This window comes from Pristiophorus japonicus, chromosome 7 (assembly GCF_044704955.1).
Source record: "Pristiophorus japonicus isolate sPriJap1 chromosome 7, sPriJap1.hap1, whole genome shotgun sequence".
NCBI lineage: Eukaryota > Metazoa > Chordata > Chondrichthyes > Pristiophoridae > Pristiophorus > Pristiophorus japonicus.
In genome coordinates, this window is record NC_091983.1 from 4409118 (window position 1) to 4553296 (window position 144179).

General features: G+C 48.0%; 1 non-coding gene and 1 pseudogene across 1 annotated transcript; one reads left to right on the plus strand and one right to left on the minus strand.

Moving 5' to 3' along the window:
- Positions 1-11534: 11534 nt before the first annotated feature.
- Positions 11535-74614, plus strand: LOC139267038 (zinc finger protein 850-like; annotated as a pseudogene).
- A 66272-nt stretch (positions 74615-140886) lies between these two features.
- Positions 140887-140977, minus strand: trnar-ucu (transfer RNA arginine (anticodon UCU)). Its single transcript is given in 2 exon segments — positions 140887-140922; positions 140941-140977. It is a non-coding gene; the product is annotated as a tRNA-Arg (tRNA).
- Positions 140978-144179: the final 3202 nt, after the last annotated feature.

The window sequence follows — 144179 nt, forward strand, 5'->3', positions numbered from 1 at the left end:
CTCAGCAGCTGGAACAACTGAGGTGCACGTGTCTCGCCAGGCCAGGCGATCGGCTGGATCCGGGTCCACACACGGAACACGTGTTCGGTTTGTCCGCGCTGCGATCGCTGCTCGCCCCTTCCACGTGCAAAGGCCGATGATATTCAGTGCCTGATCAATTCAGCGACTCTGTCAGGTCTTGACGTGATGTTTGGTCTGAGCTTTCCGTCTGTAAATGCTCCACTTCTGACATCCTGCAAAAAGGAGTTTAGAAAGGGATGAGCGGGAGACTGTTGTCTCATGTTCCCCTTTCCCAGCCCAGGGGCAGCGAAGCGGATTTTCAGGCTCAGCTGTCACACAGGTTGGTTGAAAGGATCAACAGTAATGGCAGCTGTAATGGAATCAGAGGAAATATAAACTAAAGGTACAATCCTAAAGGGGGTGCGTGAACAGTGAGACCTGGGGTATATATGCACGAATTGTTGAGGGTGGTAGGGGAGGTTGAGGAAGCGGTTAAAAAAGCTTACAGGATGCTGGGCTTCATGAATAGAGGTATAGAGTACAAAAGCATGGAAAATTATAATAAACCTGTATAAAACATTGGTTTGGCCTCAACTGGAGTATTGTGTCCAATTCTGGGCACCACACTTTAGGAAGGATGTGAACGCCTTAGAGAGGGCGCAGAAAAGATTTACGAGAATGATTCCAGGGATGAGGGACTTCAGTTACGTGGATAGACTGGAGGAGCTGAGGTTGTTCTCCTCAGAGCACAGAAGATTGAGAGGAGATTTGATAGTGGTGTTCCAAATCCTGAGGGGTCTGGACAGAGCAGAGACTGTTCCCAGTGGCAGAAGGGTCGAGAACCAGAGGTCACGGATTTAAGGTAATTGCTGCATCTCCTTGTATCCTTTCAATCCCACTATTACATTCTTCTGGGAAAATCAGGCAAAGTGCTCATTCTCTGCCATTCCTTCATCCCTATCACAAGATTTCCTCCTTCATCTCCAACCATCCTACTCTTTTTTTAAAATCTTTCTTACCTTTTCTGTGCCAATGAAATGCTTTACTATTTTCCTTTGTTTCCCGTCAGTCTTTTATCATATCCCCTCTTAGCCTTTCTCACCTTCCTTAGCATCTCCTCTCGAGTTGCTAACTCTGCTTGACTTTATTTTGTAATTGCCAAGGTGTCAGCTTGACTCAGTAGTATCACTCTTGCATCCAAGTGAGAAGATTGTGGGTTCAAGTGCTAATCCAGTCCGTCGAGGAGGCGGAGTGGGAGATCACTGAGGCCTACATCGAGCGGGGAGTTCGAGGTCCGTCGAGGAGGTGGAACGGAAGATCACTGAGGCCTACATCGAGCGGGGAGTTCGAGGTCCATCGAGGAGGTGGAATGGGAGATCGGTGAGGCCTACATCGAGCGGGGAGTTCGAGGTCCGTCGAGGAGCAGGAACGGGAGATCACTGAGGCCTACATCGAGCGGGGAGTTCGAGGTCTGTCGAGGAGGTGGAGTGGGAGATCACTGAGGCCTACATCGAGTGGGGAGTTCGAGGTCCGTCGAGGAGGTGGAGTGGGAGATCACTGAGGCCTACATCGAGCAGGGAGTTCGAGGTCCGTGGAGGAGGTGGAACGGGAGATCACTGAGGCCTACATCGAGCGGGGAGTTCGAGGTCCGTCGAGGAGGTGGAACGGGAGATCACTGAGGCCTACATCGAGCGGGGAGTTCGAGGTCCGTCGAGGAGGCGGAGCGGGAGATCACTGAGGCCTACATCGAGCGGGGAGTTCGAGGTCCGTCGAGGAGATGGAACGGGAGATCACTGAGGCCTACATCGAGCGGGGAGTTCGAGGTCCGTCGAGGAGGTGGAACGGGAGATCACTGAGGCCTACATCGAGCGGGGAGTTCGAGGTCCGTCGAGGAGGTGGAGTGGAGATCACTGAGGCCTACATCGAGCGGGGAGTTCGGGTCCGTCGAGGAGGTGGAACGGGAGATCACTGAGGCCTACATCGAGCGGGGAGTTCGAGGTCCGTCGAGGAGGTGGAACGGGAGATCACTGAGGCCTACATCGAGCGGGGAGTTCGAGGTCCGTCGAGGAGGTGGAACGGGAGATCACTGAGGCCTACATCGAGCGGGGAGTTCGAGGTCCGTCGAGGAGGTGGAACGGGAGATCACTGAGGCCTACATCGAGCGGGGAGTTCGAGGTCCGTCAAGGAGGCGGAGTGGGATGTCGGTGAGGCCTACATCGAGCAGGGAGTTCGAGGTCCGTCGAGGAGGTGGAGTGGGAGATCACTGAGGCCTACATTAAGCGGGGAGTTCGAGGTCCGTCGAGGAGGTGGAACGGGAGATCACTGAGGCCTACATCGAGCGGGGAGTTCGAGGTCCGTCGAGGAGGTGGAGTGGGAGATTACTGAGGCCTACATCGAGGACACAGCCAACACACCAGAACAGACATTCGTACCGAGAACAAACCTGAGGACTGGGAGAAATTTAGAATTCAGCAGAGGAGGACAAAGAGTTTAATTAAGAGAGGGAAAATAGAGTACGAGAAGAAGCTTGCAGGGAACATAAAAACTGACTGCAAAAGCTTCTATAGATATGTGAAGAGAAAAAGATTAGTGAAGACAAATGTAGGTCCCTTGCAGTCAGATTCAGGTGAATTTATAATGGGGAACAAAGAAATGGCAGATCAATTGAACAAATACTTTAGTTCTGTCTTCACGAAGGAAGACACAAATAAGCTTCCGGAAATACTAGGGGACCGAGGATCTAGTGAGAAGGAGGAACTGAAGGATATACTTATTAGGCTGGAAATTGTATTAGGGAAATTGATGGGATTGAAGGCCGATAAATCCCCAGGGCCTGATAGTCTGCATCCCAGAGTACTTAAGGAAGTGGCCCTAGAAATAGTGGATGCATTGGTGATCATTTTCCAGAAGTCTATTGACTCTGGATCAGTTCCTATGGACTGGAGGGTAGCTAATGTAACACCACTTTTTAAAAAGGCAGCGAGAGAGAAAGCGGGTAATTAAAGACCGGTTAGCCTGACATCAGTCGTGGGGAAAATGTTGGAATCAATTAATAAGGATGAAATAGCAACGCATTTGGAAAGCAGTGACAGGATCGGTCCAAGTCAGCATGGATTTATGAAAGGGAAATCATGCTTGACAAATCTTCTGGAATTTTTTGAGGACGTAACTAGTAGAGTGGACAAGGGAGAACCAGTGTATGTGGTGTAGTTGAACTTTCAAAAGGCTTGTGACAAGATCCCACATAAAAGATTAGTGTGCAAAATCAAAGCACATGGTATTGGGAGTAATATACCGACGTGGATAGAGAACTGGTTGGCAGACAGGAAGCAGAGAGTCGGGATAAACGGGTCCTTTTCAGAATGGCAGGCAGTGACTAGTGGAGTGCCGCAGGGCTCAGTGCTGGGACCCCAGCTCTTTACAATATACATCAATGATTTGGATGAAGGAATTCAATGCAATATCTCCAAGTTTGTAGATGACACTAAACTGGGTGGCGGTGTGAACTGTGAGGGGAACGCTAAGAGGCTGCAGGGTGACTTGGACAGGTTAGGCGAGTGGGCAAATGCATGGCAGATGCAGTATAATGTGGATAAATGTGAGGTTATCCACTTTGGGGGCAAAAACGCGAAGACAGAATATTATCTGAATAGCGGCAGATTAGAAAAAGGGAGGTGCAACGAGACCTGGGTGTCATGGTACATCAGTCATTGAAAGTTGGCATGCAGGTACAGCAGGCGGTGAAGAAGGCAAATGGTATGTTGGCCTTCATAGTTAGGGGATTTGAGTATAGGAGCAGGGAAGTCTTACTGCAGTTGTACAGGGCCTTCGTGAGGCCTCACCTGGAATATTGTGTTCAGTTTTGGTCTCCTAATCTGAGGAAGGACGTTCTTGCTATTGAGGGAGCGCAGCGAAGGTTCATAAGACTGATTCCTGGGATGGCTGGACTGACATATGAGGAGAGACTGGATCGACTGGGCCTGTATTCATTGGAGTTTAGAAGGATGAGAGGGGATCTCATAGAATCGTATAAGATTCTGACGGGACTGGACAGGTTAGATGCGGGAAGAATGTTCCCGATGTTGGGGAAGTCCAGAACCTGGGGACACAGTCTAAGGATAAGGGGTAGGCCATTTAGGACCGAGATGAGGAGAAACTTCTTCACTCAGAGAGTTGTTAACCTGTGGAATTCCCTGCCGCACAGAGTTGTTGAGGCCAATTCATTGGCTATATTCAAGAGGGAGTAAGATATGGCCCTTACGGCTAAAGGGATCAAGGGGTATGGAGAGAAAGCAGGAAAGGGGTACTGAGGTGAATGATCAGCCATGATCTTATTGAATGGCGGTGCAGGCTCGAAGGGCCAAATGGCCTACTCCTGCACCTATTTTCTATGTTTCTATGATTGACAGAAGAAACAAAGCGATGTAAGAAAAAGCTTTTTATGCAGCGAATGATTGTGATCTGGAATGCACGGCCTGAAAGGGTGGTGGAGTCAGACTCGGTCGCTGTTTTCGACAGGGAGATGGAGCAGTGTGTGAATGAGACACACAGGGCGGGGGAGCAGCTATTGCAGGGAGCCCGCACGGCTCGGTGGGCTGAGTGGCCTCCCTCTGTGATGTCACCATTGCGTGACGTCACCGTTGTAGGAATACCCACCAGTTCCCGCGCTGAGTTGTGGCTGACACCGCGCATGCGCCACATGGCCCCGCCTCAAAGGCGCCCGGCCCGCGCCGCACATGCTCAGCACACACACGGCCCAAGAGCCCGCATCACTGGCGGAGAGTGAGTTTTATGAGGGTTTTTGATATAAATAGCGGAGGGAGAGAAGCGCGGGCGGGGAAATAAAGAAAAATAACATACAAACCGGAGCGTCCGAACGGCCTCAGCGCGGGGTCTCCGGCAGGGTTCGGGCTGAGCCACGTGATCAACTCCACGGCAGTGAATGACTAGAGCTCCGACCAATAGGGAGAAGGTAGGTGGGGCTTTGAGGAGCAAGCCGGCGGTGGGTCCTCCAACCAACCAGGGGGCTCGAGGGGCGGGACTCCTGCGCTGGGAGTGTTTGATGGGACAGTGTAGAGGGAGCTTTACACTGTATCTAACCTCCTGTACCTGCCCTGGGAGTGTTTGATGGGACAGTGTAGAGGGAGCTTTACTCTGTATCTAACCCCCTGTACCTGCCCTGGGAGTGTTTGATGGGACAGTGTAGAGGGAGCTTTACACTGTATCTAACCCCCTGTACCTGCCCTGGGAGTGTTTGATGGGACAGTGTAGAGGGAGCTTTACACTGTATCTAACGCCCTGTACCTGCCCTGGGAGTGTTTGATGGGACAGTGTAGAGGGAGCTTTACTCTGTATCTAACCTCCTGTACCTGCCCTGGGAGTGTTTGATGGGACAGTGTAGAGGGAGCTTTACTCTGTATCTAACCCCCTGTACCTGCCCTGGGAGTGTTTGATGGGACAGTGTAGAGGGAGCTTTACTCTGTATCTAACCCCCTGTACCTGCTCTGGGAATGTTTGATGGGACAGTGTAGAGGGAGCTTTACTCTGTATCTAACCCCCTGTACCTGCCCTGGGAGTGTTTGATGGGACAGTGTAGAGGGAGCTTTACTCTGTATCTAACCACGTGCTGTACCTGCCCTGGGAGTGTTTGATGGGACAGTGTAGAGGGAGCTTTACTCTGTATCTAACCTGTGCTGTACCTGCCCTGGGAGTGTTTGATGGGACAGTGTAGAGAAAGCTTTACTCTGTATCTAACCCCGTGCTGTACCTGCCCTGGGAGTGTTTGATGGGACAGCGTAGAGGGAGCTTTACTCTGTATCTAACCCGTGCTGTACCTGCCCTGGGAGTGTTTGATGGGACAGTGTAGAGGGAGCTTTACTCTGTATCTAACCTCCTGTACCTGCCCTGGGAGTGCTTGATGGGACAGTGTAGAGGGAGCTTTACTCTGTATCTAACCCCCTGTACCTGCCCTGGGAGTGTTTGATGGGACAGTGTAGAGGGAGCTTTACTCTGTATCTAACCACGTGCTGCACCTGCCCTGGGAGTGTTTGATGGGACAGTGTAGAGGGAGCTTTACTCTGTATCTAACCACGTGCTGCACCTGCCCTGGGAGTGTGTGATGGGACAGTGTCGAGGGAGCTTTACTCTGTATCTAACCCCCTGTACCTGCCCTGGGTGTGTTTGATGGGACAGTGTAGAGGGAGCTTTATTCTGTATCTAACCTCCTGTACCTGCCCTGGGAGTGTTTGATGGGACAGTGTAGAGGGAGCTTTACTCTGTATCTAACCCCCTGTACCTGCCCTGGGAGTGTTTGATGGGACAGTGTAGAGGGAGCTTTACTCTGTATCTAACCCCCTGTACCTGCCCTGGGTGTGTTTGATGGGACAGTGTAGAGGGAGCTTTACTCTGTATCTAACCCCCTGTACCTGCTCTGGGAATGTTTGATGGGACAGTGTAGAGGGAGCTTTACTCTGTATCTAACCACGTGCTGTACCTGCCCTGGGAGTGTTTGATGGGACAGTGTAGAGGGAGCTTTACTCTGTATCTAACCCGTGCTGTACCTGCCCTGGGAGTGTTTGATGGGACAGTGTAGAGGAAGCTTTACTCTGTATCTAACCACGTGCTGTACCTGCCCTGGGAGTGTTTGATGGGACAGTGTAGAGGGAGCTTTACTCTGTATCTAACCCATGCTGTACTTGCCCTGGGAGTGTTTGATGGGACAATGCAGAGGGAGCTTTACTCTGTATCTAACCCGTGCTGTACCTGCCCTGGGAGTGTTTGATGGGACAGTGTAGAGGGAACTTTACTCTGTATCTAACCCCCTGTACCTGCCCTGGGAGTGTTTGATGGGACAGTGTAGAGGGAGCTTTACTCTGTATCTAACCCGTGCTGCACCTGCCCTGGGAGTGTTTGATGGGACAGTGTAGAGGGAGCTTTACTCTGTATCTAACCCGTGCTGCACCTGCCCTGGGAGTGTTTGATGGGACAGTGTAGAGGGAGCTTTATTCTGTATCTAACCTGTGCTGCACCTGCCCTGGGAGTGTTTGATGGGACAGTGTAGAGGGAGCTTTACTCTGTATCTAACCCCCTGTACCTGCCCTGGGAGTGTTTGATGGGACAGTGTAGAGGGAGCTTTACTCTGTATCTAACCCCTTGTACCTGCCCTGGGAGTGTTTGATGGGACAGTGTAGAGGGAGCTTTACTCTGTATCTAACCCCCTGTACCTGCCCTGGGAGTGTTTGATGGGACAGTGTAGAGGGAGCTTTACTCTGTATCTAACCTGTGCTGCACCTGCCCTGGGAGCGTTTGATGGGACAGTGTAGAGGGAGCTTTACTCTGTATCTAACCTGTGCTGCACCTGCCCTGGGACACCACTGGTTACATCCCTCTCGTCTGAAGAACATCCATTAACCCCTACTCTTTGTTCTCTGCCCTTTGCCCAGCTTCCTCTCCACGCTGCCCCACTCCCTTTAATACTGTGAGCCTTAATTTGATCAACAAGCCTCCTGTCTGGTACTTTATCAAACACCGTTTGACAATCCATCTACACAACATGCACTGCATTTCCTTTCTCGCTCCACTCTGTAATTTTCGCAAATAATCCCTGCTGTCCTGAATGAATCCATTTCACTAACATATGTTGCAATGTTTGCTCCACACCACAGGGTGTCATCTGTTTAAAGCCACAACAGAAAGGTCCAGTTTTCTCCTGGAGTTTGAGATAAATCAATTTTTAAAATGATGCAGAATTTCAGCCAATGAGGGAGATCCAATTTTCTGGCCGCAACTATCTCGTTTTCACTGTGAACGTCCAATCCCTCTACACCTCCAACCGCTCCATGGTCTCTCTCTGACTCTTCCTTTCCCTTCCTCAACTTCTCTGTCTCCATTTCTAGGGATAGGCTTTCGACAAAACATCCACTCAGCCGACTGACTCACACAGCTACCTGGACTACATTTCCTCCCACCCCAACTCCTATCAGAACTCTGTTCCATTCTCCCAGACTCGCCATCACGCCTGCTCTGATGATGCCACCTTCCATACTAGTGCTTCCAATATATCTTTCTTTTTCCTGAACCGAGGATTCCCCTCGACTGTGCCTGTTGCATTTCCTGCACTTCTGCTAGTTCCCTTTCCCATCCCTTCCAGAATCACGATAGTGTTCTCCATGTCCTCACCTTTCACTCCGCCAGCCTCCACATTTAATGAATCATCCTCCACCATTTCTGCCACCTCCAACATGATCCCACCACCAAACACATCTTCGCCTCCCCTCCACTTTTAGCATTCTGAAGGGACCAATCCATCAGCAACATCCTGGTCCACTCCTCAATCACCACAACACCCCTTCCCACAGCACTTTCCTATGCAAGTGCAGGAGATGCCCTTTTACCTTTTCCCTTCCCACTGTTCAGGGTTCCAAACGTTTCTTCCAGGTGAAACAGCGATTTACTTGTACTTCTTGCAATTTAGTATACTATATTCACTGCTCACGATGCGGTCTTCTCTACATTGGGGAGACCCAACACAGATTGGGTGACCGCTTTGCGGAACACCTCCGTTCAGTCCGTAAGCATGACCCTGAGCTTTCGGTCATCTGTCATTTTAATTCTCCACTCCACTCCCACTCTGACCTCTCTGTCCTCAGCCTCTTGCGCTGTTCCAATGAAGCTCAACGTAAGCTGGAGGAACAGCACCCCATCTTTCGTTTAGGCACTTTGCAGCCTTCTGGACTCAACATTGAGTTCAACAATTTCAGACTGTAACCTCTGCCCATATTTTTTCCATATGGCAACTGTTGATGATTCTTCCATTCCCTTTTACACCTCTTCTAGACTCATCATTTGCTTCTTTACTTGCCCCATTACCAGCTCTCTTTGCTTTTTGCTATCATACCTTTTGTTATTTAATCACTCCTGCCTTCCACCCTATCACAGACCTTTTGTTCTTTCCTCCTCTTCCCAAATTCCCTACACTTGCTTAAAATCTGTTACATCTCCAATGTTGTTGAGTTCTAACGAAAGGTCATCGGACTGTCACATTGACTCTGTTTCTCTGTCCACAGATACTGCCTGGCCTGCTGAGTATTCCCAGTGTTGGGGTAAAAAGGAAGCTTCTCTCCCTCAAGGTGGACTAACTGATATAGTTAATCAACACCTCGCCCAGCTTCCCACTGTATAATGACCACGGAAGTAAACAAACCAAACCTCAGGTTTACTGGTTTTATTACAAGCAATGCATGGGAAGGTTCAGTTGTGGAACCTCCGAAATACAAGAGATTTCAAGTACAATTTATACAGGTTTTGGAGAGGAATACCCTCCTACAAAATTCTCGATAGGTCTAATTCTATCAGCGAAGTTACATTGACTTGTCGACTCTTATCAAACTGTCTCTGAGTGGTATATGCAATTGCCCATCTTCTATGGTGTTGTTCCATGAGTTGCCCTTTGCCACAGTATAATAGACGCTTCCTTATCTCTTCCTCAGAAAATTCTGATCAATAACTGCTGATTTTGTTTAAGTATTACAGAGGTTACGGATTCAGTTTAATGTGTTATACATTTGTGCTGTATCTACATAAGCAAGTGTTACATACAGACCCTCCTAATACTGATAAGTTCACTACCTTCAGCATAATTCTGACCACCTATTTGCAACTCTTGCAATTGATCCCTTGCACCAGCATGCTGTGTGTTTATTGCAGAATGAACCCAATGTAGAAACATAGAAACATAGAAAATAGGTGCAGGAGTAGGCCATTCGGCCCTTCTAGCCTGCACCGCCATTCAATGTGAATCAGAAGAGCTCAGTGCACAGGCTCTGGGCAGCGTGTGCTGAGCAAACACGGCCTGTGGGGGACAGAGCAGCGACAGCAGGCAGGAGGATGCTGGAGGGAGTGGGTCAATAAACCCCGAGGGGACACGGGCTTCACACACGCCGAGTGCGACCCCAGGTCCCGATATAAAACAGAAAACATTATCCACCTCCCCACACCCAGTGCATTCAACTGTGACTACAGGGTTTGAGTTCTGCTGTTAATCACATGCAGGACTGAATCATGTTCATTCTGCCAGTTGGCGTTTGTTTCTGCTGCTGTTCGTAAGCCCTGTAACTGGGCTGGAGCTTAACATTGCAGATTCATGTAACATTATTTAGTTTTGATTCAAACATACACTGTGCTGTGTCCTTGATTTCTCCAAGACAACAGACCCACTGATATCCAACCACTGCCTGATCCACTTTTGGGCCTTTTCTCCTTTCTAACTCTAGATTATTTTAGTTCTTGTATCTATGGTTACTCGCATGGACAATCCCAACTCCCCCAGACAGTCCAGAATGCCTCTCCCAGCCTTGGTATCGAGGGAGGATGCAGGCTTTAGAAACACCAAGTGCAACCAAGGCCTGAATATAAAACAGTGAATATTCAGGGGAGGAAAGGAGAGGATCAGTGAGTGTAGAACTGAACCAGGCCAGAGTCAGCACCTTCAGGGGAAGAAAGGGAGGGGAATCAGTGAGTGAACATAACCCAGCCAGAGTCAGCAGCTATAAGGGAGGAGAGGTATGGTAGCAAGGATACTTTATTCTGTATTTCACCCCTGCTGTATCTGTGCAGGGAGTGTTTAATGGGTCATTGTGGAGGGTGCCTTAATCTGTATCTAACCCGTGCTATTCATTTTAAAATTAGAATAACATCAATCAATTTAATCTCAATACGTAACGCTTTCCAAAATTGTGATACATGCCCATGCGCTGAGTGTATCGGAGCATTGCTCCAGTGGAACACAACAGCTCAAACTGGTGGCTGAAATCCTAGAATTTAACTTTCATTGATCACTTCCTCCTATTCCTGGCTCCAAGTGTATCTCTGTGCTGCTCACTGAAGACATCATCATCATCATTATAGGCAATCCCTCAAGCGAGGGTGACTTTCTTCCACACCAAAAAGGGATAAATTCACAGGCGTTTCAATCTTTCAGATCCCGAACTAATATTCCAAATCCCGAACTACATGTTGAAGGGTGGAAGATGCCTGTGTGTGGATTTTTTTAACGTGGGGTGACTGTTGCACACCAGCCACCACGTGGGCTTGGCAGAGCTAGGTCTTGGTCCAGTGGCAAGATGACTGGAGACCAGCTCTGCTGCACAGACCCAGCGCGCACATACATCGCAGTATGGGCTGGCCCGTGCTGCCCATGGGCCCACGCCTCCTCTGGGCCCCGCTCACTTCCCACTACGGACTCTTGCGCTCCTTCGCCTCTCCTCCTGTGCCTGCCCGCACTGCAGTCAGCGACCTGGCTTCGCAGTCGTCGCCCTGCTGCAGCAGCAGCACGCTGCTCTCTCGAATGGCCCTGGCCTGCTGATGGTTTGCAGGCTGGGACCGCACCGATTTCCAGGCCGGGCCGCCGCTCACTGAAGGCAATGGCGGTGTGTGCTACCCAGAACACCCCGCGAGGTAGAATTGGCCCCATCAATGTTGCGGGGGCCTGGTGCGCAGGCGCGGGATCAACGCGTGCGCAGTGCCACCAATCAGGTAATGGCGGCGGGAGGCAAGAAGATGATTGCGGAGCGGGGAGGAGACGGCGGCGGCGGCGGCGGGGAACATCACGGGGGGCCATGAAACTGGCGGAGAGGTTATCTAATCACCCGGTGTCGGCCTCAGGCACCGAACAAGAACCTGCGGGTCCGGCGTTTGCTCCGAGCGGGGCCCCGGGCACCTGCGGGGCTTTCTCCCGGTGACAGGCCCCGGGCACAGCCGCCATCTTGGGAGACCCAGGGGACAGCAGAGCGCATGCGCGGCCTTTCCCTTGGGTAGGAAGCAGGATGTTGTGAGTGTCTCCTGGACTGCTGCTGTTCCAGGCTGTGTGACAGCAAACTCACACCCAGCACCTCATCAAGGTCTGACAGTCACTGCATTCCTCAGGACCTGAATATCATCGGCCTTTGCACATGGAAGGCGCGAGCAGCGCGGACAAACCGAACACGTGTTCCGTGTGTGGACCCGGATCCAGCCGATCGCCTGGCCTGGCGAGACACGTGCACCTTCACACCGGGGTGAAACTGGCTCATGGTGGGGACGGCTGGAAGGGGTTCAGTTCCTCGTCTGTGTTGGAAGTTCACCGGTGCAGTCACACCAGCGACGGGCCGTTCACCTGGTCCGTGTGTGGGAAGGGGTTTGTTTATCCATCCGAACTGCTGACACACCAGCGAGTTCAGGCTGAGGAGAAACCATTTCACTGCTCTGACTGTGGGAAGTGCTTTAAAAGCCCCAGGGAGCTGAAGCGACACAAGCTTGTTCACACTGATGAGAGACCGTTTAACTGTCCTGACTGTGGGAAGAGCTTTAAAAGCTCCAGATACCTGAAGATTCACCAGCTTGTTCACACTGATGAGAGACCGTTTAACTGTCCTGACTGTGGGAAGAGCTTTAAAAGCTCCAGTGAGCTAAAGGGACACCAGCTTGTTCACACTGATGAAAGACCGTTTAAATGTCCTGACTGTGGGAAGAGCTTTAAAAGCTCTAGTGAGCTAAAGGGACACCATCTTGTTCACACTGATGAGAGACCGTTTAAATGTCCCGACTGTGGGAAGAGCTTTAAAAGCTCCAGTAAGCTAAAGGGACACCATCGAGTTCACACTGATGAAAGACCATTTAACTGTCCTGACTGTGGGAAGAGTTTTAAAAGCTCCAGTGAGCTGAAGGGACATCAGCTTGTTCACACTGATGAGAGGCTGTTTAAATGCTCTGACTGTGGGAAGAGCTTTAAAAGTTCCAGATACTTGAAGAAACACCGGCTTGCTCACACTGATCAGAGGCTGTTTAAATGTTCTGTCTGTGGGAAGAGCTTTAAAAGCTCCAGATACCTGAAGAAACACCAGCTTGCTCACACTGATGAGAGTCTGTTTAAATGTTCTGACTGTGGGAAGATCTTTCAAAGCTCCGAGAAGCTGAAGGGACACCAGCAATTTCACACTGAGGAGAGGCCGTTCACTTGCTCAGTGTGTGGGAAGGGGTTCAATCAGTCATCCAACCTACTGACACACCAGCGAGTACACACTGGGGAAAGGCCGTTTAAATGTTCTGACTGTGGAAAGAGATTTATAATGTCTGGGGACCTGAAGAAACACCAGCGTGTTCACAATGGGGAGTGACCATTCACCTGCTCCGTGTGTGGGAAGGGATTCACTCAGTCATCTAACCTGTTCAGGCATTGGCATATTCACACTGGGGAGAGGCCGTTCACCTGCTCTGCATGTGGGAAGGGATTCACTCCGTCATCCACCCTGCTGAAACACCAGCGAGTTCGCAAGTGATTGCAAGGGTCCATTCCAGCTGCTGAGACACCAGCGAGTTCACACTGTCCTGTAACGCACGGCCCTGCAGACTGTTGGGGGCGACATGGGATGTGGGTGTCGCTGGCAAGGCCGGCATTTATTGCCCAAGCCTAATTGCCCTCGAGAAGATGGTGCTGATTCACCTTCTAGAAATGCTGCAGTCCGTGTGGTGTTTTTGTAGCTGTTTGGAATAATTCAGTGACTTGCTAGGCCATTTCAGAGGGCAGTTAAGAATCAACCACATTGCAGTGGGTCTGGAGTCACATATAGGCCAGACCAGGTAAGGGTGGCAGATTTCCTTCCCTAAAGGACATTAGTGAACCAGATTGGTTTTTATGACAATCCGGTAGCTTTATGGTCACCATTACTAACACTAGCTTTATTTAATTAACTGAATTTAAATTCTCCAGCTGCCGTGGTGGAAGGTTTTATAAATTCTTCTACTGCTGTTTAATCTTTAAGACTGTTCTGCTGATGATTTCCTTGATTTGACTGGTCATGATGTTACATTGTACCACTGTGCTGTACATGCAATCGCTGGAGAAATACCATCAATGATGTCTCCGCAAGATCCTGCAAATTCCCTGGGAGGACAGATGCACCAACGTCGGTGTTCTCGATCAGGCCAGCATCGAAGCACTGACCACACTCGACCAGCTCCGTTGGGCAGGCCACATCGCCACATGCCCGACACGAGATTCCCAAAGCAAGCACTCTAATCGGAACTCCTACACGGCAAGCGAGCCCCAGGTGGGCAGAGGAAACATTTCAAGGACACCCTCAAAGTCTCCTTGATAAAGTGCAACATCCCCACCAGCACCTGGGAGTCCCTGGCCAAAGACCGCCCTAAGTGGAGGAAGTGCATCCGGGAGGGCGCTGAGCACCTTGAGTCTCGTTGCCGAGAGCATGCAGAAATCAAGCGCAGGCAGCGGAAGGAGCGTGCGGCAAACCAGTCCCACCCATCCTTTCCCTCAACGACTATCTGTCCCACCTGTGACAGAGACTGTAATTCCTGTATTGGACTGTACAGTCACCTGAGAACTCACTTTTAGAGTGGAAGCAAGTCTTCCTCGATTTCGAGGGACTGCCTATGATAACGATGACAGCACAGTAACAGGCCATTCGGCCTAACTGGTCCTTGCAGTGTTTATGCTCCACACCCGCTCGACTTCAATTAACCCTATCACCATCTCCTTCTATTCCTTTTTCCCTCATGTGACTTCCCCTTAACTACATCTCCGCTATTCACCTCAACTACTCCTTGTGGTAGCACATTCCACATTTTCACCACTCTCTGGGTAAAGACATTTCTCCTGAATTCCCTGCTGCCTTAATTAGTGACTATCTTATATTTATGGTCCATCATTACGATGAGATTCTGTTAAGCTGAGCAGTATGTTGTCCCTAACTTGTTCTGAGAAATGAAACATTACTGCGTCCCTGTACCCGGATTATGGGATGAAGTGCCAGACAAGTAAAGGCCCAATGTCTGGGTGTGAATCTAATGATAACCTCATATAGGTGTGATAACCAGACAGGCTTGTGGTTATAGTCTGGTCACGGATGGACAAAATTGCCCCAATTAGCAGGAGTTCAGGAGGCAGTCAACAGATGGGTCCAAACAATCCCATTTCCTGAGTGGTAAGCATGCTTCTGTATAAGAACAGGTCACTTAAGCTGTTGTCAGTTGGAACAGACTCGAGAAGATTGCACGCAAATTGAAGTAGGGTTGGTGTGGAGCATAAACACTGGCATAGACTTGTTGGGCTGAATGGCCTGTTACTGTGCTGTCATCATCATCATTATCGACAGTTCTGTTCTCCAGATTGAGGGAATTATCACCCGATCTGTGTTATGCAACGTTCTTAATAAACTCTGGAAAGATAAATTGTGATCCTGTGAGCTTGATTATCTGGTATCCAAAACCCTGGGACTCCAATCATTAGAGTCAATCTCAGTGTGTGGAAAGGGATTCCCTGGTGTATCTCATCCACTGACACACCAGAGTGTCCACACTGTGACTGCGGTGGGTCGATCCCATAGTTTCCGATGCCTTTAATCACATCAATGCGTGGTCCCCGTTAAAGGGACATCGACCGTCCTGTCCTATTCTGAGTATTTGTGGCAGTTAATCGGCCAGCCATCTTTCTGTCTTCTCTTTTGTTAATTAAATAGACATTGTGTCTCCTTACCTCAGCCTAACACCTAGATATTTAAAGGGACATTGTCTCTGTTTCCATGGAATCATAGAATAGAACAGAAGGAGGCCGTTTGGCCCATCCAGTCAGCGCCACATCTTGCGAAGAGCACTCCAGTTAGTCCCACTCTTTCCCCATATCCCTGCAATTTTTGTTCCTTCAAGTATTTATCCAGTTCCCTTTTGAAAGCTCCTGTTGACTCTGCTTCCATAGAAACATAGAAAATAGGTGCAGGAGTAGGCCATTTGGCCCTTTGACCTGCACCGCCATTCAATAAGATCATGTCTGATCATTCCCTCAGTACCCCTTTCCTGCTTTCTCTCCATACCCCTTGATCCCCTTAGCCGTAAGGACCATAACTACCACTTGAATATATCCAATGAACTGGCATCAACAACTCTCTGCGGCAGGGAATTCCACAGGTCAACAACTCTCTAAGTGAAGAAGTTTCTCCTCATCTCAGTCCAAAATGGCTTACCCATTATCCTAAGACTATGTCCCCTGGTTCTGGACCTCCCCAACATCGGGAACATTATCTAACCTGTCCAGTCCCAACAGAATCTTATATGTTTCTATGAAATCCCCTCTCATCCTTCTAAACTCCAGTGAATAAAGGCCCAGTTGATCCAGTCTCTCCTCATATGACAGTCTAGCCATCCCTGGAATCAGTCTGGTGAACCTTCGCTGCACTCCCTCAATAGCAAGAACATCATTCCTCAGATTAGGAGATTAAAACTGAACACAATATTCCAGGTGAGGCCTCACCAAGGCCCTGTACAACTGCAATAAGACCTCCCTGCTCCTGTATTCAAATCCTCTCGCTATGAAAGCCAACATACCATTTGCCTTCTTCACCGCCTGTTATACCTGCATGCCAACCTTCAATGATACCCAGGTCTCGTTGCACCTCCCCTTTTTCTAATTGCCACCATTCAGATAATATTCTGCCTTAGTGTTTTTGCCCCCAAAATGGATAACCTCACATTTATCCACATTATACTGCATCTGCCATGCATTTGCCCACTCACCTAACCTGTCCAAGTCACCCTGCAGCCTCTTAGCATCACCCTCTCAGCTCACACCGCCACCCAGTTTAGTGCCATCTGCAAATTTGGAGATATGATACTCAATTCCTTCATCCAAATCGTTAATGTATATTGTAAAGAGCTGGGGTCCCAACACTGAGCCCTGCGGCACTCCCTGCCATTCTGAAAAGGACCCGTTTATCCCGACTCTCTGCTTCCTGTCTGCCAACCAGTTCTCTATCCACGTCAGTACATTACCCCCAATACCATGTGCTTTGACTTTGCACACAAATCTCTTGTGCGGGACCTTGTTAAAAGCCTTTTGAAAGTCCAAATGCACCACATCCACTGGTTCTCCCTTGTCCACTCTGCTAGTTACATCCTCAAAAAATTCCAGAAGATTCGTCGAGCATGATTTCCCTTTTATAAATCCATGCTGACTTGGACCGATCCTGTCACTGCTTTCCAAATGCATTGCTATTTCATCCTTAATGATTGATTCCAACATTTTCCCCACTACTGATGTCAGGCTAACCGGTCTATAATTACCTGTTTTCGCTCTTCCTCCTTTTTTAAAAAGTGGTGTTACATTAGTTACCCTCCAGTCCATAGGAACTGATCCAGAGTCAATAGACTGTTGGAAAATGATCACCAATGCATCCACTATTTCTAGGGCCACTTCCTTAAGTACTCCGCGATGCAGACTATCAGGGCCCCGGGGATTTATCAGCCTTCAATCCCATCAATTTCCCTAACATAATTTTCTGTCTAATAAGGATATCCCTCAGTTCTTCCTTCTCACTAGACCCACTGTCCCCTAGTACATTCGGAAGGTTATTCGTGTCTTCCTTCGTGAAGACAGAACCGAAGTATTTGTTCAATTGGTCTGCCATTTCTTTGTTCCCCATTATAAATTCACCTGAATCTGACTGCAAGGGACCTACATTTGTCTTCACTCATCTTTTTCTCTTCACATATTTATAGAAGCTTTTGCAGCCAGTTTTGATGTTCCCTGCAAGCTTCCTCTTGTACTCTATTTTCCCCCCTCTTAATTAAACCCTTAGTCCTCCTCTGTTGAATTCTAAATTTCTCCCAGTCCTCAAGTTTGTTACTTTTTCTAGCCAATTTATATGCCTCTTCCTTGGTTTTAACACTATCCTTAATTTCCCTTGTTAGCCACGGTTTAGCCACCTTCCCCGTTTTATTTTTACTCCAGACAGGGATGTACAATTGCTGAAGTTCATCCATGTGATCTTTAAATGTTTGCCATTGCTTATCCACCGTCAACCCTTTAAGCATCCTTGGCCAGTCTATTCTAGTCAATTCACGCCTTATACCGTCGAAGTTAACTTTCCCTAAGTTCAGGACCCTAGTTTCTGAATTAACTGTGTCACTCTCCATCTTAATAAAGAATTCTACCATATTATGGTCACTCTTCCCCAAGGGGCCTCGCACAACAAGATTGCTAATTAGTCCCTTCTCATTACACATCACCCTGTCTAGGATGGCCAGCCCTCTAGTTGGTTCCTCGACATATTGGTCGAGAAAACCATCCCTAATACACTCCAGGAAATCCTCCTCCACCGCATTGCTACCAGTTTGGTTAGCCCAATCAATATATAGATTAAAGTCGCCCATGATAACTGCTGTACCTTTATTGCACGCATCCCTTATTTCTTGTTTGATGCTGTCCCCAACCTCACTACTACTGTTTGGTGGTCTGTACACAACTGCCACTAGCATTTTCTGCCCTTTGGTATTCCGTAGCTCCACCCATACCGATTCCACATCATCCAAGCTAATGTCCTTCCTTACTATTGCGCTAATTTCCTCTTTAACCAGCAATGCCACCCCACCTCCTTTTCCTTTCTGTCTATCCTTTCGAAATGTTGAATACCCCTGGATGTTGAGTTCCCAGCCTTGGTCACCCTGGAGCCATGTCTCTGTGATGTTAATCACATCATACCCGTTAACTGCTGTCTGCGCAGTTAATTCGTCCACCTTATTCCGAATACTCCTCGCATTGAGGCACAGAGCCTTCAGGCTTGTCTTTTTAACACACTTTGCCCCTTTAGAATTTTGCTGTAAAGTGGCCCTTTTTGTTTTTTGCCTTGGGTTTCTCTGCCCTCCACTTTTACTATTCTCCTTTCTATCTTTTGCTTCTGCCTCCATTTTATTTCCCTCTGTCTCCTTGTATAAGTTCCAATCCCCTGCCATGTTAGTTTAACTCCTCCCCAACAACACTAGCAAACACTCCCCCGAGGACATTGGTTCCGGTTCTGCCCAGGTGCAGATCATCCGGTTTGTACTGGTCCCAACTCCCCCAGAACTATTTCTAATGCCCCAGGAATTTGAATCCCTCCCTGCTGCACCACTCCTCAAGCCACGTATTCATCTGAGCTATCCTGCGATTCCTACTCTGACTAGCACGTGGCACTGGTAGCAATCCTGAGATTACTACTTTTGGAGGTCCTACTTTTTAATTTAACTCCTAGCTCCCTAAATTTGTCTCGTAGGACCTCATCCCGTTTTTTACCGATATCGTTGGTACCTATATGCACCACAACAACTGGCTGTTCACCCTCCCTTTTCAGAATGTCCTGCACCCACTCCGAGACATCCTTGATCCTTGCACCAAGGAGGGAACATACCATCCTGGAGTCTCGGTTGCTGCCGCAGAAACGCCTATCTATTCCCTTTACAATCGAATCCCCTATCACTATCGCTCTCCCACTCTTTTTCCTGCCCTCCTGTGCAGCAGAGCCAGCCACGGTGCCATGAACTTGGCTGCTGCTGCCCTCCCCTGATGAGTCATCCCCCTCAACAGTACCCAAAGCTGTTTTGCAGGGGGATGACCACAGGGGACCCCTGCACTACCTTCCTTGCACTGCTCTTCCTGTTGGTCACCCATTTACTATCTGGCTGTGTAACCTTTACCTGCAGTGAGACCAACTCGCTAAACGTGCTATTCACGTCATTCTCAGCATCGTGGATGCTCCAGAGTGAATCCACCCGCAGCTCCAGTGCCGCAATGCAGACCGTCAGGAGCTGGAGGCGGATACACTTCCCGCACACGTAATCGTCAGGGACACCGGAAGCATCCCTGACTTCCCACATAGTACAGGAGGAGCATAACACATATCCGAGCTCTCCTGCCATGTCTTAACCCTTAGATACACTTACATTGGCAACAACAATGTTAACAGGTTACTTACTGATATAGAAAAGAAAAAGAAAAACTACTCACCAATCACCAGCCAATCACTTACCCCCTTGGCTGTGACGTCACCTTTCGATTTCTTCCTACTTTTTTGCTTCCCTGCTGCAGCTGCATCAGCTGGGCCCTTGTAGGCTCAACGCTCCTCCTCCTCGCTCTCCCGCTGCCCGACTGCGACTGATGTGCCTCTTGTCGGCCTCCTGACTCGAAGCTGCTCCTCCTCCTCGCTCTCCTGCTCCCCGACTGTGACTGATGTGCCTCTTGTCGGCCTCCTGACTCGAAGCTGCTCCTCCTCCTCGCTCTCCCGCTCCCCGACTCCCCGACTGTTCCACCGCCCTTTCAGACACTGTTCCAGATCACAACAACTTGCTGTGAAAAAAGTTTACGTAAAGCCCATCATCCCTGGAACCATTCTCGTAAATCATTTTTGCACCTTCTCGAAGGCCTTCACATCCTTCCTAAAGTGTGGTGCCCAGAATTGGACACAATACTCCAGTTGGGGCCGAACCAGTGTTTTATACAGGTTCGTCATAATTTCTTTGCTTTTGTACTCTATGCCTCTATTCATGAAGCCCAGGATCCTTTTTAACCGCTTTCTGAAGCTGCCCTACCACCTTCAACAATTTGTGCACATATACTCCATGGTCTCTCTGTTCATGCACCCCCTTTTGGATTGTACACTTTAGTTTATATTTCCTCTCATTCTTTCCACCAAAATGTATCACTATCCACTTTTCTGCATTAAATTTCATCTGCCACATGTCCGCCCATTTCACCAGTCCGTCTGTCTACTGCTCTGCTCCTCACTCTTCACTATACTTCCAAGTTTTGTGTCATCTGCAAAGTTTGAAATTGCCCTGTATATCCAAGTCCAAGTCATTAAGTCACATGCACTCCAAACCCATCTCAGTCTGCCTTGCTGATCCCTCCTATTTCGGAACTATTCTTTACTCTGGTGCTATTTCTAACTCTTATATTTACGGCCTCTACTTCTGGTCTCCCCCAAAAGTGGAAACATTTTCTCGAATCTAACCTATCAAACCCTCTCATAATCTTAATGACCTCGATCAGGTCGCCCCTCGGCCTTCTCTTATCTAGAATAAAGAGCCTCCAGCTTGTTCAGCTTTTCTTGATAGGTTTTTCTTTTCAGTTCTGGTATCATCCTTGTGAATCTTTTTTGCACATACCACTGATGCCAGGCTAACCAGCCTATGATTCCTTGTTTTCTCTCTCCCTCCTTTCTTGAGCAGCGGAGTTACATTTACCACCTTCGGATCATAGGAGATGACAGCACAGAAGGGAGGCCATTCGACCCATCGTGTCCGTGCCAGCCGACAGAGCTATTCAACCTAATCCCACTTTCTAGCTCTTGGTCTGTAGCCTTGTAGGTTATGGCACTTCAAGTGGTTGTCCAGGTATGTTTTAAATGCTATAAGGATTTCTGCCTCTACCACCCTTTCAGACAGTGAGTTCCAGACCCCCACCACCCTCTGGGTGAACAAAATATCCTCAAATTCCCTGTAAATCTCTGTTGACCCCTCTGCTAACGGAAATAGATCCTTCCGACTCTATCTCGGCCCCTCATAATTTTGTACACCTCAATTCGGTCTCCCTCAGCGCCCTCTGTTCTAAATTATCCCGGGGTCCGTTCTAGAACCTCAAGAATTCTGGAAGATCAAAATCAAGAGTCGAGGAGTTGTTGGTAAATGCCTAGAGTCTGTAATCTGGGAAAAAGTTAATTACAAACTCGCAGAACAAGGAGAATCGCTGTCCGTTTAACTACCACAAGTCACTGTGTGGAGGAGAGGGGGAGAAACAGTCTGTCCCAGGAACTGTCCCACAACAGAATTAGAGACCTTGTGCCTTTTATTGATGAATTTAAAATGTCTGCATTAAATCTGAGCCAGTGGGTTGAGACCAAGACCTTTGTGTCCAATAAGGTGAATAAAGGCCCACAGACTCCCCAGGCCCTGAACAAGGGACTGCACAAAGTCACGCCCTGATGGAGGCAGCATGAGCATGCAGCAGCTGGAGGGAGATTAAAACATCAGCCTTTCCCTGACAATGGACGCAACGCGAGCCTGGAGCAGCTGGAGGAAGTCTCCCTGACAACGGAGACAGCTCGAGCCTGGAGCGAAGATTTAAACATCAGCCTTTCCCTGACAATGGACGCCACGCGAGCCTGGAGCAGCTGGAGGGAGATTTAAACATCCACGTCTCCCTGACAATGGACGCAGCTTGAGCCTGGAGTTATTTCAGGTCCTATCAGGGGAACAAAATGAGAAATAAAAAGTAATAAAATTATAACATCACAAGGATGGAGGACAGTGATTGGTTCTTCCATATTAATTGAATCACTGGACAGGGAATGAATCTTAAAGAAAGCTAATAACTGATTTAATTTAATTCAATTGCTGATTTTCTAATTTTAACTTAATGTATAATTATGGTATATATTTAATTTTGTTTAATTATAATTAATCTTTATTATACTGATTTTACTATTGTGTACTTCTTATTGGTATTATTTACAATGTAATTTGAATTTCTTTTTTTTTAGTTTTTTCGTCTGTGTCTATCTGCGCATTTTGGCTGGCGCTTCGAACCCGAGCCTTTAACCTCTTTTTAACTTCCTTCTCACGCTTTTTCTCTCTTTCCCTCATTGGTCAATATCTAATGTGTTGTAAAATTGTGAAGCACCTTGGGTTGTTTTATTACGTTAAGCTATATAAGGTGTTGGTGAGGCCACACCTGGAATACTGCGTGCAGTTTTGGTTTCCATATTTACGAAAGGATACACTTGCTTTGGAGGCAGTTCAGAGAAGGTTCACTAGGTTGATTCCGGGGATGAGGGGGTTGAAAAATGAGGAAAGGTTGAGTAGGTTGGGCCTATACGCATTGGAATTCAGAAGAATGAGAGGTAATCTTATCGAAATGTATAAGATTATGACGAGGCTTGACAAGGTGGATGCAGAGAGGATGCTTCCACTGATGGAGGAGACTAGAACTAGGGGGCATGATCTTAGAATAAGGGGCCACCCATTTAAAACAGAGATGAGGAGAAATTTCTTCTCTCACAGGGTTGTAAATCTGTGGAATTTGCTGCCTCAGAGAGCTGTAGAAGCTGGGACAGTGAATAAATTTAAGACAGAAATAGATAGTTTCTTAAGCGATAAGGGAATAAGGGGTTATGGAGAGCAGGCGGGAAAGTGGAGCTGAGTCCATGATCGGATCAGCCATGATCGTATTGAATGGTGGAGTAAGTAAAAGTTATTATTATATTCTTTAGAGTTTAGAAGAATTAGAGGTGATCTCATTGAAATGTACACAATTCTTACAGGGCTTGACAGGGTAGATGCAGGGAGGATGTTTCCTCTGGCTGGGGAGTCGAGAACCAGGGGTCACAGTCTCAGAATAAGGGGTCGGCCATTTAGGATTGAGATGAGGAGAAATTTCTTCACTCAGAGGGTGGAATTCTCTACCCCAGAGGTTTGTGGAGGCTCAGTCTTTGAGTATATTCAAGACAGAGATTGATAAATTTTTGGATATTAAAGGAATCGAGAGATATGGGGACAGTGCAGGAAAGTGGAGTTGAGGTAGAAGATCAGGTATGATCTCATTGAATGGTGAAGCAGGTTCGAGGGTCCGAACGGATTACTCCTGTTCCTAATTCATATATTCTTATGTAAACACTCAAAGGCAGGCATTGCACAGATTAGATACAGAATAAAGCTCCTTTACACTGTCCAATCAAAGACACCTAGGGCAGGTGCACCATGGGTTAAATACAGAGTAAAGTACCCTCTTCTCTATCCCATCAAACCACTCCCAGGACAGGTACTGCATAAGTTAGATGCAGAATAAAGCTCCATCTACACTGTCCCATCAAACACTCCCTGGAAAAGAACAGTACGGGTTAGATACATAGCAAAGCTCCCTCTACACTGTCCTGTCAAACACATCCAGGGCCAGTACAGCACGGGTTAGACACAGAATAAAGCTCCCTCTACACTGTCCCACAAAACACTCCCAAGGTTTATACAGCATGAGTTAGATACAGAGTAAAACTCCCCCTATGCTGTCCTGTCAAACACTCCCAGGGCACATACAGAACAGGTTAGATTATGAGTAAAAGTCCCAATGCACTGTCACGTCAAACACTCCCAGGTCAGCTGCAGCACTAGTTAGATACAGAGTAAAGCTCCCTCTACATTCTTCCATGGCAGGTACTGCACGGGTTAGATACAGAGTAAAACTCCGTCAACACAGTCCTATCAAACATTCCCAGGGCAGGTTTAGCACTGGTTAAATACAAAGTAAAGCTCCCTCTGTACTGTCACATCAAACACTCCCAGGGCAGGTATAGCACAGGTTAGATACAGAGTAAAGCTCCCTCTACACTGTCCCATCAAACACTCCCAGGGCAGGTACATGGGCGTGTTACCAATACCTTCCCTGGATCCCAAGGCTGGGAGAGGCACTGTTGAAGTTATGGAGAGCTCGGACTTGTCCATGAGAGTAACCAACGGAAAAAGAACTGAAATAATCCAGAGTAATGAGGTGTTAGTTGTGGCACAGTAGCAGCACTCTTGTCTCTGAGTCAGTCAGTTGTGTGTTCAAGTCCACCCCCAGAGCCTGGAGCATAAAATCGAGGCTGACATTCCAATGCAGTACAGAGGGAGCCCTGCAGTGTCAGAGGTGCCGTCTTTTACGTGTAACTTCCTCTACACTGTTCCATCAAACAATTCCCGGGCGGGTACAGCACGGTTAGATACAGAGTAAAGCTCCTTCTACACTGTCCCATCAAACACTCCCAGGGCAGGTACAGCACGGGTTAGATACAGAGTAAAGCTCCCTCTACACTGTCCCATCAAACACTCCCAGGGCAGGTACAGCACGGGTTAGATACAGAGTAAAGCTCCCTCTACACTGTCCCATCAAACACTCCCAGGGCAGGTACAGCACGGGGTTAGATACAGAGTAAAGCTCCCTCTACACTGTCCCATCAAACACACCCAGGGCAGGTACAGCACGTGATAGATACAGAGTAAAGCTCCCTCTACACTGTCCCATCAAACACTCCCAGGGCAGGTACAGCACGGGGTTAGATACAGAATAAAGCTCCCTCTGCATTGTCCTATCAAAAGATACTTAATTGGCAGTAAAGCACTTTTGGACATCCTGAGGTTATGAAACTCTTCCTTTAACAGAGGAGAAAAGGCTCAAAAATGGAACAATTGGAAACCGGACATCAATTATTCTCCTCTTGGAGAAATTAAAGAATCGACTCACTGTATGTACGCAAAAAACCTGATTTATTTGACAGCTGCTTGACAGAGGGTGCAGTAACGATTGACAAGAATGGTTCCAAGGATGAGGGACTTCAGTTACATGGATAGACTGGAGAAGCTGGGGTTGTTCCCCTTAGAGCAGAGGAGGTTTGATGGAGGTGTTCAAAATCCTGAGGGGTCTGGACAGAGTAGATAGAGAGAGACTGTTCCCATTGGCAGAAGGGTCGAGAACCAGAGGACACAGATTTAAGGTGATTGGCAAAAGAACCAAAGGCGACATGAGGAAAAACTTTTTTACGCAGCGAGTGGTTAGGATCTGGAATGCACTGCCTGAAGGGGGGTGGAGGCAGATTCAATTGTGGCTTTCAAAAAGGAATTGGATAAGTACCCAAAGGAAAACATTTGCAGGGCTACGGGGTAATGGCAGGTGAGTGGGACGAGCTGAAGTGCTCTTGCAGAGAGCCGGTACGGGCTCGACAGGCCTCCTTCTGTGCTGTAACCATTCTATGATTCGATGATATCCAGAAAATTGAACTTCAGCCCCAGTTATTGGGGTTAATTACATCAGCAGCAACAAACCCCAACTGTCAGAGTGAACATGGTTCAGTCCAGGATGTGACTACCAGCAACAATAACAGTGGAATCCAACCCCTGCAGTCACTTGTGAACTCGCTGGTGTCTCAGCAGGTGGGATGACCGAGTGAATCCCTTCCCACACTCGGAGCAGGTGAACGGCCTCTCCCCGGTGTGAACTCACTGGTGTCTCAGCAGGTGGTATGATAGAGTGAATCCCTTCCCATAATACTCTGAGCAGGTGAAGGGCCTCTCCCCAGTGTGAACTCGCTGGTGTGTCAGCAGATGGGATGACCGAGTGAATCCCTTCCCACACTCGGAGCAGGTGAACGGCCTCTCCCTAGTGTGAACTCACTGGTGTGACCGTAGGCTGGATGACTGAGCGAATCCCTTCCCACAGTCCCCACATTCCCACGGTTTCTCCATGGTGCGGGTGTCCTTGTGTCTCTCCAGGTTGGACGATTAGTTGAAGCCTGGTCCACACACACAACACGTGTACGGTTTCTCCCCGCTGTCAGTGCTGCGATGTTTTTTCAGGCTGTGTAACTGGTTAAAGCTCTTTCCACAGTCAGTGCACTGGAACACTCTCACTCGGGTGTGTGTGTCTCTCGGTGCTTTTCCAGTCACACTGATGTTTGAAATCTTTTCCCACAGACAGCACAGACAAATATTGCTCCTTCCACATTCAAAGGCCGATGATATTCCGGTCCTGATGAATGGAGTGACTGTGTCAGATCTTGTCATCATGTTTGGTTCGAGTTTCCCGTTTGCAAATCCTCCCCTTATAATAACCTGTAAAAGGTGTTTACAAAAGTCAGCACTAGAAATGTCGGATAGAAATTGAGGACAGACAATTCTAGTTCTATGAAACATTCTTTCCTGTCTTGTTCTTCCAAAGCTGTAAATCCCCATCCAACACACTCTCCCACCTTCCTGTGCTGAAATCCAAACCACCTCCAACATTTCTTTCCTCCATCCCCAGTTTTCTCGCTCCCTCTACTCTGGTTGGGTTCAGTTCTTCACCCGCTGTGTGTAGAATGAGAATAAAATCAATGAGTCAATGATTTTCTCCCCTGGTCACTGGGACCCTGAAGCGCCGCCCACTTTTTCCCTGCACCAAGATGATCGCGCATGTGCCATGATCCCGCCCTGTCTAAAATGGCGGCCAGTGACCCCGCTCCCCCGGACCTGTCCCCGCAGTGCAGACACGGGGCCTATGGGCTTTTATTCGGGGCCTGAGGCCTTCTCCGAGTGATTATGAAGCTTCCGGGCCCACCCAGGGGTCCAATTCCTCCCCTGCACTCACAATCTATGGTGGGGGCTGTGTAAGAGCAGAATCAGTGAGTTTCTCAGATGGAGAGGAGGAGCAGGAGAGAGAATAAGGGGAAATCCCGCCCTGAGAGTCCGCCTATCTGGGCCCCCAGAGTCCGTCCATCCGGGTCCCGAGATGGCGAGTCCTCAAACCAATCGGGGAGCCCGAGGGGCGGGACTTGCGCCGGCTGATTGTCTGAACCGCAGGGCTCGACTTTGTGCAGTCCCTTGTTCAGGGCCTGGGGCCAAGGGAGGCTGTGGGCCTTTGTTGCCCTTATTGGACATAAGGCTCTGGGGCTCACAATCCACTGGCTCAGATTTTAATGCGGACATTTTAAATTCATCAATAAAAGGAACAGGGCCTCTAATTCTTTTGTGGGACAGTTCCTGGGGCAGACTGTATCGCCCCTCTCCTCCACACAGGGGTTTGTGGAGTTAAAGGGACAGCGATTCTACTTGTTCTGCGAGTTTGGAATGAACTTTTTCCCAGATTACAGACAAGGAGTTTTGAACTTCCAGAATTCCCTAGACTCTGCAAGGCGGTCACCCAAACTATGCTTGGTCTCCCGAATGCAGACCACATTGTGAGCAGCGAATACAGTACACTAAATTGAAAGAAGTACAAGTAAATCGCTGTTTCACATGGAAGGAGTATTTGGAGCTCTGGATAGTAGGAAGGGAGGAGGTAAAAGGGCACATGTTGCGTCTCCTGTGCTTGCACAGAAAGGTGCAGTTGGAAGGGATGGGGATGCTGAGGCTGACAGCGGAATGGACCACGGTGTCGCGGAGGGAGCGATCTCTTCGGAATGCTGAGCGGGGAGTGGAGTGGAAGATATGATTGGTGTTGGGATCATGCTGGAGGTGGCAGAGATTGATCTGTTGAATGGATACTGGTCAAAAGCCTATCCCCAGAGATGGAGACGGAGAAGTCAAGGAAGGGAAGGGAAGAGTCGGAGTGGGACCATAGGAAGGCTGGAAATTGGATGCAAAATGAATGAAATTTTCAAGTTCAGGGCGAGAGCAGGAAACGGCACAGATACAATCATCAATGTAACGGAAAAAGAAGTGAGGGAGGTAAGAGTGAGGTAAGCCCACTGACTCCCACAGTTCCCTGGACTACACTTCCTCCCACCCCGCATCCTGTAAGGATTCCATTCCATTCTCCCAGTTTCTCCGTCTCCGTCGCATCTGCTCTGACGACGCCACCTTTCACACTAGTGCCTCTGACGTCTTCCTTTTTCCTCAACAGAGGATTCCCCTCCACTGTGGTTAACATGGCCCTCGACTGTGTCCATTCTATTTCACGCACCTCTACTCTCACCCCATCCCCTCCCTCTCAGAACCACGACAGGGTTCCCCTTGTCCTCACCTTTCACCCCACGTTCAACGGATCATCCTGCACCATTTCCACCACCTTCAGCGTGATCCCACCACCAATCACATCATCCCCTCCCCATCACATCATCCCCTCCCCTCCCCTCTCAGCATTCTGAAGGGACCGCTCCCTCCGTGACACCTTGGTCAATTCCGCAGTCACCCCCACCACCCCAGACCTTTCCCACGGCACCTTTCTGTGCAAGTGCAGGAGATGCAACATCTGCCCTTTTACCTTCTCCCTTCCCACTGTCCAGGGCCCCAATCCCGGTGAAACAATGATTTTCTTGTACTTCTTTCAATTTAGTATATTATATTCACTACTCATGATGTGGCCTCCTGTACACTGGGGAGACCAAGCGTAGATTGGGTGACCGCTTTACTGAACACCTCCGTTCAGTCCACAAGTGTGACCCTGAGCTTCCGGTCGCCCCACTTTAATTCTCCACTCCACTCCCACTCTGATATCTCCATCCTCGGCCTCCTATGCTGTTCCAATGAAGCTCAATGCAAGCTCGAGGAACAGGACCTCATCTTCTGTTTAGGCATTTTACAGTCTTCTGGACTCGACATCGAGTTCAACAATTTAAAAGTGTAACCACTGCCAATCTTGGGCTCCCTTTCTCCCCACCCGCTCCTTATCTCTAATGGCAGCTGGTCATTATCCCATCATTCAAACCCTATCTTGACTAATGTTTTTCTAACGTCTGGCATTACCATTTGAATTTGGCCCATCATCCCTTTTGTCTCTCTAACCTTTTTTGCCTTCCAATCTATCACAGACCTTCCCTTTTGTTCTTTCTTCCCCTCCCCCTTTCAGTGCTTACAAAAGAACATAAGAAATAGGAGCAGGAGTAGGCCATTTGGCTCCTCGAGCCTGCTCCGCCGTTCAATAAGGTCATGGCTGATCTGATCATGCACTCAGCTCCACTTCCCTGCCCACTCCCCAGAACCCTTTATTCCCTTTTCGCTCAAAAATCTGTCTATCTCCACCTTAAATTCAATGACTCAGCCTCCACAGCTCTCTGGGGCAGAGCATTCCATAGATTTACAACCCTCTGAGAGAATAAATTTCCCCTCATCTCAGTTTTAAATGGGCGGCCGCTTATTCTGAGACTATGCCCCCTAGTTTTAGTTTCCCCTATGAGTGGAAATATCCTCTCTGCATCCACCTTGTCGAGCCCCCTCATCTTATAAGTTTCAATAAGATCATCTCTCATTCTTCTGAACTCCAATGTGTATAAGCCCAACCTACTCAACCTATCTTCATAAGTCAGATCGCACATCTCCGGAATCAACCTAGTGAACCTTCTTTGAACATCATCATCATCATAGGCAGTCCCTCGGAATTGAGGAAGACTTGCTTCCACTCTTAGAATGAGTCCTTAGGTGGCTGAACGAGAGCCACAGTCCCTGCCACAGGTGGGACCGACAGCCGTTGAGGGGAAGGGAGGGTGTGACAGGTTTGCCGCAAGTTCTTTCCGCTGCCTGCGTTTGTCTTCTGCATGCAGTCGGTGATGACACTCGAGATGCTTAGCGCTCTCCCGGATGCACTTCCTCCACTTACGGCGGTCTTTGGCCAGGGACTCCCAGGTGTCAGTGAGGATGTTGCACTTTATCAGGGAAGCTTTGAGGGTGTCCTTGTAATGGTTCCTCTGTTCAGCTTTGGCTCGTTAGCCATGAAGGAATTCCAGGCAGAGCGCTTGCTTTGGGAGTCTTGTGTCTGGCATGCGGACAATGTGGCATGCTCAGCGGAGCTGATCAAGTGTGGTCAGTGCTTCAATACTGGGAATGTTGACCTGGTCGAGGACGCTAATGTTGGTCATCTGTCCTCCCAGGATCTTGTGGAGGCATCGTTGGTGGTATTTCTCCAGTGACTTGAGGTGTCTACTGTACATGGTCCATGTCTCTGAGCCATATAGGAGGGCGGGTATTACTACAGCCCTGTAGACCGTGAGCTTGGTTTTAGATTTGAGGGCCTGGTCTTCGAACACTCTTTTCCTCAGGTGGCCAAAGGCTGCACTGGCACACTGGAGGCGGTGTTGAATCTCCTCATCAATGTCTGCTTTTGTTGATAAAAGGATCCCGAGGTATGGAAAATGGTCCACGTTGTCCAGGGCCACACCATGGATCTTGATGACTGGAGGGTGGGGCAGTGCTGTGCGGTGAGAACAGGTTGCTGAAGATTGAACAGCCTCCAATGCAAGTATATCCTTCTTTAAATATGGAGAACAAAACTGTACATAGAAACATAGAAAATAGGTGCAGGAGTAGGCCATTCGGCCCTTCTAGCCTGCACCGCCATTCAATGAGTTCATGGCTGAACATGCAACTTCAGTACTCCATTCCTGCTTTCTCGCCATACCCCTTGATCCGCCTAGTAGTAAGGACTACATCTAACTCCTTTTTGACTATATTTAGTGAATTGACCTCAACAACATTCTGTGGTAGAGAATTCCACAGGTTCACCACTCTCTGGGTAAAGATGTTTCTCCTCATCTCGGTCCTAAATGGCTTACCCCTTATCCTTAGACTGTGACCCCTGGTTCTGGACTTCCCCAACATTGGGAACATTCTTCCTGCATCTAACCTGTCTAAACCCGTCAGAATTTTAAAAATTTTTATGAGATCTCCTCTCATTCTTCTGAACTCCAGTGAATACAAGCCCAGTTGATCCAGTCTTTCTTGATATGTCAATCCCGCCATCCCGGGAATCAGTCTGGTGAACCTTCGCTGCACTCCCTCAATAGCAAGAATGTCCTTCCTCAAGTTAGGAGACCAAAACTGTACACAATACACCAGGTGTGGCCTCACCAAGGCCCTGTACAACTGTAGCAACACCTCCCTACCCCTGTACTCAAATCCCCTCGCTATGAAGGCCAACATGCCATTTGCTTTCTTAACCGCCTGCTGTACCTGCATGCCAACCTTCAATGACTGATGTACCATGACACCCAGGTCTCGTTGCACCTCCCCTTTTCCTAATCTGTCACCATTCAGATAATAGTCTGTCTCTCTGTTTTTACAACCAAAGTGGATAACCTCACATTTATCCACATTATACTTCATCTGCCATGCATTTGCCCACTCACCTAACCTATCCAAGTCACTCTGCAGCCTCATAGCATCCTCCTCGCAGCTCACACTGCCCCCCAACTTAGTGTCATCCGCAAATTTGGAGATACTACATTTAATCCCCTCGTCTAAATCATTAATGTACAGTGTAAACAGCTGGGGCCCCAGCACAGAACCTTGCGGTACCCCACTAGTCACTGCCTGCCATTCTGAAAAGTACCCATTTACTCCAACTCTTTGCTTCCTGTCTGCCAACCAGTTCTCAATCCACGTCAGCACACTACCCCCAATCCCATGTGCTTTAACTTTGCACATTAATCTCTTGTGTGGGACATTGTCGAAAGCCTTCTGAAAGTCCAAATATACCACATCAACTGGTTCTCCCTTGTCCACTCTACTGGAAACATCCTCCAAAAATTCCAGAAGATTTGTCAAGCATGATTTCCCTTTCACAAATCCATGCTGACTTGGACCTATCATGTCACCATTTTCCAAATGCGCTGCTATGACATCCTTAATAATTGATTCCATCATTTTACCCACTACCGATGTCAGGCTGACCGGTCTATAATTCCCTGTTTTCTCTCTCCCTCCTTTTTTAAAAAGTGGGGTTACATTGGCTACACTCCACTCCATAGGAACTGATCCAGAGTCTATGGAATATTGGAAAATGACTGTCAATGCATCAGGTATTTCCAAGGCCACCTCCTTAAGTACTCTGGGATGCAGACCATCAGGCCCTGGGGATTTATCGGCCTGCAATCCCATCAATTTCCCCAACACAATTTCCCGACTAATAAGGATTTCCCTCAGTTCCTCCTTCTTACTAGACCCTCTGACCCCTTTTATATCCGGAAGGTTGTTTGTGTCCTCCTTAGTGAATACCGAATCAAAGTACTTGTTCAATTGGTCTGCCATTTCTTTGTTCTCCGTTATGACTTCCCCTGATTCTGACTGCAGGGGACCTACATTTGTCTTGACTAACCTTTTTCTCTTTACATATCTATAGAAGCTTTTGCAGTCCGTTTTAATGTTCCCTGCAAGCTTCCTCTCGTACTCTATTTTCCCTGCCCTAATCAAACCCTTTGTCCTCCTCTGCTGAGTTCTAAATTTCTCCCAGTCCCCGGGTTCGCTGCTATTTCTGGCCAAATTGTATGCCACTTGCTTGACTTTAATACTATCACAACGCTTTCCATTGTCCCGCTGCAGGGCAGGGAGCATGCGCGGTGGCCATCAGGTGCAGGGTGGGGACCAGTGACATGAATACATAAGAACATCAGAAATAGGAGTTGAGTCGGTCATTTGGACCCTCGTGCGCGCTCCGCCATTCAATAAGATCATTGCTGCAGTATCTGGGGTGGTTCTCCTTGGAGCAGTGAAGGTGAAGGGCAAGTTTGAAAGAGGTGGTCACAATCAGGAAGGCTTTAGATTGAGTCAAGGAACAGAATGGTTCTGCTCACCCAATCAGAGAATGGTTACAGCATGGAAGGCCATTCGGCCTGTCGAGCCCCTAGCCCTGCAAATGTTTTTGTTTCAGATACTTATCCAACTCCCTTTTGAAAGCTGATTGAGTCTGCCTCCAACACTGCATTGGCCATGCATTCTCGATCCTAACCACTTGCTGCGTAAAAAAGATTTTTCTTATGTTGCCTTTGGTTCTTCTGCCAATGACCTTCAATCTGTCTCTTCTGGTTCTTGACCCTTCTGTCAATGGGAACACATATCTTTCAATCTACCCTGTCTGGACCCCTCATGATTTTGAACACTTCTATCAAATCTCCTCTCATCCTTCTCTGTTCCAAGGCGAACAACCCCAGCTTCTCCAGTCAATCCTCATAACTGAAGTCCCTCATCTCGTGAATCAATCTTGTCAATCTTTTCTGCACCCTCTCTAAGGCCTTCACATCCTAATGTGCGGTGCCCAGAATTGGACACAATGCTCCAGTTGAGGCAGAACAGGTGTTTTATAAAAGTTCATCATAACTTCCTTGCTTTTGTACTCTGTGATGCCCAGCAACCTGTAAGCTTTTTAACTGCTTTCTCAACCTGTCCTGCCACCTTCAGTGATTTATTCACATATACCCGCAGGGCTCTCTGTTCATGCACCCCCTTTAGGATTGTACCCTTTACTTTATATTGCCTCTCCTCATTCATTTAATCATGCTTCTCTAATTTTATTTCTTTACTCAGATTCACGGCCTCATTTTATTTCTTCCTCCGAGCCTCTTAACTTAATCTGGCAGCGTAATGTTGGCGAGTGGTGATTGATTGCCTTGGGAACCAACAGGAAGAGAGCTCAGAGGCGGATGGGCCCAGGGATCAGCGTGTTCGACAACCAATCGCGGTGCTTGAGGGGTGGACCCTGTGTCAGCCAGTCAGGTAAGTCTGTGTGAACGCCTGTTAAACAATTTATTTTTTAAACATTAAATCGAGATTTCTTTTGTCAACAAACCATTTGTCAGTATTTTATTTCCCTGGAGTTCCAATTGTGAGTTTCAGTACCAAGTGGACCAGGTGATTAAAGGTTGTTAATTTCCCCCTTTCCATGTCACTGTTAGTTAAAGGTACAGAGATTGATTTCCCTTCTAATGCATTTACAGGAATTAAAGTAACATCCTTCCTGTTGATGGTGAGTCACATTCTGTGCCGGGCGAGATGGCTGGTGGCTTCAGCCTTTAAAATTCTCCAGGGCCTTGCCTTTCCTATCTCTGTATCCTCCTCCAGCTCACCAACTCTCTTAATAGTTTGTTTTGTTTGGAACAGAGGAGGCTGAGGGGAGACCTTAATGAGATGTATAAAATTATGAGGGGCCTAGATAGAGTGGAGAGGAAGGACCTATTTCCCTTCGCAGAGGGGTCAGCAACCAGCAGAACTTTTTAGCCAGTATGTAGCAAGCCCAACAAGAGAGGGGGAAGTTCTGGACTTAGTATTAGGAACTGAAGCTGGGCAGGTGGAAGGGCTATCAGTGGGACAGCATGTTGGTGCTAGTGATCATAATTCAGTTAGATTTAGGGTAGTTATGGAAAAGGACAAAGATAGACCAGAAATAAAAGTCGTCAATTTGGGAAAAGCCAATTTTACTAAGCTGAAATGTAATTTAGCCAAAGTGGACTGGAAACAGCTACTTGAAATGGTGAGAGATAGGGAAATGTTAGTGTTCACAGGGACCTGGGTGTCCTTGTACACGAATCACTGAAAGTCAACATGCAGGTACAGCAAGCAATTAAGAAAGCAAATGATATGTTGGCCTTTATTACAAGAGGAGTTGAGTATAAGAGTAAAGACGTCTTACTGCAATTATACAGGGCCCGTTTGAGACTGCAGCTGGAGTATTGTGTACAATTTTGGCTCCTTACCTAAGGAAGGATGTACTTACCATTGAGGATGGCAACGAAGGTTCACCAGACTTAATTCCTGGGATGAGGGGATTGTCCTATGAGGAGAGATTGAGTAGACTAGGCCTATAATTTAGAAGAATGAGAGGTGATCTCATTGAAACGTACAAAATCCTTACAGGGCTTGGCAGGGCGTATGTTTCTTTTGGCTGAGGAGTCTAGAACCAGGGATCACAGTCTCAGAATAAGGGGTTGACCATTTAGGGCTGACATGAGGAGAAATTTCTTCACTCGGAGGGTGGTGAATCTTTGGTATTCTGTACCCCAGAGGGCTGTGGAAGCTCAGTCATTGAGTATATTCAAGACGGAGATCGATAGATTTTTAGAGATTAAGGGAATCAAAGGATTTGGGAATAGTGCAGGAAAATGGAGTTGAGGTAGTAGATCAACCATGATCTTATTGAATAGCGGAGCAGGCTCAAGGGGCTGAATGGCATACTCCTGCTCCTAATTCTTGATGTTGTGTATCTGTAAAGCATGCACTCCCATGTTCCGCCACCAGGGAGCTCATCCCCTGAAGTCCCAAGGGATCCCAGCATCCCTTGGGAGCTCTGTATATAAGCCGGCCCCTAAGGCCTGTTCCTCACTCTGGAGTGTCTTATTAAAGACTGAGGTCACTGTTACTTTAACCTCCCTGTGTGCAGCCTCATATGTGTTCGGAACACAATAACTGGCGACTAGAATACAAATCCAACGCAAAGATGCAGCAAACTGTGGGCATCCTGGAGAAGTTCTCGGAGGGTGAGGACTGGGAAGCCGATGTTGAATGGTTAGACCAGTACTTCGTAGCCAACGAGCTGAACGGAGAAGGAAGGGCTGCAAAAAGGAGAGCGATCCTCAAAGTCTGCGGGGCACCGACCTACAGCCTCATGAAGAATCATTTGGCTCCAGTGAAACCCACAGATAAGTCATATGAGGAGCCGTGTACACTGGTTCGGGAGCATCTTAACCCGAGGGAGAGCGTGCTGATGGCGAGGTATCGGTTCTACATGTGCCAGCGATCTGAAGGTCAGGAAGTGGTGAGCTACGTCACCGAGCTAAGGCGACTTGCAGGACAATGTGAGTTTGATGGCTACCTGGAGCAAATGCTCAGAGACTTTTTTGTACTGGGCATTGGCCATGAGACCATCCTATGAAAACTTTTGACTGTAGAGACACCGACCCTCAGTAAGGCCATTGCGATAGCACAGGCGTTTATGTCCACCAGTGATAACACCAAACAAATCTCTCAGCACACAAGTGCTAGCAATGTTCATAAATTAACTGGAACTGTGTTTGCGAGCAGAAATGTACAGGGCAGAACCCACGAGGCTGCAACTGCCAGCAGGCCTCAGGTGACCCAGCTGACTCAGAGTCCGCAACAAATGATGAATGCAAGGCAATTCACACCTTGTTGGCGTTGTGGAGGTTTCTATTCAGCCTATTCATGCCGCTTCAAAGGGTATGTTTGCAAGAGCTGTGGAACAATGGGGCAAATGAGCTGCAAGCTCTGCAAAACCTGCTAACCACCACGTGGCAGAGGAAGATCGGTCCATGGTGGATCAAAGCAATTTCAAGCCTCAGAGAGAGGAGGCAGATGCTGCAGTACACTGGGTGCACACATTTTCGACGAAATGTCCACCTATAATGCTAAACGTAAAATTGAATGGCTTACCTGTAGCCATGGAACTGGACACTGGCGCTAGCCAATCCATCATGAGTAAAAAGATGTTTGAGAGACTGTGGCCTCATCCACACGAAACTGAGAACGTACACCAAAGAACTTATCACTGTCCTGGGCAGCGCCATGGTCAAGGTCACCTACGAGGGCATGGTGCACGAACTGCCACTCTGGATTGTCCTGGGCGATGCCCCACACTGCTTGCAAGGAGCTGGCTGGGCAAAATCCGCTGGAACTGGGATGACATCCGAGCGCTATCACATGTCGATGAGGCCTCATGTACCCAGGTTCTCAACAAATTTCCTTCCCTTTTTGAGCCACGCATTGGAAACCTTTCCGGGCGAAGGTGCGGATCCACTTGGTCCCAGAGGCACGACCCATTCACCACAAGGTGCGAGTGGTACCTCACATGATGAGGGAGAGAGTGGAAATCGAGCTGGACAGGCTGCAACGCGAGGGCATCATCTCCCCGGTGGAATTCAGCGAGTGAGCCAGCCCGATTGTTCCAGTACTCAAAAGTGATGGCACGGTCAGGATTTGCGGCGATTATAAAGTAACTATTAATCGTTTCTCGCTACAGGACCAATACCCGCTACCTAAGGCAGACGACCTATTTGCGACGGTGGCAGGAGCAAGACGTTCACCAAGCTCGACCTGACTTCGGCCTACATGATGCAGGAGCTTGAGGAGTCTTCGAAGGGCCTTACCTGCATCAACACGCACAAGGGACTGTTCATCTACAACAGATGCCTGTTTCGAAATCGGTCAGCTGCAGCGATCTTCCAGAGAAACATGGAGAGCCTACTCAAGTCGGTACCACACACGGTGGTCTTTCTGGAAGACATATTGGTCACAGGTCGGGACACCGTCGAGCACCTATAAAACCTGGAGGAGGTCCTCCAGCGACTGGATAGCGAAGGGCTGCGGCTGAAGAGGTCAAAATTGATCTTCATGGCAACAGAAGTGGAGTTTTTGGGGAGAAAGATCGCGGCGGATGGCATTCGACCCACAGATGCCAAGACAGAGGCTATCAGGAACGCGCCCAGGCCACAGAACGTCACGGAGCTGCGGTCGTTCCTGGGACTCCTCAACTATTTTGGTAACTTCCTACCGGGGTTAAGCACCCTTTTAGAGCCCCTACATGTGTTATTGCGCAAAGGTGAGAACTGGGTATGGGGAAAAAACCAAGTAATTGCTTTTGAGAAAGCCAGAAACATTTTATGCTCCAACAAGCTGCTTGTATTGTATAACCCGTGTAAAAGACTTGTGCTAGCATGTGACACGTCGTCTACGGAGTCGGGTGTGTATTACAACAAGCTAACGTTGCGGGGAAGTTGCAACCTGTCGCCTATGCTTCCAGGAGCTTGTCTAAGGCCGAGAGGGCCTACAGCATGATTGAGAAAGAGGCATTAGCGTGTGTGTTCAGGGTAAAGAAAATGCATGAGTACCCGTTTGGCCTCAAATTTGAGCTGGAAACCGATCACAAGACCCTCACATCCCTGTTCGCTGAAAACAAGGGGATAAAGACTAATGCCTCAGCCCGCATACAAAGGTGGGCACTCGCGCTATCAGCGTATAACTATACCATCCGCCACAGGCCAGGCACCGAGAACTGTGCAGATGCTCTCAGTCGGCTACCATTGCCCACCACGGGGGTGGAAATGGCGCAGCCTGCAAACTTGTTGATGGTCATGGAAGCGTTTGAAAATGATAAATCACCTGTCATGGCCCGCCAGATCCTCTGCTGTCCCGAGTAAAAAACTGTGTACTGCATGGGAGCTGGGCCAGCATCCCCGTTGAAATGCAAGAGCCAATCAAGCCGTTCCAGCGGTGAAAGGACGAGCTGTCCATTCAGGCAGACTGCCTGTTGTGGGGTAACCGCGTAGTGCTACCCAGAAGGGCAGGAAGACGTTGATCTCGGATCTCCACAGCACACACCCGGGTATAGTAATGATGAAAGCGATAGTCAGATCCCACGTGTAGTGGCCCGGTATCGACTCTGACTTAGAGTCCTGTGTACGGCAATGCAGTGTATGTGCTCAGTTGAGCAATGCGCCCAGAGAGGCACCACTAAGTTTGTGGTCCTGGCCCTCCAGACCATGGTCGAGGATCCATGTCGACTATGCGGGCCCGTTTCTCGGTAAAATGTTCCTGGTGGTGGTGGATGCTTTTTCAAAATGTATTGAATGTGAAATAATGTCGGGAAGCACCGCCACCACCACCATTGAAAGCCTGAGGGCCATGTGTGCCACCCACGGCCTTCCTGACATACTGGTCAGTGACAACGGGCCATGTTTCACCAGTGCCGAATTTAAAGAATTCATGACCCGCAATGGGATCAAACATGTCACCTCGGCCCCGTTTAAACCAGCCTCCAATGGACAGACAGAGCGGGCAGTACAAACAATCAAACAGAGCCTTAAACGAGTCACAGAAGGCTCACTCCAAACCCGCCTGTCCCGAGTACTGCTCAGCTACCGCACGAGACCCCACTCGCTCGCAGGGGTGCCCCCGGCTGAGCTACTCATGAAAACGACACTTAAAACCATACCCTCGCTGGTTCACCCCAACCTGCATGATCAGGTAGAGAGCAGGCGGCAGCAACAAAATGTAAACGATGGTCGCGCCACTGTGTCACGGGAAATTGATCTGAATGACCCTGTGTATGTGCTAAACTATGGACATGGTCCCAAGTGGATCGCGGGCACGGTGATCGCTAAAGAAGGGAGTAGGGTGTTTGTAGTCAAACTAGACAATGGAAAAATTTGCAGAAAGCACCTGGACCAAACGAGACTGCGGTTCACAGACTGCCCTGAACAACCCACAGCAGACACCACCTTTTTCGAGCCCACAACACACACCCAAAGGATCAACGACACCATCCCGGACCAGGAAATTGAACCCATCACGCCCAACAGCCCAGCAAGGCCAGGCTCACCCAGCAGCCCTGCAGGGCCAACAACACGCCAGCCCAGCGAGGGCACAGTCAACACACCAGAACAGACATTTGTACCGAGGCGATCCACCAGGGAAAGAAAGGCTCCCGACCGCCTCACCTTGTAAATAGTTTTCACTTTGACTTTGGGGAGGGAGTGATGTTGTGTATCTGTAAAGCATGCACTCCCAGGTTCCACCACCAGGAAGCGCATACGCTGAAATCCCAAGGGATCCCAGCATTCCTTGGGACCACTGTATATAAGCCGGCCTCAAAGGCCTGTTCCTCACTCTGGAGTGTCTTAATAAAGACTGAGGTCACTGTTACTTTAACCTCCCTGTTTGTGGCCTCATCTGTGTTAGGAACACAATACTTATATTCTCATGTTGAAGGTGAATCAATCTCAGAGCAGTGGGAGCCATTCAAGGAGGAGATAATGAGGTTTCAGAGGAAGTATGTTACCTTAAAGAAAAAGGGTGGGCCTAATCAATCTAGAGCCCCCTGGATGTCAACATAAGAAATAGAAGCAGGAGTAGGCCATAAGGTCCCTTGAGCCTGCTCCGTCATTCAATAAGGTCATGGCTGAACATCAACCTCAAATTCACTTTTCTGCCTGATCTCCATATCCCTTGATTCACCTAGATTCTAAAAATCTATCTATCAGCCTTGAATAGACTGAGCATCCACAGCCAGAGAATTCCAAAGATTCATAACCCTCTGTGAAGAAGTTCTTCCTCATCTTACATAAGAACATAATAAGAACATAAGAATTAGGAACAGGAGTAGGCCATCTAGCCCCTTGAGCCTGCTCCGCCATTCAATAAGATCATGGCTGATCTGGCCGTGGACTCAGCTCCACTTACCCGCCCGCTCCCCATAACCCTTAATTCCCTTATTGGTTAAAAATCTATCTATCTGTGACTTGAATACATTCAATGAGCCAGCCTCAACTGCTTCCTTGGGCAGAGAATTCCACAGATTCACAACCCACTGGGAGAAGAAATTCCTTCTCAACTCAGTTTTAAATTGGCTCCCCCGTATTTTGAGGCTGTGCCCCCCAGTTCTAGCCTCGCCGACCAGTGGAAACAACCTCTCTGCCTCTATCTTGTCTATCCCTTTCATGATTTTAAATGTTTCTATAAGACCACCCCCATCCTTCTGAACTCCAACGAGTAAAGACCCAGTCTACTCAATCTATCATCATAAGGTAACCCCCTCATCTCCGGAATCAGCCTAGTGAATTGTCTCTGTACCCGCTCCAAAGCTAGTATATCCTTCCTTAAGTAAGGTGACCAAAACTGCACGCAGTACTCCAGGTGCGGCCTCACCAATACCCTATACAGTTGCAGAAGGACCTCCCTGCTTTTGTACTCCATCCCTCTCGCAATGAAGGCCAACATTCCATTCGCCTTCTTGATTACCTGCTGCACCTGCAAACTAACTTTTGGGGATTCATGCACAAGGACCCCAGGTCCCTCTGCATCTCAGCATGTTGTAATTTCTCCCCATTCAAATAATATTCCCTTTTACTGTTTTTTTTCCCCAAGGTGGATGACCTCACATTTTCCGACATTGTATTCCATCTGCCAAACCTTAGCCCATTCGCTTAACCTATCTAAATCTCTTTGCAGCCTCTCTGTGTCCTCTACACAACCTGCTTTCCCACAAATCTTAGTGTCATCTGCAAATTTTGTTGCACTACACTCTGTCCCCTCTTCCAGGTCATCTATGTATATTGTAAACAGTTGTGGTCCCAGCACCGATCCATGTAGCACACCACTAAACACCGATTTCCAACCCGAAAAGGACCCATTTATCCCGACTCTCTGCTTTCTGTTCGCCAGCCAATTCTCTATCCATGCGAATACATTTCCTCTGACTCCGCGTACCTCTATCTTCTGCAGTAACCTTTTGTGTGGCACCTTATCGAATGCCTTTTGGAAATCTAAATACACCACATCCATCGGTACACCTCTATCCACCATGCTCGTTATATCCTCAAAAAATTCTAGTAAATTAGTTAAACATGATTTCCCCTTCATGAATCCATGCTGCGTCTGCTTGATTGCACTATTCCTATCTAGATGTCCCGCTATTTCTTCCTTAATGATAGTTTCAAGCATTTTCCCCACTACAGATGTTAAACTAACCGGCCTATAGTTACCTGCCTTTTGTCTGCCCCCTTTTTTAAACAGAGGCGTTACAATAGCTGCTTTTCAATCCGCTGGTACCTCCCCAGAGTCCAGAGAATTTTGGTAGATTATAATGAATGCATCTGCTATAACTTCCGCCATCTCTTTTAATACCCTGGGATGCATTTCATCAGGACCAGGGGACTTGTCTACCTTGAGTCCCATTAGCCTGTCCAGCACTACCCCCCTAGTGATAGTGATTGTCTCAAGGTCCTCCCTTCCCACATTCCCTTGACCAGCAATTTTTGGCATGGTTTTTGTGTCTTCCACTGTGAAGACAGAAGCAAAATAATTGTTTACGGTCTCAGCCATTTCCACATTTCCCATTATTAAATCCCCCTTCTCATCTTCTAAGGGACAACATTTACTTTAGTCACTCTTTTCCGTTTTATATATCTGTAAAAGCTTTTACTATCTGTTTTTATGTTTTGCGCAAGTTTACCTTCGAAATCTATCTTTCCTTTCTTTATTGCTTTTTTATTGTTGTTTAAAATTTTCCCAATCCTCTAGTTTCCCACTAACCTTGGCCACCTTATACGCATTGGTCTTTGATTTGATACTTTCCTTTATTTCCTTGGTTATCCACGGCTGGTTATCCCTTCTCTTACCGCCCTTCTTTTTCACTGGAATATATTTTTGTTGCACACTATGAAAGAGCTCCTTAAAAGTCCTCCACTGTTCCTCAATTATGTCACTGTTTACTCTGTGTTTCCAGTCTACTTTAGCCAACTCTGCCCTCATCCCACTGTAGTCCCCTTTGTTTAAGCATAGTACGCTCGTTTCTGACACAACTAAGAAACATCTTTGTCTATAATGACCTACCCCTTATCCTGAGACTGTTCCCCCTAGTTCGAGACATTCCAGCCAGGGGAATCAACCTCTCAGCATCAAACCTGTTAGTCTCCTTCACAACCTTGTATGTTTCAATGAGATCACCTCTCATTATTCTAAACACGAGAGCGTATAGTCCCATTCTACACAATCTCTCATCATAAGACAGCTCCTAATCCCAGGAATCAATCTTGTGAACTTTTGTTGCACCGTCTCCAAGGCAAGTATATCCTTCCTTCGATAAGGAGACCAAAACTATGCACAGCACTCCTGGTGTGGTCTCACCATGGCCCTGTACAATTGTAGCAAGACTTCCTTACTCTTATACTCCAACCCCCTTGCAATAAAGAACAACATGCCATTTGCCTTCCTTATTGCTTGCTGTACCTGCATGCTCACTCTCTGTGTTTCTTGCACAAGGACACCCAAATCTCTCTGAACACCAATACTTAAAAGTTTCTCATCATTTAAAAGATATTCTGTTTTTCTATTGTTCCTACTAAAGTGAATAACCTCACATTTGCCCACATTATACTCAATCTGCCACCTTACTGCCTACTCACATAGTCTATCTATATATCTTGCAGACTCTTGTGTTCTCACAGCTTACTGTCCCACCTAATTTTGTATCATCAGAAAATTTGGATACATTACTCTTGGTTGCTTCATCTGGGTCATTAATGATTAATCATAAAATCATTTTGGCCCACCGTGTCCGTGCCGGCTGACAAAGAGCTATCCAGCCTAATCCCACTTTCCAGCTCTTGGTCCGTAGCCCTGTGGATTACGGCTCTTTAAGTGCACATCCAAGTAATTTTTAAATGTGGTGAAGGTTTCTGCTTCTATCACCTTTTCAGGCAGTGAGTTCCAGACCCCCACCACCCTCTGGGTGAAGAAATTTCCCTTCATATCTCCTCTAAACTTTCATATTCTTTCTTCCCTTTCTTAATCATTGTTTTAGTCATTCTTTGCTGACTTTTAAAAGCTTCCCAATCTTCTGTCCTCCCACTAGTTTTGGCCACTTTGCATGCCCTTGTTTTTAATTGGATACCATCCTTTATTTGTTTAGTTAGCCACAGATGGCTATCTTTCCTTTTACACCCTTTCCTCCTCACTGAAATATATTTTTCTTGAGAGTTATGAAATATCTCCTCTGTTGCAGCTTCTCCAGGTTGGTACCTCATTTTTAAGTATGCCTGGTGCTGCTCCTGGCATGCTCTTCTGCACTTCTAATTGAACCAGGCTTGATAGTAATGTTAGAGTGAGTGAAATGCTGGGCCATGAGGTTACAGATTGTGGTGGAGTACAATTCTGCTGCTGCTGATGACCCACTGCACCTTATGGATGCTCAGTTTTGGGCTGCTAGATGTGTTCTGAATCTATCCAGTTTAGCACGGTGGTAGTGCCACACAACACATTTGAGATTGTGTTTGGTGTGACTTCGTCTGTGCAATGACTATGTGCATTGATCACTGCTACCCATTGTCATAGACAGATGCATCTCCATGTGGGACAGGCTCGATACACCAGATGGTCTTTACTGTCCATCATTATTCGTATGTTTGTATTTGCGACAGGTAGATTGGTGAGGACCAGGTCAAGTAGCTTTTTTTCCTCGTGTTGGTTCTTTCATAATCTGCTGTAGGCCCAGTCTGGCAGATATGTCCTTCAGGACTCGGCAAGTTCAGTCAATAGTGGTACTACTGAGCCACTCTTGGTGATGGACATTGAAGTCCCCCACCCAGAGTACAATATGGGCCCTTGCTATCCTCAGTGCTTCTTCCAAGTTTAAATCAGTGTGAGTATTAGAATAAATTAGATTATAATATGAGATGTATATACCTATAATTGTGAAACTATAAGAATTAAAAGCAGGCAGGGTAGTTTATGGATAATGAGAAAATTACTGAAGAAAAGTAACTGCTGGGATCCAGGGAAAGTGTCCTTGAAAATCACAGATTAGAGAAGTTCGAGCTGTGTTTTACTCACTTCCTGCCCAAACCCAGCAGAGAAGACAAAGAGGAGTCCGGTGCCAGAGGTGGATCAGTGCAGGGTATAAAAGTGAGGGGAGACTGATGTAAGGGGGCAGTCGGGACTGGAGATACCGGAGATCAAGCTCGGGGCGTCCGGGGTTCCATCCAGCGGGTTGACCTGGTGTCACTTACTGTGGACATGCGCGACTTGCATCTTTACTCTGATTGGGTCAATGTAAGATGCGGCAGTCGACTGAGAAACTGCACATCTTATATTTCTTATTAAGGTATTAAAGTTGCTGACACTGGACTCTCGCACCTGCTAATTAATAAGACAAGGCATTAGCTAGAATCTTACCCCCAAAATCTCTCTTCCTCTCCACTCCTTTTTAAAATTTTACCATTTCATGGATATTTCCTGCCTTTTTTTCCTCCCAAAATGTATTGCAGCATATTTCTCTCCACTAAATTTCATTTGACATCTACTCGCCCCATTTACAAACCTGTACATTCAGGCTGAACTCACTTACAGTGTTCTTCACAGTTCTTCACGCTCCCCATCTTTGGCGTCATCTGGAGATTTTGAACTTGTGCCCCAGATACCCAAGCCCAGACCATTTCTCTATATTGAGAAAAGCAGGGGTCCCAACACTGACCCTGGGGGACACCACTGTTTACATCCCTCCAGTCTGAAGAACATCCATTAGCCCCTAGTCTCTGTTTTATGCCCTTTACCCAGCTTCCTCTCCACGCTGCCCCACTCCCTTTAATACTGTAAGCCTTAATTTGATCAACAAGCCTGTGTCTGGCACCTTATCAAACACCGTTTGACCATCCATCTACACAGCATGCCCTGCATTTCCTTTTCCACTGCACTGTGTTATTTCCTGAAATAATCCGTCCTGAATGAATCCATTCCACTACCAAATACTGCAATGTTTGCTCTATCTCACAGGGTTCCATCTGTTTAAAGCCACAACAGAAAGGTTCAATTTCCTTCTGGAGTTTGAGAGATATCGGCTTTAACAATGGGGCAGTTTCAGCCAATGAGGGAGATCCAGGCCCAGCCCCGCCCGCTAGCTGCCACAAGCCCCGCCCCTCTCACACTCCAATTGGTTGGAGGACCAACCGCCCACTCAGGCCCCCCCAGCCCCGCCCCCGCTCTTCCTATTGGTCCGGAGCTGCCGTCAATCACCCAGGCCGGATTAATGCTCAGTCTGAGGGTCCGGAGCTGCATTTGGAAAATAAACATCAATTGACCCCGTCAGTTACAACATTCAATGAGTCGAAATTAATAGAAATCACCAGAAAAATATCTTCTGGAGTTTACTAAATGGGGGCGAGTCTCCTCTGAGGGTTTGTTACGGTTTTGGTCTCCAAATCCAATCCAAATGGTCTGATTTTGGTCAGCTTGGATATTGTACATTCTGCAGGTCTGCTCACCGATGTTTAAAATCATTTATTTATTAATATTATTTATTGTCCCTCCAACCCCAATCTTGATGGGATGACAAAATAAAATTCAGTTCCTCCAATTTGGACTTTCAATTATTGCAAAAAATTCTGAGGGACAGGAAAAATCTTCACCCAGAAAGTAATGGATTAATCAAGGACAGTCAGCATAGATTTGTTAATAGAAAGTCGTGTCTGACTAACTTGATTACCTTCTCAAAATATTCAATCAGAAGGGTCGATGAGGGTGGTGTGTTTGATGTAGTGTATATAGATTTTAGCAAGGCTTTTGATAAGGTCCCACTGGCAGACTGGTCACAAAGTAACAGCCCATGGGATACAAGGCAAAGTGGTAAGTTAGATCCAAAATTGACTGAGGTAGGAAGCAAAGGGTAATGGTCAATGGGTGTTTTTGTGATTGGAAGGCTGTTTACAGTGGGGTTCTGCAGGGCTCACTACTAAGTCCGCTGCTTTTTGTGGTATGCATCAATGATTTAGACATGAATGTAATAACTTTTTTACTAATAACTTTTATTTATATAGCACCTTTAACCTAGTAAAACATCCCAAGGCGCTTCACAACAGTGTTACAGACAAACAGATAAATTTGATACCGAGCCACAGAAGAAATTAAGATAGATGATTAAAAGCTTGTTAAAGAGGTAGGTTTTAACAAGCATCTTAAAGGATGAAAGCGAGGTAGAAAGGCAGAGAGGTTTAGGGAGGGAGTTCCAGAGCTTAGGGCCCAGGCAGCTGAAGGCACGGCCACCGATGGTTGACCAGTTATAATCAGGGATGTTCAAGAAGCCAGAGTTTGAGGAGTGCAGACATCTTGTGGGATTGTGAGGCTGAAAAAGATTACAGAGATAGGGAGGGGCAAGTCCATGGAGTGATTTGTAAACAAAGATGAGAATTTTAAAATTGAGGAGTTGTTTAACTGGTAGCCAAAGTAGGTTAGAAAGCACACAGGTGATGGGTCATCTTGGCTTGGTGCAGGTTAGTACACCGGCTGCTGAGTTTTGGATGACTTTAAGTTTACGTAGTGTGGAAAGCCGGCCAGGGGTGAGTTGGAGTAGTCAAGTCTGGAGGTAACAAAGGCATAAATGAGGGTTTCAGCAGCAGAAGAGCTGAGGCAGGGGTGAAGGCGGGCGATGTTCTGGAGGTGGAAAAAGGCGGTTTTTGTTATGCCGTGGATATGTGGCTGGAAACTCATTTCAGGGTCAAATATGACACCTAGGTTGCGAACAGTCTTGTCACAGATTGATGTTAGGGAGAGGGATGGAGTCTGTGGTTAGGGAACGCAGTTTGTGGCGGGGACCAAAGATAATGGCTTCGATCTTCCCAATATTTAATCGGAGAAAATTTCTGCTCATCCAGTACTGGATGTCGGGCAAGCAATCTGACAATTTAGATACCAAGCTGGGGTGGAGAGAAGTGTTGGAGAGGCAGGGTTTGGATGTCGTCAGTGTACGTGTGGAAACTTACTCCATGTTTTCAGATGATATCGCCAAGGGGCAGCATATAGATAAGAAATAAGAGGGGGCCAAGAACTGATCCTTGTGAGATACTAGATGTAATGATGCGGGAGTGGGAAAAGATGCCATTGCTATAGATTTTCTGGCTAGGAAAATAGGGGGTATGATTTAAGAAACTTGCAGATGATACAAACATTGGCAGTGTGGTTGATAATGAAGAAGAACTGCAGGAAGATATCAATGGACCTGTCAGGTGGGCAGAACAGGGGCAAATGGAATTCAATCCGCAGAAGTGTGAGGTAATGCATTTGGTGAGGGCTAACAAGGAAAAGGACACTGAGAAGTGTAGAGGGATCTTGGAGTGCATGTCCATAGATCCCTGAAGGTAGCAGGACAGGTAGATAAAGTGTATACGAAGGCATACTGGATACTGACCTTTATTAGCTGAGGCATAGAATACAAGAGCAGGGAGGTTATGCAAATAGTCTATTGATCATGTCTAAGTGTAAGTGGTCCCTGGATTTGGTGTCTCAGTGTAAGTGGTCCCTGGATTTGGTGTCTGTGTAAGTGGTCCCTGGATTTGGTGTCTCAGTGTAAGTGGTCCCTGGATTTCATGTCTCATTGTAAGTGGTCCCTGGATTTGGTGTCTCAGTGTAAGTGGTCCCTGGATTTGGTGTCTCAGTGTAAGTGGTCCCTGGATTTGGTGTCTCAGTGTAAGTGGTCCCTGGATTTGATGTCTCAGTGTAAGTGGTCCCTGGATTTGGTGTCTCAGTGTAAGTGGTCCCTGGATTTCATGTCTCAGTGTAAGTGGTCCCTGGATTTGGTGTCTCAGTGTAAGTGGCCCCTGGATTTGGTGTCTCAGTGTAAGTGGTCCCTGGATTTCATGTCTCATTGTAAGTGGTCCCTGGATTTGGTGTCTCAGTGTAAGTGGTCCCTGGATTTCATGTCTCATTGTAAGTGGTCCCTGGATTTGGTGTCTCAGTGTAAGTGGTCCCTGGATTTGGTGTCTCAGTGTAAGTGGTCCCTGGATTTCATGTCTCAGTGTAAGTGGTCCCTGGATTTGGTGTCTTAGTGTAAGTGGTCCCTGGATTTGGTGTCTCAGTGTAAGTGGTCCCTGGATTTCATGTCTCATTGTAAGTGGTCCCTGGATTTGGTGTCTCAGTGTAAGTGGTCCCTGGATTTCATGTCTCAGTGTAAGTGGTCCCTGGATTTGGTGTCTTAGTGTAAGGGCGGTGGCAGCAGCTTGGAGCGGTGGCAGATCGGGAGATCAGTATCGCGAGAGCGGAGCGGCCCGGGAGGATAAAGGGTGGTGGCAGCAGCTTGGAGCGGTGGCAGATCGGGAGATCAGTATCGCGAGAGCGGAGCGGCCCGGGAGGATAAAGAGCGGTGGCAGCAGCTTGGAGCGGTGGCAGATCGGGAGATCAGTATCGCGAGAGCGGAGCGGCCCGGGAGGATAAAGAGCGGTGGCAGCAGCTTGGAGCGGTGGCAGATCGGGAGATCAGTATCGCGAGAGCGGTGCAGCGCGGGAGGATAAAGAGCGGTGGCAGCAGCTTGGAGCGGTGGCAGATCGGGAGATCAGTATCGCGAGAGCGGAGCGGCGCGGGAGGATAAAGAGCGGTGGCAGCAGCTTGGAGCGGTGGCAGCTGTAGCACAGGCAGAAAGTAAACAAAGAAGTAAAAAGAAATTGAAGTGTGATGTCACAGCCAAGCGGGTAAGTGATTGGCTGGTGGATTGGTGAGTATTTTATCTTTTTCTTTCGGTAGGATGCATTTGGCATTGATGTAAGTAAGTAAGTAAGAACTGATTGGTGAGTAGTTTTTTTTTCTTTATCTTTTTTCTTTTTCTTATCAGTAAGAAATCTTTGGCTTTGTTACCAAATTATGTTAATTTAAGGGTTAAGTCATGGCAGGAGAGCCCAGACCCGTGTCATGCTCCTCCTGTGCTATGTGGGAAATCAGGGACACTTCTAGTATCCCTGACGACTATGTGGACAGGAAGTGTGTCCAGCTGCAGCTGCTGTCAGACCGCATTGCGGCATTGGAGCTGTGCATAGATTCACTCTGGAGCATACGCGATGCTGAGGATGTCGGTGAATAGCACATTTAGTGAGTTGGTCACACCGCAGGTAACGGTTACAAAGGCAGATAGGGAATGGGTGACCTTCAGGCAGAGCAGGAGTAGGAAGGTAGTGCAGGAGTCCCCTGTGGTCATCTCCCTCCAAAACATAGAAACATAGAAAATAGGTGCAGGAGCAGTCCACTCGGCCCTTCGAGCCTGCGCCGACATTCAATATGATCATGGCTGATAATTCAACCTCAGTACCCCACCTCAACCTTCTCTCCATACCCCCTGATCCCGTTTCCATAAGGGCCACTAACTCCCTTTTGAATATGTCCAATGAACTGGACTCAACAACTTTCTGTGGCAGAGAATTCCACAGGTTCACAACTCTCTGGGTGAAAAACGTTCTCCTCATCTCGGTCCTAAATGGCTTACCCCTTATCCTTAGACTGTATCCCCTGGTTCTGGACTTCCCCAACATCGGGAACATTCTTCCTGCATCTAACCCGCCCAGTCCCGTCAGAATTTTATACATTTCTATGCGATCCCCTCTCATTCTTCTAAGTTCCAGTGAGTATAAGACTAGCCGATCCAGTATTTCCTCATATGTCAGTCCTGCTATCCCGGGAATCAGTCTGGTGGAGCTTCGCTGCACTCCCTCAATAGCAAGAATGTCCTTCCTCAGATTAGGAGACCAAAACTGCACACAATACTCAAGGTGTGGTCTCACCAAGGCCCTGTACAACTGCAGCTAGACCTCCCTGCTCCTATACTCAAACACTTTGGATACTGTTGGGGGAGATGACTCATCAGGGGAAAGCAGCAGCAGCCAAGTTCATGGCACCATGAGTGGCTCTGCTACACAGGAGGGCAGGAAAAAGAGTGGGAGAGCGATAGTGGTAGGGGATTCTATTACAAGGGGAATAGATGGGCGTTTCTGCGGCCACAACCGAGACTCCAGAATGGTATGTTGCCTCCCTGGTGCAAGGGTCAAGGATGTCTCAGAGCGGCTGCAGGGCATTCTGGAGGGGGAGGGTGAACAGCCAATTGTCGTGGTGCATATAGGTACCAACGATATAGGTAAAAAATGGGAAAAGGTCCTACAGCTGAATTTAGGGAGCTAGGAGTTAAATTAATAGGATCTCAAAAGTAGTAATCTCAGGATTGCTACCAGTGCCATGTGCTAGTCAAAGTAGAAATAGCAGGATAGTCAAGATGAATACGCGGCTTGAAGAATGCTGCAAGAGGGAGGGATTCAAATTCCTGGGACATTGGAACCGGTTCTGGGGGAGGTGGGACCAGTACAAACCGGACGGTCTGCACCTGGGCAGGACCGGAACCGATGTCCTGGGGGAGTGTTTGCTCGTGCTGCTGGGGAGGGTTTAAACAAATATGGCGGGGGATGGGAATCTATGCAGGGAGACAGAGGGAAGTAAAATAGGGGCAGAATCAAAAGGTAGAAAGGAGATAAGGAAAAGTGGAGGGCAGAGAAATCAAAGACAAAAGTCCAAAAAGGCCACATTACAACATAATTCTAAAAGGACAAAGAGTGTTAAAAAAAACAAGCCAGAAGGCTCTGTGTCTCAATGTGAGGAGCATTCCTAATAAGGTGTACGAATTAACTGTGCAGACAACTGTTAACGGATATGATGTCATTGGGATTACGGAGACAAGGCTCCAGGGTAACCAAGGCTGGGAACTCAACATCCAGGGGTATTCAATATTCAGGAAGGATAGACAGAAAGGAAACGGAGGTGGAGTAGCGTTGCTGGTTAAAGAGGAGATTAACGCATTAGTAAGGAAGGACATTAGCTTGGATGATGTGGATCTATATGGGTAAAGCTGCGGAACACCAAAGGGCAGAACACGCTCGTGTGAGTTGTGTACAGACCACCAAACAGTAGTAGTGAGGTTGGGGATGGCATCAAACAGGAAATTAGGGATTCTTGCAATAAAGGTGCAGCAGTTAGCATGGGTGACTTTAATCTACATATAGATTGGGCTAACCAAACTGGTAGCAATATGGTGGAGGAGGATTTCCTGGAGTGTATAAGGGATGGTTTTCTAGATCAATATGTCGGGGAACCAGCTAGAGAGCTGGCCATCCTAGACTGGGTGTTGTATAATGAGAGAGGATTAATTAGCAATCTTGTTGTGCGAGGCCCCTTGGGGAACAGTGATCATAATATGGTAGAATTCTTCAATAAGATGGAGAGTGACACAGTTACGTCAGAGACTAGGGTCCTGAACTTAAAGAAAGGTAACTTTGACGGTATGAGATGTGAATTGGCTAGAATAGACTGGCGAATGATACTGAAAGGGTTGATGGTGGATAGGCAATGGCAAACATTTAAAGATCACATGGGTGAACTTCAACAATTGTACATCCCTGTGTGGCGTAAAAATAAAACGGGGAAGGTGGCTCAACTGTGGCTAACAAGGGAAATTAGTGATAGTGTTAAATCCAAGGAAGAGGCATATAAATTGGCCAGAAAAAGCAGCAAACCTGAGGACTGGGAGACATTTAGAATTCAGCAGAGGAGGACAAGTGGTTTAATTAGGAGGGGGGAAAATAGAGTATGAGAGTAAGCTTGCAGGGTACATAAAAACAGACTGCAAAAGCTTCTATAAATATATGAAGAGAAAAAGATTAGTGAAGACAAATGTAGGTCCCTTGCAGTCAGAATCAGATAAATTTATAATGGGGAACAAAGAAATGGGAGACCAATTGAACAAATACTTTGGTTCTGTCTTCACTAAGGAAGACACAAATAACCTTCTGGAAATACTAGGGTCTAGCAAGGAAGAGGAAGTGGAGGAAATCCTTATTAGTCAGGAAATTGTGTTAGGGAAATTGATGGATTAAAGTCCGATAAGTCCCCAGGGCCTGATAGTCTGCATGCCAGAGTACTTAAGGAAGTGGCCCTAGAAATAGTGGATGCTTTGGTGGTCATTTTCCAACATTCAATAGACTTTGGATCAATTCCTATAGATTGGAGAGTAGCTAATGTAACACCACTTTTTAAAAAGGAGGGAGAGAGAAAACAGAGAATTATAGACCGGTCAGCCTGACATCGGTAGTGGGTAAAATGATGGAATCAATTATTAAGGATGTCATAGCAGTGCATTTGGAAAGAGGTGACATGATAGGTCCAAGTCAGCATGGATTTGTGAAAGGGAAATCATGCTTGACAAATCTTCTGGAATTTTTTGAGGATGTTTTCAGTAGAGTGGACAAGGGAGAACCAGTTGATGTGGTATATTTGGACTTTCAGAAGGCGTTCGATAAGGTCCCACACAAGAGATTGATGTGCAAAGTTAGAGCACATGGGATTGGGGGTAGTGTACTGACATGGATTGAGAACTGGTTGTCAGACAGGAAGCAAAGAGTAGGAGTAAATGGGTACTTTACAGAATGGCAGGCAGTGACTAGTGGGGTACCGCAAGGTTCTGTGCTGGGGCCCCAGCTGTTTACACTGTACATTAATGATTTAGATGAGGGGATTAAATGTAGTATCTCCAAATTTGCGGATGACACTAAGTTGGGTGGCAGTGTGAGCTGCGAGGAGGATGCTGTGAGGCTGCAGAGCGACTTGGATAGGTTAGGTGAGTGGGCAAATGCATGGCAGATGAAGTATAATGTGGATAAATGTGAGGTTATCCACTTTGGTGGTAAAAACAGAGAGACAGACTATTATCTGAATGGTGACAGATTAGGAAAAGGGGAGGTGCAAAGAGACCTGGGTGTCATGGTACATCAGTCATTGAAGGTTGGCATGCAGGTGCAGCAGGCGGTTAAGAAAGCAAATGGCATGTTGGCCTTCATAGCGAGGGGATTTGAGTACAGGGGCAGGGAGGTGTTGCTACAGTTGTACAGGGCATTGGTGAGGCCACACCTGGAGTATTGTGTACAGTTTTGGTCTCCTAACCTGAGGAAGGACATTCTTGCTATTGAGGGAGTGCAGCGAAGGTTCACCAGACTGATTCCCGGGATGGCGGGACTGACCTATCAAGAAAGACTGGATCAACTGGGCTTGTATTCACTGGAGTTCAGAAGAATGAGAGGGGACCTCATAGAAACATTTAAAATTCTGCCGGGGTTAGACAGGTTAGATGCAGGAAGAATGTTCCCAATGTTGGGGAAGTCCAGAACCAGAGGTCACAGTCTAAGGATAAGGGGTAAGCCATTTAGGACCGAGATGAGGAGAAACATCTTCACCCAGAGAGTGGTGAACCTGTGGAATTCTCTACCACAGAAAGTTGTTGAGGCCAATTCACTAAATATATTCAAAAAGGAGTTAGATGAGGTCCTTACTACTCGGGGGATCAAGGGGTATGGCGAGAAAGCAGGAATGGGGTACTGAAGTTGCATGTTCAGCCATGAACTCATTGAATGGCGGTGCAGGCTAGAAGGGCCGAATGGCCTGCTCCTGCACCTATTTTCTATGTTTCTATGTCACGCCCAGCAACCAAATTTTAACGTGATTTTATGTTTTTAAGTTAATTTGTTTCAATTGCCGGTGCTTTTAGTGTCCCCCTCCCCTTTTATAGGGGGCACTTGGAGAAAAAATATGTTTTTGTGCCCAAAAAAAACCCCCCCAAAAATACCACAAAAAAGTAAATGTTTGGTGTTTCCCCCAGATCGGGGGGGGGAAGGGGGGCACGGTTTAATGTTTTTTGTTTACTCCCAAAAAAAAAAGAGTTTCAGAGACTTCACGCGTGGGAAGGGATTCACTTCGTTGTCGCAACCTGCTGAAATTCCAGATTAATCACATTAAAAACATTTGTACCGTGAGAAAAGCTCAGAAAGTTCAGAGCAGCGAATGCACCATCAGGGCCCTGACACTGCCCAGAGTCTGACTCCATGTCCCCACCTGCTGAGACACCAGTGAGTTGTTGTTACTTATCACACCTCGGCCTGAACCATGGCGGAGTTCCCGCTGCAGTGGGGGTTCACGGACTGGGGCATTGGCCGGCGGGGGGGGGCAGCACGTCCCCCAGTCAGGCTGCAGGAGCGCAGCGCGCAGGCGCGGGGCTCGGGCAGCCTTTGGGGCATGCGCAGTGTCACTTGGGTCAGCGCCTTGCGGAGCTGGCAGCGAGCGGGAGGTCGGAGTGGCGGATGTTTGCACCGATGACAAACCAGCAGGGCGCAGGAGAGCAAGGCACTGAGCGGGCAGGCTTCAGCAACAGCCGCTGAAGGCCGCAAGCCCCGAATAAGAGCGACTGGACCCGCGTTTGCAAGCTCCCGGGGCTTTTTCCCGGTAACAGGGCCCAGGCTGACGACCGCCATCTTGTGTAAAGGAACGCGGAGGTTTCGAGCGTCGCAGTATTGATTCATTGAGCGGTGGAGCGCATGCGTGGCCATCTTTGTAAAGGAGCAAACAGTGGCTGGGCTTCAGGGAACCAGTGAGTGTAGAACTGAACCCAGCCAGAGTCAGTACCTTCAGGGGAGGGGAACCAGTGAGTGTAGAACTGAACCCAGCCAGAGTCAGTACCTCCAGGGGAGGGGAACCAGTGAGTGTAGAACTGAACCCAGCCAGAGTCAGTACCTTCAGGGGAGGAGAACCAGTGAGTGTAGAACTGAACCCAGCCAGAGTCAGTACCTTCAGGGGAGGAGAACCAGTGAGTGTAGAACTGAACCCAGCCAGAGTCAGTACCTTCAGGGGAGGAGAACCAGTGAGTGTAGAACTGAACCCAGCCAGAGTCAGTACCTCCAGGGGAGGGGAACCAGTGAGTGTAGAACTGAACCCAGACAGAGTCAGTACCTTCAGGGGAGGGGAACCAGTGAGTGTAGAACTGAACCCAGACAGAGTCAGTACCTCCAGGGGAGGAGAACCAGTGAGTGTAGAACTGAACCCAGCCAGAGTCAGTACCTTCAGGGTAAGGGAACCAGTGAGTGTAGAACTGAACCCAGACAGAGTCAGCACCTCCAGGGGAGGAGAACCAGTGAGTGTAGAACTGAACCCAGCCAGAGTCAGTACCTTCAGGGGAGGGGAACCAGTGAGTGTAGAACAGAACCCAGCCAGAGTCAGTACCTTCAGGGGAGGGGAACCAGTGAGTGTAGAACAGAACCCAGCCAGAGTCAGCATCTTCAGGGGAGGGGAACCAGTGAGTGTAGAACAGAACCCAGCCAGAGTCAGTACCTTCAGGGGAGGGGAACCAGTGAGTGTAGAACAGAACCCAGCCAGAGTCAGCATCTTCAGGGGAGGGGAACCAGTGAGTGTAGAACAGAACCCAGCCAGAGTCAGTACCTTCAGGGGAGGGGAACCAGTGAGTGTAGAACTGAATCCAGCCAGAGTCAGTACCTTCAGGGGAGGGGAACCAGTGAATGTAGAACAGAACCCAGCCAGAGTCAGTACCTTCAGGGGAGGGGAACCAGTGAGTGTAGAACAGAACCCAGCCAGAGTCAGCATCTTCAGGGGAGGGGAACCAGTGAGTGTAGAACAGAACCCAGCCAGAGTCAGCACCTTCAGGGGAGGAGAGGGAGGGGAACCAGTGAGTGTAGAACTGAACCCAGACAGAGTCAGCACCTTCAGGGGAGGAGAGGGAGGGGAACCAGTGAGTGTAGAACTGAACCCAGCCAGAGTCAGCATCTTCAGGGGAGGGGAACCAGTGAGTGTAGAACTGAACCCAGACAGAGTCAGCACCTTCAGGGGAGGAGAGGGAGGGGAACCAGTGAGTGTAGAACTGAACCCAGACAGAGTCAGCACCTTCACAGCCGGGAAAACCATCGCAGCATTCACAGCGGGGAGAAACCGTACACGTGTTGTGTGTGTGGACCAGGCCTCACCTGATCGTCCAACCTGGAGAGACACAAGGACACTAGCACCACGGAGAAACCGTGGGAATGTGGAGACTGTGGGAAGGGATTCAGTTCCCGGACTGAGCTGGAAGTTCATCGGCACAGTCACACCGGAGTGAGACCGTTCACCTGCTCTGAGTGTGTGACCGGATTCACTAACTCCTCCGACCTGCTGACACACCAGCGAGTTCACACCAGGGAGAGGCCATTCAGTTGCTCTTACTGCGGGATGAGGTTCAATAACTCATCCAACCTCACTGAACACCAGCGAGTTCACGCTGAGGAGAGTCAGTTCACCTGCTCTGAGTGTGGAAAGGGATTCACAAACTCATCTGACTTGCTGACACACCAGCGAGTTCACACTGGGGAAAGACCATTCACCTGCTCTGAGTGTGGGAAGGGATTCACTCTGTCATCCAGCCTGTTGAAACACCAGCACATTCACACTGAGGAGAGGCCGTTCACCTGCTCAGAGTGTGGGAAGGGATTCACCTTGTCATCCAGCCTGCTGAATCACCAGCGAGTTCACACTGGGGAGAGGCCGTTCACCTGCTCTGAGTGTGGGAAGGGATTCACTCGCTCATCCCACCTGCTGATACACCAGCGAGTTCACACTGGGGAGAGGCCGTTCACATGTTCCGAGTGTGGGAAGGGATTCACTCAGTCATGCAGCCTGCTGACACACCAGCGAGTTCACACTGGGGAGAGACCGTTCATATGCTCCGAGTGTGGGAAGGGATTCACTTTGTCATCCAGTCTGCTGAGACACCAGCAAGTTCACACTGGGGAGAGGCCGTTCACGTGCTCTGCATGTGGAAAGGGATTCACTTGCTTATCCCTCCTGCTGACACACCAGCGAGTTCACACTGGGGAGAGGCCGTTCACCTGCTCTGAATGTGGGAAGAGATTCACTCTGTCATCCAGCCTGCTGAGACACCAGCGAGTTCACACTGGGGAGCGGCCGTTCACCTGCTCTGAATGTGGGAAAAGATTCACTCTGTCATCCAGCCTGCTGATACACCAGCGAGTTCACACTGGGGAGAGGCCGTTCATCTGTTCTGAGTGTGGGAAGGGATTCCTTCATTCATCCAACCTGTTGACACACTGGCGAGTTCACATGTGACTGCAGGGGTTGTATTTTGCTGCTGTTGATCACATCTCGACTGAATCGTATCCATTCTGACAGTTGGAGTTTGTTTCTGCTGATAATAAACTCCAGACCAGTTACAGAGGTTAATATTTTGATATTTAAGTTATGAAGTGACTATTTGTACTGTGCTTTTTCTGTGGAGTCCCCGTCCCCGATCCTCCCGCCCCCAATCCTCTCGCCCGGTCCAGAACCCGCCCCCGATTCTCCAGCCCAGTCCAGTCCCCGCCCCCAATCCTCCTGCCTGGAGAAAGCCTGGTTGGCGGGTGGGTGGGGGTGAGAACTGGGTGGGGAGAGAGCAAACGCGTCTGTGGGTGGGAGAGAGAGCGAGACTGGGGGGGGTGGGGTGAGAAGGAGAGAGAGAGTGAGCCAGGCTGGGGAGGTTGGGGGGGGCGAGAGGCTGGGGGGAGGGTTGGGGGAGAGAGGCTGGGGGGGAGGGTTGGGGGAGAGAGGCTGGGGGGGTTTGGGGGAGAGAGGCTGGGGGGAGGGTTGGGGGGGTGGTTTGTGGGGGAGGGTTGGGGGGGTGGTTTGTGCGAGAGAGGCTGGGGAGGGTTGGGGGGGTGGTTTGTGGGAGAGAGGCTGGGGAGGGTTGGGGGAGAGAGGCTGGGGGGGAGGGTTGGGGGAGAGAGGCTGGGGGGGAGGGTTGGGGGAGAGAGGCTGGGGGCGTTTGGGGGAGAGAGGCTGGGGGGAGGGTTGGGGGGGTGGTTTGTGGGAGAGAGGTCGGGTGGGGGGTTTGTGGGAGAGAGGCTGGGGAGGGTTGGGGGAGAAAGGCTGGGGGGGTTGGAGGGGAAAGAGTCTTTTGGGGGTTGGGGGGAGAGAGCTTGGAGGCGGCGGGGGAGCGAGAGAGAGCTGGGGGGATGGGGAACGAGAGAGAGCCGGGGGGTGGGGAGCGAGAGAGAGCCGGGGGCGGGGAGCGAGAGAGAGAGCTGGGGGTGGGGGGGGGCGGGGAGAGCGAGAGAGAGCTGGGGGTGGGGAGCGAGAGAGAGCCGGGGGCGGGGAGCGAGAGAGAGAGCTGGGGGTGGGGGGGGGCGGGGAGAGCGAGAGAGAGCTGGGGGTGGGGAGCGAGAGAGAGAGCTGGGGGTGGGGAGCGAGAGAGAGAGCTGGGGGGGGGAGCGAGAGAGAGCCGGGGGCGGGGAGCGAGAGAGAGAGCTGGGGGTGGGGGGGGCGGGGAGAGCGAGAGAGAGCCGGGGGTGGGGAGAGCGAGAGAGAGCCGGGGGCGTGGAGCGAGAGAGAGAGCTGGGGGTGGGGGGGGCGGGGAGAGCGAGAGAGAGCCGGGGGGTGGGGAACGAGAGAGAGCCGGGGGGTGGGGAACGAGAGAGAGCCGGGGGGGGGGGAGCGAGAGAGAGCTGGGGGGGGGGGAGCGAGAGAGAGCCGGGGGCGGGGAGCGAGAGAGAGCCGGGGGCGGGGAGCGAGAGAGAGAGCTGGGGGTGGGGGGGGCGGGGAGAGCGAGAGAGAGCCGGGGGGTGGGGAACGAGAGAGAGCCGGGGGGGGGGAGCGAGAGAGAGCCGGGGGGGGGGGGGGAGCGAGAGAGAGCCGGGGGGGGGGGGAGCGAGAGAGAGCCGGGGGTGGGGAGCGAGAGAGAGCCGGGGGGGGGGGAGCGAGAGAGAGCCGGGGGGGGGGGGGGAGCGAGAGAGAGCCGGGGGGGGGAGCGAGAGAGAGCTGGAGGGGGGGGGAGCGAGAGAGAGCCGGGGGGGGGGGGAGCAAGAGAGAGCCGGGGGGTGGGGAACGAGAGAGAGCCGGGGGGGGGGGAGCGAGAGAGAGCCGGGGGGGGGGGAGCGAGAGAGAGCCGGGGGGTGGGGAACGAGAGAGAGCCGGGGGGGGGGGAGCGAGAGAGAGCCGGGGGGGGGGGGAGCGAGAGAGAGCCGGGGGGTGGGGAACGAGAGAGAGCCGGGGGGGGGGGGAGCGAGAGAGAGCCGGGGGGTGGGGAACGAGAGAGAGCCGGGGGGGGGGGAGCGAGAGAGAGCCGGGGGGGGGGGAGCGAGAGAGAGCCGGGGGGGGGGGAGCGAGAGAGAGCCGGGGGGTGGGGAACGAGAGAGAGCCGGGGGCGGGGGAGCGAGAGAGAGCCGGGGGGGGGGGAGCGAGAGAGAGAGCTGGGGGTGGGGGGGGGCGGGGAGCGAGAGAGAGCCGGGGGGTGGGAGCGAGAGAGAGCCGGGGGGTGGGAGCGAGAGAGAGCCTGGGGGGGATGATGGAGAGGGCCTTGTGGGGGGTAGGGGAAGAGAGAGCGTGAACCTGGGGGAGGAGAGAGAATGCGGGGGCGGGGGTGAAGAGAGCTGGGGCGGGAGGCAGGGCGGGGAAGGGAGCCTGGGGTGGGGGGGGGGGGGGAAGAGAGAGAGCCTGCGAGGGTGGAGAGCGAGAGCGAGCCTGAGGGGGCGGTGGACAGAGAGAGCGCGCTGTGGTGGGGGGGCGGAGATCCGGCGAGGGGGGGGGAGGGAGAGACCCCGGGGAGGGAGAGAGAGCCGGCAGATGGTGGTGTGGGGGTGACGGGAGGGAGAGAGAGAGAGAGAGAGAGAGCCTGGGGAGGGGGAAAAGAAGCGTGAGCCTGGTTGGGGAAGTGGGGGAGAGCGCGAGCGAGCCAGTCTGGGGGCAGGCGAGAGGAGAGAGAGAGAGAGCCTGCAGGAGGTGGGGTGGGGGGGAAGAGAGCGAGAGAAAGCCTTCCGAGGGGTGGTGAAGAGAGAGCCTGGGGGGAGAGGGGAAGAGAGAGAGCCTGGCAAGGGGCAGCGAGAGAGAGAGCTCAGGTTGAGGAGTGTCGGGGGGGGGTGGGGGGAGCAGAGAGCAAGAGAGAGCATGGAGTGGGGGCGGCGGGCGGAAGGAAGAGTGAGTCTGGTTGGAGGAGGGGGGGTGAGAGCGGGCGAGCCTGGGGGCAGGGAGGAGAGAGAGAGCCTGCAAAGGCGGGGGGGTGGGGCGGAGAGAGTGAATGGAGTGGGGGAAGAGGGGGAGAGCGGGGGGGAGAGGGGGAGAGCGGGGAGAGAGAGGGGGAGAGCGGGGGTGGGGGGGGAGAGCGGGGAGGGAGAGGGAGAGCGGGGGTGGGGGGGGAGAGCGGGGAGGGAGAGGGGGGGGAGCGCGGAGAGGGAGAGGGGGGGAGCGGGGAGGGTAGAGGGAGAGAGCGGGGAGGGAGAGCGGGGGAGAAGGAGAGAGCAGAGAGGGAGAGCGGGGTGGGGGGGAGGGGCAGAGGGTGAGGGCGGGGGGGGGAAGGGGGAGAGCTTGGGGGGGTGCGGGGGAAGAGAGTGAGCCTGAGGCGGGTGGGGGGGGAAGAGAGTGAGCCTGAGGAGGATGGGGGGCGGAGTTGGGGGGAGAGAGCCTCATGGGGGGTTGGGGTGAGAGACTTGGGGATGTTGGGGGGGGGAGAGAGAGAGAGAGCTTAAGGATGGTAGAGCGAGAGGGTGCCTGGGGGCGGGGTGGGTGAGAGAGGGAGAGTCTGGGGGGAGGAGAGAGAGCGTGCCTGCAAAAGGGCTGGGGGGGAGGGAGAGAGAGCCTGGGGTGGGGAGAGAGAGAGAGCCTGGGATGGGGAGAGAGAGAGAGCCTGGGATGGGGAGAGAGAGAGAGCCTGGGATGGGGAGAGAGAGAGAGGCTGGGGTGGGGAGAGAGAGAGAGCCTGGGGTGGGGAGAGAGAGAGAGCCTGGGGTGGGGAGAGAGAGAGAGCCTGGGATGGGGAGAGAGAGAGAGCCTGGGATGGGGAGAGAGAGAGAGCCTGGGGTGGGGAGAGAGAGAGAGCCTGGGATGGGGAGAGAGAGAGAGCCTGGGATGGGGAGAGAGAGAGAGCCTGGGATGGGGAGAGAGAGAGAGCCTGGGGTGGGGAGAGAGAGAGAGCCTGGGATGGGGAGAGAGAGAGAGCCTGGGATGGGGAGAGAGAGAGAGCCTGGGATGGGGAGAGAGAGAGAGCCTGGGGTGGGGAGAGAGAGAGAGCCTGGGATGGGGAGAGAGAGAGAGCCTGGGATGGGGAGAGAGAGAGAGCCTGGGATGGGGAGAGAGAGAGAGCCTGGGATGGGGAGAGAGAGAGAGCCTGGGGTGGGGAGAGAGAGAGAGCCTGGGGTGGTGAGAGAGAGAGAGCCTGGGGTGGGGAGAGAGAGAGAGCCTGGGGTGGGGAGAGAGAGAGAGCCTGGGATGGGGAGAGAGAGAGAGCCTGGGATGGGGAGAGAGAGAGAGCCTGGGATGGGGAGAGAGAGAGAGCCTGGGGTGGGGAGAGAGAGAGAGCCTGGGGTGGGGAGAGAGAGAGAGCCTGGGATGGGGAGAGAGAGAGAGCCTGGGATGGGGAGAGAGAGAGAGCCTGGGATGGGGAGAGAGAGAGAGCCTGGGGTGGGGAGAGAGAGAGAGCCTGGGGTGGGGAGAGAGAGAGAGCCTGGGGTGGGGAGAGAGAGAGAGCCTGGGGTGGGGAGAGAGAGAGAGCCTGGGGTGGGGAGAGAGAGAGAGCCTGGGGTGGGGAGAGAGAGAGAGCCTGGGGTGGGGAGAGAGAGAGAGCCTGGGGTGGGGAGAGAGAGAGAGCCTGGGATGGGGAGAGAGAGAGAGCCTGGGGTGGGGAGAGAGAGAGAGCCTGGGGTGGGGAGAGAGAGAGAGCCTGGGGTGGGGAGAGAGAGAGAGCCTGGGATGGGGAGAGAGAGAGAGCCTGGGGTGGGGAGAGAGAGAGAGCCTGGGATGGGGAGAGAGAGAGAGCCTGGGGTGGGGAGAGAGAGAGAGCCTGGGATGGGGAGAGAGAGAGAGCCTGGGGTGGGGAGAGAGAGAGAGCCTGGGGTGGGGAGAGAGAGAGAGCCTGGGGTGGGGAGAGAGAGAGAGCCTGGGGTGGGGAGAGAGAGAGAGCCTGGGGTGGGGAGAGAGAGAGAGCCTGGGGTGGGGAGAGAGAGAGAGCCTGGGATGGGGAGAGAGAGAGAGCCTGGGGTGGGGAGAGAGAGAGAGCCTGGGGTGGGGAGAGAGAGAGAGCCTGGGATGGGGAGAGAGAGAGAGCCTGGGGTGGGGAGAGAGAGAGAGCCTGGGGTGGGGAGAGAGAGAGAGCCTGGGGTGGGGAGAGAGAGAGAGCCTGGGGTGGGGAGAGAGAGAGAGCCTGGGATGGGGAGAGAGAGAGAGCCTGGGGTGGGGAGAGAGAGAGAGCCTGGGGTGGGGAGAGAGAGAGAGCCTGGGGTGGGGAGAGAGAGAGAGCCTGGGGTGGGGAGAGAGAGAGAGCCTGGGGTGGGGAGAGAGAGAGAGCCTGGGGTGGGGAGAGAGAGAGAGCCTGGGGTGGGGAGAGAGAGAGAGCCTGGGGTGGGGAGAGAGAGAGAGCCTGGGGTGGGGAGAGAGAGAGAGCCTGGGATGGGGAGAGAGAGAGAGCCTGGGGTGGGGAGAGAGAGAGAGCCTGGGGTGGGGAGAGAGAGAGAGCCTGGGGTGGGGAGAGAGAGAGAGCCTGGGGTGGGGAGAGAGAGAGAGCCTGGGGTGGGGAGAGAGAGAGAGCCTGGGATGGGGAGAGAGAGAGAGCCTGGGGTGGGGAGGGGGGTGGGGGCGGAGGGGAGACAGCGAGCCTGGGGCGGCGGGAGAGAAGGAGAGAGAGTGCGAGACTGTAATGGGGGGCGGGGGGGAGGAGAGAGAGCAATCCTGGGCGGGGGGGGGGGGGGTGAGGGGAAGAGAGCCGGAGTGGGAGTAGAGAGCCTGGGGCGGGTGGGGAGCTGGAGGGTGAGTGGGGGTGGGGTTGATCGTGGGGAGAGGGGGTGACGCCTGGGGGGCTGGGGTGGTGAGAGCTGGGGTGGGGGGGGGTGAAGAGAGCCTGGTGGGGGGGCTTGGAGGGAGCGAGCCTTTAGCGGGGTTGAGGGGAAAGATGCTTGAGGTGGGTGGGGTGTGAGAGGCTGGCGGGGCGGGGGAGTGTTGTGGGTTGGGAGGCTGGGGGGTTTGGGAGGAGAGAGCCTGGGAATTGGGAGGGGGAGAGAGAGCCTGAGCGGGGGAGGGAGGGAAGAATTTCCTTCTCATTTCTGTTTTAAATGGGCGACCCCTTATTCTTAAACTATGCCCCCTAGTTCTAGATTTCCCCACGAGGGGAAACATCCTCTCTGCATCTACCCTGTCAAGCCCCCTCATACATTTCAATAAGATCACCTCTCATTCTTCGAAACTCCAATGAGCATAGGTCCAACCTGCTCGATCTTTCTTCATAAGACAACGCTTCATCTCAGGAATCAACCTCGTGGACCTTCTCTGAACTGCCTCCAATGCAAGTATATTTTTCCTTAAATACGGAGATCAAAACTGCACGCAGTACTCCAGGTGTGGTCTCACCAATACCCTGTACAGTTGTAGCAGGACTTCCCTGCTTTTATACTCCATCCCCCTTGCAATAAAGGCCAACATTCCATTTATTCCTGATTACTTGCTGTACCTCCATACTAACTGTTTGTGTTTCATGTACAAAGACCCCCAGGTCCCTCTGTACCTCACCATTATGTAATCTCTCCCCATTTAAATAATAATGTGCTTTTTGATTGTTCCTACCAAAGTGGATAACCACACATTTTCCCGCATTATACTCCATCTGCCAGATTTATGCCCACTCACTTAGCCTACTTATATCCCTTTGCAGATTCCTTGCGTTCTCCTCACAACTTGCTTTCCCGCAAATTTGGCTACATTATACTCGGTCCCTTCATCCACGTCATTAATATAGATTGTAAATAGTTGCGGCCCCAACACTGATCCCTGTGGCATCCCACTAGTTACTGATTGCCAACCTGAAAATGATCCATTTATCCCGACTCTCTGCTTTCTGTTAGTTAGCCAATCCTCTATCCATGCCCAACTCACTGAGCTCTTGTGCAGTAACTTTTTACATGGCACCTTATTGAACGCCTTCTGGAAATCCAACTACACATCATCTACTGGTTCCCGTTTATCTACCCTGCTCGTTACATCCTCAAAAAACTCCATAAAATTTGTCAAACATGATTTCCCTTTCATGAAACCATGCTGACTCTGCTTGACTGTATTATGATTTTCTAAATGTCACTACTTCCTTAATAATGGACTCTAGCATTTTCCCAATGACAGATGTTAGGCTAACTGGTCTATAGAGTCTCCTGCTTTCTGTCTCCCTCCTCTCTTAAATAGGGACGTTACATTTGTGGTAATCCAATCCACTGGGACCTCTTCAGAATCCAGGGAATTTTGTTAGATTATAACCAATGCATTCACTATCTCTGCAGCCACTTCTTTTCGGACCCTAGGATGCAGGCCATCAGGTCCAGGGGACTTGTCTGCCTTTAGTCCCATTAGTTTGCCTAGTACTTTTTCTCTAATGATAGTGATTGTTTGAAGTTCCCTCTCCTAATAGCCCATTGATTATCAATTATTGGGATGCTTTTAGTGTCTTCTACTGTGAAGCTTGATATAAAATATTTGTTCAAAGTCTCTGCCATTTCCCTATTTCCCATTATTAATTCCCTAGGCTCATCCTCTAAGGGACCAATGTTTACTTTAGCTACTCTCTTCCTTTTTATATACCTGTATGGAAATTTAGTCTAAGGCTTTCAGTGAAGGTGTTGATGATGGTTTGGAGTTCGACCTCCATAAGGCAAAGGTTCTCTACCAACCTGCCCCGCCACACAGCACTGCCCCCCGATTATCACAACGAGGCCATGGACAACATGGATTATTTTCCATACCTCGGGAGCCGACTGTCAACAAGGGCAGAAGTCGATAACCAATCCAACACTGCCTTCAGTGTGCCAGTGTAGCCTTCGGTTATCCGAGGAAGAGAGTGTTTGAAGACCAGGACCTCAGACCCGGCACTAAGCTCATGGTCTACAGAGCAGTAGTGATAACCGCCCTCCTATATGATTCAGAGATATGGATTATGTCCAGCAAGCGGCTCAAAGCACTGGAGAAATACCACCAACGCTGCCTCCGCAAGATCCTGCAATCCATTGGCAGGATAGGCACACCAACTCAAGCCAACATCTCCAGCATTGAAGCATTGACCACGCTCGATCAGCTCCAATGGACGGACCCCATCATCCGCATGCCCGATACTAGACTCCCAAAACAAGTGCTCTACTCAGAGCTCCGACACAGCAAGCGAGTCCCCGGTGGGCAGAGGAAATGTTTCAAGGACACCCTCAATGCCTGCTTGAAAAAGTCCAACATCCCCACTGACATCCGGGAATCCCCGGCCCAAGACTGCACAAAGTGGAGGTTCTCCACATCCGGGAGGTGGCGAACATCTCGAGTCTCTTCACCGAGAGCAAGCTAAAGCCAAGTGCAGACCGTGGAAGGAGCACATGATAACCCAAGCACCCCACCCACCCGTCCCTTCAACCACCATCTGCCCGTGACAGAGACTGTAGGTCCCGCATTGGACTCATCAGTTACCTGAGAACTCATAGTGTCGAAGCAAGTCATCCTCAACTCCGAGGGACTTCCTAAGAAGAGAAGATATTCCTGTAGAAGCTCTTGCTGTCTATTTTTATATTTTTTGCTAGTTTACTCTCATAAACTATCTTCTCTCTCTTTATTTTCTTTTAGTCGTCTTTGCTGGTTTCTAAAAATTTCCCAATCCTCTGGCATTCCACTATTCTTCGCAACCCCCTCACAGAGAGTAGGGGTGAAAAAGAAGTTGGGGTGAGGGGGGGGGCGGTTGGAGAGTAGGAGTGAAAGAGAAGTTGGGATGAAAGAGGAGTTGGGGTGAGGGGGGGGTGGTTGGAGAGTAGGAGTGAAAGAGAAGTTGGGATGAAAGAGAAGTTGGGATGAAAGAGGAGTTGGGATGAAAGAGAAGTTGGGATGAAAGAGAAGTTGGGATGAAAGAGAAGTTGGGATGAAAGAGGAGTTGGGGTGATGGGGGTTGCAGAGGAATTATAATGTAGGAAATGCAGCAGCTGATTTGTGCTCAGCAAGATTCCACAGAAAGCCATGTAATGACGAGAGAATCCGTTCCCAGTGATGTTAGTTGAGGGATACACGTTGTCCAGGGCACCGGGTTGAATTCTACCTGTTCTTCATCAGAATCGTGGCCATGGTCTCTTTAACGCCCAACTTAGGAGGCTCGACGGGGTTTAATATCTCATCTGAAAGACAACACCTCTGACAGTGCAGCACTCACTCTGTATTGGCACCTGGAGCCTCGGCCTAGATTATATGCTCGGGTCTGTGGATTGGGAATTGAACCCAGGGGCGAGAGTGTTACCATTGAGCCAAAGCTGACATGATCTGTTCCCTGTTCCCATTACACTGGACCATGCCTGTGTTATTACACTAACCCCACCCATTCATACTGCAGTGGGCCTTGACTCTGTTATTAGATATTAGGCAAAGCATTTGCTACAACAAAAACAACCAGAACTTACATTAATACATGGTATTTAACACAGTGAAACATCTCACGATGCTGAACAAGGTTGATATCAATAAAAAAAAACATTTTTGACACTGATCCACTGAAAATGATATCAGGACAGATTACCAAAAGGTTAATCAAAGAGTTAGTTTTTAAGAAGAATCTTAAAGATGGCGATGTGAAGGTTTAGGGGGGAATTCCAGAGCTTGGAGCCTCAGCATCTGAAGGCACGGCCGCCAATGGTGGAGCAATTAAAATCGGGGTTCACAAGAGGACATATCTGGAGGAGTGCAGGGAACTCGGAGGGTTGTGAGGCTGGAGGAGATCACAGAGATAGGGAGGAGCGAGGGGGAGTCGTGGGGCTGGAGATACAGAGATAGGGAGGGGCGAGGGGGAGACGTGGGGCTGGAGGAGATCACAGAGATAGGGAGGGGCGAGGGGTGTGGGACTGGAGGAGATTACAGAGATAGGGAGGAGCGAGGGGGAGTCGTGGGGCTGGAGATTACAGAGATAGGGAGGGGCGAGGGGGAGTCGGGCTGGAGATACAGAGATAGGGAGGGGCGAGAGGGAGTCGGGCTGGAGATACAGAGATAGGGAGGAGCGAGGGGGAGTCGTGGGACTGGAGATTACAGAGATAGGGAGGGGCGAGGGGGAGTCGTGGGACTGGAGATTACAGAGATAGGGAGGGGCGAGGGGGAGTCGTGGGGCTGGAGATACAGAGATAGGGAGGGGCGAGGGGTGGTTGTGGGGATGGAGATCACAGAGATAGGGAGGAGCGAGGGGGAGTCGTGGGGCTGGAGATACAGAGATAGGGAGGGGCGAGGGGGAGTCGGGCTGGAGATCACAGAGATAGGGAGGGGCGAGGGGGAGTCGGGCTGGAGATACAGAGATAGGGAGGGGCGAGGGGGAGTTGTGGGCATGGAGATCACAGAGATAGGGAGGGGCGAGGGGGAGTCGGGCTGGAGATACAGAGATAGGGAGGGGCGAGGGGTGGTTGTGGGGATGGAGATCACAGAGATAGGGAGGGGCGAGGGGGAGTCGTGTGGCTGGAGATTAGAGATAGGGAGGGGCTAGGGGGAGTCGTGGAGCTGGAGGAGATTACAGAGGTAGGGAGGGGCGAGGGGGAGTCGTGGAGCTGGAGGAGATTACAGAGATAGGGAGGGGCGAGGGGGAGTCGTGGGGCTGGAGGAGATTACAGAGATAGGGAGGGGCGAGGGGTATGGGACTTGAGGAGATTACAGAGATAGGGAGGGGTGAGGGGGAGTCGGGCTGGAGATTACAGAGATAGGGAGGGGCGAGGGGGAGTCGGGCTGGAGATTACAGAGATAGGGAGGGGCGAGGGGGAGTCGTGGGACTGGAGGAGATTACAGAGATAGGGAGGGGCTAGGGGGAGTCGTGGGGCTGGAGATTACAGAGATAGGGAGGGGCGAGGGGGAGTCGTGGGACTGGAGATTACAGAGATAGGGAGGGGCGAGGGGGAGTCGTGGGACTGGAGATTACAGAGATAGGGAGGGGCGAGGGGGAGTCGTGGGACTGGAGATTACAGAGATAGGGAGGGGCGAGGGGGAGTCGTGGGACTGGAGATTACAGAGATAGGGAGGGGCGAGGGGGAGTCGTGGGACTGGAGATTACAGAGATAGGGAGGGGCGAGGGGGAGTTGTGGGACTGGAGGAGATTACAGAGATAGGGAGGGGCGAGGGGGAGTCGTGGGGCTGGAGATTACAGAGATAGGGAGGGGCGAGGGGGAGTCGTGGGACTGGAGATTACAGAGATAGGGAGGGGCGAGGGGGAGTCGGGCTGGAGATACAGAGATAGGGAGGGCGAGGGGGAGTCGTGGGGCTGGAGGAGATTACAGAGATAGGGAGGGGCGAGGGGGAGTCGTGGGACTGGAGGAGATTACAGAGATAGGGAGGGGCGAGGGGGAGTCGTGGAACTGGAGGAGATTACAGAGATAGGGAGGGGCGAGGGGTGTGGGACTTGAGGAGATTACAGAGATAGGGAGGGGCGAGGCCATGGAGAATTTTGAAACCAATTATGAGAATTTAAAATGGAGGCATTGCTTAACCGGGGCCAATGTCGGTCAGTGAGCACTGGGGTGATTCTGAATGAGATTATAGCAATAGACCCTGACTTGCACACACTGTTAGATGAGCCCAATCCTGGTTTTGCTGCAGTAGATACTGCCTGTATGATCATCACACTAGATCCAGCATTGTGCTCAGTATAACACTCGAGTCTGTCTGTTATTATTGGATCAGGCACTGTCTTTGTTACTCTCACAGTGGGCCATGCCTGTGCTATCATTAGTCTGGACCCGGTCCCTACTTATAAGAGATCCTGACTCTGGAATTGTTATTCTAGACCTGGCTTTTGTTATTAGAAAAGTAACCTGCCCCTGTTATTCCAGTTCGAGTGCACGCCTCTAGTTTATAACTCGAGGACTTGTCTCTGTTGTATACAATAGAGTATGTTTCTGGTATTGTTAAAGTTGACCCGGCTTCTGTTAGTGTTACACTATCACCTTGTTCAGTTATTATTGCAAAAGAACTGTTTCAATTATTAAAGACTTGTTTCTAGTGTAAAACTAGGCCCTATCTCAGTTGATACTGTACTAGACAGGGCCTCTGTTTATATTACACTAGACAGGGTCTCTGTTTATATTACTCTAGACCCTGTCTCTGTTTACATTACTCTAGACCCTGTCTCTGTTTATATTGCACTAGACCCTGTCCCTGTTTATATTACACTCGACCCTGTCTCTGTTTATATTACACTAGACCCTGTCTCTGTTTATATTACACTAGACCCTGTCTCTGTTTATATTACACTAGACCCTGTCTCTGTTTACATTACACTAGACCCTGTCTCTGTTTATATTACATTAGACCCTGTCTCTGTTTATATTACACTAGACCCTGTCTCTGTTTATATTACATTAGACCCTGTCTCTGTTTATATTACACTAGACCCTGTCTCTGTTTATATTACACTAGACCCTGTCCCTGTTTATATTACACTAGACCCTGTCTCTGTTTATATTGCACTAGACCCTGTCTCTGTTTATATTACATTAGACCCTGTCTCTGTTTATATTACACTAGACCCTGTCCCTGTTTATATTACACTAGACCCTGTCTCTGTTTACATTACACTAGACCCTGTCTCTGTTTATATTACATTAGACCCTGTCTCTGTTTATATTACACTAGACCCTGTCTCTGTTTATATTACACTAGACCCTGTCCCTGTTTATATTACACTAGACCCTGTCTCTGTTTATATTGCACTAGACCCTGTCTCTGTTTACATTACACTAGACCCTGTCTCTGTTTATATTACACTAGACCCTGTCTCTGTTTATATTACACTAGACCCTGTCTCTGTTTACATTACACTAGACCCTGTCTCTGTTTATATTACACTGGACCCTGTCTCTGTTTATATTACACTAGACCCTGTCTCTGTTTATATTACACTGGACCCTGTCTCTGTTTATATTACACTGGACCCTGTCTCTGTTTATATTACAGTAGATGCTGTCTCTGTTTATATTACACGAGACCCTGTCTCTGTTTATATTACAGTAGATGCTGTCTGTTTATATTACAGTAGATGCTGTCTCTGTTTATATTACACGAGACCCTGTCTCTGTTTATATTACAGTAGATGCTGTCTCTGTTTATATTACACGAGACCCTGTCTCTGTTTATATTACAGTAGATGCTGTCTCTGTTTATATTACAGTAGATGCTGTCTCTGTTTATATTACACGAGACCCTGTCTCTGTTTATATTACAGTAGATGCTGTCTCTGTTTATATTACACTAGACCCTGTCTCTGTTTATATTACTCTAGACCCTGTCTGTTTATATTACACTAGACCCTGTTCCTGTTTATATTACACTCGACCCTGTCTCTGTTTATATTACACTAGACCTTGTCTCTGTTTATATTACACTAGGCCCTGTCTCTGTTTATATTACACTAGACCCTGTCTCTGTTTATATTACACTGGATCCTGTCTCTGTTTATATTACACTAGACCCTGTCTCTGTTTATATTACACTAGACCCTATCTCTGTTTATGTTACACTAGACCCTGTCTCTGTATTACAGTAGACCCTGTCTCTGTTTATATTACACTAGACCCTGTCTCTGTTTATATTACACTAGACCCTGTCCCTGTTTATATTGCACTAGACCCTGTCTCTGTTTATATTACACTAGACCCTGTCTCTGTTTATATTACACTAGACCCTGTCTCTGTTTACATTACACTAGACCCTGTCTCTGTTTATATTACACTAGACCCTGTCTCTGTTTATATTACACTAGACCCTGTCTCTGTTTATATTACACTAGACCCTGTCTCTGTTTACATTACACTAGACCCTGTCTCTGTTTATATTGCACTAGACCCTGTCTCTGTTTACATTACACTAGACCCTGTCTCTGTTTATATTACACTGGACCCTGTCTCTGTTTATATTACACTAGACCCTGTCTCTGTTTATATTACACTAGACCCTGTCTCTGTTTATATTACAGTAGACGCTGTCTCTGTTTATATTACACTAGACCTTGTCTCTGTTTATATTACACTAGGCCCTGTCTCTGTTTATATTACACTAGACCCTGTCTCTGTTTATATTACACTGGATCCTGTCTCTGTTTATATTACACTAGACCCTGTCTCTGTTTATATTACACTAGACCCTGTCTCTGTTTATATTACACTGGATCCTGTCTCTGTTTATATTACACTAGACCCTGTCTCTGTTTATATTACACTAGACCCTATCTCTGTTTATGCCTGTCTCTGTTTGTATTACAGTAGACCCTGTCTCTGTTTATATTACACTAGACCCTGTCTCTGTTTATATTACACTAGACCCTGTCTTCTGTTTGTATTACACTAGACCCTGTCTCTGTTTGTATTACACTAGACCCTGTCTCTGTTTGTATTACAGTAGACCCTGTCTCTGTTTATATTACACTAGACCCTGTCTCTGTTTATATTACACTAGACCCTGTCTTCTGTTTGTATTACACTAGACCCTGTCTCTGTTTGTATTACACTAGGCCCTGTCTCTGTTTATATTACACTAGACCCTGTCTCTGTTTGTATTACACTAGACCCTGTCTCTGTTTATGTTACACTAGACCCTGTCTCTGTTTATATTACACTAGACCCTGTCTTCTGTTTGTATTACACTAGACCCTGTCTCTGTTTATATTACACTAGACCCTGTCTCTGTTTGTATTACACTAGACCCTGTCTCTGTTTATATTACACTAGACCCTGTCTCTGTTTATATTACACTAGACCCTGTCTCTGTTTGTATTACACTAGACCCTGTCTCTGTTTATATTATAGTTTCTGTTTCTGTTTCTACTGCACAAGGCCCTGTCTCAGTTTATTTAAACTTGGCGCTGTATTAGTTATTGCGGCAGTTAACGATGGCCGCAAATATTGGAAGTGGTTGGGGAGTAAACAGTGAAAGTAACAGTCAGAAAAAAGACTGTGGAAACAGAAATAATTTCACTGGAGAGTTGCAAATATTTGATTCCTTTCCTAATGAACGACATAAGTCAGAGAATTACAGATTTATTATCCTCACGTCAGGTATAGGTACAGTTTCACTTTTACCATCACTTACTGCAATCATCACACACTGGAGGTAAATATCAGGACCTTCTATGTGATGGTAAGCTGATCACTGGACAATAAAGCGCAGAGATAGGTTGGTGGCTGCTCATTATCCTTGGGGTGATTTAATCCTCTTTCTCACTGAATACTGCGGACAGACATGGTCACCTTGGCAACGTAATGGCCAGTGTGACATCACTTTCTAAACAATAAAAGGACATAAAATACTGGAAAATAATTGCTGAAGATAATAATTTAACTCTGTGGTATTGAGTAGCGAACATTAAGAATGGTGTGTTTTGTTTACCCACAGACATTATATGTGTAGCAAAGACTCTGTGTGTTCTTTTCAGTTCTGCTTCACCTGAATTGTAAAACTAGCTGTGGTCTTTAGGACCCTGCGGCAGCCCATCCGGCAGGGCTTGCTGTGCCAGGATATAAAGAGACCGCATTCTGTTCCACCTCCCACTACCTGGGGAATGGGGCAGATATTTAAAGGGGCAGGAACTCTCCATTCACTGCCTATTTATACTTAAAGGAACGGTCCAGTTTATCTTCCAGTGTCGGAGGACTTCATGAACCGAGCTCCCATTAACAGTCGCTCCCTTCTGTATTGTGCACTGATTGTAAAGCTGTATATTTCAGGGGATTTGAGCCTTTCTAAAATATCTCACTGTGTTTGACGATCCATTTGACTTGCTTGTCTAATTTGGAACGACTTCAGAATTGTGCAGTGGTGACGAAGGTTTCGTTTATAGATGGAGTAAAATTTGATTCAGAATATTCTGTTCTAACCCTCCCCCAACCCGCCAAATTTTAGAACACACTGCAATATTGACCGGGAAGATCTCAAGTTCGGTCCTTGATCTGGGCTGTTAGTTGATTTCAGCCAAGGCAGCAGTTCAGGGTTTATAATTTTCCTCAGTATCACTGGGCTAAAATAAGTGTAAAAATCAGCCAGTGCCCCTGCTCTTGATACCAATCCAGTGACCTCATCTGCGAAGTGTGTGGATGTTATTTGAGGACAGGATTTGAGGCTGTGATGCCTACCACAGTGGAAATCCTGCTGGCACTCATTGAGTCGACGGACATTGAGGCACTAGAGGTTGACTAACGTCTGTGGAATTGCACCCAGCCGGATTCAGCACTTTCTGGAGAAAAACAATTTGCAGACGATAAAATTGAATGTTGATTTCAGACAGTAAGGATGGAGGGAGAGTGCATAGAATAAGGAATTTACAGCTTAGGAGGGACAGGAGGGGACAGAATGTTCTATAGAATCTAGAATTGTCTGTTCTGAATTTCTATCCTGTACTTAAAGTAACAATGTTTGTAACCACCCTCTATTTGCAGAGTATTAGAAGAGGAGGATCAGCAGCTGGGAAACTCAATCCAAACATCACATTAGATTTGACAGATTCCCCGGATTGATCAGGATCACCTTACCCGTCAGATCCTTCATGCACAGCCGGGGTTTCAGAGAGACGGCATTCTGCCCCCGAGTTGGCTGTGGTGCGGACGAGACTGTCATCCATCTCCTTTGGGATTGCCCCTTTGCAAGGCAGGTCGGGAAGGAGATGCAGTGGTTGCTGTCGAGGTTCATCCCGAGCAGCTCCGTAACACAGGACCCTGTGGTCTGCCGACTGTTCCCAGGGACGCACACCGAGACAGACATCATCTGCTGTTGGAGAGCCATCAACTCGGTGAAAGACGCACTTTGGTCTTCCCGAAACTTGTTGGTCTTCCAGAGCAAGGGGATATCCATGGCCGAGTGTTGCAGACTGGTGCAATCCAAGGTCCAGGAATACGTGCTGAGGGATGCACTAAAGATTGGTGCAGTCGCTGCAAAGGCACAGTGGGGGAAGAGCCACAGTTCAAGGCCCTTCTGCCACGGTAAACCCAAGGAATGGAATCAGACCCCCCTCGGGCTGTACTTGTTAATCTGCTTGTATACATAGAGCACCATGTACTGAAACACACCTGTATTGTGTCATGTATAATGAAAGTCTCTGCACTGTTTAGTAATCTGTAAAGAAATGTAAATGTATCCCCACCTGGTCAGTGTACTGCATTCATCTGCATAGTGCTACATGTAACATGATTCGTGATTGGAATTGAAATATATGCTGGAATCTAATGTAATCCTGTTCTCATCTGCTCCATGTAATACCCTCATTTGCACAGTACTACATGTAACGTGATTTACAGATTGTACTAAACTGTACCTTGAAATGAAATGTACGCTAGTGCATTGTATGGAACTGCTGTCAGCATCCAAACGAATTGTATGGAATTGCTGACCGCAAGATACTGAGCTATTTTCCAATGTATTGTGAAAATTTTATATGAATAAAGTATATTTTTGGAAAAAAAAAGGATCACCTTATCATCAACCTTTGTAAAAACACCGATCACAGCGGGGAGAAACAGGACACATGTTCTGTGTGTGGATGCACCTTCAACCAATCGTCTAGCCTGAGAGACTCGGGTGCCCACCTGAGTCAACACTGTAAATGTGAGCAGAGCGGGAATGGATGTAGCTGTGAGTTGGGTGGAAACACATCAGGGAGAGGGTGTTTACCAGCTGAGTGTGGAAAGAGATTCAGTCACTCATCTCACCAACTGACATTTGAGGAGTTACATAACAGATTTTCTCCTACCAATTGTCCATCCCTGTCTGGCGTAAAAATAAAATGGGGAAGGTGGCTCAACCGTGACCAACAAGGGAAATTAGGGATAGTGTTAAAACCAAGGAAGAGGCATATAAATTGGCCAGAAAAAGCAGAAAACCTGAGGACTGGGAGAAATTTAGAATTCGGCAGAGGAGGCCAAAAGGTTCAATTGGGAGGGGGAAAATAGAGTATGAGAGTATGCAGGGAACATAAAAACTGACTGCAAAAGCTTCGATAGATATGTGAAGAGAAAAAGATTAGTGAAGACAAATGCAGGTCCTTTGTAGTCAGAATCAGATGACTTTATAATGGGAACAAAGAAATGGCAGACCAATTGAACAAATATTTTGGTTCTGTCTTCACTGAGGAAGACACAAATATCCTTCCGGAAATTTTAGGGGACCGAGGTTCAGAAGGAGGAACTGAAGGAAATCCTTATTAGTCAGGAAATTGTGTTAGGGAAATTGATGGGATTGAAGGCCGATAAATCCCCGGGGCCTGATAGACTGCATCCCAGAGTACTTAAGGAAGTGGCACTAAAAATAGTGGATGCATTGGTGGTCATTTTCCAACATTCCATGGACTCTGGGTCAGTTCCTATGGATTGGAGAGTAGCTAATGTAACCCCACTTTTTTAAAAAGGAGGGAGAGAGACCTGACCTCAGTAGTGGGTAAAATGAATCAATTATAAAGATGGAATAGCAGCGTCTTTAGAAAATAGTGACAGGATCGGTACAAGTCAACATGGATTTAAGAAAGTGAAATTATGCTTGACAAATCTTCTAGAATTTTTTTGAGGATGTTACTAGTAGAGTGCACAAGGGAGAACCAGCGAATGCGGTGTATTTGAACTTTCAAAAGGCTTTTGACAAGGTCCCACACAAGAGATGAGTGTGCAAGATTAAAGCACATGGTATTGGGGGTAATGTATTGATGTTGATAGAGAACTGGTTGGCAGACAGGAAGCAAAGAGTAGGAATAAACGGGTCCTTTTCACAATGGCAGGCAGTGACTAGTGGGGTACCGCAAGGTTCAGTGCTGGGACCCAGCTATTTACAATATATATTAATGATTTAGATGAAGGAATTGAATGTAATATCTCCAAGTTTGCAGATGACACTAAGCTGGGTGGCAGTGTGAGCTGTGAGGAGGATGCTAATACGCTACAGGGTGACTTGGACAGGTTAGGTGAGTGGGCAAATACATGGCAAATGCAGTATAATGTGGATAAATGTGAGGTTATCTACTTTGGGGCAAAAAAAGGAAGGCGAATATTATCTGAATGGTGACAGATTAAGAAAAGGGGAGGTGCGACGAGACCTGGGTGTCATGGTACATCAGTCATTGAAGGGTGTCATGCAGGTACAGCAGGCGGTGAAGAAAACAAATGGCATGTTGGCCTTCATAGCGAGAGGATTTGAGTATAGGAGCAGGGAGGTCTTACTGCAATGGTCCAAGGCCTTGGTGAGGCCACACCTTGAATATTGTGTATAGTTTTGGTCTCCTAATCTGAGAAAGGACATTCTTGCTATTGAGGGAGTGCAGCGAAGGTTCACCAGACTGATTCCCGGGATGGCAGGACTGACATATGAAGAAAGACTGGATCGACTAGGCTTATATTCGCTGGAATTTAGAAGAATGAGAGGGAATCTCATCGAAACATATAAAATTCTGACGGGATTGGACAGGTTAGATGCAGAAAGAATGTACGCGATGTTGGGGAAGTCCAGAACCAGGGGTCACATAGAAAATGGAAACATAGAAAATAGGTGCAGGAGGAGGCCAGTTGGCCCTTCGAGCCTGCACCACCATTCAATAAGATCATGGCTGATCATTCACCTCAGTACCCCTTTCCTGCTTTCTCTTCAAACCCCTTGATCCTTTTAGCCATAAGGGCCATATCTAACTCCCCCTTGAATATATCCAATGAATTGGTATCAACAACTCTCTGCGGTAGGGAATTCCACGGGTAAACACTCAGAGAGTGTTTCTCCTCATCTCAGTCCTAAATGGCTTCACCCTTACCCTTCGACTATGTCCCCTGGTTCTGGACTTCCCCAACATCGGGAACATTCTTCCTGCATCTAACCTGTCCAGTCCCGTCAGAATTTTATATGTTTCTATGAGATCCCCTCTCATCCTTCTAAACTCCAGTGAATACAGGCCCAGTCGATCCAGTCTCTCCTCATATGTCAGTCCTACCATCCCGGGAATCAGTCTGGTGAACCTTCGCTGCACTCCTTCAATAGCAAGAACGTCCTGCCTCAGATTAGGAGAGCAAAACTGAACACAATATTCCAGGTGAGGCCTCACTAAGGCCCTGTACAACTGCAGTAAGACCTCCCTGCTCCTATACTCAAATCCCCTAGCTATGAAGGCCAACCATTTGCCTTCTTCACCACCTGCTGTACCTGCATGACAACTTTCAATGACTGATGAACCATGACACCCAGGTCTCGCTGCACCTCCCCTTTTCCTAATCTGCCACCATTCAGAAAATATTCTGCCTTCGTGTTTTTGCCCCCAAAGTGAATAACTTCACATTTATCCATGTTTTACTGCATCTGCCACGTGTTTCCCTGTTAGATCTCTTAATTTCCAATGAAACACGAACTCCGATGGTAGTTTTAACTTTTTAATCTTGGCAGAGAGCAACAAACTTCTTGGCTTCAAGCCAGGTCTTTGTTCTTACTGAGACACATGGTCCAAATGGCTGTATTTTATACCTGGATCAATTTACAGAAAAGAACTCGCCTTCTTTGACCTTATTGGCTCACTACCCAAGGTCCGAAAATGTCAAGTTGATTGATGAGTTAATGCAACATGCCGAACTGCATGTAGCAGCCTTGACTTGGGGGTCTGTGAATTTTCACAGTCTGTCTAAATGAGCCTGTTTGAATACTCTATCATTCCCACTCACCTAAACTGTCCAAGTCACCCTGCCACCTTTTACATCCTCCTCACAGCTCACACTGCTACCCAGCTTAGTGTCATCTGCAAACTTGGCGATATTACACTCAATTCCCTCATCCAAATCATCAATGTATATTGTAAATAGCTGGGGTCCCAGCACTGAGCCTTGCGGTACCCCACTAGTCACTGCCTGCCATTCTGAAAAAGATGCATTTATCCCGACTCTCTGCTTCCTGTCTGCCAACCAGTTCTCTATCCACATCAGTACATTACCATGTGCTTTCATTTTGCACAACAATCTCTTGTGTGGGACCTTGTCAAAAGCCTTTTGAAAGTCCAAATACACCACATCTACTAGTTCTCCCTTGTCCATTCTACCAATTACATCCTCAAAAAATTCTAGAAGATTTGTCAAGCAGGATTTCCCCTTCATAAATCCACACTGATTTGGACCGATCCTGTTACTGCTTTCCAAATGTGCTGCTATTTCATCTTTAATAATTGATTCCAACATTTTCCCCACCACTGATGTCAGGCTAACCGGTCTATAATTACCCGTTTTCTCTCTCCCTCCTTTCTTAAAAAGTGGTGTTACATTAGCTACCCTCCAGTCCATAGGAACTGATCCAGACTCGATAGACTGTTGGACAATGATCACCAAGGCATCCACTATTTCTAGGCTACTTCCTTAAGTACTCTGGGATGCAGACTATCAGGCCCCGGGGATTTATCGGCCAACAATCCCATCAATTTCCCTAACACTATTTCCCGCCTGATAGGGATTTCCTTCAGTTCCTCCTTCTCCCTGGACACTCGGTCCCCTAGTATTTCCGGAAGGTTATTTGTGTCTTCCTTCCTGAAGACAGAACCAAAGTATTTGTTTAACTGGTCTGCCATTTCTTTGTTCCCCATTATAAATTCACCTGAATCGGACTGCAAGAGACCTATGTTTGTTTTCACTGATCTTTTTCTTTTCACATATCTAGAGAAGCTTTTGCAGTCAGTTTTTATATTCCCAGCAAGCTTCATCTCATACTCTATTTTCACCCTCCTAATTAAACCCTTTGTCCTCCACTGCTGTACTACAAAATTCTCCCAGTCCTCAGGTTTGCTACTTTTTCTGGCCAATTTATATGCCTCTTCCTTGGATTTAACACTATCCTTAATTTCCCTTGTTAGCCACGGTTGAGCCACCTTCCCCGTTTTATTTTTACTCCAGACAGGGATGTACAATTGTTGAAGTTCATCCGTGTGAACTTTAAATGTTTGCCATTGCCTATCCACCGTCAACTCTTTAAGTATCACTCGCCAGTCTATTCTAGCCAATTCACGTCTCATACCATCAAAGTTAGCTTTCCTTAAGTTCAGGACCCTCGTCTCTGAATTAACTGTGTCACTCTCCATCTTAATAAAGAATTCTATCATATTATGGTCACTGTTCCCCAAGGTGCCTCGCACAACACAGTTTAAGGTTAAGGGGTAAGCCATTTAGGATCAAGAAGAGGAGAAACGTCTTCACTCGGAGAGTTTTGAACCTGTGGAGTTCTCTACCACATTAAGTTGTTGAGGCCAGTTTGTTAGATATATTCAAAAGTGAGTTAGATGTGACATTAAAGGGATCAAGGGGTATGGAGAAAAAGCAGGAATGGGGTACTGAAGTTGCATGATCAACCATGATCATATTGAATGGTTCGATGGGTCGAATGGCCTACTCCTGCACTTATTTTCTATGTTTCTATGAAAGCCCCTTTAAGCAACGCGGAGGTGTTTCGTAACAGAAAGGGATTTCACTCCCTGAACCTGCAGCTTGTTGTCGACCACAAGCAAATAATCATGACATTAAATGCTACATTTCCTGGCAGCATGCATGATGCGTCCATCCTACGTGAGCGTGCTATCCCTGACCTGTTTCTGAATCAGCAAGAAGGTCACGATTTGATGCTGGGGGATGAGGGATATGGCCTTGCCAGTTGGCTGATGACCCCGCTGCATAATCCCATCACTGAAGCAGTGAAACGTTACAATGAAATCCACATAGCGACACGCAACATCGTTGAAAAGACAATTGTAGTCCTAAAGCAGCGCTTCAGATGCCTGGACCATTGCGGTGGCAGCCTACAGTACCACCCTGACCATGTCGCTGAGTTTATTGTGGTGTGTTGCAAACTGCAAAATCTAGCTATAAGGAGAGGGCAACGAATACTAGGTGGGGCTGCAGGTCCACCTCCAGAAGGAGGGGAGATGGAAGAGCCAGCCGACAAGGAGCAAGAGGAGGGAGAAGCAGAAGAAGAGGATGGTGAGGACCGAGTGCAGGGCAATTAGCCTGGTGATCGAGCCCTGGTCCCACCCCTGCCCCCGAAGACCAGTACCCGACTGCTAAGCTGTTGCATCAGCAGATCATTTATGAACACTTTTCATGACCTTTCATTGTGGGTAGTCACATTTACATTTACATTTAAGGTTAAGCAAAAGTTGCATTTGTATAGAGCTACATTTCTCCCTTGCCTGCAGTGGCCTGTCATGTTCATTAATGCTTAAGTTAAGTGAACTTTTGTAACAATAATACAATGCTCCATTAATGCAGCACAATTGTTAAAATGTTATGATTAACGTTACTATGAGAGAAGGCACAACACTTGTTAAACTCAATAAAAAACTTTATTTAACAAAATTAGGTATTAAATCTCAACACACTCCCCCTTCCCCCCTCCCCAACCAAAACACCCCTCCCCCCCACCCCAAACAACAATGAACAACCGAACTATAAAATAATTAACAATTAATTAGAAATCCAACCCACCACCCGACCTGCGGCCACGTTTCCCACCAGGTCCTTTCCCACCCCGTGTTCTAACACCACCTGCTCATTTTGTTCTCCGCAGACCGGGATGAAGCTGGGTGTGCAGTGGGCAACGGCAAGACTTCCTGCCATGCTGGAGGTGGCAGAGTGGAAGGTGAAGCCTGAGGCTCGTATTCCGAGTCAGGAGGAACAGTATCCTCCATACTCGCCTGAGTGCTAGGGGTCGCACTCTTAGCTGACGTGTCCAGCCAGCAATGCAAGCCAAAGGGCATTGGTTGCGGTGGTCTGCTCATGAATCGCCTCCAAGGTCTGCCAGTTGGAGAAGTTCATGTTGAACTGACTCCAGTTTGTGAAGAACTGGGTCCAGTTCGTGACAAACTCATGGAACCCCTTGATAAAATCGTGACCTATCATAACCATCTCCCTGCACAGGGAGATCAAGCACTCAGTCTGCCCATCCGAGGTGGGAGATTGCTCACCTCGCTGACCCAACCTCCATGGGGTCGACGGGTGCAAAATGTCACGCCTTGGTCCCGGAAACTCATCACTCTCAATTGAGATGACCACAGGTTCATTCCCCCCCCGCCCCCACATCAATGGCTTCCTCGTGCTGGAGCTCCAGCTCCTCCTCATCTTGTTCCTGCTCTTGCTCCTCGAAAAACATCTCGGGAAATATCTCTCTCTGGCTCCTCATCAGGTTCATCATAATCATCCAGCACAACTAATGGGGTTGCGGTTAGTGACAGTCCTGGTGCTGACTACAGCACTACCAGTGTATCAGGTTTACATTAAAAACACACATGACATTTTTACACATCTCATTCGAACATAACCATGAACATTACCAAGAGACTATCAACTATCCCAGAAAAGTGTAACTGCTTCATATGCCATGCTTCTTATGCATGCATGAACTGACATGACATCCTTATTACATCATAAACACATTACAAGTATAGCATTTTTCATTTTAATTACAGGACACTAGATCAGTAACATAAAGTTTTTAGTACTATTTTTAATACAGTGCGACAAATTACAAATGACTCACGAGACGCATGGCTGAGTTCAGCCAGACCACGGGCCAGCCAGTGCGGCTGCACGCTCCTCCATCGCAGTTAAGGGTTTCAGCTGAGCAATGCCACCCCCCCCGTCCACCTTTGCTTGGCCCTATTGATGGCCATCTTCTTCTGCAAATGAGAATAGAGCATGGCATGGCATAGGCTGCTAGACTAGGTAGTATCTTGACGTCACAACAGTTTAAATAGTTTCAAATCTTACAGGCTGCTGGTTCACGTAACATGATAAGAATGACAAACTATTTCGGTCAAGGGTTGTTATTTACTACAATAGAAAGTCCAAGTTGAATTAAATGCAGGACACTCATTGCTATCAAAAAATGTACATGCAAAAGTCAAACAGTACGTATTAATTTTTAACTTATTATTTGCAATTTAACATGGTTTAAGTAAAACATTAAAGAATGACATGCAATGCAGGAGATTCATTGCTCTAATAAAAATACGCATAAGGCCGTTGCTAGGGAAGCTTTTTTATTTACTTCCGTTTTCGGTGGGCGATCGTGACTTCGCCGAAAATTAGATCGGCCATTCCACATCGCTGGCATAAGGCCGAGTGGAAAATCGAAAAAACATGGGCCTTGTCCCAGTGATCACTATGGCTGAGACAGCGCTGGAACAAGGCCCATTTTTTGGGACAATGGCCCGCTAGTAGAATGCCCAGCCCTTTGTTCCTCACTGGAGGATATCTTTGCTGTGAGTTGTGAACTATCACCTTATATGTTTGCCAATGTTTTTCGACAGCCTTACTCTTTAATATGTTTTCACAATCCACCTTAATCAACTCTGCCTTCATACCTTTAGAATTACTTTTATGTAAGCTCAGGACACGAGATTGAGACCTAACTTTCTCACCCCAAAGCTGAATGTGAAATTCTACCATGCTGTGATCACGCTTCCTAAGCGAATTCTACACTACGAGATGGTTAATTGATCCAGACTCGTTTCACATTATCATATTTAGAATAGTCTGATCCCTGTTTAGTTCACAACCTATTGTTCCAAGTAACTATCGTGCATACACTCCATGAACTTTTCCTCAGGGCTACGATGGCCAATTTGATATGTCCAATCAATATGAAGATTAAAATCACCCATGATTATTACAAAAGTTTCATACACGCCTCCGTTACTTCTTGATTTGCACTGTGCCCTATAGTGTGGCTACTAGTTGGGCCCCTGTGGATCACTCCCAGTGAATTATTTCACTTATTATTTCTTATCTCTATCAAACTGATTCTACGTCATAATCTTCTGACCAATATCCTTTCTTACTACTGCACTGATCTCATCCATTAGTAACAGAGTTACTCCACCTCTTTTTCTATACTGCCTATCCTTACAAAATGGCAGATACCCCTGCATATTCATAGAAACATAGAAACATAGGAACCCACAGCGCAGAAGGAGGCCATTTTGGTCAGTCGTGTCCACGCCCACCGACAAAGAGACACACGGCCCTCAGTCAGCAGAACTGAAGGTTACAAATAAACCTATGAACAATGAACAATGGCGGAAAGGTAAAGAGCACCCAGCCCGACCAGTCCGCCCCACACAACTGTGACACCCCTTACACCGAAACATTCTACACTCCACCCCAACCGGAGCCATGTGATCTCCTGGGAGATGCAAAAACCAGATAAAAACCCAGGACAATTGGGGAAAATTCCTCTCCAATCCATCCCGGCAATCGAAAGTAGTCCAGGAGATCACTCTGGCCGTATTCGATTCACTGCAGTATCTGCCCCAGCAAACATGAGATTATCCAGTATAATCACACTTACCAACTCTAGGTCCGTAAGCCTGCAGGGTACGGCACTTCACGTGCCCATCCAAGCACCTTTTAAAAGTGCTGAGTGCTTCTGCATCCGCCCACTCTTCTCGGCAGTGAGTTCCAGAGCCCCAAAATCCTCTGCATGAAGAAGCCTTCCCGCAAATCCCATCCGAACCTTCCAGCAACCACCTTAAAGGTATGTCCCCTCATAATTTACCCCTCCACCAAGGGAAATAGGCCCTCGCTATCCACCACATCCAGCCCCTGAAAATGTTGTACACCTCAATGAGGTCTCCTCTCAGCCTACTCTGTTCCAATGAGAACAAACACAACCTTTCCAATCTGTTCTCATAGCTATGATTATCCTTTCCAGTCAGTATTCTAGTAAATCTCTTCTGCACCCTCTCTCGTGCAATCACGTCCTTTCTATAATACGCCGACCATGAATTTCACGTAGTACTTCAGCTGTGGACTAACCAGAGTATTATACAATTGAAGCATAACCTCCCTGCTATGCCTCGGCCAATGAAGGCTAACATTCTGTATGGCTACTTAACCAACTTATCCACCTGGCCTGCTACGTTCAGCGATCTGTGGACCAATGGTGGAGCTTTGGAGGCGTGGCCTATTCAGTTGGAGCTGTGCTGCTGTGAGAGAAGGAACTCCCTGCTGAAGCTCCTGTCTGGAAGGCCGAGAGTGAGCCCTGAGACCAGCCCAGGAATAGGAGGAAGGGGCTGGCTTACTACAATTCAACGTCCAGAGGGAGAGGAGGAGAGCAGAAAATTCATCATTTATTACTACTACAGAGAGTTGGAGAGAGGGGGAAAAGAACATCCTGAGAAAACACCATCCAGTGTGGAAGGAGGGAGAGCCATTTCGACAATCTTTGACAGGTGGGTGTGTTTTGGTGCATTCCCCGAAAGACTTTGTTGTATCGGTGGGGGGAGGAAAGAAGACCTTTCGAGGGCCGGAACATCGCGGCGGGTGTGTGTGTGTAGAAGTGTGTGTGGGGGTCTTGCTTACAGCAAGGCCCCACACACCACTGAAGCACCCCTCTCCCATTGCCTAGCCTGGGATAGCTGGAGCTACCTGGCTGAAGTAGTACGAATTATCCTATTAAACATCGTTGGGAGTGTGTGCCTGGGTGGCTCCAGCTACCCCAGGTGAAGACATCTTCTCCCCCCACCCGAAGACCATTCTACAAAGACTGTGTTTTTTGCCATCTGGGGAGTGCACTCCAAGAAACACCCACCCATCGCTGTGAGGCGAGACCTGTCCTCGCAGCTTCCCTCTTTCCCACCCCCCACTCTCTTTCTCTCTCTCTCTCCGAGAGCCCTTTCCTCCTAATTGTAAAAACAATTAAGACAACTGAGCAGAGGGAGCAAGGCCCCTCCCCATTCGTTAACTAGGGGAGAGGTGTGCCCCATTAAGAGCTCCCTCTGCTCAAACACCAACGAGGCCAATTAAAGACCATTAAGGCCTGTGACTTTGGGGTGGGTGTAGCCCTTAAAGGGACCCCGTGATGGCGACCCCATCCACGCCGGTGGCAGGGCCAGCAAGGACATATGCGCAGGCGGCGTCCACATCCACGGCACCTCCTGTGCCTCCTGCTGCCCTGCCACCATTCAAACTGATAACAAAAAAACACGGGGTCAAGAGCTACACTCACCCCACAATGAGCATCGAGGAGTGCGTGCGGGCGATGGCTGGGGTTGTCGGCCCCTCGGCCATTGTCGCAGCCTCCAAGATGTCTGGGAAGGCTGTATTCTTCCTGGGGTCGGAGCGGGCGGTGTCCCTGGCCCTTGAAAAGGGGCTCATGGTGGGCGGAACAACGTCCCGCCCTTTGTTCCCGCTGAGCTCCTCCTCCCTCACCTACAACAACTGGGGGAGGTAAGGTCGGGGATCAACCCCATACCGCTCGGCCTCAGGGAGAGCAGCCTGCGCCACGTGTTCTCCTTCCGCCGCCAGCTCTTTGTCCGGCTGGCGCGGGAGGAGACGACGGAGGGGAACTTTAATGTGGTGCACGAGGGGACTGCCTACCGCGTCTTCTGGACGTCGGACGGCGTGCGGTGCCATGCCTGTAGGGAGGTGGGGCACGTTCGCAAGAACTGCCCCGCCTCCAGGGCCGCCAAACCACCGAAGGCGGCCAAGGCTGGCGCCGCCGCCACCCCTCCCCCTAGTTGCGTCCGCGTGCCGGGAGCCGTAGGTGCGCGGGCATCGCCGGGGGCCTTTGTTTTCATGGCCTCCGGCGGGGGGGAGGGAGAACGTCCGATCGGAAAGAAAGCGCGGAGGAAGGCGAAACACCTCGAGGCAGGTCCCCTCAGTGCGCCAGACAATTTGATCACCGCGCTGAGCCCAACCCTGTCACCGGCGAGCGTGGGGTGCCCTGAGCCCGTGCCCGAGCCCTTGACCAACACCACAGAGGGGCTCCGGCGCGGGCAAGATAAGAAAAAGGGGGGAGTGGAGCGGGAGGCCTCGGCAGACATGGAGGTCTCCCTGCCTCCGCGCCCCCCCAGGAACAAAAGGAGGCGCCGCTCCAATGAGGCGGAGGGGGAACAACATCCCTCCACGGAGGAGTCGGTGCCCGCCGCGTGTCCCGCGTCCCCCACCAGCGTCCCCAAACTGCGCCGTAGGCGAGAGGAATCTGTCCCCGGGGAGGGTGAGACAGTCGAGGCTGCCCAGCCTCTGCCTCCCGGGGATGGTGTGGAAGATCTGCCTGTCGTGGGGGGCGTGGGGTCAGCGGAGGAATGCGTTGCCGCCGGGTCGAGCGTCCCGGGGACTGAGGCGGGCGGGGCCGAAAAGGCCGAACCTGAGCCCGCCCAGCCAATACACAACTTCCCCCGGAGTCGCTCGACTCGGCAGAAACTGAAAATGACAATAATTTTACAGAACATCCACACGCTGGGCCGGGGGGAGGCGGCGGGGAGGGGGAAGAACAACCCTCGCCCCCTACTTTGGAGCTGGGGGACTTGGAGGACCTGGAGAATTTCTTAAACCAGGTCTCTCCGTGTTCCCCAGTTCCTGGGGCGGAGGAGGAACCCCTTCCGCTGTCGCTTCCTGACCCAGCACCAATTTTAAAAGAGCCCAGTGGGGACTACTCTGCTGACGATCCTGGGGGTGGGATCGGGGCAGAGCCAGGGTCGGATGGAGCGGCCGGGCCGTTTGCCGTACCTCGTGCGGTCGACGGGCCGGCTGCTAGCAGCGACCTCCCGGAGGGGGACGGGGACTCGGTGGGGGACTCGGGTGAAGATCTCGAGTCCATCGCCAGTGAGGCGGTGGATCTGCTCGCGGCCGCCACTGAGACCCCCCTCATTCCCGTAGCGGAACTCCGGGACTTTTTGGTACAGTGCCGGGGTCGCCGCGACCAAGCCCGTCTGGCCCTGGAAAGATGGTCCGAGCCGGGGCCGCTCGTCGCGTCCGTCCGCGCCGCCGCTAAAACCATGGCCGCGGGCGGGCCCTTATCAAAGGCGCAAGGCCTTGAGCTGCGCCGGCTCAAAAGGTTCCTTGCTGGGCTGCTGAAGGAGTGGAGGTCAACAAACGACTCCACTCCACCCCCACAATAGGTTAAGGTAGAGGTTGCACTCTGCTTTTGCCATGAAGATAACCATAGCCAGCCTCAACATCAACGGCGGCAGAGGGGCACGCCGTAGATTTGACAATTTTTCGCTCCTGCGGGAGGGGAAATATGCGGTGTGCTTCCTGCAAGAAACCCACACCGTTCCGGGAGACGAAGCCACGTGGCTCCTGGAATGGCGAGAGGTCCGCATGAGTCACCTCACCACCACTTCTAGTGGGGTGGCCATCTTGCTGGGCCCGCATTTTCAGCCGGAGATCTTGGGGGTCGAGGAGCCCGTGCCAGGCCGCTTGCTGCACGTAACGGTTCACCTGGGGGACGTGCCGCTCCATCTCGTGAACGTGTATGCCCCTCATCCCGGCCCGCAGCAGACGCGCTTCTTTGAAGAGGTGTCCGCTCTTCTTGGCTCCGTCGACGTCGGCGACTGCATTGTCCTCGGGGGGGATTTTAACTGCACCCTCGAGGCGAGGGACCGCTCCGGTGCCCCGCAGTGCATGATGGCGATCAAGAAGTTGAGGGACCTGGTCGGGTCCTTCAACTTGGTGGACGTCTGGCGAAATCTCCACCCCGACTCCAGCGCCTTTACTTGGGTGAGGCCTGGAGTTGGATGGTCTAGAGTCGACCGCCTTTACGTGTCTCGGGCGTACGTTTCCTGCGTCCCGGCGGCCTCCATGCAGCCGGTGCCGTGTTCGGACCACCACCTGGTGTGGGCGGAGCTCGCTTCGCTCCGCGCGAGGACGGGGTCCGCGTACTGGCACTTTAACAACCGGCTGCTGGAGGACGTGCGGTTCCAGGACTCGTTCCGTCGATTCTGGTCCGACTGGAGAAGGAAGCAGGGGGGCTTCCCCTCCTTGAGGCTATGGTGGGACGTGGGCAAGGCTCACGTCCGCGTCTTCTGTCAAGAGTACGCGAGGGGGTCGACCAAGAGGCGGGCGGCCAGAGTCGGGCGCCTAGAAAAAGAGGTGCTCGACCTGGAAGCCCGTCTCGGTCAAGTCGTCCAGGACCCGGCCCTGCGGACGGTGTACGAAGCGAAGAAGGCCGCGCTGAAGGACCTGCAGCTCGTCGGGTCCCGAGGCGCGTTCGTGAGGTCGCGGATCCGGTTCCTGCGGGATCTGGACCGCGGCTCCCCCTTCTTCTACTCGCTGGAAAAAAGGCAGAGTGTCCGTAAGCAGCTCTTGACGCTGCTGGCCGACGACGGCTCTCTCGTCTCGGATCCAGAGGGCGTCAACAACAGGGCCCGTGAATATTACGGGGCTCTGTTCTCTCCGGATCCGTCCAGCGACCGTGGAGTTCCACAGGGCGTTCTGGGACGTCCTGGGGGGCGACTACGCGCGGGTCCTGGGGGAAAGTCTGGCGACCGGGGAGATGCCCCTCTCTTGGCGCAGGGCAGTCATCGTCCTGCTGCCTAAGAAGGGTGATCTCCGCCTCCTTAAGAACTGGCGCCCGGTCTCCCTCCTCAGCACGGACTACAAAATCTTCGCCAGGGCGATGTCTGCTCGCCTTGGTGCCGTGCTGGACCACATGATCCACCCCGACCAGTCCTACACGGTCCCGGGCCGGACAATCCACGATAACATCCATCTGGTCCGGTACCTCATCGTTTGTTCCCAGGAGGCTGGTCTGTCGGTCGCCTTCCTATCCCTCGACCAAGAGAAGGCGTTCGACAGGGTGGATCACGACTATCTGCTCGGAACTCTGCGCGCTTTCGGGTTCGGGACGCATTTCGTCGCCCGGATCCGACTTTTGTACGCCGCCGCGGAGTGTCTGATTAAGGTTAACGGGTCCTTGACGGTGCCCCTTCGCTTTAGGAGAGGGGTGCGCCAGGGATGCCCCATGTCCGGCCAGTTATACGCCGTTTGCGTGGAGCCTTTCCTGCGCCTCTTGCGGACGAGGTTGACGGGACTGGCTCTGCAAGGGCCGGGCATGGAGGTCGTCCTCTCGGCTTACGCCGATGACGTGCTCCTCGCGGTAGAGGATCCCGCTGACCTGCGGAGGATGCGTGAGTGCCAGGAGATTTACTCGACCGCATCCTCCACCAGGATCAACTGGGAAAAATGTTCCGGACTCCTGGTGGGTCAGTGGCGGGTGGACTCCCTGCCGGAGGAGCTCAGGCCTTTTGCCTGGAGCACGACCCATCTCCTCTATCTGGGAGTCTACCTTAGCCCCGACGAGGGAGCCTGGCCGGCGAACTGGCAGGAGCTGGAGGCCAAGGTCGCCGCTCGCCTAGGGCGCTGGACAGGACTGCTCCGAGTGCTGTCCTACAGGGGTCGAGCGCTAGTCATAAACCAGCTGGTGGCCGCAATGCTGTGGTACCGGCTGGTCACTTTGACCCCTCCCCCTGCGTTTGTCGCCAAGATACAGAAGAAGCTGGTGGACTTCTTCTGGAACAACAGGAAGCACTGGGTCTCTGCCGCGGTCTTGAGTCTCCCGCTTGAGGAGGGCGGTCAGTCGTTGGTGTGCGTCTGCGCCCAGCTCGCGACTTTCCGTCTTCAGACCCTGCAGAGATACCTTTACGTCGAGCCCCCTCCTAAGTGGCGTGCTCTGGCGACGTATTTCTTCCGCCAGCAGCACGGCCTCAACTACGACACGCAGCTCCTGTTTGTGAGCTTGGGGGGCGTCAGGACCGCCCTCCGGGAGCTGCCTGTCTTTTACGGAACTCATCAGGGTCTGGAACAAAGTCTCCACCAAGCGCAGCTCTCCGCCGGCTGGAGTGGCGGCCGTCCTGCAGGAGCCGCTGCTCGGGAATCCGTACCTCCACGACCGAGGTTTTATGTGGCGGTCGGACGAGAGGGCTGTGGCTGGTGAGGTGACCAGGGTCAGGGACCTGCTCGATGGCGAAGGAGCGGGCTGGATGGTGCCAGACGTGCTGGCACGGCGCCTAAATTCTGCCAACGTCCGCCGTGCGGCCGATGCCATCGAGTCCCTAAAAACAGCTCTGGGCCCTGACTCCGTTAGGTGCATCGAGGAGGCTCAAGCACATGGGGAGATCCCGTCCGAACTGACCCCCATCCGGACGGAATTCCTCATCGGCGCCAAAACCCGGAACCTCCCTCGGGGGCCGGCGCCTCACAACTTGAGCCGCCTCGGGGAAATCCCCTCCGTGCCTTTCAGTTCCGCGCGGAGGGGTTTCCTGTACGGGCTGCTCCTGCACACTCTCAACTTTGCCATCCTCGCCTGCCGTCCAGACACGCCATGGCGTACCATCTTGCCGTCCGGAGGAGGCGGGGGTCCCCGATGGAGGGCACTCTACGCAGGGGTCCTCCCACTATTCATCGGGGACTTGGCCTGGAGGGTGGTGCACGGAGCAGTCCCGTGCAATAAATTTTTAAGCCGGTTCACGGACTCCCAGGCCGCCTGCAATTTCTGCGGTCTGGAGGAGTCCGTGTTCCATGTTTTTATTGAATGCACGAGGTTGCAGCCCCTGTTTTATTATTTAAAGGGGCTGCTCCTGAAATTCTGGCTGCACTTCAGTCCCACTCTCCTGATCTTTGGGCACCCTGTGCGGAGGGGAGCGGGTAGGTCCGAGGGCCTCCTCGTAGGACTGCTCCTGGGCACGGCCAAGGGTGCCATCAGCCGGTCCAGGCAGCGGGCGGTCGAGGGGGTCATTCAACCTGACTGCCTGCCTCTCTTCCGCTCTTACATCCGGTCCAGGGTGTCCTTGGAGATGGAGCACACGGTGTCCACCGGTACGCTCGCGGCCTTCCGCGAGAGGTGGGCACCGGAGGGACTGGAGTGCATCATCACCCCCGGCAACCAAATTTTAATTTGATTTTATGTTTAAAGTTTAATTTGTTTTAATTGCCGGTGTTTTTAGTGTCCCCCTCCCCTTTTATAGGGGGCACTTGGAGAAAAAAAAATATATATGATTTTAGTGCCAAAAAAAAAGCCTTGGAAATGTTTGGTGCGCCCCCCAGATCGGGGGGGCACGATTTAATGATTTAATGTTTTAATTTTCTCACAAAAAGAGTTCTGTGGACAAGCACTCCAAGGTCCCGTTGTTCATCTACACTTTTAAGTGGCCCACCGCTTAATATGTATACCTTTCCTTATTAGCCCTCCCAAAGTGCCTTACCTCACACTTCGAATTAAATTCCATTTGCCTCTGCTCTACTCACCTGACCAGTCGATTGATATCCTCCTGCAGTCCATGACTTTCCGATTCATTACCAGCCAATTTTAGTATCATCTGCAAACTTCTTAATCATACTCCCTATAGTCAAATATAGATCATTGATGTATACCACAGAAAGCAAGAGACCCAGTACTGAGCCCTGCGGAACCCCACTGCAAACATCCCTCCAATCATAAAAACATCCATCAACCATTAACTTTGCTTCTCAACTCAAAGCCAATTTTGGATCCAACTTGACACTTTGCCTTGGATCCTAGGGGATTTAACCTTCGTGACCAGTCGACCATGTGGGACCTTATCAAAAGCTTTGTTAAAGTCCATGTACACTACATTGTATGCAATACCCTCATCGACCCTCCTGGTTAACTCCTCAAAAAATTCAATGAGTTTAGTCAACGATTCAGTTCCCAGCCTTGGTCACCATGCAACCACGTCTCTGCAATGGCAATATCATATGCTTTATCTCCCTTCCTGACACCTCTGGTTTTCATAACCCCGATCGCTACACTGATCTTTTGCCTTCCCTTTTCCCTTAGACGTTTTAAATTTCCACTCACTGCATCCTGCAACCACCCCCCCCACACCACCGGCTTCACGTTTTAGTTTAAAACCCTATGTAAAGCCCTAATTATTCAATTCACCAGCACACTGGCCCCAGGCTGGATCAAATCAAGTCCGTCTGGATGGAACAGATCCCTCCTATCCCAGTACCGATGTCAATGCCCCATGAATTGAAACCCATTCCTCCCATGCCAATCCTTGAACTATGCATTTATTTCTCTGATCCTATTTACCCTGTGCAAATTTTCTCCTGGCTCAGATACTGGTAGTGACCCTACTCTAACATTATTGTTGGCGATTCCACTCTAACATTACTGGTGTTTACTCTACTCTCATGTTAGTGGTTGTGATACTGCTCTGACATTAATGCTGGTGACCCTACTCTAATATTACTGGTAGTGATGCTACTCTAACATTACAAGTGGTGACCCTACTCTAATATCAATGGTGGTGAACTTACTCTAGCATTACTCGTGATGATCCTACTCTACCATTACTGGTGCTGACCCTACTCTAACATTACTGGTGGTGACCCTACGAGTGTATACTTTCTCTCCAAATCGCCACATAAGAATATAAGAACATAAGAAATAGGAGCAGGAGAAGGCCACCCAGCCCCTCGAGCCTGCTCTGCCATATAATAATAGAAACATAGAAATATAGAAAAATAGGTGCAGGAGTAGGCCATTCGGCCCTTCAAGCCTGAACCGACATTCAATAAGATCATGGCTGAACATATCCTTCAGTACCCGCTTTCTGCTTTCTCTCCATACCCCTTGATCACCTTCACCGAAAGAGCCAGATATAACTCCCTCTTGAGCATATCCAGTGAACTGGCATCAACAACTCTCTGCGGCAGAGAATTCCACAGGTTAACAACTCTCTGAGTGAAGAAGTTTCTCCTCATCTCAGTCCTAAATGGCCTACCCCTTATCCTAAGACTATGTCCCCTGGTTCTGGACTTCCCCAACATCGGGAACATTCTTCCCGCATCTAACCTGTCCAGTCCCGTCACAATCTTATACGATTCTATGAGATTTCCTCTCATCCTTCTAAACTCCAGTGTATAGAGTCCCAGTTGATCCAGTCTCTCCTCATATGACAGCCCAGCCATCCCTGGAATCAGTCTGGTGAACCTTCGCTGCACTCGCTCAATAGCAAGAACGTCCTTCCTTAGACTAGGAGACGAAAACTGAACACAATATTCCAGGTGAGGCCTCACTAAGGCCCTGTACAACTGCATTAAGACCTCCCTGCTTCTATGTTCAAATCCCGTAGCTATGAAGGCCAACATACCATTTGCCTTCTTCACTGCCTGCTGTACCTGCGTGCCCACTTTCAGTGACTGATGTACCATGACACCTCCCCTCACCTTTTCCTAGTCTGCCGCCATTCAGATAATATTCTGCCTTCGTGTTTTTGCCCCCAAAATGGATAACCTCACATTTATCCACATTATACTGCATCTGCCATGCATGTGTCCACTCACCGAACCTGTCCAAGTCATCCTGCAGCCTCTTAACATCCTCCTCACAGCTCACACCGCCACCCAGTTTAATGTCATCTGCAAACTTGGAGATATTACACTCTATTCCTCCATCCAAATCGTTAATGTATATTGTAAAGAGCTGGGGCTCCAGCACTGAGCCCTGCGGCACTCCACTAGTCACTGCCTGCCATTCTGAAAAGAACCCGTTTACCCCGACTCTCTGCTTCCTGTCTTCCAACCAGTTCCCTATCCACATCAGTATATTACCCCCAATATCATGTGCTTTGACTTTGGACAACAATCTCTTGTGCGGTACCTTGTCAAAAGACTTCTGAAATTCCAAAAACACCACATCCACTGGTTCTCCCTTGTCCTCTCTGCTAGTTACATCCTCAAAAAGTTCCAGAAGATTCGTCAAGCATAATTTCCCTTTCATAAATCCATGCTGACTTGATCCGTTCCTGTCACTGCTTTCCAAATGCAATGCTATGTCGTCCTTCATGATTGATTCCAACACCTTCCGCACCACCGATGTCAAGCTAACCGGTCTATAATTACCCGTTTTCTCTCTCCCTCCTTTTTAAAGAAGTGGTGTTACATTAGCTACCCTCCAGTCCATGGGAACTGATCCAGAGTCGATGTTGGAAAATGATCACCAATGCATCCACTATTTCTAGGGCCACTTCCTTGAGCACTCTGGGATGCAGACTATCAGGCCACAGGGATTTATCAGCCTTCAATCCCATCAATTTCCCTAACACAATTTCCCGCCTAATAAGGATATCCTTCAGTTCCTCCTGTCCCTTAGTACCTTCGGAAGGTTATTTCTATCTTCCTTCGTGAAATCAGACCCTAAGTATTGGTTCAATTGGTCTGCCATTTCTTTGTTCCCCATTATATTTCACCTGAATCTGAACCTACGTTTGTCTTTACTAATCTTTTTCTCTTCACATATTTATTGAAGCTTTTGCAGTCATTTTTTATATTCCCTGCAAGCTTCCTCTCGTACTCTATTTTCCCCCTCTTTATTAAACCCTTAGTCCTCCTCTGTTGAATTCTAAATTTCTCCCAGTCCTCAGGTTTGTTGCTTTTTCTGGCCAATTTATATGCCTCTTCCTTGGCTTTAGCACGATCCTTAATTTCCCTTGTTAGCCATGGTTGAGCCACCTTCCCAGTTTTATTTTTACTCCAGACAGGGATGTACATTTGCTGAAGTTCATCGATGTGATCTTCAAATGTCTGCCATTGTCTATCTCCCTTTTAAGTATCACACGCCAATCCATCCTAGCCAATTCACGACTCATACCATCGAAGTTACCTTTCTTTAAGTTCAGGACCCTAGTCTCTGAATTAACTGTGTCACTCACTATCTTAATGAAGAATTCTACCATATTATAGTTACTTTTCCCCAAGGGGCCTCGCAGGACAAGGTTGCTAATTAATCCTCTCTCATTACACAAGACCCAGACTAGGATAGCTTACTCTCTAGTTGGTTCCTCGACTTATTGGTCGAGAAAACCATCCCTTATACACTCCTGGAAATTCTCCTCCACAGTATTGCTACCAGTTTGGTTAGCCCAATCTATATGTAGATTAATGTCACCCATGATAACTGCTGTACCACTATTGCACACATCCCTAATTTCCTGTTTGACGCTATTCCCAACCTCACTACTACTGTTTGGTGGTCTGTACACAACTCCCACTAACGTTTTCTGCCCTTTGGTGTTTCGCAGCTCTACCCATACAGATTCCACATCATCCAAGCTAATGACCTTCCTTACTATTGAGTTAATCTCCTCTTTAACCAGCAATGTTACCCCATCTCCTTTTCCTTCCTGTCTATTTGCCTTCCTGATTATTTGCTTTACTTTCATGCTAACGTTTTGTGTTTCATGAACAAGGACCCCCAGATCTCTCTGTACTACAGCACTGTGCAATTTTTCTCCATTTAAATTATAATTTGCTTTCCTATTTTTTTCTGTCAAAGTCAATAAACTCACATTTTCCCACATTGGAAATGTTTACTAATATGGTGACGAAAATATGTTAATATATGAATTTCTCTTCTAATGTTTTTCTCTCAAACATTCAGTATAATATTAATTTTTGCTCTTATCATGAACAGTGTAGGATTATTTTAGGTACTTCCCAGTTAAGTTGGGGAAACAAACTTAATTTTACTCTCAATTATTAATCTCCCCAATTCAAATATATATAGCAAATCAAAATAACTCCTACAATTAGTTATATGTTATTAGTTATTAGTCCTACAATAACTCCCGCCCCTCTCTCCTCAACAGCATGGGGTGTATGTTTGTGTAAAGCTGCTCACTTCAGTCAATCGGTCAAAATCTAATATTGAGAAACTTCCATTTTAAACGTGTTAAGCAGTTCGGAGTCTCTTTAAAAGCAGGTTGGATTTGAAGAGCAGGTTGAGACTTGTTTAGAAGACGGGAAAATTGATTTGTGCCTTTTTCTTCCGTTGTAATCTACGAAAATTAGTTGTAAAAGTGTTTTCAACACTCGTTTTTTTGTGAAAAGTTAAGTAAAAACCTTCAAAGTGTTTCTAGTCTTGTTGTAGCTCTGACAGAAGAAATTGCTCCAAGTTTCACTGTCTTGCTTCAATGCTGTCGTTAAACATGCAACAAAAATAATAAAATAAACTGATTCCAAACGGATCTCAAATAAGAAAGCAAATGAAGTGGTTAACATTCCGAAGAAGGCGGTGAGATTTATGTACCCCCAGTCATGCCGATAAGTTGGGATCAGTATTGTAGAATTTGTTTCCTCATTTTCTGCTCCCATTCCCTCCGTCTCTCACAACTTCAGAGCGACAAATGGGACCACAAACCGTAACCCGTCTCTTGTAACATGATTTAAGTAACCCTGAGAAACACTTTCAAAATGTGGACAACACCTGGCAAATTTAACTGGAACTGATCATGGATGATTCCAAATCTCTTCCCGGTATTTTTTCTGGCTTTAAACAATTTTCCGACTTAAAAAAAATATCAGCACAGGCCTAAGAATTGTTGTCTTTCGGCTCCTCCCTGCGGCCACTGAACATGTGCTGCACCTCCACCTGTGTTGTTCCAGATCAGCAGGTATTTCTCCAACTGAATATTGGGAAGACCGAGGCCATTGTTTTCGGTCCCTGCCACAAACTCCGTTCCCTAGGCACTGACTCCATCCCTCTCCCCAATTCCTGTCTGAAACTGAATCAGACTGTTCACTGCTTGGTGTCATATTCAACTCTGAAATTAGCTTTTGATGACGTATTCGCAGTATAAGTAAGACCGACTATTTCCTCCTCCTTAGCATCGCCCGTCTCTGCACTTGCCTCAGCTCATCCACGGCTAAAGCCCTCATCCGTGCCTTTATTAGTACTAGACTTAACTCTTCCAACGCAATCCTGTCTGGCCTCCCACATTTTACCCTACCTAAACTAGATGCGATCCAAAACTCGGCAGCCATTGTCCCAACTCACAGCAAGTCCCTCTCACCCAATACCCCTGTTCTCGTTGACCTTCATTACCTCCAGGATAAGCAATGCCTTGATTTCAAAATTCACATCCTAGTTTTAAAATCCCTCCATGGCCCTCACTGCCTCCCTATCTCTGTAATCTCCTCCAGCCTCACAACCCCCGATATATCTGCACTCCTCTAATTCTGCTCTCTTGAGCATCACTGATTATAATCGCTCAACCATTAGTGCATTCTATTGCCTGGAGCCCAAGCTCTGGAACTCCGTGCCTACAACTCTCCACCTCTCTACCTCTCTACCTCTCTCCTCATTCAAGACGCTCCTTAAAACCCATTTCTCTGGGAATGCATTTGATCACCTATTCTAATTGAACTTCATGTGGCTCGGTATCATTTTTAAAAATCATAATATTCCTGTGAAGCGCCTTGGGATGTTTCACTATGTTAAAGGCGCTATATAGATGCAAGTGTTATTGTTGAGAGAGAGAGAGAGAAAGAGAGAGAGAGAGAGAGAGAGAGAGAGAGAGAGAAAGTGAGACAACGAGAGAGTAAAAGAGAGGCAGAGAAGAAAACAGAGAGTGATAGAGATACACAGAGACAGACAGGCAGAGACACACAAAGAGAGACTGAGATCTGACCATATTACTACTGAAGATTTTACACTTAATTATTGTGTTTTAATTTCTAATTGGATATTAACAAGGCCACTTTCCTAACTCGGACTGTAACTTTTCGGAATTTTCTCACTGCATGTGTGACACAGAGTAAGTCAGAGCGAGAGAAAGGGAGAGAAGAGAGAGACACAGCGAGAGATAGAGACAGAGAGAGAGAGATGCAGACAGAAAGAGAGAAACACAGAGAGAGGGAGACAGAGAGGGAGACAGAAAAAGGGAGAGGGAGAGAAACAGAAAGATCGAGAGAGAGAGAGGCAGATAGAGAGAGAGAGAGATACGAAGAGAGGGAGAGAGGGAGAAAGAGAGACAGAGAGAGGTAGATAGAACACGCAGATCCATCTCAAGATTCCCTCTGCTGACTGCCGTCCCAGTGGGCGTTGCGGCAGCTGTGTTGCGAGGAGCAGGCTCCCAGGGGTGAGAATGGGTAAAGTTACAAGACATGAGAGCTATACTTAGTGAACTGGGACCTGCAACGCTTCAGGATCTAAATAAGTTTGCTCAATGATGGGGTAATACTCTGGAATGGAGGCAGTCAGGGGGCATATCGGAGGAACAGAGGGTTCAGATAATTCTGCGAGCTTCAGGGAATTGCTGGGGAAATATGGTAGGTTCTCAAATAACGTCCAGCTCCCTGCTTGGTAGAGTAATATTTGTGATCTTTGGTGCTTACTCAGGGCCACAGTTGATCAAGCGGCTTGCATTATTACCAGGAGAAGGACCCAGGGAAGTGGGGAAACGTATATTCCAGTTCTCAAAAAGCTTGGGAAGTAATTGGCTTGATATGAGTCATTATAGTGATGATACACAGAGAGAGATTATTTTCACTCTTGTACCCACTTCAGTACTTCTGAAAGTAGATGTCTGGGCGTGGACGAGAGTTTTGGTATATGGCTGACAATGGTAGGAAGTTAGTATCAGAGAGCGGCAGTATCCCAGTCATGGAAGTGAGACAGGGGTTACAGCGATGGAACGCAGAACGTCCTGATTGGATGAGTTCCAGGATGGAATCGCTTGAAAGTAGCAGGACCAGGTGGGTAAAGATATTTTGCCTAATATCTCCCCTAAAACTCCCCCAAATTAGTTGAAATCTATGCCTCCCTAGTTGTTGAACATTCTGCCAAGGGAAACAGGTCCTTCCTATCCACTTAATCCAGATTCTTCGTATATGTACACACCTTCGTCATATCTCCCCTTAGCCTCCTCTGTTCCAAAGAAAACAGACCCAGCATTTCCAAGCTTACGTCATGATTCTCCAGTCCAGGCAACATTCTTTTAAATCTCCTCTGCACCCTTACCAGTGCAATCACATAATTCCTGTTATGCAGCGACCAGAACTGCAAACAGTGCTCCAGCTGTGGCTGAACCAGTGTTTTATATATTTCAAGCATAACGTCTTTGCTCTTGTATTCCATGCCTCGACTAATAGAGGCAAGTATTCCTTATGACTTCTTAATCACCTTATCTTCCTGGTGTGCTAACATCTGTGAGTGCAACTCCACGATCTGTGGACCTGCACTCCAATATCCCTTTGTTCCTCTACACTTTTCAGGGTCGTGCTATTTATTGTGTATTCCTTTTCCTTGTTGGACATCCACAGATGCAATGCCTCACACATATCCAGATTGAATTCCATTTGCCATTGTTCTCACCTGACCAGTATATTGATACCTCCCTGCAGTCCGCAGCTTTTTTCTTCATTATGAACCATTAAATTCAAAGCATTGATATATACCACAAAAGCAAGGGACCCAGCACAGAGCCCTGTGGAACCCCACTGGATACAGGCTTCCAGTCACAAAAACACCCATCAGCCATGACCCTTTTATTCCTGCCTCTGAGCCAATTTTGGATCCAACTTGCCACATTGACCTAGACTATTACTTTTGTCACCAGCTGCCATGCGGTAGCTGATCAAAAGCTTTGTCAAATCCATACACACTACATCAAACGCGTTGCCCTCATCGACCCTCCTGGTTAACTCCTCGAAAAATTAAATCAAGTTAGTCAGACATGACCTTCCTTTAACAAATCCACGGTGACTGTCCTTGATTAATCCATGTGTTTCCAAATGCAGGATTATCCTGTCTCTCAGGATTGTTCCAATAATTGAACCAACACCGGGGTTAGGCTCACTGGAATTTAGTTATTCCTTTTAAACTAAGGTCCAACATTAGCATTTCTCCAGTCCTCTGGCACCAGACCTGTAGACAGAGAGGATTGGAAAATGATGGTAAGAGTCTCTGCTATGTCCTCTTTTGCTTCGCTTTACAGCCTGGGACACATTTCATCTGGGCCTGGGGGACTTATGCACTTTAAAAGCTGCTAAGCCCTTTAATACTTCCTTTCTGACTATGTTTATCTCGTCTAATATCTCACACTCCTCCCTCCTTGCAATGTTTGCATCGCCCCTCTATTTTTGAAAAGAGACACAATGTATTCATTAGGAATCATACTCACGTCTTCTGCCTCCACATACAGATGTTCTTTATGGTCGCTAATAGACCCCACTATTTCTCTAATTATCTTCTTGCTCTTAATGTATTTAAAAAAGATCTTTGGGTTTTCCCTGATTCTACTTGCCATGCTCTCTCTTTGCTCAAATGATATATTTTTTAATTGCAACCCTGCACTTATACTCCTCTAGAGTTTCTGCAGTGTTGAGTTATCTGCATCTGTCATGTGCTTTCTTTTTGTTCTCTTCATGCTCTATATGTCCCTTGACATCAAGTTTCTTAGATTTATTTTAGCCCCACTCTGTTTTTTAAAGGATCATACTTGCTCTGTACCCTCAGGTTTTCAACCTTTGGCCAAATCCAATCTCTGCTTTGCAAAATGGGCTTTACCCCAATTGAGAACTTTTATTCTGGGTCCCCCTTTATGCTTTTCCATAACTACCCTAAATCTTACTGAATTATGATCACTAGCACCAACATGCTCTCCCACTGATACCCCTTCCACCTGCCTCTCTTCATTCCACAAAACCAAGTCCGAACCGTCCTCTCCCTTGTTGGGCTTGTTACATACTGGCTAAAGAAGTTCTCCTGAATGCATTTTAGGAATTACACACTCTCTACCATTCACACTACCTTTTTCCCAGTTAATATTAGGGTAGTTGAAATCCCCCACTATTACAGCTCTATAGTTTTTGTACTTCTGAGCAATTTGGCCACATATTTGTTCTTCTATCTCCCTCTAACTGCCTGCGTGTCTATAGTGCAGTCCCAGTAGTGTGTTCGCCCCTTTTTGTTCTTTAATTCAAACCATATGGCCTGGTTTGATGACCTCTCTAACATATCATTCCTTCTCATAGCTGTAATTGTTTCCTTATCCAATACTGAGACGCACCTCCTTTTTTACCCCCTTCTCTATCCCGTCTGAAGACGTTGTAACCAGCAATGTTGAGCTGCCATACCTGCCCTTCTATCAGTAATAGCTATAATATCAAACCCCCAACGTCTATCTGTGCTCTCAACTCATCTGCCTTATTTCCTACATTCCTTGCATTGAAGTGGTCACTGAGGCGTGAGTCCGGGGATCGGCAGAGGCCTATAAAGGCCGCGAGAGGCAGCGGGAGTTCGTGGTCACTGAGGTGTGAGTCCGGGGATTGGCAGAGGCCTATAAAGGCCGCGAGAGGCAGCGGGAGTTCGTGGTCGCTGAGGTGTGAGTCCGGGGATTGGCAGAGGCCTATAAAGGCCGCGAGAGGCAGCGGGAGTTCATAGTCGCTGAGGCGTGAGTCCGGGGATTGGCAGAGGCCTATAAAGGCCGCAAGAGGCAGCGGGAGTTCGTGGTCACTGAGGTTTGAGTCCGGGGTCAGCGAGAGGCCTATAAAGGCCGCGAGAGGCAGCGGGAGTTCGTGGTCGCTGAGGCGTGAGTCCGGGGTCAGCGAGAGGCCTATAGCGAGAGGCAGCGGGAGTTCGTGGTCGCTGAGGTTTGAGTCCGTGGTCAGCGAGAGGCCTATAAAGGCCGCGAGAGGCAGCGGGAGTTCGTGGTCGCTGAGGTTTGAGTCCGGGGTCAGCGAGAGGCCTATAAAGGCCGCGAGAGGCAGCGGGAGTTCGTGGTCGCTGAGGTTTGAGTCCGGGGTCAGCGAGAGGCCTATAAAGGCCCAGCTTGTGCAGCGACAGGGAGAAGGCAAAAAAGAAGTAGAAAGAAATCAATAGGTGAGGTCACAGCCAAGGGGGTAAGTGATTGGCTGGTAATTGTTAAGTAGTTTTTCTTTTTTCTCTTCTATATCAGTGAGTAACTTTTAGCATGGTTGTTGCCAATTTAAGTGTATCTAAGGGTTAAGTCATGGCAGGAGAGCTCAGACACGTTTATGCTCCTCCTGTACTATGTGGGAAATCAGGGACGCCTCGAGTGTCCCTGACGACTACATGTGCAGGAAGTGTATCCACCTCCAGCTCGTGACAGACCGCGTTGCGGAATTGGAACTGAAGGTGGATTCACTCTGGAGCATCCACGATGCTGAGAATGACGTGAATAACACGTTTAGTGAGTTGGTCTTACCGCAGGTAAAGGGTCCACAGCCAGATAGGGAATGGAAGACCAGCAGGACGAGCAGTGCAAGGAAGGTAGTGCAGGGATCCCCTGCGGTCATCCCCCTGCAAAGCAGATACACCGCTTTGAGGACTGTTGAGGGGGATGACTCATCAGGGGAGGGCAGCAGCAGCCAAGTTCATGGCACCGTGGCTGGCTCTGCTGCACAGGAGGGCAGGAAAAAGAGTGGGAGAGCGATAGTGATAGGGGATTCAATTGTAAGGGGAATAGATAGGCGTTTCTGCGGTTGCAACCGAGACTCCAGGATGGTATGTTGCCTCCCTGGTGCAAGGGTCAAGGATGTCTCGGAGCGGATGCAGGACATTCTGAAAAGGGAGGGTGAATAGCCAATTGTCATGGTGCATAGAGATACCAATGACATAGGCAAAAACCAGGATGAGGTCCTTCGAGGCGAATTTAGGGAGCTATGAGCTAAATTAAAAAGTAAGACTCAAAAGTAGTAATCTCAGGATTGCTGCCAGTGCCACGTGCTAGTCAGAGTAGGAATCGCAGGATAGCTCAGATGAATATGTAGCTTGAGGAGTGGTGCAGCAGGGAGGGATTCAAATTCCTGGGACATTGGAACCGGTTCTGGGGGAGGTGGGACCAGTACAAACCGGACGGTCTGCACCTGGGCAGGACTGGAACCAATATCCTAGGGGGAGTGTTTGCTCGTGCTGTTGGGGAGGAGTTAAACTAATATGGCAGGGGGGTGGGAACCTATGCAGGGAGACAGAGGGAAACAAAAAAGGAGGCAGAAGCAAAAGATAGAAAGGAGAATAGTAAAAGTGGAGGGCAGAGAAACCCAAGGCAAAAAGCAAAAAGGACCACATTACAGCAAAATTCTAAAGGGGCAAAATGTGTTAAAAAGACAAGCCTGAAGGCTCTGTGCCTGAATGCGCGGAGTATTCGGAATAAGGTGGATGAATTAACTGCGCAGATAGCAGTTAACGGATACGATGTGATTGGCATCACGGAGACATAGCTCCAGGGTGACCAAGGCTGGGAACTCAACATCCAAGGGGTATTCAGCATTTAGGAAGGATAGACAGAAAGGAAAAGGAGGCGGGGTGGCGTTGCTGGTTAAAGAGGAAATTAATGCAATAGTAAGGAAGGACATTAGCTTGGATGATGTGGGATCTGTATGGGTGGAGCTGCGGAATACCAAAGGGCAGAAAACGCTAGTGGGAGTTGTGTATAGACCACCAAACAGTAGTAGTGAGGTAGGGGACAGCATCAAGCAAGGAATAAGGGATGTGTGCAATAAAGATACAGCAGTTATCATGGGCGACTTTAATCTACACGTTGATTGGGCTAACCAAACTGGTAGCAATGCGGTGGGGGAGGATTTCCTGGAGTGTATTAGGGATGGTTTTCGAGACCAATATATCGAGGATCCAACCAGGGAGCTGGCCATCCTAGACTGGGTATTGTGTAATGAGAAGGGACTAATTAGCAATCTTGTTGTGCGAGGCCCCTTGGGGAAAAGTGACCATAATATGGTAGAATTCCTTATTAAGATGGAGAGTGACAAAGTTAATTCGGAAACTAGGGTCCTGAACTTAAGGAAAGGTAACTTCGATGGTATGAGGCGTGAATTGGCTAGAATAGACTGGCAGAGGATACTTAAAGGGTTGACGGTGGATAGGCAATGGCAAACATTCAAAGATCACATGGATGAATTTCAGCAAATGTATATCCCTATCTGGAGTAAAAATAAAACTGGGATGGTGGCTCAACCATTGCTAACAAAGGGAATTAAGGATAGTGTTAAAGCCAAGGAAGAGGCATATAAATTGGCTATAAAAAGCAACAAACCTGAGGACTGGGAGAAATTTAGAATTCAACAGAGGAGGACTAAGGTTTTAATAAAGAGGGGGAAAATAGAGTATGAGTGGAAGCTTGCAGGGAATATAAAAACTGACTGCAAAAGCTTCTATAAATATGTGAAGAGAACAAGCTTAGTAAAGACAAACGTAGGTCTCTTGCAGTCAGATTCAGGTGAAATTTTAATGAGAAACAAAGAAATGGCAGACCAATTGAACCAATACTTCGGTTGTGTCTTCACGAAGGAAGATACAAATAATCTTCCGAAGGTATTAAGGGATAGTGGGTCTCGTGAGAAGGAGGAACTGAAGGATATTCTTATTAGGCGGGAAATTGTGTTAGGGAAATTGATGGGATTGAAGACCGATAAATCCCCGGGACCTGATAGTCTGCATCCCAGAGTGCTCAAGGAAGTGGCCCTAGAAATAGTGGATGCATTGGTGATCATTTTCCAACAGTCTACCGACTCTGGATCAGTTCCCATGGACTGGAGTGTAGCTAATTAACACCACTTTTTTTAAAAAGGAGGGAGAGAGAAAATGGGTAATTATAGACCGGTTAGCTTGACATCAGTAGTGGGGAAAATGTTGGAATCGATCATGAAGGATGAAATAGCAGCGCATTTGGAAAGCGGTGACAGGATCGGATCAAGTCAGCATGGATTTATGAAATGTGAGATTATCCACTTTGGGGGCAAAAAGACGAAGGCAGAATATTATCTGAATGACGGCAGATTAGGAAAAGGGGAGGTGCAACGAGACCTGGGTGTCATGGTTCATCAGTCACTGAAAGTTGGCATGCAGGTACAGCAGGCGGTGAAGGCGGCAAATGGTATGTTGGCCTTCTTAGCTAGGGGATTTGAATATAGAAGCAGGGAGGTCTTACTGCAGTTGTGCAGGGCCTTAGTGAGGCCTCACCTGGAATATTGTGTTCAGTTTTGGTCTCCTAGTCTGAGGAAGGACGTTCTTGCTATTGAGGGAGTGCAGCGAAGGTTCACCAGACTGATTCCAGGGATGGCTGGGCTGTCATATGAGGAGAGACTGGATCAACTGGGCCTTTATTCACTGGAGTTTAGAAGGATGAGAGGGGATCTCATAGAAACATATAAGATTTTGACGGGACTGGACAGGTTAGATGTGGGAAGAATGTTCCCGATGTTGGGGAAGTCCAGAACCAGGGGACACAGTCTTAGGATAAGGGGTAGGCCATTTAGGACTGAGATGAGGAGAAACTTCTTCACTTGTTAACCTGTGGAATTCCCTGCCGCAGAGAGTTGTTGATGCCAGTTCACTGGATATTTTCAAGAGGGAGTTAGATATGGCTCTTATGATTAAGGGGATCAAGGAGTATGGAGAGAAAGCAGGAATGAGGTACTGAGGTGAATGATCAGCCATGATCTTATTGAATGGTGGTGCCGGCTCGAAGGGCTGGATGGCCCACTGCTGCACCTATTTTTCTATGTTTCTTCTATTTAATATTGCCAAACGCCCCTGTTGTCTATTTTCCAGCCCTTGTTTCTTCTCTCTTCCAAATTCATTTTCTACTTCCTAATTCTCTGCTGCCCAATTCTAGCATTGCTTCTCTCCCCACTGAATCTATTCTCCGGTTCCCATCCCCTTGCCAAACTAGTTTAAACCCTCCCCAACAGCACTAGCAAGGATACTGAGAAATCGAAGCACAAGGATATAGACAAGAGGAAGAGGGAAGGGGAAAATAATGTTACCACCCAGAACGAATGCAGAAACTCCTCTGCTACCCTCGGGGTGGCCACCCACAGCCTGGATACATTAATGTCCCAAAAGCTCATTGACTGTCAGAGTGGGACCGTGCGGCGCTTCAGAACACAGTTTGAAAAGGCAAAGTCATTGATTCAATTGCTCCTCCTGTCAAGAATAGCCGCACACGAAACTGGTTTTACAATGATTATCTCTTGTCTCCAACAGGCCCAACCCGTCGGCTCGTTGGCCTAGGGGTATGATTCTCGCTCCGGGTTGTTGTTAGTACTTTTGGCCTCGAATTTTGAACTTGCAGTTACCATCACCGACTCCCCTACCATCAAGATCTTAGGGGTCAGCGTTGACCAGAAATTTAACTGGACCACCACACAAATATTATGGTGACAAGAGCAGATCAGAGGCTGGGTATTCTGTGGCGAGTGTCTCAACTCCTGACTCGCCTTTTCCAGCTTTTCCACCATCTACAAGTCAGAAGTGTGATGGAATACTCTCCATTTACCTCGATGAGTGCTGCTCCGACAAGACTCAAGAAGTTCGACACCATCCAGGACAATGAATCCCTCTTGATTGGCACTCCATCCACCACCTTAAACATTCACTCCCTCCATTACTGGCGTAACATGACTACAGTGTGTACCATCTACAAGATGCACTGCAGCAACGCGCCAAGGCTTCTTCGGCAGCACCACCTTCTTCTCAAAGGCAATAATGCTGTAATTGCCAGCGACGCCCAGATCCCATGAACAAATATTCAAAAAAACACTGTGCGTTCGGAGTCTGATTCAAAATGTTCATTGCTGATGACACCAGGAATCTGGGGCAACTTTAGTCAAATTTAACAGGATTGGTCGTTTCTGCAATAGATACAGTGAAAAGATTTGGAAGTCAGTGTTACTTGTATTTGGCCTTTAATTAAACTTTGTGCCGTCAAACTCCCGTTCATTTATCTTCTTCCTCTGTTGAGTAAGAAAGGACGGGTTTGACATTGACCAGACGACACTGCCCCTGATATTTGTGAGCTCATCCGTTATATTGAGTTGTTTCTCACCCTTTGAGCGGCGCCAGCTTTAACTCAGTAGTTACTTCGCAGCAGCAATCTCATGAGATGTTTGAGTCTTTCTCACTGCAGGCGCTGCCTGGCGTTTTCATTGTCACTTTCAATCCCCTTCTTTTGCACCGAAAGAAATTGTAACCATGTTTTTAAATTTGCATTGCCAGATTTTTAGAGGGCACCTTTAAATGATTCACAAAACCATTCCTATTACTAAAGCGCCACACGTTCGAATCCGGGTTAGGGAACTAATTTTGATAGCGCCGTTTTTAATGAAAGTGAAGTAATTTTATTAAATTTCATAGCCATCACAAAGTACTTCACAATTGTGACAAACAAATGAGTTTATAAGTAAACTAATGTAAAGTCAGATGTGGGATTCGAAACCACCTGCTCCAGAGGAGATTACAATCTGAACACAGCATCTTAGACCGTTCAGATTGAGACCGGGCGCTTGTTTAATGTTGCTGGAAAGTTCAGTGACCGGCGTTCATCTCCCCCGGGGTTTTCCTGAGCCTGTGCTCAGCGTATGGAGAGGTTTGTCCCGGGTCCATGCTAGCTTGCACCCCAGGGATGGACAATAACCCTCTGAGCTCTGGAGCTGGAGAAGAGCGAATAATTTATGATTTGAAATGTGATAAATTCTTTAAAGCGTTTCCTGATCAGTTAGTGGTTCGGCGCTCACAGAGAGAGCCCGAATTCGGATAGTAACAGTATCATTCAAAATCTTTCAAATAATTACATGGAATTAATTAAGCTCTGTGGGTGAAAAGAAGAATCACCATTCATTAACCGATAGCGTTGTTTAGCAGAATGAACAAAATGCTCACATGGTCACTGAGGGACAGTGGAAATTGAACTATAATAAGCTGCGAGACTTTAATCATTAATGAAGTTTTATCCCTATCTGATTTTACACATTCTGTATTTCATGAGACTGGTTTAAAATGTTCATTGGTCATGTGACAAGGACCCTGGGGCTAATTGTGTTAAATTTATTTCACAGTAAAAATATTTGCTCCCAAACCGGGAGCCTATCCCGTGTGAGGTGCACGTGATAAACGCTACACTATGGACACCGCTGATTAACTCACCACCCAGAAAGAAATGTTCAACCAGAAGATGAAATGCGCGATCCCTTTCTGTCATAAAAATCTGTTCACAAACATTTCTCTGACCGAAACTGCACATGTCACAAATATTCCTTTCAAAGTCATTAAATTTCCGAATTTCCGTGCCCCCGAATCTCCTGAATAGATGCCTCGCGTTTTGCCCACTCAGTCCATGTCCCTTTGCAATTTTATGCTTCCATTCACACTATCCAATCTGCAATTAACTTACAGAATCACAGAATCATGGAATGGTTCCAGCACGGAAGAATGCCATTTGGCCCATCGAGTCCGTGCCGCTTCTCAGCTAGTCCCACTCCTCCGGCCTTTACCCGTAGCCCTGCAGACATTTTTCCTTCAGATACTTATCCAACTCCCCTTTGAAAGAAAAGATTGCATCTGCCTCCAATGCCCTTTCAGTCAGTGCATTCCAGATCCTAACCAGTCGCTGTTAAACGGCCTCCTCCTGTTCCTATGTTCCTATCTATACAGTCTGAGAAACAATAGATCAAATCCTGCCACTCTCACAGCCTTCCTAAATATAGCACAGTCAATCAATTCTCGTAAAACAAGCTCCTGAAGCTTTGGCCAGCTGTGTTGGTTAGAGCTCTGGTTATGTTTCTAAGACAAATCTATAGTGTTTCTATAGTGTATGGTTATCATGTTCCCCAAACACGCAAAAGGGTGGAAAGATTTTGTAAAATTTAAAATGGGCCGAATGGTCGACTCCTGCTCCGAATTCTTACGTTCTTTTGTTTTTATTTATGTCCTTTCACTGGAGAAAAATCTCGCCCTGAAAATGCATCAGGTGGAAGTTCCAACAAAATGTTTCCGCTCGGGGAGCTTTGGCGTGTGAGGCGAACATGTTAACCGCTAAACTGCGGAAAGATCGCCACATTCAGCACCAGGTCAGACGGAAATGTTACGCGAGAAGCTGAAATGCTGAATCCCACTTTTAAAGGACTTTGTCGTGGTGTCAAAACAAATCCTGGGTGAGCCTTCATTTGCCCGCAAATTTTGAACTTCCAGTTGAAACATTTGCAAATAATGCCTTGCATTTTTACGGTGCCTTTCACCAACTTAGGTTATCTCAAAGCTCTTTCAAGTCAATGAAGTCTTGTAATGTGGAGAAAGACATGCCCAAATCACCGCACAGGGACATCAACTCTTTGTGATGCAACCGAGTCTGTAACCTCCGTGTATAACATAAAGCAATGGGCTCATTAACGATTAAAGCCCATTATTAATCATCTCACACACCTCAATCATGTTTATGCAATGAATTGGTTGAAACTTCAATAACTGAACTTTTAATGATTTAAGGAACTTTAATCATTGATGAAGTTTTACCCCCTATCTGATTTTACACACTGTATTTTAGGAGAGTGAGTTAAAATGTTCAGCGCTTTTGAGACAGAACCTGGGGCTACTTTTTAAAAGTTTATTTCACAGAAAAATATTCTCCAAAATAATAACATAAGAAATAGGAGCAGGACTGGGCCATATGGCCCCTCGAGCCTGCTCCGCCATTTAATACCATCATGGCTGATCCGATCATGGACTCAGGTCCACTTCCCTGCCCGCTCCGGTTAAGGTAATGTTTCTGTCCGGCGTGGAACCGGGGACGATCTGCATGTGCGTCCAATCTGGTAACCGCTACACTCCGGAAAGCTCTGCTTCAGGCAGCAGCTAGAAAAAAAGGATCCCGCAGTGCTACCTCACTTCCCAACAGATCAACGCCGCAAACAAACTCATCGATTATTCCCACTTCCCGATATCCATAGATACTGCGTGACCTGCTGAGTGTTTCCAGCATTTTCTGTTTTACTGAAGACACAAACACAGTTATTTGTTCCAAATCAAACTGGAGGTGGCCACTCACAGAATGAACAGCGCTAGAGAGACTGACAGGATCGGGAAAAATCGGGAAACTCTTTTAGAGTCTACCTGTAAAACATAAAACATTAAACCGTGCCACCCGCCCTGGATGACACAGCAGACATTTACAAGGCCCTTTTTTTCTTTTTTGTGTTTTTTTTTTTGTGTTTAAATGGGGCAAAACCAACAGGCACCTGGCTGCAATCAACAACAAGGACTTGTGATTTACGTAAGCCCGGCTAGCTCAGTTGATGTAACATGAGACTCTTTATCTCCGAATTGTGGACTCGAGCCCCACGTTGGCCGAATCATTTTCGTTAAATTTTATGTTGCTTTCTCGGGCAAGCATCATTTATTAACCGATCAGTTTCTTTGACACAATTAATGTAATGCTAACTGAGGGAGAGCCGATAATTGAATAATTTGATCTATGCTTTGCATGTTAACTGTTCCATATCCCATTTTACACACTGTTCTTCAGGCATCTGATTCAGAATGTTCATTGTAAGATGACCGGGCCACTGGGGAAACAGTGAGACAGGTTTTAGAGCAAGGGTCTGGTTATTGTGAAACAGCAAACACAATATCAATTCCGGAAGAACAACAGCTAAATTAAATGTGACCCCAATATGATTTGAACAGGTAGCCTTCTGATTGAGAGTCAGATTCTACAACAGTCCGAGCCGATTGGAAGGTAGTAAATGTAACACCGCTGTTTAAAAAAGGAGGGAGAGAGAAAACAGGGAACTGCAGGCCAGTTAGCTTGAAACTAATCGTCGGGAAAATGATGGAATACATTATTAAGGTAGCGTTATCAGGGCACTTAAGAAATTAGAACATGAGTAGGCAGAGTCAACATGGTTTTATGTAAATGTCATGGGCAGGTAAAGAAAATAATCAAATAAGACTAATGTAATGCCAGCCTTAATATCTAGCGAAATAGAACACAAGGGGGCAGATGCTGTGTGCAGTTTTACAAAGCCCTGGTTAGACCTCAGTGGGACTACTGTGTTCAGTTCCCGGCACCGTACAGGAAGCATCTGCTTTTTTGCCAGGCAACTAAGCTCGCCTCCGATTATTCATCCACAGCAAGTTTAAACATAATGTTCCCGCCCGGGATCGAACCGTGGAACTGTTGCATGTATAGCGAACGTGATAACCGCTACATTACAGAAACCATATCAATCAAATGAGTTCTGCTTATTAATTAAAAAATAAGAAGTGTCAGAACTAGGATTTGATCCCATGCCCTGAGAGAAGATTGCAGCCTTTTCACGATGTTAACTGAGGGAGAGTCGATACCTCAATCATTTTTTCTATGCTTTGCATGTTAACTGGTAAACCATATCCCATTTGACCCACTCTGTCAGGAATATTGAGCTACCATATCTCAGTAATCGATATAACATCATACTCCTCACTGGCACGTGGCACCGGGAGTACTCCAAAATTGCTACCTTTGAGGTCCTGCATTTTAATCACTCTCCTAGCTCCTAAAATCTGCCTGCAGTCATTGGTACTGTTGTGTATCTGTAAAGCACGCACTGCCATGTTCCGCCACCAGGGAGCGCATCCCCTGAAGTCCCAAGGGATCCCAGCATCCCTTGGGAGCTCTGTATATAAGCCGGCCCCTAAGGCCTGTTCCTCACTCTGGAGTGTCTTAATAAAGACTGAGGTCACTGTTACTTTAACCTCCCTGTGTGCAGTCTCACCTGTGTTAGGAACACAATAACTGGAGACGAGAATACGAATCCAATGCAAAGATGCAGCAAACTGTGGGCATCCTGGAGAAGTTCTCGGAGGGTGAGGACTGGGATGCCTATGTCGAATGGCTAGACCAGTACTTTGTAGCCAACGTGCTGGACGGAGAAGGAAGTGCTGCAAAAAGGAGAGCGGTCCTCCTCACGGTCTGCGGGGCACTGACCTACAGCCTCATGAAGAATCTTCTGGCTCCGGTGAAACCCACAGATAAGTCATATGAGGAGCTGTGTACACTGGTTCAGGAGCATCTTAACCTGAGGGAGAGTGTGCTGATGGCGAGGTATCAGTTCTACACGTGCCAGCGATCTGAAGGTCAGGACGTGGCGAGCTACGTCGCCGAGCTAAGGTGACTTGCAGGACAATCTTATGCAGAGACTTTTTTGTACTGGGCATTGGCCATGAGACCATCCAATGAAAACTTTTGACTGAAGAGACACCGACCCTCAGTAAGACCATTGCGATAGCACAGGCGTTTATGTCCACCAGTGATAACACCAAACAAATCTCTCAGCACACAAGTGCTAGCAATGTTCATAAATTAACTGGAACTACGTTTGCGAGCAGAAATGTACAGGGCAGAACCCAGGAGTCTGCAACTGCCAGCAGCCCTCAGGTGACCCAGATGACTCAGAGTCCCCAACAAAGGATGAATGCAAGGCAATTCACACCTTGTTGACGTTGTGGAGGCTTCCATTCAGCCTATTCATGCCGCTTCAAAGCTCTGCAAAACATGCTAACCATCATGTGGCAGAGGAAGATTGGTCCATGGTGGATCAAAGCAATTTCGAGCCTCAGAGAGAGGAGGCAGATGCTGAAGTACACAAGGTGCACACATTTGAGACGAAATGTCCACCTATAATGCTAAACATAAAATTGAATGGCTTACCCGTAGCCATGGAACTGGACACTGGCGCTAGCCAATCCATCATGAGTAAAAAGATGTGTGAGAGACTGTGGTGCAAGAAGGCATTCAGACCAGCCCTGAGCCACATCCACACGAAACTGAGAACGTACACCAAAGAGGTTATCACTGTCCTGGGCAGCACCATGGTCAAGATCACCTACGAGGGCACGGTGCATGAACTGCCACTCTGGATTGTCCCGGGCGATGGCCCAACACTGCTTGGAAGGAGCTAGCTGGGCAAAATCCGCTGGAACTGGGATGACATACGAGCGCTATCACATGTCGATGAGGCCTCATGTACCCAGGTTCTTAACAAATTTCCTTCCCTTTTTGAGCCAGGCATTGGAAACTTTTCCGGGGCGAAGGTGCGGATCCACTTGGTCCCAGAGGCACGACCCATTCACCACAAGGCGCGAGCGGTACCTCACATGATGAGGGAGAGAGTGGAAATCGAGCTGGACAGGCTGCAACGCGAGGGCATCATCTCCCCAGTGGAATTCAGCGAGTGGGCCAGCCCGATTGTTCCAGTACTCAAAAGTGATGGCACGGTCAAGATTTGCGGCGATTATAAAATAACTATTAATCGTTTCTCGCTCCAGGATCAATACCCGTTACCTAAGGCAGACGACCTATTTGCAACGCTGGCAGCGGGGAAGACATTCACCAAGCTCGACCTGACTTCGGCCTACATGACGCAGGAGCTGGCGGAGTCTTCGAAGGGCCTCACCTGCATCAACACGCACAAGGGACTGTTCATCTACAATAGATGCCCGTTTGGAATTCGGTCGGCTACAGCGATCTTCCAGAGAAACATGGAGAGCCTACTCAAGTTGGTACCACACACGGTGGTCTTTCAGGACGACATATTGGTCACGGGTCGGGACACCTGCAAGCACCTACAAAACCTGGAGGAGGTCCTCCAGCGACTGGATCGCGGAGGGCTGCGGCTGAAGAGGTCAAAATGCGTCTTCATGGGAACAGAAGTAGAGTTTTTGGGGAGAAAGATCGCGGCGGATGGCATTCGATCCACAGACACCAAGACAGAGGCTATCAGGAGCGTGCCCAGGCCACAGAACGTCACGGAGCTGCGGTCGTTCCTGGGATTCCTCAACTATTTTGGTAGCTTTCTACTGGGGATAAGCACCCTTTTGGAGCCCCTACATGTGTTATTGCGCAAAGGTGAGAACTGGGTATGGGGAAAAAACCAAGTAATTGCTTTTGAGAAAGCCAGAAACATTTTATGCTCCAACAAGCTGCTTGTATTGTATAACCCGTATAAAAGACTTGTGCTAGCATGTGATGCATCGTCGTACAGAGTCGGGTGTGTATTACAGCAAGCTAACGTTGCGGGGAAGTTGCAACCTGTCGCCTATGCCTCCAGGAGCTTGTCTAAGGCCGAGAGGGCCTACAGCATGATTGAGAAAGAGGCATTAGCGTGTGTGTTCTGGGTAAAGAAAATGCATCAGTACCTGTTTGGCCTCAAATTTCAGCTGGAAACAGATCACAAGACCCTCATATCCCTGTTCGCTGAAAACAAGGGGATAAATTCTAATGCCTCAGCCCACATACAAAGGTGGGCACTCGCGCTATCAGCGTATAACTATACCAGCCGCCACAGGCCAGGCACCGAGAACTGTGCGGATGCTCTCAGTCGGCTACCATTGCCCACCACGGGGGTGGAAATGGCGCAGCCTGCAAACTTATTGATGGTGGCGCAGCCCGCAGACTTGATGATGGTCATGGAAGCGTTTGAAAATGATAAATCACCTGTCATGGCCCACCAGATTAGGACTTGGACCAGCCAAGATCCTCTGCTGTCCCTAGTAAAAAAACTGTGTACTGCATGGGAGCTGGGCCAGCATCCCCGTTGAAATGCAAGAGCCAATCAAGCCGTTCCAGCGGTGAAAGGACGAGCTGTCCATTCAGGCAGACTGCCTGTTGTGGGGTAACCGCGTAGTGCTACCCAGAAGGGCAGGAAGACGTTGATCTCGGATCTCCACAGCACACACTCGGGTATAGTAATGATGAAAGCGATAGTCAGATCCCACGTGTGGTGGCCCGGTATCTACTCTGACTTAGAGTCCTGTGTACGGCAATGCAGCGTATGTGCTCAGTTGAGCAATGCGCCCAGAGAGGCACCACTAAGTTTGTAGTCCTGGCCCTCCAGACCATGGTCGAGGATCCATGTCGACTATGCGGGCCCGTTTCTCGGTAAAATGTTCCTGGTGGTGGTGGATGATTTTTCAAAATGGATTGAATGTGAAATAATGTCGGGAAGCACCGCCACCGCCACCATTGAAAGCCTGAGGTCCATGTTTGCCACTCACGGCCTGCCTGACATACTGGTCAGTGACAACGGGCCATGTTTCACCAGTGCCGAATTTAAAGAATTCATGACCCGCAATGGGGTCAAACATGTCACCTCGGCCCCGTTTAAACCAGCCTCCAATGGGCAGGCAGAGCGGGCAGTACAAACCATCAAACAGAGCCTTAAATGAGTCACAGAAGGCTCACTCCAAACCCGCCTGTCCCGAGTACTGCTCAGCTACCGCACGAGACCCCACTCGCTCACAGGGGTGCCCCCAGCTGAGCTACTCATGAAAAGGATACTTAAAACCAGACTCTCGCTGGTCCACCCCAACCTGCATGATCAGGTAGAGAGCAGGCGGCAGCAACAAAATGTAAACGATGGTCGCGCCACTGTGTCATGGGAAATTTATCTGAATGACCCTGTGTATGTGTTAAACTATGGACACGGTCCCAAGTGGGTCGCGGGCACGGTGATAGCTAAAGAAGGGAATAGGTGTTTGTAGTCAAACTAGACAATGGACAAATTTGCAGAAAGCACCTGGACCAAGCGAGGCTGCGGTTCACAGACTGCCCTGAACAACCCACAGCAGACACCACCTTTTTCGAGCCCACAACACACACCCAAAGGATCAACGACACCACCCCGGACCAGGAAATCGAACCCATCACGCCCAACAGCCCAGCAAGGCCAGGCTCACCCAGCAGCCCTGCAGGGCCAACAATACGCCAGCCCAGCGAGGGCACAGCCAACACACCAGAACAGACATTTGTACCGAGGCGGTCCACCAGGGAAAGAAAGGCTCCCGACCGCCTCACCTTGTAAATAGTTTTCACTTTGACTTTGTGAGGGGAGTGATGTTGTTTATCTGTAAAGCATGTTCCCCTACCAGGGAGCTCATCCCCTGAAGTCCCAAGGGATCCCAGCATCCCTTGGGGGCACTGAAAATTAGCCGGCCCCTAAGGCCTGTTCCTCATTCTGGAGTGTCTTATTAAAGACTGAGGTCACTGTTACTTTAACCCCCCCCTGTGTGCAGCCTCACCTGTGTTAGGAACACAATAGGTACCATTATGGTCCACGACCTCTGACCATTCTCCCTCTCTCCCCAGAATGCCCTGCAGATGCTAGATGACATAATTGAATCTGGCACCAGGGAGGCAACATACCACCCTGGAGTAACGTATGCAGCCAGTCTGCTTCCTAACTTTCGAATCCTTTACAACTATTCCTCGCCCAATCTTCTTCCTCCCCCCTGTGCAGCTGAGCCAGCGATGGTGTCGTGGACTTGACTCTGGCTGCACTCCCCAGGTTAACCATCGCCTCACCAGTACTCAGAACAGAATACTGGTTGCAAAGAGAGATGAATTCAGGGGCATCTTGCACTACCTGGCTGGTCCTCCTCTTCTGGCGGCAACACATCCACTCTCAGCCTGCACACTCTTAAGCTGTGGGGTGATCACCTCAAGAAACGTGCTAGCCACAAGATTCTCGGTTTTGCAGATGCACTGCAGTGACTCTCCCATTGCTAACTCTTCCACCTTCCCAGCTTAATTCCTTAAAACTAAGTACAGAACCGCAGCCTCCCTTGTTGGGTTTGCTACATACTGGCTAAAAAAAATCTCCTGAATGCAATTGAGGAATTCTGTGCAGTCTATACATTTTACACTAATTATATCCCAGTTAATATTTGTGTAATTGAAATCGCCCACTATTGCTGCCCAATGTTTATGCATTTGTAAGACATTTGCCAACAAATGTCGGCTTCCATCTCCCTACCATTGTTTGGAAGACTCACAGCATTGTAATTGCTTATTTTTTCCTTTAGTTGAACCCATTTAGCCTAATTTGAACAACCTTCCATCATATCGTCCCCTCTCACAACTGTAATTGTTTATTTAATCAACATTGACCCCCTCCTTTTTAACCCTAACTCTATCTTGTTTGAAAACCCTGCAACCAGGCTTCTCTCCTGCCCCTCTTTATGCCATGTTTCAGTAATCGCTAAGATATCATACTTCAAGCTTGTCTATCTGTGCCTTCAGCTTCTCTGCCTTATTCATATTTTCCTTGCATTTAGGAATATGCCATAATGCACAGCCAAATTCATGTTTTGTCTATTCTCCAGTCTTTTTTTGCTCTATCTTCCGAACATCCATTCTACTGTTCTACCTTCCATCTCTAGCTCTGCTTTCCTCCTTTCTGATTCTAAGCTCAGCTTCGGAAGCAGACCTGTTTCCACTGCGATTCCGCGGGGCTCAGTACTAGTTCTCTTGCTTTTTGTGCTATATATCAATGAGTTAGACTTAAAAGTAAGGGGTATGATTCAGAGGTTAGCAGATTATACTAAAATCGGCTGCGTGTTTGATAATGAATAGGAAAGACGCAGACTGGTGGGCAAAACAGTGGAAAATGCAATTCAATCCGGAGATGTATGAGGTCATTCATTTGGGGAGACCAAACAAGGCACGGGAATACACAATTAATTGTAGGACACAGACGTATAGAGCAACAGATGGTCCTTGCAGTGCATGTCCACAGATCCATGAAGGGAGAGGACAGGTGGTTAAGAAGGCATATGGGATACACATATTTATTAGGCGACGCATTGGATATAAGAACAGGGAGGTTATGCTTGAACTGTATGCAACACTAGTTGGGTCCCAGCTAGAGTACTGCATGCAGTTCTGGTCACCACATTGCAGCAAATATGTGATTGTACTGGAGAGGGTACTGCGCAGATATATGAGTAGGCAAGCATTCTACCGCTGAACCACCAATGCTCCCGATTTATATCAATTTCACTTTCCAATCTCTGCAACCTATTTTGGAACAATTTTATTTCGTAATACAAACGGGGACAGAGCATTAATATAAAACGCAAAGTGCAGCAGGTGCTGCATATGGAATTACATGAGAACATAAGAACATAAGAATTAGCAACAGGAGTAGGCCATCTAGCCCCTCGAGCCTGCTCCGCCATTCAACAAGATCATGGCTGATCTGGCCGTGGACTCAGCTCCACTTACCCGCCCGCTCCCCATAACCCTTAATTCCTTTATTGGTTAAAAATCTATCTATCTGTGACTTGAATACATTCAATGAGCTAGCCTCAACTGCTTCCTTGGGCAGAGAATTCCACAGATTCACAACCCTCTGGGAGAAGAAATTCCTTCTCAACTCGGTTTTAAATTGTCTCCCCCGTATTTTGAGGCTGTGCCCCCTAGTTCTAGTCTCCCCGACCAGTGGAAACAACCTCTCTGCCTCTATCTTGTCTATCCCTTTCATTATTTTAAATGTTTCTATAAGATCACCCCTCATCCTTCTGAACTCCAACGAGTAAAGACCTAGTCTACTCAATCTATCATCATAAGGTAACCCCCTCAGCTCCGGAATCAGCCAAGTACCCCCTCCAAAGCTAGTATATCCTTCCTTAAGTAAGGTGACCAAAACTGCACGTAGTACTCCAGGTGCGGCCTCACCAATACCCTATACAGTTGCAGTAGGACCTCCCTGCTTTTGTACTCCATCCCTCTCGCAATGAAGGCCAACATTCCATTCGCCTTCCTGATTACCTGCTGCACCTGCAAACTAACTTTTTGGGATTCATGCACAAAGACCCCCAGGTCCCTCTGCACCTCAGCATGTTGTAATTTCTCCCCATTCAAATAATATTCCCTTTTACTGTTTTTTTTTCCCAAGGTGGATGACCTCACATTTTCCGGCATTGTATTCCATCTGCCAAACCTTAGCCCATTCGCTTAACCTATCTAAATCTCCTTGCAGCCTCTCTGTGTCCTCTACACAACCCGCTTTCCCACTAATCTTTGTGTCATCTGCAAATTCCATTACACTACACTCTGTGCCCTCTTCCAGGTCATCTATGTATATTGTAAACAGTTGTGGTCCCAGCACCGATCCCTGTGGCACACCACTAACCACCGATTTCCAACCCGAAAAGGACCCATTTATCCCGACTCTCTGCTTTCTGTTAGCCAGCCAATTCTCTATCCATGCTAATACATTTCCTCCGACTCCGCGTACCTTTATCTTCTGCAGTAACCTTTTGTGTGGCACCTTATCGAGTGCCTTTTGGAAATCTAAATACACCACATCCATCGCTACACCTCTATCCACCATGCTCGTTATATCCTCAAAGAATTCCAGTAAATTAGTTAAACATGATTTCCCCTTCATGAATCCATGCTGCGTCTGCTTGATTGCACTATTCCTATCTAGATGTCCCACTATTTCTTCCTTAATGATAGTTTCAAGCATTTTCCCCACTACAGATGTTAAACTAACCGGCCTATAATTACCTGCCTTTTGTTTACCCCCTCTTTTAAACAGAGGCGTTACATTAGCTGCTTTTCAATCCACTGGTACCTCCCCAGAGTCCAGAGAATTGTGGTAGATTATAACGAATGCATCTGCTATAACTTCCACCATCTCTTTTAATACCCTGGGATGCATTTCATCAGGACCAGGGGACTTGTCTACCTTGAGTCCCATTAGCCTGTCCAGCACTATCTCCCTAGTGATAGTGATTGTCTCAAGGTCCTCCCTTCCCACATTCCTGTGACCAGCAATTTTTGGCATGGTTTTTGTGTCTTCCACTGTGAAGACAGAAGCAAAATAATTGTTTAAGGTCTCAGCCATTTCCACATTTCCCATTATTAAATCCCCCTTTTCTTCTTCTAAGGGACCAACATTTACTTTAGTCACTTTTTTCCTTTTTATATATCAGTAAAAGCTTTTACTATCTGTTTTTATGTTTTGCGCAAGTTTACTTTCGTAATCTATCTTTCCTTTCTTTATTGCTTCTTTAGTCATTCTTTGCTGTCATTTAAAATTTTCCCAATCTTCTAGTTTCCCACTAACCTTGGCCACCTTATACGCATTGGTTTTTAATTTGATACTCTCCTTTATTTCCTTGGTTATCCACGGCTGGTTATCCCTTCTCTTACCGCCCTTCTTTTTCACTGGAATATATTTTTGTTGAGCACTATGAAAGAGCTCCTTAAAAGTCCTCCACTGTTCCTCAATTGTGCCACCGTTTAGTCTGTGTTTCCAGTCTACTTTAGCTAACTCTGCCCTCATCCCACTGTAGTCCCCTTTGTTTAAGCATAGTATGCTCGTTTGAGACACTACTTCCTCACCCTCAATCTGTATTACAAATTCAACCATGTTGTGATCGCTCATTCCGAGAGGATCATTTACTAGGAGATTGTTTATTTTTCCTGTCTCATTACACAGGACCAGATCTAATATAGCTTGCTCCCTTGTAGGTTCTGTAACATACTGTTCTAAGAAACAATCCCGTATGCATTCTATGAATTCCTCCTCAAGGCTACCCCGTACGATTTGATTTGACCAATCGATATGTAGGTTAAAATCCCCCATGATTACTGCCGTTCCTTTTTCACATGCCTCTATTATTCCCTTGATTATTGTCTGCCCCACCGTAAAGTTATTATTTGGGGGCCTATAAACTACGCCCACCAGTGACTTTTTCCCCTTACTATCTCTAATCTCCACCCACAATGATTCAACATTTTGTTCATTCGAGCCAATGTCATCTCTCACAACTGCCCTGATATCATCCTTTATTAACAGAGCTACCCCACCTCCTTTCCCTTCTTGTCTATCCTTCCGAATTGTCAGATACCCCTGTATGTTTAATTCCAAGTCTTGGCCACCCTGCAACCACGTTTCTGTAATGGCCACCAAATCATACCCATTTGTAATGATTTGTGCCGTCAACTCATTTACTTTATTTCGAATGCTGTGTGCGTTTAGGTAGAGTGTTTTAATACTAGTTTTTAAACCATGATTTTTAGTTTTGACCCCTCCTGCAGCCCCTTTATATTCATACATATTGTCCCTTCCTACCACCTTGTGGTTTACACTTACCCCAGTGCTACTCTGCTCTGTTGCCTTCTGCCTTTTGCATTCTTTCTTGGGGTCCTGTTTATCTGCGCTTTCACCCACTCTAACTAGCTCAGAGCCCACTCCTGTGTTCCGAATACTCCTCGCATTGAGGCACCGAGCTTTCAGGCTTGCCTTTTTATTACACTTTGACCCTTTAGAATTTTGCTGTACATTGGCCCTTTTTGTTTTTTGCCTTGGGTTTCTCTGCCCTCCACTTTTACTCATCTCCTTTCTGTCTTTTGCTTCTGTCACCATTTTGTTTCCCTCTGTCTCCCTGCATTGGTTCCCATCCCCCTGCCATATTAGTTGAACTCCTCCCCAACAGCACTGGCAAACATTCCCCCTAGGACATTGGTTCCGATCCTGCCCAGGTGCAGACCGTCCGGTTTGTACTGGTCCCACCATCCCCAGAACCGGTTCCAATGCCCCAGGAATTTGAATCCTTCCCTGCTGCACCACTGCTCAAGCCACGTATTCATCTGCGCTATCCTGCGATTCCTACTCTGACTAGCACGTGGCACTGGTAGCAATCCTGAGATTACTACTTTTGAGATCCTACTTTTTAATTTAGCTCCTAGCTCCTTAAATTCATCTCATAGGACCTCATCCCTTTTATTTTTACCTATGTCGTTGGTACCAATGTGCACCACAACAACTGGCTGTTCTCCCTCCTTTTTCAGAATGTCCTGCACCCGCACCGAGACATCCTTGACCCTTGTACCAGGGAGGCAACATACCATCCTGGAGTCTCGGTTGCGGCCACAGAAACGCCTATCTATTCCCCTTACAATTGAATCCCCTATCACTATCGCTCTCCCATTCTTTTTCCTGCCCTCCTGTGCAACAGAGCCAGCCACGGTGCCATGAACTTGGCTGCTGCTGCCCTCCCCTGATAAGTCATCCCCCTCAACAGTACTCAAAGCAGTGTATCTGTTTTGCAGGGGGATGACCGCAGGGGACCCCTGCACTACCTTCCTTGCACTGCTCTTCCTGCTGGTCTTCCATTCACTATCTGGCTGTGGACCCTTCACCTGCGGTAAGACCAACTCACTAAACGTGCTATTCACGTCATTCTCAGCATCGTGGATGCTCCAGAGTGAATCCACCCGCAGCTCCAGGGCCACAGCGCGGTCCATCAGAATTGTTTAATAAATGCTGGAAACACTCGGCAGGTCAAGGAACATCTGTGGCCAGAGGAACACAGACTTTAAAAGCCAACAAAGAATCACTAAAAAAATGATTAAGAAAGGGAAGTTAGACCATGAAAGTAAACCAGCACAAAATATAAAAAACAGATTGCATAAGTTTAAATAGGTATATAAAATGGAAAAGAGTGGCTAAAGTAAATGTTGGGCCCTCAGAGGACGAGACCGGGGAATTAGTGATGGGGAACATGGAGATGGCAGAAACTCTGAACAAATATTTTGTATCAGTCTTTACAGTAGAGGACACTAACAATATCCCAACAGCGGATAGTCAAGGGGCTATAGGGGAGAAGGAATGTAACATAATCACAATCACTAAGGAGGTGATACTCAGTAAGTTAATGGGACTAAACGCAGATAACTCCCTTGGACATGATGGCTTACACTCTAGGATCTTAAAAGAAGTATCAGCAGGGATTGTGGATGCACTGGTTGTAATTTACCAACATTCCATGGCTTCTGGGGAGGTCCCAGCAGATTGGAAAACTGCAAATGTAACGCCCCTATTTAAAAAAGGAGGCAGACAAAAAGCAGGAATCTATAGACCAGTTAGCCTAACATCTGTGGTTGGGAAAATGTTGAGGCCATTATTAAGGAAGTATGAGCAGGACATTTGCAAAACATAATTCGGTCAGGCAGAGTCAGCAAGGATTTATGAAGGGGAAGTCACGTTTGACAAATGTGCTGGAATTCTTTGCGGATGTAACAAATAGAGTGGATAAAGGGGAACCAGTGGACGTGGTGTATTTGGACCTTCAGAAGGCATTTGACAAGGTGCCACATAAAAGGTTATTGCACAGATTAAATGTTCACGGGGTGGGGCTAATATATTAGCATGGATAGAGGATTGGCTAAGGAACAGAAAACAGAGAGTCAGGATAAATGGTTCATTCTCGGGTTGGCAATCAGTAACTAGTGGGGTGCCGCAGGGATCAGTGCTGGGACCCCAACTATTTACAATCTATATTAACGACTTGGAAGAAGGGACCAAATGTACGGTAACCAAGATTGCGGACAATACAAATTATTTCTCAGGAGGAAAAGCAATGTCTGAGTAGGATGCAACAAATCTGCAAAAGGACATTGACAGGCTAAGTGAGTGGGCAAAAATTTGGCAGCTGGAGTACAATGTTGGAAAGTGGCAGAAAAAAAATCAAAGAGCAATTTATTATTTAAGTTGAGAAAGATTGCAAAGTGCTGCAGTACAGAGGGACCTGGGGGACTTGTGCATGAAACACAAAAGGATAGTATGCAGGTACAGCTAGTGATCAGGAAGGCCAATGGAATCTTGGCCTTTATTGCAAAGGGGATGGAGTATAAAAGCAGCGAAGTCTTGCTACAGTTATACAGGGTTTTGGTGAGGCCACACCTGGAATACTGCGTGCAGTTTTGGTTTCCGTATTTACAAAAGGATATACTTGCTTTGGACGCAGTTCAGAGAAGGTTCACTAGGGTTCACTGGGATGAGGGGGTTGACTTATGAGGAAAGGTTGAGTAGATTGGGCCTCTACTCATTAGAAATCAGAAGATTCAAATGTGATCTTATCAAAACGTATATTATAAGGGGGCTTGACAAGGTGGATGCAGTGAGAATGTTTCCACTGATGGGGGAGACTAGAATTAGGGGGCATAATCTTAGAATAGGGGGCTGCCCATTTAAAACTGAGATGAGGAGAAACTTATTTTCTCACAGGCTTGTAGATCTGTGGAATTCGCTGTGGAATTTAAGATAGAGATAGAAATTTTTTAACTGATAAGGGAACAATGTGTTCTGGCAAGCGGGCAGGAAAGTGGACCTGAGTCCATGATCAAATCAGCCAACATGGTATTAAATGGCGGAGCAGCCTCGAGGGGCAGTGTGAATTACTTCTGCTCCTGATTATGCTCCTGACACGCAACCTTGGTGTTATTAGCACCACACTCTAACCAACTGAGCTAACTGGCCTTCCTGTGCATCTTTCGAATCAACATAATTTTGTGTCCTAGGCTTATATTTTCGGGACGTCTTCAAATCCTGGAACAATCCGTCAACTACCTGCATGAATCTCTCTGCATACAGCCTGCAGTTATCAATCATTCACTAACTTATCACCAGCTACTCTGCATATGTTACTGTATGCCACAGATAACCACATCCAACAGAGTACGACATTCACGTCACACAAGTGCCAGGCAATGACAATCTCCAGGAAGCAATAGTCAAACCAGCACCACCTGACATTCACCGTAATGATCATCACATAATCCCCCACCAACAACATCCTGGGGCTCACCATTCACCACAAACTTTATTGGAGCAGCCAAGTAAAAGGTAACTATTCACAGTGGCAGAAGGTGATTAGTGGTGTTCCACGAGGATTAGTGCTGGGCCTACTGTAGTTGACAATTCATCTCAACGATTTAGTCGCCATTTCTAAATGTGCGCATGGCACAAAATTGGTGGGTGGGGGACGGAGACTGGTTGCGCCGAATGGCCTGCTTCTGTGTCGTTGAAAATGAGGAAGAAAGCTGCAGACTACAGGAATGTACTGGTCCGGTGGGCAGATCAGTGTCAAATGGAAATAAATCCGGATAAGTATGAGGTAATGCATTTGCAGAGGTCTAACAAGGCATGGGAATAATAATAATCATCATCATAAGCAGTCCCTCGAAATCGAGGAAGACTTGCTTCCACCCCAAAAGTGAGTTCTCAGGTGACTGAACAGTCTAATTCGGGAATTACAGTCCCTGTCACAGGGGGGACAGACAGTTATTGAGGGAAGGGGAGAGTGGGACTGGTTTGCCGCACGCTCCTTCCGCTGCCTGCGCTTGATTTCTGCATGCTCTCGGCGATGAGACTCGAGGTGCTGAGCGCTCTCCCGGATGCTCTTCCTCCACTCAGGGTGGTCTTTGGCCAGGAACTCCCAGTGTCGGTGGGAATGTTGCAATTTATCAAGGAGGCTTTGAGAGTGTCCTTGAAACATTTCCTCTTATCATCTGGGGTTCGCCTGCCATGCAGGAATTCAGAATAGAGCGCTTGCTTTGGGAGTCTTGTGTCCGGCATGCAGACAATGTGCACCGTCCAACAAAGCTGGTCGAGTGTGGTCAGTACTTAGATGCTGGGGATGTTGGCCTAATTGAGAACACTGATGTTGGTGCGTCTATCCTCCTGGGGATTTTCAGGATCTTTCGGACGCATCGTTGGTGGTATCTCTCTATCGATTTGAGGTATCTACTGTATATGGTCCACATCTCGAAGCCATACAGGAGGGCAGGTATCACTACAGCCCTGTAAATCATAAGCTTGGTGCCAGATTTGAGGGCCTGATCTTTGAACACTCTCTTCCTCAGGTGTCTGAATGTTACGCTAGCGCACTGGAGGCAGTATTGAACCTCATTGTCAATGTCTGCCCTTGCTGATAATAGGCTCCCGAGGTTGGGAAAGTGGTCCACGTTGTCCAGGGCCGTGCCGTGGTTCTTGATGACTGGGGGGCAGTGCTGTGTGGCGGATCTTTGTCTTACAGATCTTTAATGTAAGGCCTATGCTTTTGTATGCCTCGGTGAAGAATTTGATGATGACTTGGAGTTTAGCCTCTGAATGTGCGCAAGGGTATCTGCGTACTGTACTTCGACGACAGAGGATGGGATGGTATTTGACCTGACCTCGAGGCGACGAAGGTTGAACAGGTTCCTACTGTCTTTATAGATTAGTTCCACTCCAGCGGGGAGCTTGTTGAGCCTGAGGTGGAGCATTGCAGCGAGGAAGATCGAGAAGAGGGTTGGCGTGATAACGCAGCCCTGCCTGACCCCGGTAGGATGTTGTTTGGGAATCAGGTGGATCTGTTGGTCAGGATCACGGCTTGCATGTCAATGTGGAGCAGGTGGAAAATAGCGACAAACTTTTTGGGGACAGCCAAAATGGAGGAGCATGCTCCATAGACCGTCGCGGATCACAGTGTCAAAGGCCTTTGTAAGATCAAAGGCGGCCATGTACAAGGGTTGGTGCTGTTCCCGGCATTTCTCTTGCAGTTGTCACGCCATAAAAATCATGTCCGTTGTACCCCGTAATGGACGAAATTCACACTGTGACTTCGGGAGGAGCTCCTCAGCCACAGGGAGAAAAGGGTTGAGGAGGATTCAAGTGATAACTTTCCCAGTGGCTGATAACAGGGAGATTCCTCTGTAGTTGCTGCAGTCGGACTTGTCCCCTTTTTTAAGGCTGGTCACGATTATTGCATCTCTGAGATACCCTGGTATGCTCTCCTCCTTCCAGATGATAGAGATGAGGTCGTGCATTCGTGCTAATAGTGCCTCTCCGCCATACTTTACTCCACCATACTCTGTACGCCATACACCATACCCAGCCGACATTACAACACTTTGAAAGTACTTGATTGGCTGTCAAGCGCTTTGGGATATCCTGAGCTGAAGGTCGCTGCAGAAATGCTAGTTTTTTTCTTACACAGCGTTCGATAAAAATACAAAATGATAAGGCTGGTTTGCTCAGTTGGTTAGAGTGTGGTGTTAATAATGCCAATGTCGCGGGTTCCATCCCTGTACTAGTTATTTCTTTTATTTTTGGTGGTGAGGGGCGGACGTTGCTTAACCAGTTAGGAACGAAACTCACACGGGACCTGCAATACTTTGAAGCAATGCTGCAAAACCTTAGCTCTGCCGAGAGCTCATGGACCTGCGCAGCGTTTCCAGCATTTAATGAACAGTTCCATATCCGCCGCGACTTTGTTTGCAGTGCAAAGTATGGAACTGAAATAAATCTAATCATTCTCACCGTTAGTCTGCTTGGCAATCAGGGGACACGTGACCTAATGGATAAGGCATCTGACTTCAGTGTAAACTCCGGTGTGATCAGAAGATTGTAGGCTCGACTCCTACCCTGGTCATTTGGTCAAAACTTGGTCAACTTTTTAAAACCTAACCACATTCGTACTCATTAGCTCAAGCTGATTTCCACCCAAATATTGCAGGGTTCTTTATTAAAAGGCATTTTTTTCATGCTGTTTTCTGTGTTTATTTCTCACTGACCTTTGCAAATAGTTTACAACAAACTAACAATCATTAATTAATGCCGGTAAATTATTAGTGTTTCCAATTCGAACAACAGCTTCGCGTCAATCAGTGTAATAAAGGGCTGTGGAGGGAACTGTGATTAGATTCGGGGCCAGTGATATCCACAGGGAGATGATTAAAGAAGATAACATATTGCCGTACAATGGCTGCGAGCAGAGTTCAAATCTGCGTGGGGAAACCCCATTAGATTTCAAGTTCAGTGTCATCGCAGCTACACAATGTAACTGTTTTAATAGTTTAATGGTCGTTGCAAAATATTAGACAATTGGCCGGCAATGCTTGCCCCGTTGTATCTCACAGGAGACGTGAAAATTAAATAGTCGAAACATAGAATCTCACAGCACAGCAGGAAGCAATTCGCCCAGAACTGACAGGATTTACTGATCGGGAAACACTGAACAGATTGGGGAGCTTTTCTCTTGAAAAGACAACGCAGATATCTTTAACATTACGAAGGGGTTTGATAGGATCGACGTAGTGGAACTAAGTTATAGAAACAGTGGCAACCTGTTCAACCTTCCTCACCTCCAGGCCAGATCCAAGACTGCCCCATTCTCTGTCGTCAAACTACAATACGTGGACGACGCTTGCGTCTGCGCACCTTCAGAGGCTGAACTCCAAGCCATCGTCAACATCCTCACTGAGTCGTACGAAAGCATGAGCTTTGTCTGTAACCTCCTCCAGCCCCACAATCCCCCGATATGTCTGTGCTCCTCGAATGCTGCCCTCTTGAGCATCCCTGATTATAATCGGTGGCCGTACCTTCTGTTGCCTGGGCCTCAATCTCCAGAACTCCCTGCCGAAACTTCTCCGTCTCTCTACCTCTCTTTCCTCCTTCAAGACACTCCTTAAAACGGAACACTTTGGCCAAGCTTTTGGACACCTGCTCTAATTTCTACTTATGTGGTTCAGTGTCAAATGTTTTATCTCATAATACTCCTGTGAAGCATCTTGGGACATTTCACTGGGTTTAATTTGCTATATAAATAAAGTTGCTTTTGCTGTTGAGAGAAGAATTTCCTACTCATCTCCATCTTAAATGGGCGACCCCTTATTCTGAAACTATGCCCCCTAAACACTATGTTTCTTTCTGCACCGTGACAGCAGAGAGCACAATAAGGCCATCAACCACATCAGTGCCTGGAACATGATCCGATCGGAACAGGAGGAGTCCATTCAGTCCATCGACACTGATACACTCGAACAGGTAGTGGCCATTCAGTCCTCCGACCCTATTTCATCGGATATGAGGAGGTCATTCAGCCCATCAAGTCTGGTGCACATGAGCAGAAAGAGGTCAATCAGCTCTCGAGAAGGGTTTACAGGAACAGGTAGAGGGCATTCAGATGCTCGAGCCAGTTCCACAGTAACAGGAGGAACTCATTCAGCGCTTTGAATCTGTTACACAGGAGGAGGCGGCCAATGAGCTCCCCAAGCCCCTTACATGGGAACACTTGGGAAGTCATTCAGCCAATTCAAGCCTGTTACATAGGAACAGAACAAGGCCATCTAACACCTCGAACCAGTTATATAGGAATAGGTGTAGGCTATTCAGACTCTCAAGCCTGTTAGACAAAAACATAAGGATCCAATTTGCAATGTCAAGCCTGCTACTGAAGAACTGGAGGAGTCTATTCAGCCCTGGAGCCTGTTACTGAGAAATAGGAGGAGGCAATTCAGTCCTTGAACCTGTTACACAGGAGCAGGAGAAGGCCTTCAGCCTCTTGAGCCTGTTACACTAGAAAAGGGCGTGGCCATTTCGCCTCTCTAGAACGTTGCTGTTGGACAGGAGGATGCCATAGCGCCCCTCGAACTATTACACAGGAACAGGAGGAGGTCATTCAGCACCCTCGAGCCTGTTACTGAGGAACACGAGTAGACAAATCAGCCCCTCGAATCTATTACAGCAGATCTGGAGGAGGCCATTCAGCCACTCAAGCCTGTTACATAAGATCAGTGGATGCCAATGCGTCCCACAACCTGTTGCACAGGAACTGGATGAGGACAACCATATTAGAATAGTGGTTATAACACTGGGCTAGTAATGCAGAGGCAGGAAGTCACAGCCGACCACAGTAGCAGGGTAATTAAATTCAATTAAATAAATCTGGAATTTAGAAGTATCAGTAATCGTGGTCTTTGTCACAACAAACCCATCTGGGTTGCTATTCAGCCCCTCGAGCCTGTTTTATCGGAACAGAAGTTGGCCATTCTGCCCCTGGAAACTTTTACATGGGACAGGTGAAGACCACTCGGACCCTCGAGCTTGTTAGATAGCAACAGGTGGAACCTATTTAGACCACAAAGGAATAGGGGGAGGCCATTCAGCTCCACAATACTGTCACCCATGAACAAGTAGAGCCATTCAGCCCATTGAGCCAGTTGAAGAGGAACAATAGGAAGATAGGACAGTGAATGATTGACAACTGCAGATTTTATGCAAAGGGATAAGGAAGTTGTCACATAGTTTCTGGCAATTTGACGATGTCTCGAAAATATAAGCCGGGGCCACACAAGTAAGTTTCCCCTGACAACCGTAGCAATAAAGAAAGGCCGGTTAGCTCATTGCTTATAACGCCAAGATCGCGGGTTCGATCCCCGTACATTGCGTTTTTGGGGGGCGAGGGAGTGCAGTTTCTTAACCTTTGTTATTCTTGAGCAGCTGACAAAGTTCACAAGCGGACTCACACTGAACCTACGATAATTTAGAACATAAGAAATAGGAACAGGAGTAGGCCATTTGGCCCCTCGAGCCTGCTCCGCCATTCAATAAGATCATGGCTGATCTGATCATGGACTCAGCTCCACTTCCCCGCCCGCTCCCCATAACCCCTCATCCCCTTATCATTTAAGAAACTGTGTATTTCTGTCTTAAATTTATTCAATGTCCCAGCTTCCACAGCTCTCTGAGGCAGTGAATTCCACAGATTTACAACCCTCTGAGAAAACAAATTTCTGAAGCAAAGCTTCCAAACGTTAGTTCTGCCAAGAGCTCATGGATCTGAATCGTTAACCCAGCGTTTCTCTGTCCATAGATGTTCGCTGGGCTGCTGAGTTTTTCTGGCATTCAATGAACAATTCCATATCCAACATCTACAGCACTTTTCATTTTATTTTACAGCAGTAGCCTCACTTGTATTAATAAAAGGCAAAACTAAATGCAACCTGCTGGGAAAAGCACTTGACCTGAATGGGAGCGTTGGTGGTTTAAGAATAGAATTAGCACTTGCAATGCTGCAAACCTGGGTTTGAATCTCGGCCAATGCAGTTTACAATTTTAAATAATCCATTGCAAACAACAATTTATAAATGAGCGAAGGAATTATGCGAAATATTAATAAGAAATTAGCCTTATTGATGATGCTTTAAATAATTCATGTAATGTTAATACATTTGTAGAATGGGCATGTAATTGGCAAATTAATTTCAACGCAGGTAAATTTGGTAAGAAAAATAGGGGGTCACGTATTACTCGGTAAATACGGAGCTAAGTGGGATAGAAGAGCAAAGGGATCTCAGAGTAGAAATGCACAAATCATTGAAAGTAGCGACACAATTTAACAAGGCCATAAGAAGCAAACCAAGCATTAGGGTTTATTTCTAACGGGATAGAATAGAAAAGTAGAAAAGTAATGATGAAGTTGTCTAGAGCAGTTGGAGTACTGCGTACAATTCTGATCACCATAGTATAAAAAGTCACTGGAGAGGGCGGAAAAATGATTAACAATGATGATACCATAAATGCAAGGGTATACCGATCAGGAAACGACAAACACGCTGACACTCTTTTGTCTTGAAAGGCTGAGGTTGACCTAATAGAACTTTTTAAAATTCTGAAAGAGTTTTGATAGAGCAGTTACAGAGTGTTTCCACTTGTGGGTTAGAACAAAATGAGAGGCCATCAATATAAGATAGTCACCAAAAATTCAAATAGCAACTTATTTACCCAGATAATGGTGAGAATGTGGAACTCGTTACCACAGCGAATGGTTGAACAAATAGTGTAGATGCACTTAAAGGGTGGGTTAAATAAGCATATGAGGGAGAAGGGAATAGAACATTCTGCTGATGGAGTTGGACGAGGAAAGACAAGATAACAGCTTTTTAATTCCAGATTTATTTAATGAACTGAATTTAAAATCCCCAGCTACCATGTTAGGATTTGTACTCATGTCTCTGAATTACTAAACTAGTAACATAACTACTGTGCGAGCATACCCTTAGATTCATGCGGCACCTGCATAACTGGGTCAAGGTGATGATTGGCCTCCTTCAGCTCCTATAGAACAGGCTTGAGTGGATGAATCAGCTCCTTTTCTTCCTTTTTAATCAGTGTCTATGGGCTGAATATCCTTGTTCTGTTCCTATGTAACAGGCTCGGGAGGTTGAATATCTTCCTAATTTTCCAGTTTATCAAACTCTATGGGCTGAATGTTCCTATACAACAGATTGGAGGGGCTGAATAGATTTCCTATTCCAAAAACTGTCTGGAAGATGCTGAATGACCCGCCTTATGTTCTTATGTAAGACACTTGAAAAGCTGAATGGCTGCCTCCTGTTCTTATTGAACATGTTTGAGGGGATTAATAGCCTGCCCCTGTGTAAAAGATTCAAGGTTCTGCACGGCTTCTTCCTGTTCCTGTGCAATAGGCTCACTTAGGATTACATTGGATTAGATTGTATATACGGCACAGAAACAGGCCAGTCGGCCCAGCCAGTCGGCTATGCTCCACTGGTGTCCCCTCTCATCTTTCCACATCTAAATCTATCAGTCTAACCCTTTATTCCTTTCTCCCTCATATGTTTGTCTAGCCTCTCCTTAAATGCATCCATACTATTCGCTTCAACCAGTTCCTGTGGTAGCGAGTTCCACAATCTCACCCTCTTTGGGTAACTAAGTTTCTTCTCAATTCCCTATCTGATTTCATGGTGACTATCTTATATTGATGGCCTCTGGTTATGTTCTTCCCCACAAATGGAAACATTCTCATTGTATCCATTCGATCAACTCCTTTCATAATTTTAAATGTCTCCATTAGGTCACCCTCCAAGAGAAAAGAGACCCAGCCTGTTCATCATTTCCTGATTTAAGAACATAAGAAATAGGAGCAGGAGTCGGCCATATGGTCCCTCGAAACTGCTCTCCCATTCAATACGATCATGGCTGATCCGATCATGGACTCAGGTCCACATCCCTGCCCACTCCCCATAACCCCTTATCCCCTTATCGCTTATGAAACTGTCTATTTCTGTCTTAAATGTATTCAATGTCCCAGCTTCCACAGCTCTCTGAGGCAGCGAGTTCCACAGATTTACAACCAGCTGAGAGAATACATTTCTCTTAACCTCAGTTTTAATGGGCGGCCCCAATATTCTAAGTTTATGCCACACAATGGGGCACAGACGCTCCTACCATTTCCTCGCAATCAGCGAACTCAGCAAATTTTATAAAATTAAATTGGAACAAGTGTCCGCAAAAGGCAGGAGAAGCAAGATAGACTGTAAGTTTGGTCTATAACAGTAATTAATAGGGTTATTAACAGTTATTATAGCAATTATTAATCGTCTCACAGACCTCAATTATTTTTATGTAATGAATTGATCCAGAGTCAAAATCAGGCTAGTGTGCCGGATATTAACCACTCTACCACCAGGAAACAGCTTCGATACGTGTAGATGTATAAATATTTATATATGAATCTGAATTTCGATGGCTAGCTACCTAGACATCGTGGCACCCACGGTAGTGCCTCTAAGTTTGAGTGAGAAAAACTGTTCCACAGTGAAGTCAAATTGATCTTTTGTTCCCTTTTAAACACTAGATGTATGATTCTAGCTTCGGGGTTGTTGGCAGACACTTGCAAGAGGTCCCAGGTTCAATTAAATATTAGAAAAACCGGTCCACTTCCCTGCCCGTTCCCCATAAACCCTTATTCCCTTATCGGTTAAGAAACAGTCTATCTATGTCTTAAATGTACTCAATGTCCCAGCTTTCACAGCTCTTTGAGGCAGTGAATTCCACAGATTTACAACCCTTTGAGAGAAGTTATTCATCCTCATCTCAATTTTAATGGGTGGCTAATATTCTAAGATAATGCCCCCTAGTTCTAGTCTCCCCGTCCGTGTAAACATCCTCACTGCATCCACCTTGTCAAGCCCCCTCTTAAACTTATATGTTTCGATAAGATCACCTCTCATTCTTCTGAATTCCAATGATTAGAGGCACAACCTACTCAATCTTTCCTCATAAGTCAACCCCCTCATCTCCGGAATCGACCTAGTGAACCTTCTCTGAACTGCCTCCAAAGCAAGTATATCCTTTCATAAATATATGGACCAAAACTGCACGCAGTATTCCAGGTGTGGCCTCACCAATACACTGTATAACTGTAGCAAGACTTCCTTGCTTTTATACTCCATCCCCTTTGCAATAAAGGCCAAGATTCCATTGGCCTTCCTGATCACTTGCTGTACCTGCATACTAACCTTTTGTGTTTCATGCACAAGTCCCCCCAGGTCCCGCTGTACTGCAACACTTTGCAATATGTCTTCATTTAAATAATAACTTGCTCTTCGATTTTTTCTGCCAAAGAGCATGACCTCACACTTTTAAACATTATACTTTATCTGCCAAATGTTTGCCCACTCACTTAGCCTGCCTATGTCCTTTTACATATTTTTTTTGTCCTCCTAACACATTACCTTTCTTCCCATCTATGTATCATTAGCAAACTTGGCTACGTTACACTCGGTCCTTTCTTCCAAGTCGTTAATATAGATTATAAATAGTTGTGTCCCAGCACTGATCCCTGTGGCAGCCCACTCGTTACTGATTGCCAACCTGAGAATGAACCATTTATCCCGACTTTCTGCTTCCTGTTAGTTACCTAGTCCTCTATCCATGCTAATATATTACCCCAACCCCGTGAACTTTTATCTTGAGCAGTAACCCTTTATGTAGCACCTTGTCAAATGCCTTCTGGAAGTCCAAATACACCACATCCACTGGTTCCCCTTTATCCACCCTGTTCGTTGCATCCTCAAAGAATTCCAGCAAATTTGTCAAACATGACTTCCCCTTCATAAATCCATCCTGATTCTGCCTGACCGAATAATGCTTTTCCAAATGTCCTGTTACTGCTTCTTTAATAATGGACTCCAACATTTTCCCAACCACAGATGTTAGACTAACTGGTCTATAGTTTCCTGCTTTTTGTCTGCCTCCTTTTTTCAAATTGGGGCGTTACATTTGCAGTTTTCCAATCTGCTGGAACTTCCCCAGAATCCAGGGAATTTTGGTACATTACAACCAATGCATCCATTATCCCTGCCGTTACTTCTCTTAAGGCCCTAGGATGCAAGCCATCAGATTCAGGGGATTTATCCATCTTTAGTCCCATTATGTTACTGAGTACCACCTCCTGAGTGATTGTGATTGTTGCTAACCTCACCGCCCCCCTCCCACCCCATGAACTATTTTTAAAAATAAGTTTTTGAATTAATAGTGCGATTTCCCTGACTGTGAAAGCACGGAATTCACCATGCCACCGAACGCTATATTGCTGCATCGCTGCATCAGTATAATTGATGACATTATGGTTCATTTCAATCCACTTGTTTCACACTGAAACAAATTGTAACCCTGATCATACATTAACGCCTCTTTGAGATTACCTTTATTACATTTGCTAAATCCGCTCCTTGTACCACCGCAACATAGGTTTGATTCTTGATCAGGGATGTAATATTTACAACACGGTTTTTAAATTGAAAAACTTATAAAATTGATGACATGCAACTAATGTGAAAAAATAAGTATTCATTTAATTACCATCATTTAATCGATACCTTTCTTTTACTGAATTATATAAATGATAATATGGTTACTGAAGGACAGTGGTAGCTTCAGTCATTGAGTTTCTCTATGCATGAGATTAACTTTTGTCCCTATCTCATTTACGCACTGTATTTACACCTTCTTCTGGAAAGGGAAACCAGAGGCAGAACACCGTCTTCATGGAGTCGGCTTTGCCGTCAAGAATGAGCTGGTCAACCGCCTCAAAGACTCCTCCAGTGAGGTTAACAAACGCCTCATGACTCTCCGTATCACCCTATCTCGGAACCAATGTGCCAGTCATAGTGCATGTGCCCCTACACTCGAGGCAATGGATGAGGCTAAAGAGGGATTTTATTCCAACCTCGAGACATCCTTGTCCCGCATCCCCACGGGCAACAAATTGATCCTCCTGGGTGATTTTAATGCCAGGGTCGGCAAAGACACAGCCCTCTGGGGAGACATGATTGGCAGAGAGGGGGTAGGGAAAGCCAACTCCAGCGGTACCCTACTCCTGACAAAATGTCTAGAACATGAACTCCTCATCACCAACACCCTGTTCCGCCAGAGGGACAAATACAATGTATTGTGGCAACACCCTCGCTCCAAACACTGGCACCTGCTTGACTATGTCATCGTCCGAGTCAGGGATCACAAGGATGTGCGCATCACCCGCGCCATGACAGGAGCTGACGACTGCTGGACGGACCATCGCCTAATCCGATCTATCATCAACATTAACATTGCCCCAAAGCAGAGGGGACAGCAGAAGCAGTTCCACAAAAAAGTTAATGCTGGGGCACTGAGAGACCCAGCAAAGAGAGCCCTATACAGTGCCTTGATGACCCTGAGATGCTGAATGCCCACAGCGCTTGGTCTGCCCTCCAGGCCTCTATAACCAGTGCCTGTGAAGAGACACTTGGTCACTCAACCAGAAAACATCAGGACTGGTTTGATGAAAATGATCAGGAGATCGAAGAACCAATAGATCGCAAGCGCAAAGCATTTCTGAGCCTCAAGTAACAACCCAACTCGGGAGCTGCAAAACAACATTACAGATGGCTCAAGGTTCAAGACCAACAAAAAACCCGGGACCTAAAGAACAGGTGGTGGATGGAAAAAGCACAGGCGATACAGCAACTGGCCGACAACCACGATATGCAAGGATTCTTTGCTGCAGTCAAGGCCACCTACGGTCCAAACTCCCAAGGCCCCACCCTACTCCTGGCCAAGAACGGGGAAACACTCATCAAGGACACCGAGGCTGTCGGGGCCCGATGGAAGGAGCACTTTGAAGATCTCCTCAATCGAGACTCTGCCTTTGACTCGAGTGTTCTCGACTCCATCCCACAGCATGTGACCCGTCATCAACTCAGTGAAACTCCGACGTTGTACGGGGTAGGTAAAGCCATAAAACAGCTGAAGAATAACAAGGCTACGGGTACGGATGGAATCCCTGCTGAGGCGCTAAAGTATGGCGGAGAGGCGCTGTTGGCGCGGATACATGACCTCATCTCTCTCATCTGGAGGGAGGAGAGCATGCCGGGAGATCTCAGAAACGCAGTGATTGTGACCATTTTTAAAAAGGGGACAAGTCCGACTGCGGTAACTACAGGGGAATCTCCCTGTTATCAGTCACTGGGAAAGTTGTTGCTCGAGTTCTCCTCAATCGTCTTCTCCCTGTGGCCGAGGAGCTCCTCCCGGAATCACAATGTGGATTTCGTCCCCTACGGGACACAACAGACATGATCTTTGCAGCGCGCCAGTTTCAGGAAAAATGCAGGGAGCAGCACCAGCCCTTATACATGGCCCTTTTTCGATCTCACAAAGGCCTCTGACACTATCAATCGTGAGGGTCTGTGGAGCATCCTCCTCCGTTTCGGATGCCCCCAAATGTTTGTCAACATCCTTCGCCTGCTCCACGATGACATGCAGGCCGTGATCCTCACCAACGGATCCATTACAGACCCAAAAGGACATCCTCAAAGCCTCCCTGGTAAAGTGCGACATCACCACTGACACCTGGGAGACCCTGGCCGCAGACCGCCCGAGGTGGAGAAAGTGCATCTGGGAGGGCACTGAGTTCTTTGAGTCTCAATGCAAAGAGCACGAAGAGGCCAAGCGCAGGCAGCGGAAGGAGCGCGTGGCAAACCAGCCTCACCGACCCCTTCCCTCGACAAATGTCTGTCCCACCTGTAACAGGGTCTGTGGCTCTCGTATCGGACTGTTCACCCAAAAACTCACTTTGGGAGTGGAAGCAAGTCTTCCTCGATTCCGAGGGACTGCCTATGATGATGATGATGATGAGGCCATTTGAGAGGGCAGTTAAGAGGAAACCACGTTGATGTGGGTCTGGAGTCACATATAGACCCAGCCCGGTTAGGTCGGCAGATTTTCTGCCCTAAAGGAGACTAGTGAACAAATGGGGTTCTTACAACAATGGTCACCATTACTGATACTTTCAAAATTCCATATTTATTTAAATGAATTTAAATTACCTTACTCTCGTGGTGAACTGTGATTTCGACTCTCTGTATTACTAGTCCAGTGATATCACCATCATGCTACTGTGATTGATCGCCTGTGTAATGTGATCGAGGTGCTGAATGACTCCTCCTGTTCCTGTGCATCTCCCTGGTCCTCTGTAACAGGCTCGAGGGGTTGATTAGCCTCCTGCTGTTCCTGTATAATAAGTCCGCGGGTCTCAAATGCCTCAGCCTATGCAACTTTTCGATGGGCTAAATGGACTTCTAGTCTATTTGTCGAATAGGCTCAAGGAGCTGAATGGCTTCCGCCCGTCCTATTTCTCAGGCCCGAGGGGGTAATGGTCTCCTCCTGTCTCTGTGTATCCGGCTGGAGAAGCTGAATGACCTCCTCCTATTTCTGTGCAACACGTTCTTGGCTTTTGCATTGCCTTTTCGTCATTTATGCAACAGATTCGCACGACCGAATGGAGTTCAGCATTTCTTGTAAAACAGGCTCAAGTAGCTGACTGGCTTCCTCCTGTCCTTTGCAACTGATTTGAGGGGTTAATGGACTCCTCTCGTCACCGGCTCGATGTATTGCTCCTGTTACTGTGCAATAGTCTCAGGGTGCTCAGAGAACTCAGAGGATAAGTGGCGCCTCTTGTGTAACAGGAAGTGCAGGAACTGCAGTTTCCCTTCTCTGAAGTATTGATTTGTTGCAAAATTCACTATGCAGCCCACGAAACACCAAATCCTGACCTAAAATCCGTTTCAGGTGGGACTCAAAACCACAACGTTTAAATACCTTACATACCATTGACAAGAAGTCTAATGCATTCTGCCACAGAACCGCCAAGTGCTGCATCAATACAAAAGTAAAATAGTGCTGATGCTTGAAACCTGGGAACACCCAGCAGACCAGGCAGAATCTGCGGAGAGCGAAACAAATTTAATGTTTCAGGTCGATGAACTTTCATCGCAATTGGATCATTGTGTGTCTGTTAAAAAGGGATGCTCTGTCAGTCCCGAATCATCCTGTGTCTGTTTGAAAGGGATCGGTTGTCATAGACTCAGAACTTTGCAGCACGGAAGGAAGCCATTTCAGCCCATCATGTCCGCGCCGTTCAACAAAGAGCGATCCAGCCTAATCCCACTTTCCAGCTCTTGGTCCGTAGCCATGTAGGTTGCTGGACTTCAAATGCACATCCAAGTACTTTTTAAATGTAGTGAGGGCTTCTGCCTCAACCACCCTTTCAGGCAGTGAGTTCCAGACCCCCACCACCCTCTGGGTGAAAACAGTTCCCCTCAAATCCGCTCTTCCCCCCAATCAATGACTTTAAATCTATGCCCCTGGTTATTGACCACTCTACTAATGGAAATATATCCTGTCAATGCACTCTATCTAGGCCACTCATAATTTTATTCACTTCAATATGGTCCCCCCTCAGCCTCCTGTGTTCCAAAGAAAACAAACACTGTTGATGCAATCTTTCCTCCTAGCTAAATTCTCCATTCCAGGCAACATCCGCGTAAATCAACTCTGAACCCTCACGATCTTTCCTGTAATGCCGTGACCAGAACAGCACGCAGTACTCCAGCTGTGCTGTAACCAGTGATTTACACAGTTCAAGCTCTTGTATCCTATAGGTCAACTAATAAAGGCAAGTATTCCGTGTTGCTTATCTACCTGGTCGGCTACTGGCAGGGACCTGTGGACATGCACTCCAAGGTCCCTTTACTCCTCTACACTACTCAGTGATTTACCATTTAACATGTACTACATTGCCTTATTAGCCATCCCCAAATTCATTACCTCACACTTCTTTGGGTTGAATTCCATTAGCCATGCTTGTGCCCACCTGACCAGTTCATTGATATCTTCCTGCAGTCTACAGTTTTCTTCCTCATCATCAACCACACCTGTTTGACCAAGCTATTAGCCACTTGGGCGAATTTCTACTTATGCGGCTCGGAGACAAATTATTACCGCATAATACTCCTCTGAAGCGCCTTGGCATATTTCACTATAATTAAAGGTGCTGTATAAATATAAGTTGTTATTGATGTTTCAAAGGGGTGTTACATAATTTTGTATCGATTGCACCACAGAAAGAGACTATTTTCCCGAACTGGATTTGCTGGAGTTAATACTTCACACGAGCTCCCCTTCTCCCCAACATCATCTCATCCAATCAGCAATCCTTCTATTCTTTTCTCAGTCATGTGCTTTGGTAGCTCACTCTTAAATGCATCTTTGCTATTCGCCTCAACTGCTGCTCGAGGTAGCATCTTCCACATTCTAACCACTCTTCGGTAAAAAGTTACTCTTGAATTCCCTACTGAATTGATCGATGACAATCTTATATTTATGACCTCTAGTTCTGAAATCCTGCACAATTGCAAATATTTTCTCTACGCCGCCCCTCTCAAACTATAACGTCGCTACATTTCGATGATGTACATCTAGAATTAACTCCTCGTGCTTGGTTTGCTTTTTTATGGACTTGCTCACCTGTGTGGTAACTTTGTGATTTGTGTATTTGTACTCCGAGATCCCTTTGTTCCTCGACACCATCCAGTCTGGCATGTTCCAATAAAAAGTGAGCTCCCTATTCTTCGTACCAAAATGTAATACCTCACATTTATTTGGGTTGAAATTCATTTGCAAGTTATATGCCCATTCTGCAAGTGTAATAAAGTCCTCCTGTAATTTGTTGCAGTTCTCCTCAGTCTTAACTACCCCCCACCACCACTCCCCCCACCCCCCCCCCACCGACCCTAATTTAGTGTCATCCGCAAATTTAGAAATTGTGCTTTTAATATAAATTGTGAACAACAGCACCGATCCTTGTGGAACACCTTCTGCCACTATGAAAAACTACCTTTTACCCCTACTCTCTGTTTTCTATCTTGAAGACAGCTAGCTATCCATTCATCTAGTTGTCACCTGACTCCGCATTCTCTGACCTGCCTTGAAGCTCTTCTTGTTTCTTTGTAACAATCTAGAGGACCTATTTTTTCTTTTATTCATTCAAGCATGTGGACATCGCTAGCAAGGGCAGCATTTGTTGTCCATCACTAATTGCCCTTGTGGTGGTTGTGGGCCACCTTATGCATCTGAGTGGCTCTCTAGGCCATTTCTGAGGAAAGATAAGAGTCAACCACGTTACTGTGGGTCTGGAGTCACATATAGGCCGAGACTGTAGATTTCCTTCCCTAAAGTAGACTAGTGAACCAGATGGGTTTGTTGCGACAATTGTCTCCTTCACTCATACTGTTAAAATCTCAGACTTATTTAATTGAATTTAAAATCCCCTACTCTCGCTGTGGGCTGTGATTCCCTCTCTCTGGATCACTCGTCCAGTGAAATAACCACCATGCTAGTATGATTGACCTTCGCCTTTGTAATGTGCTCAAGGGGCTGAATGACTCCTGATGTTCCTGTGTAACAGGCTGAAGGACGGAATGGCATTCCCCTGGTCCTCTGTAACAGGCTCGAGGGGTTGATTAGCTTCCACCTCTTCCTGTATAACAGGGCTGTGGGTCTGAAATGCCTCGTCCTCATCCTTTGCAACAGGTTTGAAGGGTTAAATGGACTTCTACTCTTCTTGTAGAATTGGCTCAAGGAGCTGAATGGCTTTCTCCTGTACTTTGCATCTAGCTAGCTTGAATCGTCAATGGACTCGTCCTGTCCCTGTGTAACAGGCTCGAAGGCCTCATCCTGTTACTGCACAATAAACTCAGGACGCTAAGAGAACTCAGAAGCAAAGTGGGTATGATTGGAGCCACTTGTAACAGAAAGTGCAGGGCTGCAGTTTCCCTCTCTGAGACAAAATGTACTTTGCGGCCCAGGAAACACCAAATCCTGACACAAAATCTGACTCTGGTGGGATTCGAACCCACAACCTTTGAATGCCTTATGTGCCATTGACTAGAAGTCCAATGCGCTATCCATTGCGCCACAGAGCCACTGAGTACTGTTACAACACAAAAGTAAAATAGTGCTGATGCTGGAAATCTGAACTAAAAACAAACATATCTGGAATCCCTCAGCAAACCAGGCAGAATCTGCGGGGAGGGAAACAGTGTTAACTTTTCATATCAATGAACTTTCATCACAACTGGATCATTCTGTGTCTGTTAAAAAGGAATGTTCTGTCAGTCCCGAATCATCCTGTGACTGTTTGAAAAGGTTGTGTTCTCAGAGACTCATAGAAATTTACAGCACGAAAGGAGGACATTTCAGAGAAACAGAGAAAATAGGTGCAGGAGTAGGCCATTTGGCCCTTCGAGCCTGCATCACCATTCAATAAGATCATGGCTGATCATTCACCTCAGTACCCCTTTCCTGCTTTCTCTCCATACTCCTTGATCCCTTTAGCCGCAATAGCCACATCTAACTCTCTTTTGCATATATCCAATGAATCGGCATCAACAACTCTCTGCGTTAGGGAATTCCACAGGTTAAGAACTCTCTGAGCGAAGAAGTTTCTCCTCATCTTATCCTTAGGCTGTGTCCCCTGGTTCTGGACTTCCCCAACATTGGGAACATTCTTCCTGCATCTAACCTGTCCAGTCCCATCAGAATTTTATATGTTTCTATGAGATCCCCTCTCATCCTTCTAAACTCCAGTAAATACAGGCCCAGTCGATCTAGTCTCGCATCATTGGCAGTCCTGCCATCCCGGGAATCAGTCTGGTGAACCTTCGCTGTACTCCCTCAATAGCAAGAATGTCCTTCCTCAGATTAGGAGACCAAAACTGAACACAATATTCCAGGTGAGGTCTCACCAAGGCCCTGTACAGCTGCAGTAGGACCTCCCTGCTCCTATACTCAAATCCCCTAGCTAGGAAGGCCAACATACCATTTGCCTTCTTCACCGCCTGCTGTATCTGCATGCCAACTTTCAATGACTGATGTACCATGACACCCAGATCTCGTTGCAACTCCCCTTTTCCTAATCTGCCGCCATTCAGCTAATATTCTATCTTCGTGTTTTTGCCAACAAAGTGGATAGCCTCACATTTATCCACATTAAACTGCATCTGCCATGCATTTGCCCACTCACCTAACCTGTCCAAGTCACCCTGCAGCCTCTTCGCGTCCTCCTCACAGCTCACACTGCCACCCAGCTTTGTGTCATCTGCAAACTTCGAGATATTACTCTCAATTCCTTCATCCAAATCATTAATGTATATTGTAAATAGCTGGGGTCCCAGCACTGAGCCCTGCGGCACCCCACTAGTCACTGCTTGCCATGCTGAAAAGGACCCATTTTCCCGACTCTCTGCTTCCTGTCTGCCAACCAGTTCTCTATCCACATCAGTACATTACCCCCAATACCATGCACTTTAATTTTGCACACCAATCTCTTGTGTGGGACCTTGTCAAAAGCCTTTTGAAAGTCCAAATACACCACATCCACTGGTTCTCCCTTGTCCACTCTACTAGTTACATCCTCAAAAAATTCCTGAAGATTTGTCAAGCATGATTTCCCTTTCATAAATCCATGCTGACTTGGACCGATCCTGTCACTGCTTTCCAAATGCGCTGCTATTTCATCTTTAATAATTGATTCCAACATTTTCCTCACTACTGATGTCAGGCTAACCAGTCTATAATTATCCATTTTCTCTCTCCTTCCTTTTTTAAAAAGCTACCCTCCAGTCTATAGGAACTGATCTAGAGTCAATAGACTGTTGGAAAATTATCACCAATGCATCCACTATTTCTCGGGCCACTTCCTTAAGTACACTGGGATGCAGACTATAAATTTCCCTAACACAATTTCCTGCCTAATAAGGATTTCCTTCAGTTCCTCCTTCTCACTAGACCCTCGGTCCCCTAGTATTTCCAGAAGGTTATTTGTGTCTTCCTTCGTGAAGACAGAACCAAAGTATTTGTTCAACTGGTCTGCCATTTCTTTGCTCCCCATTATAAATTCACCTGAGTCCGACTGCAAAGGACCTACATTTGTCTTCACTCATCTTTTTTTCTTCACCAATCTATTTTCCCCCTCCTAATTAAACCCTTTGTCCTCCTCTGCTGCATTCTAAATTTCTCCCAGTCCTCAGGTTTGCTGCTTTTTCTGGCCAATTTATATGCCTCTTCTTTGAATTTAACACTATCCTTAATTTCCCTTGTTAGCCACGGTTGAGCCACCTTCCCCGTTGTATTTTTACTCCAGACAGGGATGTACAATTGTTGAAGTTCATCCATGTAATCTTTAAATGTTTGCCATTGCCTATCTGCCGTCAACCCTTTAAGTATCATTCGCCAGTCTATTCTAGCCAATTCACATCTCATACCATCGAAGTTACCTTTCCTTAAGTTCAGAATCCTAGTCTCTGAATTAACTGTGTCACTCTCCATCTTAATAAAGAATTCTACCAGGTTATGGTCACTGTTACCCAAGGGGCCTCGCACAACAAGATTGCTAATTAGCCCTTTCTCATTACACGTCGCCCATTCTAGGATGGCCAGCTCTCTGGTTGGTTCCTCGACATATTGGTCTAGAAAATATCCCTAATACACTCCAGGAAATCCTGCTCCACCGTATTGCTACAGGTTTGGTTAGCCCAATCTATATGTGGATTAATGTGGCCCATGATAACTGCTATACTTTTATTGCACGCATCCCTAATTTCTTGTTTGATGCTGTCCCCAACCTCACTACTACTGTTTGGTGGTCTGTACCCAACTCCCACTAGCATTTTCTGCCCTTTGTTATTCCACAGCTCCACCCATACAGATTCCACATCATCCTTACTATTGCATTATTTTCTCTAAAACCAGCAATGCTACCCCACCTCCTTTTCTTTCTGTCTATCCTTCCTGAATGTTGAATACCCCTCGATGTTGATTTCCCAGCCTTGGTCACCCTGGAGCCATGACTCCGGAATCACAATTATATTCAGTAATTGCTGCCTTCAGGCTTGTCGTTTTAACACACGTTTCCCCTTTAGAATTTTGCTGTAGTGTGGCCCTTTTTGATTTTTGCCTTGGCTTTCTCTGCCCTCCACTTTTACTTTTCTTCTTTCTATCTTTTGCTTTAGCCACCATTCTACTTCCCTCTGTCTCCCTGCATAGGTTCCCATCCCCCTGCCATATTAGTTTAACTCCTCCCCAACAGCACTGGCAAACACTCCCCCTAGGGCATTGGTTCTGGTC